Source organism: Mauremys mutica, chromosome 2 (assembly GCF_020497125.1).
Source record: "Mauremys mutica isolate MM-2020 ecotype Southern chromosome 2, ASM2049712v1, whole genome shotgun sequence".
NCBI lineage: Eukaryota > Metazoa > Chordata > Testudines > Geoemydidae > Mauremys > Mauremys mutica.
This window is the reverse complement of record NC_059073.1, coordinates 98,108,288-98,216,459: the sequence shown is the minus strand read 5'-3', so window position 1 is coordinate 98,216,459 and position 108,172 is coordinate 98,108,288. Positions and strand designations below refer to the sequence as shown.

At 41.8% G+C, this 108,172-nt stretch overlaps 1 protein-coding gene across 3 annotated transcripts; it reads left to right on the top strand.

The window, feature by feature from the left end:
* The first annotated feature begins 4,675 nt into the window (after positions 1 to 4,675).
* TMX3 (thioredoxin related transmembrane protein 3) lies at positions 4,676 to 67,802 on the top strand. 3 transcript variants are annotated; one of them, XM_045006167.1, is made up of 16 exons: positions 4,676 to 4,814; positions 6,288 to 6,342; positions 12,258 to 12,297; positions 19,180 to 19,303; positions 21,930 to 21,975; positions 25,394 to 25,474; positions 28,113 to 28,212; positions 31,059 to 31,136; positions 33,240 to 33,306; positions 49,274 to 49,372; positions 51,158 to 51,215; positions 52,593 to 52,646; positions 54,177 to 54,233; positions 59,217 to 59,346; positions 60,602 to 60,670; positions 63,696 to 67,802. In XM_045006167.1, exons 1-16 carry the CDS (start codon positions 4,772 to 4,774, stop codon positions 63,960 to 63,962), a joined length of 1,368 nt encoding a protein of 455 aa, XP_044862102.1. In that variant the 5' UTR covers positions 4,676 to 4,771; the 3' UTR covers positions 63,963 to 67,802. The 3 variants fall into 3 exon arrangements, with proteins under 3 accessions (XP_044862102.1, XP_044862104.1, XP_044862103.1); XM_045006168.1 differs by having other exon boundaries at positions 4,792 to 4,814; positions 12,258 to 12,301; XM_045006169.1 differs by lacking the exons at positions 60,602 to 60,670; positions 63,696 to 67,802 and adding an exon at positions 58,141 to 58,254 and having other exon boundaries at positions 59,217 to 59,302.
* The last annotated feature ends 40,370 nt before the right edge of the window (positions 67,803 to 108,172 follow it).

Genomic DNA, 108,172 nt, shown 5'->3' with positions numbered 1-108,172 from the left:
CAGCCTCTATACCAGATGACTGGAGGATAGCTAATGTAATGCCGTATTTTAAAAAGGCTCCAGAGGCAATTACAGACCAGTAAGCCTAACTTCAGTACCAGGCAAATTGGTTGAAACTACAGTAAGGAACAGAATTATCAGACACAGTGATGAACATGATTTGTTAAGGAAGAGTCAACTTTTGTTGGCTTTTGTAAAGAGAAGCCATGCCTCAATCTATTCGAATTCTTTCATGAGGTCAACAAATGTGTGGACAAAGATTATCCAGTTTACTTGGACTTTCAAAAACTTTTGAGAAGGTCCCTCACCAAAGGCTCTTAGCAAAATAAGCAGTCGTGGGGTAAAAGGAAAGGTCCTCTCATAGATCAGGTACTGGTTAAAATACAGGAAACAAAGGACAGGAATAAATGGTCAGTTTTCACAGTAAAGAGAGATAAATAGCAGGGTTTTTGAGGGATCTGTACTGGGACCAGTGTTGTTCAACATATTTATAAACGATCTGGAAAAAGGGGTAAATGGTGAGGTAGTAGAGTTTTCAGATGGTACAAAACTATTGAAGATAGTTAAATCCAGAGCAGACTGCAAAGAGTTACAAAGGGATCTCAAAAAACTGGGCAACAAAATGACAGATGAAATTCAATGTTGATAAATCCAAAGTAATGCACATTGGAAAACATAATCCCAACTATATAAACCAAATGATGGGGTCTAAATTAGCTGTTCCCACTCAAGAATGAGATCTTGGAATAGCTCCCTGAAAACATCTGCTCAATGTGCAGTGGCAGTCAAAAAATCTAACAGAATGTTGGGAATCATTAGGAAAGGGATAGATAATAAGACAGAAAATATCATAATGCAACTATATAATGCCATGGTACACCCACAATTTGAATACTGCACACAGTTCTGGTCGACCCATCTAAAAATATATATACATCTGATCCTGCAAAAGCTAATTAACTCATGTGCATAGTCTTATTGAAGTCAATGGGACTACTCATATGAGTAAAGTTATACACATGCTTAAGTATTTTCAGAACTGGATTCCATGAGAGCTATTAAATCTGAGATCCTAGATGAGCAGACAGAAAGCTACACAAAAGAAAGAAAAAGACAAATTTCTTATTCTTAGAACAAATAAAAAATGCTCCCTTACACCACTTAATTACCACAGATATGATTAAGACAGCTCCACTAAGGAGTTCTTCAGTCTAAACATTCCTCAGGAGAGAAAGTCAAAAACCCCTGAAGCAATATCAGATTTATTATTTGTCACAACCGTAGGTATTGTTTTGAGAGTTAATCCCCTAGGAGTTTTCCCATTTATTAGATAGTGTTGTAATTTCAATTGACAGAAGTATGCAATGTTGATTTTGAGTCATGTTTCATTGGGTGCTAACACTGCAGAAAAAGTTTGTCAGCTGTACCAAATATATAGCTCTGGTTCCCTTTATTTGCTTAATCTAAAACATAGCCGACCTAAACAACAATCTAACCTTTTGTTTAATACTAGATTTAAATATGCATATTCCCAGTGATGAGCTGCCAAAATCTTAACAACGGGTTCCCTATAAAAAGTTCTGATTTAACAACGGGTTCCCTATAAAAAGTTCTGATTTAAGGGATGTGCAACAGCATGTATTTTTTGTACCAATAGGGTTACCATACGTCCATATTTTCCCAGGAGGTGATTAAGAACCGAAAAGCCTGACATGTCCAGGAAAATACAGATGTATTTTAACCCTACCTAAAGTTCTTTTTTAAAAAGATGGGGCTGAACTAGAAATGAGCTCCGTTTCACATGTGTGGGTGGTGATCAGGGACATTCTCAATTTTTGGGTCTTTTTCTTATATAGGCTCCTATTACCCCTCACCCCCGTCCCGATTTTTCACACTTGCTGTCTGGTCACTCTAGGGTGTGCACATGTGTGGGTCCCAGCTGCTCCCTGCCCCCCCCCCCATTAAAGCAGGTGTGCAGGGTTACTGCCCTGGGAACTGCAGGGCACCAGTGGATGTGGGGCTGGCAGCAGATAGGGGCGTGGGGCAGGGCTAGCTGGAGGCAGGGAGTGACACGGGCTGGCTGTGGGCAGGTGATGCAGACGGGCGGGCTGCGGGTGGCTGTGGGCAGGGGGTGGCTGCGGGCAGCTGTGGGCAGAGGCTGGCTGCAGGCAGGGGGTGGCTGTGGCAGGGGGTGCAGGCAGAGGCTGGCTGCGGGCAGAGGGTGGCTGTGGCAAGGGCTGGCTGTGGGCAGAGGCTGGCTGTGGGCAGGGGCTGGGGCAGAGGGCGGCTGTGGGCAGGGGCCGGCTGCGGGTGGCTGTGGGTAGGGGGTGGGGCAGGGGTTGGCTGGGGGCAGGGGCTGGCTGCGGGTGGCTGGGGGCAGGGGCTGGCTGGGGGCAGGGGGTGGCAGGGGCTGGCTGGGGGCAGGGGGTGGCAGGGGGTGGCTGGGGGCAGGGGCTGGCTGCGGGTGGCTGTGGGCAGGGGGTGGGGCAGGGGCTGGCTGGGGGCAGGGGCTGGCTGGGGGTAGCTGGGGGCAGGGGCTGGCTGTGGGTGGCTGTGGCAGGGGCTGGCTGGGGGCAGGGGGTGGCTGGGGGCGGCTGGGGGCAGGGGGTGGCTGTGGCAGGGGGTGCAGGCAGAGGGTGGCTGTGGCAAGGGCTGGCTGTGGGCAGGGGCTGGGGCAGAGGGCGGCTGTGGGCAGGGGGTGGGGCAGGGGCTGGCTGGGGGCTGGCTGGGGGCAGGGGCTGGCTGGGGGCTGGAGGTGGGGCAGGGGGCAGCTGTGGCTGGGGGCAGGGGCTGGCTGGGGGCAGGGAAGGCGGGGGAGGGGCGCAGATACTCACACGGGGGGGGGGGGAGAGCAGCTGGGAGCAGCAGGACGCAGCCGGGGACTCACCAGGGCCAGAGGTCCAAAGAGCAGCAGCAGCAACAGGGCCAGGAGGCAGCTCACATGGCTCTCGCAGCACAGCGCAGCGCCCCCCGGCGGCCGGGAGGAGGAATTACAGGCTTCCCAGGCAGAGCCCATCAAAGCTTCCCTCGCAGGGAAGCTAGTTAACAAGCGGTTCTAAAACCGCTTCTAAATTTAACAACGGGTTCGCGCGAACCGGTGCGAACCGGCTCCAGCTCACCCCTGCATATTCCTAACTTAAGCCATGAACATGCCAGGTTACTTTTTCCTCAGTATTTGTACAATTTTTAATCAACTTTATACCTCTCTTTGGATAATGTTTTCCACTCCCTGTCTCCTTGTAGAGAAACAATACAAATTATGTTTGTTTTATATTTAAAGTACCAGTGGCAACTAGTCAATTACAGCATTGTTTAAAAATATATTGTCACTAGGTTGCTAGGTCCTTTAAGGCCAACTATGTGGAGCACATTTAAAAGGGAACAAGCCTATCTAAGCAGTTAACTGAATAATGAGCACCTGATATGGGCCTGATAAAAGGCCATGAAGAGTCAGTTGCAGGGAGGTATTAATAGATTTAGGAGTTCTTTGAGATTGTAGAACAGGGGTCTAGCACAGCATATGCTATTCTCTGTGTAATGACAGTAAGTTTCCTGCTTTTTACTCCTGTTAATATGCCAGGATAAACATAAATAAAAGAGCAAGATATATTTTTCTCTGGTTTGTGAATTGTCATTGGAATAGTTAAACGAGGCCAAGAGCAACAAAGACTTAGGCTGTTTGCCAGAAGCTGGGAATGAGCAAAAGGAGATGGATCACTTGATGATTACCTGTTCTGTTCATTCCCTCCTGGGCATCTGTCATTGGCCACTGTTGGAAGATGGGATTCTGGGCTACATGGACCTTTGGTCTGATGCAGTAGGGCCATTCTTATGTTCATGCTACAGCAGTACAGCTGAAGCCCTGCAGCTGTAGCATAGATACTTACCACAGTAAGTCCACCCTCTAAGGTGGACTAGACAGAGAGCTTACAGCAGCACAGGTGCAGGGATGTTTACAGCGGAGCAGCTACTATCTATTGCAGCCACTCTAAAATGAGGGGAGAGAGTGCTCTCCTTTACTTAATCCACCCCCAAGAAGCAGCCACAGCTGTTGGTGGGAAAAGCTCTTCACATCGGTGGTTAGGTCAGTCTAACTTATGTCACTCAGGGGTGGCTTCAGCCCTGGGCCCAGTGAATCTAACACTGGCCCTGGTGACTCCATTAAAACAGGGTCACAACACTCACAGTTTGAGTCCTGCGGTGCCACAGCTTCCCCTTTTTGCTGGAGCCCACTTTGCCCTGCAAAGTTGAGCACCCGTGCTCTCTTGGACAGAAAAGTTTCATCTCCTTTCTCCAACAGGCCTACCCACCATGGGGTCTGACTTTTCTTTTTAAAGAAGTCTCAGTGAAGTGCTTTTTTTTAACTAATACAAACTCCACTGTGGTGTCTAAAACCAAACCCTCACAGCAGGGAGCAGTGCTGCTGCTGCTGCTGCTGGGACAATTGCACAGGTGAATGCAGCGAGAACCCAGAGCGCACGCGCGCGCGTACGTGTGTTCGTTCTCCGCTCGGCTCCCCGAGCCGGCGGGCAGAGCGCGAGGGACAGCGCAGCGGCCAACAGGACCGGCTCGCGACGGGCGTTCGGAGGCGAGCAGGCTCTGAGGGGGCGTGGCCTGAGGCCCTGGCCGCCGCCTCTCTTCCCCTTACGCTCCAGCGGCGCCCGCCCCTCCGTCCTCTCTGCGCGTGCGCGGGGGGTGTCTGCCGGGGCCCGCGTGAGGTTTGGTTCCGCCGGCCGGAAGTTGTGCTGCTTTCCCGAAGCCTCCTGTCAACATGGCCGCGGCGAGCGGGCGGTGCCGGCTCCTCTGGGCAGCAGGTAAACCCGGGGGCGCGTCATTCCCCGGCTCTGCGCCCCCCCCCAGCGGGGGGAGGGAGGAGGGACAGGGACGCGCGTGCGCGGAGGGGGCGAGATGGGGAGTCGAGGGGGGGGAGGAAATGGGGGGGGGGTCTTTGCGGGAGCGGATGTTAGGAAAGGGGGGAAGGGAGGATTGTTGGGGGGGGGGGAGGCGAGGTTTGGGGGGAGGAGTCATTGCCCCAAAGCTTCTGGCCGGCGGGAAGGCTGAGGGATGAAAGGGGAGAGACTCGGGGTGTGGGTCTGTTGGGGCGGAGACGGGGCCAAGCCTCTCCAAATAAAAGCACGATGCAGAGCAGACTGGCTAAACTCACTAGAGCCATGGTTTTCAAACTTTTTTTTCCGGGGGTGGGGGTGGGAAGGAGGGATGCCTGCGACCCAACGAAGCTGGGGGTGAGGGGTTTGGGCTGCGGGAGGGCTGGGGCACAGGGTTGGGGTGTGGGGGTGAGGAGTGCGGCGTGGGGCCAGGAATGAGGGGTTCAGAGTGTGTGGTGGGCTCTGGGCTGGGGATGAGGCGTTTGAGGTGCAGGGGAGCTCCAGGTTTGGGGGTGGACTTTAGGGCTGGGGCAAGGGATTGGGGTATGGGAGGGGGTCAGGGTTCTGGCCTGGGGGTGCAGGCTCTGATGTGGGGCCAGGGATGAGGGGTTTGCTGTGTGTGGGGGGGGGCGCTCAGGGCTAGGGCAGGCAGTTGGGTTGCAGGAGTGGGTCAGGGCTCTGGGCTGGGGGTGCAGACTCTCGGATGGGGCCAGGAATGAGGAGTTTGGGGTGCAGAAAGGGGTTCCGGGTTTGGGGGGGCTCAGGGCTGGAGCAATGGGTTGTGGCTCTTTGTCAATGGCACAGTAGGGATGCAGAGGCAGGCTTCCCACCTGTCCTGGCACTGTGGACCGCACTAAGCCCTGGAAGTGGCCAGCAGCAGGTTCAGCTCCTAGACGGAGGCGCGCAAGTGGCTCCTCATGGCTCTTGCCTGCAGGCAACCCCCCAGCTCCTATCGCCTGGTTCCTGGCCAGTGAGAGCATGGAGCTGGTGATCAGGGCAGGGGCAGCATGCAGAGCCGGACCCGCTGCTAGCCGCTTCCGGGGCGCAGCATGGCATTGGAACAGGAAGGCACTAGCATCCCTTAGCTGGGCAGCATCGCCAATAGTACTTTTAACGTCCTGATTGGTGGTGCAGACCAGAACCGCTTGGGTCCCTGGGTGCTGAGCAAGGCGACCCAGTACTGGGTTATGACCTGAACTTTGAAAAACACTGCACTAGATTATTTTCATAAGTATGGGGCACATTAGAGGGGCCTGCAGTGAGTCCCTATGATAGAATGTAATGGGTGAGGGGATTGATTGGAGGGGACAGTAGTGGCAATGAATTAATCAGGGTAAATGCCATTACCTTGTCCTGCAACCTACTTACTACCTTTCCTTCCCTCTTGCCTTTTCCCGACAGCTGCTGCACTTGTCTTGACTTTAGATGCAGCTCCTGTGGAAGAGTTAGATGACTCGTAAGTACTCCTATTTTATTGTGATGTGAAATTGTGTCTAGGTATTTCTTTGTTTGTTTTCATGGAGGTGCTCTGTGGTATTACTCAGCCGAAAATGCTGAATAAGTCTTGTTTCTTTCTCTAGTAGCAACCCTGAAATGCATGAAAGAAAAGGATGTGGTTTGTATATTACCACCTCATAACTAGTAAGTTGAAGCACAGTGAGCATGGCTTAGTTTGCAAAGGCTGCGTGTTGTTTTAAGAGGCTGTGAATAGGGATCACCAGTTTGGAAGACTGAAGAATAAGGGACTAAACAGACACAGTAATAAACATGCTTTTTCCTCCCATGTTTCTAACTATGGCAGTATGTTCAAATCTGGTCAAGGGTTGGAGTGAGGAAGAAGCACATTTTCATAACTAGAGAATTTTTGTGAAACAGCTCCTAAAGGAAAGCACTGCTTGATTTCTATGTTTTTAGTAGAAGTTTCCTACAGTATCTGCAAGCCTTTAGTGGATTGTGCAAATATCTGTATTTGAAAGTGCTGACAACTAGTTCAGAGCCTGTGGAAACTTACTTTAATAAGCTATGAGTTGTCCAATTGTGTATGTTATGGTTCTTTATCAAACAAGTGCTGTTATGGGGCCACAAATCTGTGGCATATCTTATAAATAACTGGAAGGTATGAAGGGTAAACATTTTTTAGTTTCTGTCAAAAGTCCAGCAGCAGGTACTAGTGCATCTACAGCAAAGGTTTATGAAAGTAGAATATGGATGAAAGCTTGGTATTGTTTTTATTGATTTGAATTATAGTAGTTCATAGCGGTCCCATTGTGGTAGCTGGGTATTATACAAACACATGGTAATAAATGGTCCTTATCCCAAAGAGCTTACATCCTCATTATGTGAGAGAGAGAGAGAGGATGGTAGGGGAAACAGGTGAAATGACACAGCAGGCCAGTGGCACAGGTGGGAATAGAAACTAGGTCTCTAGACTCCTAGTCTGTTAGATCACTCTGCTTTAGTGTACTAGTTTCTTTAAAAAGGAGTATTTGCTGATAAAATTCTTCTTTCTTCAGCTAAGTAGTTTGTATTAAAAAAATAGGTACATGTGGCCTAAAAACAGCATCTGTAGGAAGTTCTCTAAATGTGCATGTCAGTAACCTCCATTTCCCCAATCCCTGTTATCTATATTAGATTATCTATATACACATTTATCGAATGGCTGTAGATCAGGGTCGGCAAACTATGGCCCGAGGATCGCATCCTGCCTGGCAGGCCTTTTAATAGGGCTCTTGAGTTCCCATTGGTGAGCGGGGTCGGGGACTTGCCCCATTCTGCATGTGCCATGGCTCCCGGAAGCAGCGGCATGTCCCCCCCTCCAGCTCCTATGCATAGGGGCAGCCACCGCACACTTCCCCCATCTCAAGTGCTGGTTCTGCAGCTCCCATTGGCCGGGAACCGTGGCCAATGGGAGCTGCAGGGGCGGTGCCGGCGGATGGGGCAGCGCACACAGCCACCTAGCCGTGCCTCTGCATAGGAGCCATAGGAGGGATATGGCACTGCTTCCAGCAGCTTCTTGAGATAAGTGCCACTCAGAGCCTGCACCCTTGACCTCCTCCTGTGCCCCATCCCCCTCCTGCCCTCTGAACCCCTCGGTCCCAGCCTGGAGCACCCTCCTGCACCCCAAACCCCTCATTCCCAGCCCCACCCTAGAGCCCGCACCCCCAGCCGGAGCATGCACCCCTTCCTGCACCCCAAACCTCTGATCCCCCTCTGAACCCCTCAGTCCCAGCCCAGAGCGCCCTCCTACACCCCAAACTCCTCATCTCCAGCCACACTCCAGAGCCTGCACTCCCAGCCGGAGCCTTCAGCCCCCCCAACTCCCAATTTCATGAGCATTTATGGCCCATCATACAATTTCCATACCCACATGTGGCCCTGAGGCCAAAAAGGTTACCCACCCCTGCTGTAGTTTAATAAATTACCAGGCTGTAGCACATGCTACTTTGCTGCTTGATTTACATCCAGCTGTCTGTCCTATGACAACTTTAATTGGGTATTATGGAGTTATTCGTGAATATATAACGCTATGTTGATATTTACATGGTCCTGAAAATACAGTATTATAATTTGGTTGTAAAAATTCTCTCAGGGCTGAAATTTGGTTTATTATGTGTCAGGTCAGGAACAACTATGTAGCTGCTTCATAAATAAGGCTTTTTAAAAAGTTTGAAACACTTTTTACATTGGGTTAAAATAATGTTTTGCTTTTGCCTAATTCAAGCACTCACTGCTTGTAATAGTATTTACTAGGGATTTATGAAGTTTAGTGTTGGAAGTAGCAGTCAATAATACTAATGTTGAAAAGTTGCTACCTGCTCCAGAGAATGTGCACTATCTCACAGGAATTTAGTCTTAACACAAGTGACGATATGAATTTTAAATATCTACCATAATCTCTACCAAGGACTCTCTAAAATGCACTTTCAAATTTCATGCATGTTTATGAAAGGTATTTTTGGCAAGGGGGAGTTTATATATCACTAAATGTGACTCTTTCTTAGAAATTTAAACTAAATTAAGTTTAAATAATGTAAAACCGACAAAGATAAGAATATCAAAATATAAGACTTCAGCCCTTATATTTTTGCCAGTTCATCTCTAAGTAAAAAGGACACTTAAATATGGTTCAAGACTTAAATTTTGTGCAAACAAGCTTTGTAGAACTTGATTTGACATACTTGTTTAGATTCTATGAATTGTTTCTCAACAAACAGTTCCCTTCAGATAGTGTAGCATTAAGAGCTTGAATGAGAAATTGATTTGACTTTCTTTAGAGTGAGGATGAGGCAATACCTTTTTTGGACAAGCTTCTGTTGGTGAGAGAGAGACAAGGTTTCAAGCTTACACAGAGCTCTTTTCAGGTCAACCTGAGAGAAATGGAAAAAAAGTAATACAGCATACATAAATATTGCTAATAGTAACATAGGTTAAAATGATTTATAATATATTTTTGAAATTTCCTGTCTGTTCAATCTCTTGTGCAGATGTTATTCAGTACTTAAAAAAGAAAAAAAAAAGTGTGTGAGAGTAGCAGTCCAGGGTCTGAATGGGAAATTAATCTTACTTATTGCATTGAAGCCTGTTCCTGGCCACTTGCTTGATTTTTGTAGCCTGCCATCTGCTGGTTTTTATTCACATCTTTGACCATGTGCCTTAATATTCTATATGAGTAGATGCTTTGGTTGCATGAAGTAAAGTATATACGAAAAATGTCAGTAGCTGCTTTGAAGGGGGCAGGGGTGGGTTCTATATCAAATTCTCAGATTACAAGTTGTAGAGAATATATTCTAACTGCAAACAGAACCTGCGTTCTGAAAATCAAATTGTTGCTTTCTGCTTCTTGCATCATGACCAGTGTTTCAGATTTCATAATTAGAGGTTGCCAACATATTTTTAATGCACAAGGGACAATAGAATCCACCGACCGTATACCTTTCAATAACTCTACAGTGCAAACAATAGTAAAATTGTTTTTCATAAAATGAGTAGATAAGGCATGTGTTGCTAGCTTAAAAAACCAAAAAAACCCTGCAAACATTTTTATATAGCTTCTTTAACATAATCAGGTATTTCAAATCCTGAGTCAGCATCTTTGTTTCATGTTTGATTCTTTCAATAAACTGTCTGATCAGATTGTACTAAATTCCCCCAGCCCCCTCCAGACATTTGAACATGCATTTGCTTCAATACACCTCTACGTCAATATAACACTGTCCTCGGAAGCCAAAAAACTTTACCGTGTTCTGGGTGCAACTGTGTTATATCGAACTTGATTTGATCTGCCGAAGCATGCAGCCCCACCCCTCCAGAGCGCTGCTTTACTGCATTATATCCGAATTATATTGGGTGGCGTTATATCGGGGTAGAGGTGTATCTCAGCAGTGGGCTAAATAAAGCATTTCAGCCATAACATTATGGCTGTGACAAAATATAGCTAAAGGATAGCACTTCAGCAAGCAAATGGTGAATCTTTTTCTTTTTCCTCCCAAGCATTTAGTTATCTTCTTGAAACTTGCTTTTAAGGTTTCTTTTGATTATTTAAAAATAAAAGGTCAGAGGAGGGAAATCTAGGTGGTATAGTGAGTTAGGTAACTCAGCCTCTTTTTCTGTAGGTGTATGAGATAAAACCATGTTCTAGGTCGTATGTGACTATGGTGGTCTCATATTGCTTGCCTACAGCCATCACAAAATCTCAACTTACTTGCATTTCACAACCAAGTTCATCCCTGGTTTTCTTCTTGCACCAGTTTGGTCCTAGCAGGCTTGTGATCTGTCTCCTAGACCAGAGTTTGGCAACCTCTGGCACGCGGCTCACCAGGGTAAGCACCCTGGCGGGCCGGGCCAGTTTGTTTACCTGCTGCATTGGCAGGTTCGGTGGACCGCAGCTGTCATTGGCCGCGGATCGCTGTCCCAGGCCAATGGGGGTGGCAGGAGGCGCCGTGGGCTGAGGGATGTGCTGGCTTCAGCTTCCCACCACCCCCGTTGACCTGGGACGGCGAACCACGGCCAGTGGGAGACTCAATCGGCCGAACCTGCCACCGCGGCAGATAAACAAACTGGCCCGGCCCGCCAGAGTGCATACCCTGGCGAACTGTGTGCCAGAGGTTGCCAGTCCCTGCCCTAGATCATTATGACTCAGATTTTACAGTCATCTGGTCTGACCTTCTGCCTAACACAAGCCATAGAACAAATGTGTTTTACACAACTAGATTCATTTAGTGATCTTTTCTTGGGAGAAGCTTGGAGCTGTGGTAGCAAGAGCATTGCCAACCAAAACTGAGATATGTTGGCAGACTTCAGTAAGGAAGCTATGCAATGTATGAATGTGTTACCTTTGGATCTGAATGCTATTAGGTCCTCGCTATCATAAACTGTAGTTCAGTTCACAAATAATTTTCCAGTAAGTGCTCTCATTGTCATCTAATTGCAATCACAAGAAAAATAGACTCATAAATACATACAAAATTCATCTTGTTAGGTACTTCTTTAAACCTATTATAATGATTATAATTATCATTATAATGTGTTTTTCATAAGGACTTCCTTGGTAGCCATGTAATAGACTTCAAGTTCACATTCAACTTAATGCAAACTCTACAATACTGTTAAAACTAGTCAAAGTGTTATCTTGTCAGTCATTACTCTAACATTAAATAGAGGCCAGAAAATATAGATTAGTATTGTTCGCTATCTTAACTTTGTGTTCTTTGACATTAAAGTCTTGGTAAATGTTGAGGTTATGTTAAAATGACTGATAACTTTAGCATGCAAGATTTTTACAGTATTGATCAAACAAATATAAAGGTCACTCTGAGTTTGAAAACTAGTTAGAAAGTTAATCTAGGATATTTTAGTGTACACATTATTGTTGGTTGTGTATGTTACTTAGCAATTATAGCTCTCCGGAAAAGAGGAAGAGCTGGATTACCGTTTAATTTGAAGTAGTATATTGGGGAAATGCATTAGGCTAATTGTGTGCAGTAGAAAGTTATGTTATAGTGATTGAAAAGGACTCCAGTCCACTGTACCATTGACCCTGTTATATAGTGTAAATCTGCATATTGGCAAACCATTTCTTCCTATAGTCATTTACTCTTACTTCAGTAGTTCTGGGATTTTTTTTTTTTCTTTTTCCTTGGTGGCAAAGTGTGTTGATGGACTAATACTATATACTGCAGTGTGAAATACACAAGGAATTTTAATAGTAAAAAGCTGATGGGCTTAATATGCTTGCCATATTTTTGCTTTGATCTTCTTCTCTTCCTTTTTCTTTTTCTCTTAACCAGGTCTCTTTGTCCCCCTCTTTCAGAAACAGTGTGTTTGTGTGCTTGTGTATAGACATGTCACATTCTGTGCTTTTTTTTCCCCTAGGTTTAAAGACAATCGTAAAGATGACATTTGGCTTGTAGTTGTGAGTATGTGAGAAGTATTAAGATTCGCACTTTGTTGAAACTTAACAGCTTTCTATTAATTTTGTTTAAAAAAATAAGAGAACCACTATATACTACACAACTGATATTGGAGGGACTATTTTTTTTTAAGAGGAAAATAAATTACCCCATAGCTGTACAAGCTAATGCGTGTACTTCAGATTTTAGCTCTTGTATCATGGTCATTGTTTAAAATTATTTATTTTACTAATATACTTTGAAAGTGTTATGTTCAGTATTCTCTAGTTCTAAGACAGGTGTAGAACCAAAAGTTGAATTCAAAGTAAGGTTTATACAAGCTGAATACAGTTGCCAAATAGCTCATATTAACCATATTTGTTGAGAAATAAGTGGCAAATTATATATAGTATCTTCTGAATCAGTAACTTCCACAAAGGCAAAACCAACCCCCTTCTCAACTGGGAAATCGATTTCCTCGGCCTGTGATCCTTCAGCACTGACTTCAATGAGTGTAGGATTGTCCTTGGTAGATAGAAGAATGGAAGGAATTCTCCCAGCTGCATCCTGGCTCTCAAGGAAATAGGAGTTGGTTCACACTATGTGCTGGGATATACAAACCCCACACTAGAGAACAAGGGGTTAAGGAACAGCTCTGGGCCCAGGCCATACCTGTTAAGCTTGTACAAGCTAGAGGCAGTGCTCTAAAAAGGAGAGCAGAGCAGTTCAGAGGGAGCAGAGGGCTGCTCTGCTGGCAAAATAATGCCCAGGAGCTCATTCCCTAGAATCTGGCAACACAGGCCTGTGCAAACTCATGGAGGAGAGGCAAGTGACTGAGATTGCAGGCCAGAGACTTGATTATAGTGAGTTATTCAGGAAACAAAAGGACACTGGGTAGGAAGTGGTCCAGGGGAGGGCAGTGGCTTAACACCCCAACATGTCACGTGTAGCTGCCCACCACTGTGCCCTGGAACAGCCCAGTGGAGAGATGGACCTGGACTCCCCTACCCACTCCAAAAGGGCATTACCATCCCAGGAGTCTTCACATCGATGAGACACCTTCTGGAAAAGGCCTTAACTATTCAAGGACCCAATCTCAACAAAGTTTCTGTGCTAAAGGGAAGGGCTGGAAACCCTTGGGGCAGGGACACAGAAGGACTGGACTGTGCTTTCAAAAGGCAGGTGCTCTGCCAAGTCCCCGCCTAACCATTGGTGGCACTGTTTGTGATTGTGGAACTACTACACACTACTAAATACAAATATTATAACATAAATGTTTATGGTTACAATATATTTGCTCATTTGTGTTCAACACCCTGCTTCCTTTGAAAATCTGAAGTCATGATAATCTGCTTCTTGTTTTGAGACTTCCACCAAACAGATAGGCTTCTCTGGCAGGCAATAGAGATATTGCCGTATTGTTCCGAGTATAGGCCGCTCCTGATTATAAGCCGCACCCTTAAAGTTTGGTGCTATTTTAAAAAAATATATATATATTTTTAACTTAAAGAAAATATACACATTAGTAGAACAGTAAAACAGTATTTTATTTAATGAACAGGAAGACATGTACCAGTATTTTTAACACTTAACACTTTTGGTAGTCCTGCTTTTGATGGCATATGTTATATACTCAGAAGTATTGAAAACTATTTTGTAGTTATACTGTAAATAAAGAAGGGAAAAGGAATGGACAACAAGGAGACTGATGGGAACAGTTCTCACTCTCTCCCTTGCACAACAATCAACAACATTAGCAAATGTTCTTAAGTCATCCCTCTGAGAAATTTTAGTCACTTTCACTGCCTGTCTCTCCATCAATACCGGTATCTGCTCAGGTTTTCATCACTACTTCCAGTGCTTTCTACATCACTCCCACTGTTTTCTTCATCATTCTCCTGATCCACTTCTTTCTGATCTTCCCACAGTACGTCGTCTTCACTACCATCCAATGCATTTGACAGGCAACATTTTTTGAATCCTTTGATGATTGATTCTGGAGATATCATTGCCCACGCAGAAATAATCCACTGACACAGCAAAGCCACTGATGGTTTCTTAATTTTGCCGCTTGGTGTGAGGGCATGATCTCCAGACACAAGCCATTCAGAATACTGCTGCCGTAGATGGTCTTTAAATGGCTTGTTGACAACAACATCAAGCACTTGGAGTTGAGATGTCATACCCCCTGGTATTACTACCAGATCTGATTTCAAGGATGCAATCTTACTTTTTACATCAGGTTTTAAATGTCCTTTAAATGCATCCAATACCAGCATTACTTTTTTTGCAAGAAGAGCACCAGGCCTACTCTTCCAAACAACTGATAGCCAATCATTCTTCAGCTCCTTGCTCATCCATCCCTTTTCATGACATCTGACAATTAAGCCTCTTGGAAGACTTTCCTTCGGCATAGTTTTCCTTTTAAGTATCACATAAGGTGTCAGCTTATGACCATCAGCTGTAACAGCTAACTTTGCTGTGATACGTAATTTTTCATTGCCTGTGGTTCTCAGAAGAATGGATTTTGCTCCTTTTTGATCCACGGTTGTATTACTTGGCATATCAAAGAAAACGGGAGTTTCATTGGCATTTCCAATTTGGCTCAATGGATAGTTGTGCTTTTTCCTGAGCTCTATGACATACTGCTGGAATGCAAGCAGCTTTTCATTGAAGTCAACAGGTAGTCTTTGTGCAAGTGTTGTCCTGCGTCTTAGAGAGAGGCCATTTCTGAGCATAAATCTACGGCTCCATCCAAGGCTTGCTTTAAATTCATGCCTGGGAATTTTTAATTCACTGGCAATTTCTAATGCCTTCAATTGTATGATTTTTCAGATGACAGACATTCCATTTTTTCTTTGCTCTTGAATGAAGGGAAGCACTGCTGCATCAACTTCACAATACCTGCCTTTCTTAGGCCCTCTGAACGATTTCCTCGTAGAAGCTGAGTTTTCTAGTTTCTTCTGCATCAGCTTCCATCTACGTACATTTTTCTCATCTACGTCGTATTTTCTGGCGGCTTCCCTATTGCTTGTTTGTTCAGCGTATTTTAAGACTTTTATCTTACAGTTTGAATCGTAACTTCGCCTTTTCCCTTGGCTGGTTGAATTTCGAATCTCCACATGATCAGCCATATTGGTCTTTTAAGTTAGCCCCTGTACAAAAAAAACAACAACCTCATCCTTAACTCTCAGCCCCCTCACCCTCTTAGCCCCCTCTCCTTTACACGGCCCTTCCTTACCCTCTTAGCCACCTCCTTATTCTCTCAGCCTACCTCTCCCTCACACAGTGCCCACTACTCACCCCATTAACAACCTCCCCTCAGCCGCCTTCTTCATCACACAACCCCCTCCTCACCATATACCGTATCCTCCCGAGATAATACCGGTAAAAGTAAACAAATGCCCTCGGCTCCCAAGTCAGCGTGCAGAGCTATGGATACCTCACAGGGACGTAATGCTCCCAAGTCAGCATGGGGCGCTACGGATGCCTCACAGGGACATAATGCTCCAAAGTCAGCATGGGGAGCTACGGACAGGGCCGGCTCCAGACCCCAGCGCGCCAAGCGCGCGCTTGGGGCGGCGTCCCGTGGGAGGGCGGCAGGCGGCCCCGGTGGACCTCCCGCAGGCGTGCCTGTGGGAGGTCCACCAAAGGACCGCCAAAGCGCCCCCCGCGGCGCAAATCCTACAGCCGGCCCTGCCGGCAGCTGCGGGGAGCCCAGAGCCTTTTAAATCCCAGCCGCAGCCGGGAGTCAGAGGGCTCTGGGCTGCTGGCAGCCGCGGGGAGCCCAGGGCCCTTTAAATCTCAGCTGCGGCCGGGAGTCAGAGGGCTCTGGGCTGCCGGCAGCCGCGGGGAGCCCAGAGCCTTTTAAATCCCAGCCGCGGCCGGGAGTCAGAGGGCTCTGGGCTGCCTGCAAACGTGGGGAGCCCAGAGCCCTTTAAATCCCAACTGCGGCCGGGAGTCAGAGGGCTCTGGGCTGTCGGCAGCCGCGGGGAGCCCAGAGCCCTTTAAATTCCAGCCGCGGCCGGGAATCGGAGGGCTCTGGGCTGCCGGCAGCCGCGGGGAGCCCAGAGCCCTTTAAATCCCAGCCACAGAGCCCTTTAAATCCTCAGGGCTCCCTGCGGCTGCCGGCAGCCTAGAGCCCTTTGAATCCCAGCCCCTGGCCGCTGATTTCCCCCTCCCCAGACCCCTGCCCCAAGTGCCCCCCAGGACCCCCACCCCCTATCTAAGCACCACTGGTCCTTGTCCCCCGATTACCCCATCCCGAGACCCCTGCCCCTATCTAAGCCTCCCTTCTCCTTGTCGCCAACTGCCCCCTCCTGAGACCCCACCCAACTTCCCCCCAGGACCCCACCCCCTACCTGTCCCCTGATAAACCTCCTGGACTCCCATGCCTATCCAATTGCTGCCTGTCCCCTGACTGCCCCTCCGAACCTCTGCCCCATCCAACCCCCCCTGCTCCTTGTCCCTTGACTGCCCCCCGGAACTCCCTACCCCTTCTCCAACCCCCAAACCGCTTACTGTGCCACTCAGACCAGTGTGTCTGGCTCCATGCAGCTCCAGACAGTTGCTGCCATGCTCCCCCATGGAGCCCACAGCCCTCTCCCACCCCCAGCACCTGCCTTCCAGATTTGAACACCTCAAAATTCAGGAGTGCTCAAGCTCGGTTTGGACAGCTTTTACTTCATTTCTCCCAAATCAAATATACTGATCCACTGTAACTTGCTTTAGAAAAAGTAGGATAAAATTGAGCAAGAAATCCTTATTAGGACTGGAATTGCTATTTTCAACAGCCATTGCCTTTTTGTTTGTTTAAGGAAGACACTGATATTGCATTGGCAAATTCCCCATAGAAAGAAAGAGTGGAACAAAAGAATAATAAAGGCACCTCAACTTTTCCTCATTTATGAAGGACAGTCTTATAATATGCATCCATATATCCTCCAATCACACAAGCTGAAAATTGTTCCACTTTACTGCAGCTCTGTAACCATATGGGAACCAATCCTGTCTGTGTTTTGTGCACATCCAAAATTCCGGCTGAATGACCCGCCCTGGGAGCGAGTTACCAGTTACCCAGGGCTGGGGCAGCAGGAGGTGTGGGGGGCACTGGTGGGGGAGTGCCCAGGGCTGGGGCAGCAGCAGCGTTGAGGGAGGGCAGCGTTGGTGGGGAGGAAAGGGGGAAGCCCAGCGCTGGGGTGGCAGGGTTTCTGTGTATGTGGGTAGGGGGAGAGCCCAGGACTGGGGCAGCAGGAGGGTACGGGGGGAGCCCAGGGCTGGGAAGGGGGGCAGCCAAATTTTTTTTTGCTTGGGGCAGCAAAAAACCTAGAGCCGGCCCTGGCTACGGATGCCTCACAGGGACGTCATACTGGTAACTTGTGGGCTTCTCCAGCCAGGGCCCGCTCCAGGCACCAGCTGAGCAAGCTGGTGCTTGGGGCGGCAGATTCTAGGGGGCGGCATTCCGCCCAATCCTAGGGCGGCACGGCTGCTTTTTTTTTTTTGGTTTTGTTTGCTGCTCTGGCTGCCCTGTAGGGTGCGGAGGAGGGGAGCGCCCTGCAGCAAACTCCGCAGGGCAGCCCGCGTCCTTCCCTCCCTGCCGACCGGAGCAGTGCAGAGCCCTCCCGGAAGACAGCACGGCAATTGGGGCCGCGGGGTGAGCTCCCCGCTGAAGCGCTGGCCGCCCCCCTTCTCTCTCCCTGCCCCCGGCCGCCTCCCTCTCCCTCCCCCACACTAGACCAGGCGTGCACTCTGTAGCACAGGGAGTCCCTGGGTCCCTGCACCCTGGGTCCGGCCGCCCTGTAGGGTTTTTTGTTTTGTTTTTTCCCCTGCTTTGCCAGCCGCGCTGTTGTCCCCCTCTTCCCCCCCTTTGCCGCTCCAGCTGTGTTTTTTTTTTTTTCCTCCCCCCTGCTTTACCGCTCCGGCTGTGCTACCGGTTTTTTTTCTCCCCTGCTTTGCTGTTCCAGCCGCACCTTTTTTTGTCCCGCCCCACCCCGCTTTACCGCTCCGGCCGTGCTGCCAGTTTTTTTTTTTACCTGCTTTCCCGCTTCAGCTGCACCATTTTTGTTCCCCCCCGCTGCCGCTGCTTTACTGCTCCGCACCAAGTTTTTTTGTTGTTGTTTTTCCCCCCACTTTGCAGTTTTAGCCGCGCTGTTTTTTGTCGCCCCCCATCTCTCCCTGCTCTAGCCGCATTGTGTTTTTTATTTTTTTTCCCTGCTTTGCCGCGGCTGGGATTTAAAGGGCTCTGGGCTCCCCGGGGCTGCCGGCAGCCCAGAGCCCTCTGATTCCCGGTCGCGGCTGGGATTTAAAGGGCTCTGGGCTCCCCGCTGCAGCATATTGTCCCGATTGTAGGCCGCACCCCTAGTTTAAAGACTTACATTAGGGGAAAAAAGTGCGGCCTATACTCGGGACAATACGGTTTAAGCTCAGATTCCTTTATACGGATATCAATCTACTCACCTATCAAACATATATCCAGGTGATGCTTCCCCCCCTCCCCCCTCCGGTATACTTTTTTAGAAGATAAGATTGCATAGTCTGCTTCTGTCCTGTGACTTTTCATAGACAGGAGCACCACATTGAAGAGAAATATAAATTGCTAGTAGGTCTCTTCCTAAATAAATAAATTAAATAAAAATCTTCCTATATATAACCTTTGGGACAGGAATTTCTACATTAATATAGCATCTAGAAGTACTCATTTTGGATCTGCACTGTTGAATCATGAAAGTTCCGTTTACTCATAAAACTGGAGTGAAGAACTTGAATTTGAAGAAGTCCTTATAAACCAAGAGAGGACTATCTGTTTGGCAACTTGTATTGGTTTTTCAAATGTGTGGCTTGAGAGTTCCATTTTTATACAGAGTTCACTGATTCTGTTTAATGGCATAATTCTGACTTGTTCTCAGTTCTATGCACCTTGGTGTGGCCATTGCAAGAAATTGGAGCCTGTGTGGAATGAAGTTGCTATAGAGATAAGAAACAGTGGGTCTCCAGTAAAAGTTGGGAAGATGGATGCGACTTCCTATTCTAGTAAGTATGTGTTGTGTAGGCATAGTTTTGTTGTCAACTAGTTTTGAAAATGAAACAACCAGAAGAATTACAGTCTTTTTTTTTTTTAATAGTATCATATAAACAAATTCACTTGTCTTGGTTACTTACTGCTACACTTAGCCAGCAGATCCTTCAAGACAAGTGAATGTATCATATCCCAGTGTACGTGACTTTTCAACTCATGCTGCTATGGTTTACCCCCGTCAACCAAAACCTCAGATCGTTATACACTTAAAACAAATAAGAAGAGAGGAGTAACCTCATACAAGATAGAGCCCTGAAAAGTGGTAGCTTTGGTATAAGTTTCTTTAATTTCTTTATAAGGTGCTTGATCTGATTTATGGAGCCCACCATAATAAGGTACAACTTGTCTGTTTTAGGTTCCTTACTTTACTATTACTAGACCAAGTAGATCTACTTGCACTTTCAGAATTGTAAAGTGCTTTTGCATGGTCAATCCTTAAGCTATTATACACATCTTGTTGAAATCACTGCCTCACTGGACAGCAGATTTCAGTCTGCCTTCTCATTGCTGTATGTCTCCACCATGATATGTAGAAATTGAAAATCAGTCTTGTGGGAAAAGGGGGATAGGGGATCAGCTGAAAACTAGTGAGTAACCTCTAGTCAAGAGCTTCTGGGTTTATTCATTCATTTTACAAGTATATTGCTCTTGATCAATTAATGCAGTTTTGGTAAGCACTCCAACAGCATGCATCTGACGACATGGGTATTCACCCACGAAAGCTTATACACCAATACTTCTGTTAGTCTATAAGGTGCCACAGGACTCTTTGTTGCTTCCAACAGCATAGAGTGTTACACAAATTAACTGCTATGCACACTTAAACAAAACACTCCTTACAACCAGTATCTCAAAAACTTTGACTTTGCAATGACTATCCTACCTTGCATGTAGAACCACAATTCATTTTGCAGGTTTTACAGTTGGGGCAAAGGGACAGAGGACTAGAATGTTCAGTTTCACCTCTCAACAACTCATCATCCTTATGGTGAAAGAGGTCTTGAAATAACAGCCCTGCCACAAGCAGACACACCAGGTCCTTTGCAGAAATAATCTCTGACTGTCCCAAAATGAAGTAAACCTCTGTTTAGATTCCGAAAGACTTCTGGGTTTGCCAGCTGCAATAATTTCACAGATGAATAGAGATTTGGGGTAAAATTTTCAAGAGTGCCTATGTGCCTTGAGCTCCTAAGTCCTGTTTTCAAAGTTAATTTAGCCTGTGATGCAGTTAGGCGCCAAGCTAGATTTTCAAGTATGCCTAAGCAATGTAGATGGGATGTTGAGGGTGGGAGGGCCAGGGCTCTGAAGTGACACGGAGCATTTTCTCCATCAGGTGCTTGGCTGACTTGCTCACATGCTCAGGGTCTAACTTATTGCCCTATGTGAGCTTGGGAAGGAATTTTCCCCCAGCTCAGATAGGTCCTTTCCTCTGTAGCATGTGTCGAACTGCTACTAATTGCCCTGTATGTTGTATACATAAATTTAGCCACGTTTATGTGGCTGTGCTTTTAACTTATTTCATTTGTGACAAAAATGACACTGGCAGTGCAAAAACCAGGAAATGCTGAGTTAAGGTGACACATGCTTCACAAAACACGCCTTAAATCTTTCTCCACAAGGATGCGCAGAGGACGTCAGACCTTCCCCTTCCTAAAAAAATCTACCACTTTCTCTGTCTGCCAGAAATGCAAATCAGGACTCCTGTTCATTGAGTCCCAACAGTATCCGGGATGGCATTTGTGTAGGACTGTGTATCACTAACTAGTTGCTGTTGGTTTATAGAGATTACAGTGGAAATATTGGTCTCACTACTACTCTTCATCAGCATGGTTTCAGTTAGGAGGTTTACAGCACATTTGGAGTTGTGAACTTAACACAGGTTACAAGTATTTCCAACTTCCAAAATAATATGACAAGATACTAGCACCTTGAAGGAGCACCTGAGAGAGGTGTCGCCTTAAGCAAGAAATATATAGCATTTAACTTTTTTTAGTTACATAAATGTCATCAGGGTAAGAAACAGTTTTTTGCTCCAACTAAACATCATGGCCACTCAGCTTGACTACAGCTGTTATTACAGTGTATAGAGTAATGGCTGTGGCCCATTCTTCTCACCACTCCCATCTCCTTATGCAATGCAGGTTCAGGGACTGACTTTCCAGTATAAGTCATAATGTAATCTGTCTATGTGTACCTTTACTACTCTGATCACCAAGGAATAGAAGCCTTTATTATCTGTCTGCTAAGACTGATAATAGGATAAAAGGATCTGGATGCTTTTATTAGGCTTTTTTTTTTAGTATTTTGTGTGTTAGCTGACATATACATGCTACTAGCATGCATGTATACTACATTTTCATGATATTGAGTCTGTAACATGTTTTCACTTAATGAATAAAATGACTAATTAAATTAATTTTGAAAAATCATTGGAACTGATTTTGAGGTAAGAAAAATAACATGCATGTTGAAAGTAAACAATCTGCTTTTTGTTTAAACAGCATTTATTATACAAACCATGTAATTCCTTTTTTGCATATATGAGAGGAAAACAGAAACATAACCAAATGTGTCTTTCAGGCATTGCCTCTGAATTCGGAGTTCGAGGTTATCCAACAATTAAGCTGTAAGTAGACCTTTCCTGTATTATGTTTTTATATATCACTGTGACGGGTTTGTCACAGAGATCCCCTTGGGACTCCAGAACCCTGCCTTGTTGAGCCAGACACGCCTGCTGCAACACAGACCCAGGTCTGCTTCACACCCCCAAGGCTGCAGACTTTAACCAAAAACTGCTCACCTATCTCCAGCACCCAGACATCCAGCTCCCAATGAGATCCAAACCCCAAGTAAATCCATTTTACACTGTATAAAGCTTGTACAGGGTAAACTCATAAATTGTCTGCCCTCTATAACACTGATAAAGAGAGATGCACAGCTGTTTGCTCCCTGCAGGTATTAATCACTTACTCTGATTTTACTAATAAACAAAAGTGATTTTATTAAGTACAAAAAGTAGGATTTAAGTGGTTTCAAGTGATAACAGACAGAACAAAATAAGTCATCAAGCAAAATAAAGCAAAAACACGCACGTCTAAGCCTAATAATTAAGAAACTGTTTACAGGTAAAATCTCATCCTCAGAGATGTTCCAATAAGCTTCTTTCACAGACTAGACTTCTTCCTAGTCTGGGCCCACTCCTTTCCCCTGGTACAGTTCTTGTTAGTTCCAGCAAACATCTTAGGTGGAAACTAGGGGTTTTCTCATAACTGGAAGCCTCCTTTGTTCTCCTCCACCCCCTTTTATAGCTTTGACACAAGGCAGGAATCTTTTGTCTGTCTGGGTCCCCACCCCTCCTTCTAAATGGAAAAGTACCAGATTTAAGATGGATCTTATTACCAGGTGACATGGTCACATGTCACTGTAAGACCTCATTCTTCATTACCCATGGGCTGGCCCACATGCACACATGAAGACTTGCAGGTAAATAAACCATCCACAACCAGTTGTCCCAGTCAATGGGAGCCATCAAGAGTCTAACCCACCATTAATGGCCCACACTTTGCTTAATTACAATAGGACCTCAGAGTTATACTTCATATTTCTAGCTTCAGATACAAGAATGATACATGCATACAAATAGGATGACCATACTCAGTAGATTATAAGCTTTGGAATGATACCTTACAAGACATCTTTTGCACAAAGCATATTCCAGTTACGTCATATTCACGTTCATAAACATGTTGCACTCCATAACGTTTTATGGAAACATGGCAACACGAGTTCGAGGTTATCCAACAATTAAGTGTAAGTTGACCTTTCCTGTATTATATTTTTATATATCACTACCACTCACTTTCCTTTGTAAAGGTGGAGGGGGGAAAAGGGGGGGGGAACAAAACAAAAACAAAAACCCAACAAACAAACATATAAACAAAAAAATCTTAACAGCTGATACCAGTAAGAAGCAGGAAAAGAAAATGACAATTCACTTTGGAGCCAGTTTTGAATCAGTCACTGCTGAACTGGATAATATATTTTTTTTAAATTATTTTTCATTTGCATTTAAGGTTCTCTGTAATACTAAGCTGTTAAACAAAGTGGTGGTATAAGTAAATTGAGTATTATTTAAACTGAAACAAGCTTGTATAATAGTATAAATAATCCATAGTCTCATAAAATATTGTTTAAAGGACATCATGTACTTGAAACCCAGTAAATTCATATTAAACATAATTTCATATGAAACCTATATATGAGTCACCCTGCCAGTATTTGACTTTCTGATTATATTTCCCCATTTTTAATGACTTTTCTGTCCCATATTGCTTTGTCTAGGGCCTGAAAAAGGTGTCACGGACCGTGAAATCTGGTCTTTTGTGTGCTTTTACCCTATACTATATAGATTTCACAGGGCAGACCAGTGTTTCTCAATTTGGGAGTCCTGACCAAAAGATAGTTTCAGGGGGTCACAGGGTTATTTTAGGGGGGTCACAGTCTTGCCACCCTTCTGCACTATCTTCAGAGCTGGGCAGCCGGAGAGCGGGGGCTGCTGGCCGGATGCCCAGCTCTGACGGCAGTGTCCCACCAGCAGCAGCACAGAATTAAGGTTGGCAATACCATACTGTGCCATCCTTACTTCTCTGCTGCTGCTGCCAGTAGCTCTCCCTTCAGAGCTGGACTTCCAGCCAGCAGTCCCCGCTCTCCAGCTGCCCAGCTCTGAAGGCAGCACTGCCACTAGCAGCAGCACAGAAGTAAGGGTAGCAGTACTGCAACCCCCCTACAATAACCTTGCAATCCCCCACAATTCCTTTTTTGGGGTCAGGACCCCTACAATTACAACACTGTAACATTTCAGATTTAAATAGCTGGAATCATGACATTTACAATTTTTAAAATCCTATGATCGTGAAATTGACCAAAATGGACCATGAATTTGGTAGAGCCCTTGCTATGTGTGAATAGACCCATACAGCCAAGGAAACTAACTGCTGTAAAAGGTGAAAGTGACTGTACACAGAGTGCTATTAACTGTATAAAGTAAAAACAGAAAACTGTATTTTTCTCTAATTTTTCCAGTGCAGTTATTAAAAATGAAAATTTGGGAAATGGTCGGACTTACAATTCTTTATTTACCCATGTGTGTTGGACTTATCAAAAGATGTTCGGTTGTCATAAAGATCCCACTGTTGCTGTTTAGATTGTCTTCAGTTATATTTCCCAAGAATTGTGCCACTGAAATATTGTAGCTGCTGGTGAAAAACTTTGTTTTCATGACATATTCAGGCTCAGAAAATTGATCTTAAGGACACCAAAAAATAATGTAACTGACCCAGATGGATTCTCTTTCAAAGGAAATCCTGTTATTCTTCACTGTCATAAATCCTACTTGAATATTTTTTTCTGATAATAAAAGCAAGTTAGATCCTCCCCCATCAATTACATACAGTAACATATTAGAGTTTCTTGTCTGCCTCACTGGGGGGAGGACTAACTGAGTGTTGAGGTTTAAGAAACCTTTGTAGATTATCACAACAGAATATCATTTTCATTTGGCCTTTCTATTTTGCTTTTTTCAAATAGTAAAAGGGTATCCTAAAGCTTTTTTGATAAGGAGTAATAAATGGAATTTTTAAATATTTAATAATGGGGTCTAAATGCTGAGTTCTTTTTCATAGTCTGAGAGCAAATCTCTAGTTTTTGTATTTCTAATGTATTGTCGTTAGAAAGCACAATAGGCAACATCTACAGCAGAACTTATTTTCAGAAGGCAAACAGTGTGGTGTGATTTTTTTTTCCTCCCTCATTCTAATTATATTGTACTGTACCACTGAACTATATTTTTTCTATTTAAAGCTTGATTCTTTTGGCTAATGCATTGAAAAATAAAGTTGCTCAGCACTTACTAATGATTGAATATTAGAAATATGGGGATGCTATGATTTTGCCTATGCAGCTAACTGATTTATTTTAGTTATGAACAACGATGATGAAACAAATGGCAATTCCTCAGAATTTTGGGTTTTTTTCTCCCCCTCCAGCTTAAAAAGTGATTTGGCATACAACTATAGAGGACCTAGAACCAAAGATGATATAATTGAATTTGCTAACAGAGTAGCAGGGTAAGTATTTATAATCTTCTTTGAAGATACCAGTGACTTACATAGTTTCATTGAGTTTGTCCTCATCTGATTTTTTTCAGAGGAGAGCCAAAAGGTGGGCTTCTTTGACAGAATGATGCTTGATCTATTAATGTAGTCTTTTATTCTTACAATTACTTTGCAAGAATCAGTGGCATCAATCTTGTTCATTTATTATAGATTGAATTAGATGTGAACTGTACAGAAAATCAAGTTAAGCCCAGAAATAGATTAAATACCTCCACTAACCATGCTGGAAGGTGAGTTGGGGGGTCATTCATTAATGGAATACGTATTAAACAGTGAATGGACTCCTCGGTAAAGACAGTAGCAAGCCAATCTTTCTGCATGCATTTCTGCAAAACTTTTTTGTATTGGCTGCCTCCTACAGCCTGGTTAGTGGAGACCTAATCTTTACCCCATCTGTTTTAATAGTTATTTATTTCAGTGAAGGGAAGTCTGTGGCATAGTCTAGTGCAGTGTTTTTCATTTGTGTGTTGGTTTTTTTAGCTAACACAAGTGTTTGTGTAGGTCAGGGTTGGAGGACAGGAGAGAGTGTTAAGTGCAAGCCGTGTAACTTCCCCTCTATAATTTTGCATAGTGGAAGTTTTAATGTATTCACAAAACATAAGAATGGCCATACTGGGTCAGACCAAAGGTCCATCTAGCCCAGTATCCTGTCTTCCAACAGTGGCCAATGCCAGGTGCAACAGGTAATCATCAAGCGATCCATCTCCTGTCACCCATTCCCAGCTTCTTCCAAACAGAGGCTAGGGACACAATCCCTGCCTATCCTGGCTAATAGCCATTGAGGGACCTATCTTCCATGAATTTATCTAGTTCTTTTTTGTTGTGTCTCTTCCCTCCATTTGTGCTGCCTTGTAGCATTTGAGGCTATAATAACAACAATGGGTTAACCATTGAGGGCTCAGTCGAAGGCTAGTTCATCATTTAGCAGTAAGGCATTCCCTGGGAAATATCCCACCCTCTTACTCCACCACCTCAACCAAGCTTCACAATCATCATTGCTGTGTAGAATATTAAATTAAATTAAACCCCTAAAATATAGTCTTTTTTCTGGCAAAAAATTTTTCCTTGGGACCTAACCCCCCCCCCTTTACATTAATTCTTGTGGGGAAATTAGATTCGCTTAATATTGTTTTGCTTAAAGTAACATTTTTCAGGAACATAACTGCAATATTAAGCAAGGAGTTACTGAAGAAATCACTCTGTTAGTAAAGGCTTGAAAGAGTTCAGGTGAACTTGGGGTGATTATTTCTCAAACAATTAAGTATGATAAGACAGGAATACATTTTTAGTTATTTTCATTTATATTTTGGCCATACTGACCTGCTTGTAAGAGTTTTTATAGGGTGATAATATGTAACATGAGTTTTTCTGATGCAATTGCTCTTAAACTTCTTAGTTAAGTTTTGTAATGTGTTTCAACATTGATTTCAGTAATGATGCAACATTAGCAGTTAATTACTGAACAAGTTACACTGAACAGAATGATGCAATGCCTGTTAATAGATCCTTGAGGCTGCACTTGTGTTTTGGAACAGATACTGCTTAAGGTGTCAGAGGGAGATTTAAAAATGCCCCACCATATACAGTTTGCAGATTTATTATATCTGCTGTTCTGAAAAAAGTATGTTGGTCTTTCACTATATCTAATCATATGGACTATGCCAGGTAGAAGCTCATATTCTGCCACTCAGTTTTGTTTTTTATTATAAAATGAAAATGAAATGTTTTTGAATAGTGTAAGAGTCACTGGTGTTAAACTGAGCTATTGAGAAAATTATTTTTTCTCTTAACTGTCACATATCAGCTCTCCTGGGATGATGCAGTATTTATCTGTTCTATTACTTACAAGAAGATGGAGAAATAGCAGCAAATGAATTCTGTGGGTTGTATGAATTATGAACTAATGCACAGGCTATATTTTAAATTTTTAAATACAACATTAACAAGGATTTTACAGTTTAGCCCCCACAAAAAAAGTGGAGGTGAGAGAGATTTTTTATATAAAGTTTTATTGGGACAATTAGCAATCTAGCAAAATAAATATTTTTTCTTTTCTTTTCTTTTCTTTTCAAATTGCCAACAAGAATTTCCTCCCATAGGAATAGTTGTAACCTTGGCACATGAGCTCAGAATTGTCTAGAAAACAGTTTCTGCTTGGGACTATTCAAATTTCCTCTCTTCTCACTTACCAGGGGTTTAGAGCATAAAAATAGAGACATGGACCTAAACTACTTTTCTGTACTTTCCAGTAGTCTATGAATACTGGTAATCTCCAATCTAGAATCACTTACAAAACCCGTATTCCCGAGTTGCTATGTCCACATTTATCTGCCTCTTTCAGAAATAATTACACTGTATATCAGAAGGCTTGTATGTAGTGTCAGGATTACTGTTTAATTCTTCTTACTAAGAGTTGGTATAATTGGTAAATTCAATTGCACTGTAGCTATTCTTAATACAGAGTTCTAGCATTTTTCAAGTTTAGACTTGTGGAATAGGTGGTCAGAATTGTACAATTTAAATGAGCTTATATGTTTTCTGGGAATTTTTAAAAAAACTGAATGTTTCTTCACCTTTCCCTTTCCCCCAGGCCTCTTATCCGGACACTTCCTAGCCAGAAAATGTTTGAACATGTGCACAAGAGGCATCATGTATTTTTTTTGTATGTTGGTGGGGAATCTCCTTTAAAGGTTTGAAACTTCATTAAATTCATTTTTTTTAATCTTTATTGAGGTAGCCTAAAGTGACTTGTACATATCTTTTCTAAAAAAGTGACAGAGTAATTGTATATTTTAAAGAGATTGTAGTTGTAAGTAAGAAGCTGATAATTTTAGAACTTCTTTGATAATGGCATAATATACACACTTTTTTTTATCTTCATGTATGTGTTTATAGATAGACATTTACCAAACATGCTGCTAATTTGTGGGGTCTGAGTGCTGTCCCTCATCTTGTAATCATTGTGTAATGGGACTCTGCAGTCCTAATAATGTGAAACAGTATTTTAAAATACGTAACCTTAGAAATGCCAAATATTTTTCTTGTTTTGAGGCATAAGGCATGCATTCAAAATAGTTAAACTTAGAAGTTATTTAATGTAGCATTTACTGTATGGCACAGTTATACTGAAAGGAGAATTTTTTTTGTTAGTTGGATAGGTTTTATGGTCTTTTAATATTGAAGCTCTGTGGTACATCTTAGTAAATTTCACTTTAGTTAGTGGAAAGAAACTGTATTTAGTCTTCATTTTAACAAAATCTTCAGAAAATGTCTAAAACTCTTACTGTTGTTGACTGTATCACTTCTGTAATGCTAACATAATGTGCATGTGTACCTTTATGGTGTGTGTCCTTTTTGCTCTCAAGTGATTTAAAAAAAATTAATTGCGTGATTTAAAAAATTAATCACACGATTAAACACACTGTTAAACAGTAATAGAATACCATTTATTTAAATATTTTGGATGTTTTCTATATTTTCAAATATATTGATTTCAGTTACATTACAGAATACAACGTGTACAGTGCTCACTTTTATTTATTTTGATTACAAATATTTGCACTGTAAAAAACAAAATAAATAGTATATTTCAATTCACCTAATACACGTACTGTAGTGCAATCTCTTTATTATGAAAATTGAACTTACAAACATAGAATTATGTACAAAAAATAACTGTATTCAAAAATAAAACAAATGTAAAACTTTCAAGCCTGCAGGTCCACTCAGTCCTATTTCTTGTTCAGCCAGTTGCTCAGACAAACAAGTTTGTTTACATTTGCAGGAGATAATGCTGCCCACTTCTTGTTCACAATGTCACCTGAAAGTGAGAACAGGGGTTTTCATGGCACTGTTGTAGCCGGCATTGCAAGATATTTACTTGCCAGATGCCTTCAAGATTCGTATGTCCCTTCATGCTTCAGCCACCATTCCAGAAGACATGCATCCATGTTGAAGATGGGTTCATCTTGATAATGATATAAAGCAGAGCAGACCAACGCGTGTTCATTTTCATCATCTAAGTTAGATGGCACCAGCAGAAGGTTGATTTTCTTTTTTGGTGGTTCGGGTTCTGTAGTTTCTGCATTGTAGTGTTACTCTTTTAAGACATCTGGAAGCATTCTCCACACCGCCTCCCTCTCAGATTTTGGAAAGCACTGTAGATTCTTAAACCTTGGGTCCAGTGCGGTATCTGTCCTTAAAAATATCACATTGGTGCCTTCTTTGTGTTTAGTGAAATCTGCTGTGAAAGTGTTTTTAAAACAAACATGTGCTGGGTCATCATCCGAGACTGCTATAACATGAAATATATGGCAGAATGTCGGTAAACCAGAACAGGAGACATACAATTCTCCCCCAAGGAGTTTAGTCACAAATTTAATATATTATTTTTTTAATGTGCATCATCAGCATGGAAGCATGTCCTCTGGAATGGTGGCCGAAGCGTGAAGGGGCATATGAATGTTTAGCATATCTGGCATGTAAATACCTTGCAACACCAGCTACAAAAGTGCCGTGCGATCGCCTGTTCTCACTTTCAGGTAACATTGTAAATAAGAAGCAGTCAGCAGTATCTCCCATAAATGTAAACAAACTTGTTTCTCTTAGTGATTGGCTGAACAAGAAGTAGGGCTGTGTGGACTTGTAGACTCTAAAGTTTTAAATCTTTTTGTTTTTGAGTGCAGTCATGTAATAAAAAAAAATCTACATTTGTAAGTTGCACTTTCACTATAAAGAAATTGCACTATAGTACTTGTTTGAGATGAATAGAAAATACTATTTTATCATTTTTACAGTGCAAATATTTGTAATAAAAAAAAAAAAAAATAAAGTGAGCACCATACACTTTGTATTCTGTGATGTAAGTTGAAATCAAATATTTGAAAATGTAGAAAAACATCCAAAATATTTAATAAATTTCAATTGGTATTCTGTTTAACAATGTGATTAATCACGATTAATTTTTTTAATCACAGTTAATTTTTTTGAGTTAATTGCATGAGTTAACTGCGATTAATCGACAGCTCTACTTATTAGTAGACATTATTTGTGGTTTAAGATCCATGTACTGCCAAAATAAAATTGAATTTGGTATTTTAAAATAAAATGAACATAATATAGAAAATTTCAAAGTGTCTTTGTCTAAGAATATTCTTATAATACAAGTCTAAATAAGCCAGTTAGATATGTTGAGGTCTGTCAAGTTTTTTTCCTTAGTTTGAATGGAACAATGCAGGCACCGAATCATGGTATGGAACAGCATTACTCGCCTAGTTTTTGTTCTATACTAACTGCGGAGGTAATTTATAAAAGGGATGCCCCTAACATAGCTACATCATTTTACACTAACATGTTTAGACATGCAGTTCAGATGGGCCCCAGGTAGCTTTTTGTTCTAATTTTGTTACATTGTCTTTTTATATTTTACTTTTAAAAAAGTAGACAGAAACTGTTTGTTTTGATAGACTTTTTTCTGTTAATGTGCATACCAAGATTTGAGAAAATTTTAAATGTCTTTCTGTTTGTATTTTTGCAGGAGAAATACATAGAAGTTGCTTCAGAACTAATTGTCTATACATACTTTTTTTCTGCCTCAGAAGAGGTGCTACCTGAGGTAAATTCACTTTATCAGATACTTCAACTCTACTCCTCATTTAACGTTGTAGTTATGTTCCTGAAAAATGAGACTTTAAGTGAAATGATGTTAAGCGAATCCAATTTCTCCATAAGAATTAATGTAAATGCAGGGTTAGACAAAATTGAAGAAATAAATTCTGAACTTTAAAATATAGTATGCTGAAAATTATCTGTGCATGCTTTCTCCTTCAGTGAGAATGTATAAATTGTGCATATAGCAGATTTTTGGGAGGAAAAAGGGTCCCTGGAATGGAAAGGACAGGAGGAACTCTCATCCCAAACTCCAGCCCAAAAATGGGTTCCCAAGATGCTTCAAAGTACCACCCAGGAAACAGGTGCAAAAACTCAGTTCTCATACCCAGTTGTCCCTCATTAACTGAGCTGTCTCAGTCCCAGTGACAAACCCCAGAATCTTTGAGGAAGCCAAAATGTGCTAATCAGATTTCCCGAGATGGAGTTGAGACGTGGGAAGTCTCATGCATTTGTAGCTGGGAAAGAGCAGTTTTATGTGCTTGATACTAGGGAATGGGATTTGAATGTTATGCTAGTTTACTGCATTAGAGAAGAGTTTAAAAACCATATCTGTTTAATGGTGTGGTTTTGTCAAGGGATTATGTCTGCAATGCTAAATCACTTGAGATTGCATGACTTGAAAAATCCCGTAACTTTAATAAATGCATTATTTTTCATAAAGCAGCTGTTTAAAACCTACTTAGCCTATTGCTACAATAAAATTGATTGTAAAAACAAAATGTTAGAAAAAACACATAATATCACTATTTTCCTAACGTTATAAGGGAAGTGTTGTCTAGAGGCTAGAGTCCGGAGACTGTGTATATATTATCAGTTCTTCCACTCACTCACTGTAACAACTTTCATAAGTCATTTGTCCAAGATTTTCAAAAAATGTTCATTAAAGTTTGGTTTCTAAATCTATGTTTATTTACCTATGGCTTGATTTTTGGAGGTTCTGAGCATCTGCAGTTTTTTCAGCCTCAGTAGAATTTATTGGTGGATGGCACTTCTGAAAATTAGGTTACTTAGTTAAGAGTCTAACCTTCTTTTGCTGTAGTTGTATGTACTTTACAATATAGTCACAAGTGCTTTGAGATTTAACATTTGTAAAGCCAAGCCCTATGAGATATTTTAATCACAAGTATACTGCAGAAGAGCTATGTAGCTATAGTTTTTTTTTTAAATATCCTACAGGAAAATAAGCAAATTGTAAAACAAGCAAGTGTAAATTTTATGTAATTCTCACTTAAGGTGCTCAGACAAACTTTAACCCTGCCCACTTGCACTAATTTATTACTGTACGTTATTCTATTTCACAACTCCCACCTCTGCTCTAGAGCAGGATAGTGAAGGTAGAGTTAAAGCTGGTAGCTCTGATTTATGAGTCTGATATAATTTATGCCAGGGAGCAAACCAGCTCCCAGACAGCCTTAGTCACCTCTGCCCTTTGTGGAGCTCCCTGGGGCACAGAGAATGGGGCCAAGAAGTGTAAAAGAAGCCAAAAAAGAACCAGGTTTCTAACATTCTCAGGTACGATAGAAGAATATCATCATTTTTATTTTGGAAATGTTTTTTGTTTTAAAATTGCCACCTGTGCGTGTGGGGGAGAGAGATTTAAAATATTTGTCTTGTTAAAAAGCCACAACTTATTTGTCAAGAAACTAACCTTGTCCTCCTCAAACATTTTTTAATGTGATATACAAAAGCCTTTTGTTTTCTCTTCACTGAATGCATCAGCTTTTGAGCAAGAAATATAGTTCCTAGTGCTGGAGAAACTACTAATATACATTAGGAAATTGGAAATCTAAACAAAAATTTAATTGTCACATAAAATTAGATTTTTTTTTAAAGTTGGGATGGAAAAAAGATAAAATTGTTAAAAGAGGAAGCAAGGGGGTACATTTCCAAGCTTCTATATTATAAACAAGGCTGAAAGAATATTTAAATGTTCTGTTTAATTATTTGAGTTTTCTTACTTCAGACTGGTGAGTTTAAGGTTTGTGCAGTTAAAATGCCTGTCTTAATCATCCATGGGATGATTAAAAGTCATCTCTCACTCTTTTAGTATGTGACACTTCCTGAATTGCCTGCTGTTGTGGTCTTCAAGGATGGAACTTACTTTGTATATGATGGTAAGTACAAGTGTGCACTGTATAGGCAAAATACTCAAAGAATATTTGAGGGAAATCCAAAACACAGGCATTCTTTTTTGAAGGAGAAATTTTTAAAAGATTGACCAGGTTTATATTGGATAATCTTTTCTTTGTGAAGGAGAGAAAGGGAGAATTGCTGTTCTTAGATCTGTTATGTAAGTCTGATTTTTTTTTTTAATGGAACAGGAGTGAGAATTTTGTTCAGCTATGATAAATGAAGTAAAGATGGAAGCAACTGAAATTTGGCCTTGCATTTTTTGCTTGAATATACTCTTGCATGTTACAGGTAGACTACTGGCATGCCAAATGAGTCCAATGATTTTGGTTACTCACTACCCAAGATTAATAGTAGAGCTGAAGAGTTGAATGATGGAAAGCAGCTAAAAGACTCCTCTCCACATGGTGGTATGCCCTATTATAGGGCCTGAGCACCATATTGAATATTTTATGCTATTGCTCATTCCTCCATGCCCAAATTTATTCTTTTCACTCACATAATATCGAGGTGTATTTATCCTGTGGTTAACCTATTAATACATATTAATACCACTTTAACTCATTATCATACCCATCACTTTTTGCTTAAGCTGGTTTACGGTTATTTTTTCCATGTTTCTGTAGGTATTTACTGTTAAGCTCCAACTTTTACCATTGAGTAAGCTAGTCTGAGTTCCCCAAACTCTGAGGATAACTGTTAGAACATCTATCTATGCCAAAGGTTACAGGCTTACTGAAACACGCTTATACAAACTTATGCTAACTTGCTTAAGCTAATGTCTTTCAGGATACAGGGCTGCAGGTTTCTTGCGTTACGGCTGAATATAATGAAGGCTAAACTAGCAAGCCAGCCCTATGGGCTACAGTATCTAGCACATATGAGTCTGTTAGGAGTAATTCTGTGTTCTGACTGAGTCCAGAGGCAGATCCTTGTTACTGGTACCTAAGAAGAAACAACTTAAGTCTTCTGAAGCCTCGATACCAGGGCCTTCAAAGTCTACAGTGAAGGTACCAAGAAGAGGCAAAGACTTGGCGGCATGCTCAAAGAAGTTCACCCAGGCATAGTCCATAAGCCAAGAGGGTCTGCCGAATCTGGAGCCCATGAAGGCTAATTCCTGAAGGACAGGTGCACCTTTTGGTATCTCAGACTCAGAAGCCCTTTCCAGTGCTGTCTACACCTGAAGCTTTTGAAGAAGGCAGAGAGTTGCTCAACTATTGGTGCTGGCTTCCCCTGCTGTTCAGAAATCTCTCAGAGTATCGAGATTGAAAGAGCACGCTCCCACAGTCCCAACTTCAGCCCCAGAGCACTGTTCAGTACCGGTGACTTCCACAGTTGTCTCCTTTCTGTAGGGTTCAGCAGTGATCCCAGCCAGAACCCTGATCTCCAGATTAAAACAGGTCTCTCTGGAACTGAAGGGGTCAGCTCCACCATGGTCTGAGGAAGCGGACTCCTCATCTGACTCCAAGGTCAGATCGTTCATGTCTCTACCTGAGCATGCCCAGCAGCCCTAGTGGGGTTCCTGCCCACTGTAGTACCTGCCACAAGCCTCAGCACTCTAAGGATCAATGGCCTACACATAGCAGGGTCCTATGTTGCCTGATGAGGCAGTAGTGACTGAATCTACTTCTCTCTCTGCTGATGGTTTCAGAGGTGATCAAGACTTATTGAGAAGGTTGGTTGCAGCTCTGTATATCCATCTACAAGAGGTGCCAGAAAGGTCTCACAGGCTTGTGGACATTTTATCCTTTGAAAGGCCCTCCAGGGTAGCTTTCCCTGTTAATAAGGCTATCCTGGAACCTGTCAAAGTTTTATGGCAACCCCCATCTTCCTTGCCTCCCACTGCTAAAAGGCTGGAGAGAAGATATGTCTCTTCACAAGGATTTGAGCACTCTTATAACCACCATCCTCCAGGCTCCCTGGTAGTCACTGTTGCTAATGAAAAAAAGAGACCGGGACACCAGGCCTGTACCCCAAAAGCTACTCTTACTCAGCAGGAAGCTATATTCCATAGGAGGTTTACAGCTTAGGATCGTGAACCAGCAGGTTCTGCTGGTTTGATATGATTTCAGCCTGTGGGATAATGTCCTGAAGTTTAAAGAGAAGCTTCCTGATGAGGCAAAGCAGGAGTTCACTGCTATGGTGGAAGGACAAATTGGTTGCTACAATGGCATTGTAGGCGAACTTGGATGCAGCTCGAGCAAAGGTTTCCTCCATCAGTATGCGGCATAGATCTTAGCTGTAGCCATCATGTCTTCTCCCTGAGGTTCAACAGACCATTCAAGACTTCCCATTTGAAGGCCCCTGGCTCTTTTCCAGTAAGACAGATGAGAGGCTTCATAGCCTTAAAGATTCAGCAGTGACCCTAAAGTCTCTGAGGATCTGTACACTTGTGGCTAAAAGAAAACAGTTCCACCCACAGCAGTTCCAGCCTGGCTTGCCTAGTACTCAGGACCTGTCCAAAAATAGGAGCAGAAATTACAAGAGGCATCCTCTTTTTCCCTCTTCTGAAGTTGCCAGTTCTAGGAAAACTGGGTCCTCTAAACAATCATTTTGACCTGTTGATCGAGAACAGTCTGCCACTTATCAGAGCAATATCTTTCCCCACATCAATTTTTGCCAACCACCTATCCCACTTCCTAAGCATTGGACCCTCATCACCATGGATCAGTGGGTCTTAAGTATGGTTGAGTTGGAATACGTTCTTCAATTTATTTCTCTTCCCCTTCCCATTCCGTGTTCCTCTTCATGGACCGTGCTCTCGAGAACATGCTACTTCAGGAGATCCAGCCTCTCCTCCATAGGGAGCCATAAAAGAAATTCACATGTCATTCAGAGGGAAGGGATTTTATTCCTGTTACTTTCTAAGGCAAAGGTGGAGGTCTCAGATCTACTTTAGATCTAAAGCAGCTAAAGAAACAAAATTCTGGAGGGTTACTCTAGCATCTATTATCCCTTCTTTAGATCCTAGGGACTAGTGTGCTGCCCTTGACTTAAAGGATGCTTATTTTCACATCATTCACCAGAGCCACAGATTCATGATCAATGGGTCCCACTACCAATTTGGAGTACTGTCTTTTGCCACCAGCAGCCCCTTATATTCACAAAATGTATGGCTGTAGTTGTGAAGGTCAGGAGTCCAAGTGTTCCCCTACCTGGATGACTGGGTAGTGAAAGGCCAGTCCGGGTCTCAGGTACTCTCCAGTTTAGCTACTATTTAGTTTACTTTTGATGCTCTTTGGCTCCTAATCAGTACAGAGAAATCTATCCTGACACCTGTTGAAATAATAAAATGTATTTGGGCAGTCCTAGACTCTACAAAGATCAGGGGTTTCCTGCTGGAGCAGAGATTCCAAACAATGCGGGACATTGTTCTAGATCTAAAGGTGCATCCTCTCACTGTGTTTCAGAATTGCCTCAAACTTGGTGCAGCATGCCAGGCTAGCCTGAGTGTACTCACCGACCCATAATTATATGGACATGGTAGTTCAAATACCTGCTCATGTCTTGTCCTCTCTGACTGGTGGGTAGAATCTGCACTCACTCTGGTCACAGATGCATCAGGTCTAGATTGGGGAGCTCATTTAGGTCCCTTTCAGACTCTCAGAGCCTTTTGTCTCTTCAGGATATAACTCTCCATATAAATATCAGGAAACTTTGGGCCATCCTTTTAGTTCGCTTGGCATTCCTTATGAATATTAAAGGATGGAATTTGTTGAACTCACAGACAACACAGCGGCCATCTTCTGTGTAAACAAGCGTGGTGGAGTGGGGGGGAAGGGCTTTTGGAAAAGTTATGCCAGAACACGATTCTCCTTTGGAATTTCTGTATTGCCAGTTCTATCAGCCTGAGAGCTGCTTACTTTCCAGAAGTTCAAAACACACGGGCAGACCACCTGAGCAGGTCATTCTCAGGTCACTACAAGTCATCTCTTCACCTAGATGTGTCCATGTCCATTTTCCAGTGGTGGGGAACACCCCAAATTGGACCTGTTTGCAGCAAGACCAAACAAAAAATGTCATTGTTTTTTGTTCCTGAGTGGTCACAGTTCACTGGCATATGCTTTCCTCCTACACTGTTCAAAACGCTTGTTGTATGCTTTCCTTCAGGTTCTGTTTCTGTCCAAAGTCAAGTAAGATTCTGCTCGCTTTTTTCTAGTAGCCTCAGTGTGGCCCTGATTTCGAGTCTACTAGCCCTGTTGGTCAGACATATGCTGCCTCTCCTAACAGATGTGGATGTGATCTCCCGGGACCACAGCCACCTCCATCCCAATTTTCAGGCCCTCCACTTGACAGCTTGAATGCTTCATAGCTGACAAACTCTGAATGAGTTTGCTCTAAGAGGGTGCAGGAAGTTCTGCTAAATAGTAGGATGCCTTCAGCTAGGTCTACTTTTTTGCTAAATGGAAGAGATTTTCCATTTGGTCCATACAAAGAGGTGTTCCCCTCAGCTCAAGCACCAATTTGCCATATCTTGGGCTATCCTATGTTTCTGAAAAAACAGGGGTAAACTCTTAGTTCCATCACAGTCCATTTGAAGCTATCTCAGCTTTCCATCTTCCCATGGATAACCAATGAGTTTTTTCAAAACCCATGTCCATCGGATTGCTAAAGGGTTTGCTCAGATTATACCCACAGGTTCATAAGTTGGTTCCACGGTGGAGTTTAAATTTAGTGCTAGCAAAGTTGGTGGATCTCCCCTTTGAGCAGCTAGCGATTGGTTTGCTGGTACACCTGTCTATGAAGGTGTAACCTCAGCCAGGAGGCTAGGGGAGCTGTGAGCTTTAGAATCAGATCCTCCTTGTACAGTTTTTTAGGGACAAGGTTTTCCTTCGCGCTCACCCAAAATTATTGAAGTAGGTTCTAATCTTCACATTAATCAAACAATTGCTTTACCAACTTTCTTTCCAAAGCCTCATTCCAGTAAAGGGGAAGAGAAGCTCCACACTATAGATGTTAGAGCTTTGGCTTTTTCCCTGGATCGGGACTAGGCCTTTCAGATTTTGGTCTCCACTCTTCGTTGCATTTTCAGGCAGAGTAAAGGGCCACCCAGATGATCTCCACCTGGATTTCCATCTCTATTTGTTGATGCTATTGATTGGCTAATATTGCACTACCAGGTAAAGCAGTGACTCACTCAAGCAGGTCACAGGTAACTTCTGCAGCCTTTCTGGCTCGTGTACCCATACTGGACATTTGTAGCATGGCAGCCTAGTCATCAGACTATATGTTTGTGTTTCACAAGGCCATCTCTCATTAATCTAGAAATAATGCAGATTTGGACGAGTGGTCCTGTAGTCCCTGTTTAGTTAGGCTCCGAGCCCACCTCCAGTTTGAACTGCTTGTGAGTCAACTACAGTGGAATGGACATGTGCAATCCCTCAAAGAAGAAAAAACTGTTATCTTCCTTTCCATAACTGTTGTTCTTTGAGATGTGTTGCACTTGTCCTTCCATGACCCATTCCCCTTCCTCTCACTGAATCTTTCTGGTAGGAAGGAACTGAGGGGATGGGGGACAGGGGCAGCATGGCCCTTTATACTTGCGTGCAGTGGTGCAAGTCACCGGAGGGCACTCGTGCTGCCCCAATGGGTACTACTGAGGGAAAAATCTCAAACAGCTGTGCCTGAGGGTACGTCTTCACTACCGGCTGTATCGGCGGGTAGCAATCGATTTCTCGGGGATCGATATATTGCCTCTCATCTAGACGTGATATATCGATCCCCGAACGCGCTCCTGTTGACTCCGGAACTCCACCGATGCGAACGGCGGTAGCGGAGTCGACTGGGGGAGCCACGTACTTCGATCCTGCGCTGTGAGGATGGTAGGTAACTCGATCTAAGATACTTCGACTTCAGCTACGCTATTCACGTAGCTGAAGTTGCGTATCTTAGATCGGTTTCCCCCAGCCCCCAGTGTAGACCGGCCCTGAGTTGTGCATATGTCAGCAGTGGAGTGGACATGTGCAACACATCTGGAAGTACAACAGTCACAGAAAGGTAGGTACTGTAACTGTTTATTATTCCTTGGCAGTCTGAAACTGCAGAGATTTGTTTGTTAAAATCCTTGTACTGGAATCACTGTACACATAGGGACACCAGTTTCTCTCTTTAAACCTCAATAGCTTACTATCAGTCAAGGCTAAAATTTGGCTGACTATATTTTGTCCCTTTTTCAGGCTTAAATGTAATTGACCTCATGTAAAATGTAATTTTTTTGTATGATCTGAGTTCAGAAATTTAATTAATTTCTTTTTTTCTTTTCAAAAAATATGTTTGGTGCATCAGGCTTAAAACTTTTACAGAAGTTGATTCCCTTAGAAATCTGCACAAGTAAAGTAGTAGTTTGTCCGGGGTGGCATATATAGCTGGTTTAGGAAGTATCTAGACCAGGGGGAGGCAACCTTTCAGAAGTGGTGTGCCGAGTCTTCGTTTATTCACTCTAATTTAAGATTTTGCGTGCCAGTAATACATTTTAACGTTTTTAGAAGGTCTCTTTCTATATTATATAGCTAAACTATTGTATGTAAAGTAAACAAGGTTTTCAAAATGTTTAAGAAGCGTCATTTAAAATTAAATTAAAATGCGGATCTTATGCTGCCAGCCTGCTCAGCTCGCTGCCAGCCTGGGGTTCTGTTCACCTAGGCCGGCAGCAGACTGAGCAGGGCCTGTGGCCGGGACCCCAGACCTGGGGGGGTTGGGGTTCAGGGTGTAGGGCAGAGGTACTGGGGGAAGGGGTTCAGGGCAGAAGGCTGGGGTGGGGGGGTTCAGGGATCAGGGCAGAGGGCTGGGGGTGTGTGGGGGTGCAGGGCAGAAGGCTGGGTGTGTGTTGGGGTGTGGGGGGTGCAGGGCAGAAGGCTGAGTGTGTGTGGGGGGGTCAGGGCAGAGGGCTGGGGTGCTCGGCCCATAGGGGTGCTCCCAGCCCCCTGCCCTGAGTGGTTCACGGCAGGGGGCTGGAAGGGATGTGCCCTGTTCCACCCCCTTCCCCAAGGCTCCGTCCATATCTCTCTCTGCGTCCTCTACGGAGCTGTGTGCACTCTGCCGTGCTTCCCCCTCCCCCTCGCTAGGGCCATCAGCTGATTGGCGCAGGTAAGGAGAGGGGGCGGGGCAGGAAAGCACCATGCTGGGGGAAGAAATGGGGGAGGGGGAAGCTTGGCTGCTGCAGAACCAAGCTTCTGCTCCCCCGCCTCCGTAGAAGAGAGTGGTGGGTGGGTGGGCTGAGTGGGGTTGGGGGCCGGGGCTGCGGCAGGCAGCTGCGTGCCGCTCAAAATCGGCTCGCGTGCCGTCATTGGCACGCGTGCCACAGGTGGCCGACCCCTGATCTAGACAGCATTACTGCTCCTGCTGCAGTATTTGTACAGGATGAGACTAGAAACCAGCACAGAACAGATAATAGCTATCTCACACCCACCTTCCTGCCCTCCTCCTGCTGATGCTGGGTGAAATAGGAAGTCACAGGGATACCAGTTTTAATATGAAAAACTATAAGCTGTGATAGCTAGAAAGGATGTTTTCAGGTGTTGAATGCCAAGTAATTTTATTCCCCAAATTACTAAAACTTGCAGTCTGGAGAAATTAGAAATGTTAGGCCAAATATTAATTGTCTCAATACCAGTTCAGGGATGCGACTCAGACTATTTTAGTTTTTTTTACTATGCTGTAAGGGACACCACAATTAAAGACAAGCACAGTAGTCACAGTTATTAACTATGACTATTTTATTACTAAAGAAAGAGAAAGAAAGGAAGACAATAATTGAACAAAATGAAACAAAAACAGAACATAAGCAATAAACAATGCTTACTTCCACTACAGGCTCTTCTGTATGTCTCTCTGTGGAGATCTTTCAACAGAGATTACACCTCAAGAGAAGGTCTTCTCTAGTGAGCACAATCTTCTCTAGTTGAGATAAGACCAAAGTACATTATTCCAAAAATCGGCAGAGAGTCCTGTATTAGTTGATCATTAATAAATAAAACATATTATAGTTGGGCAATAAAACTTTGTTTGAAAGGTTGGTGAAACTTATTTGGTTTAGCATGGATAATCTAAACAGTTTATAAATGAGCAAATGTAAGCGATTTTAACTAAGTTCTGTGAAACTGAAGAATGTTTTAATTCTTACTGAAAGAAAGCCATTTAAGGACCAGTTTTTTGGCAGGCAAATTAAATATTAAGAATTTTACATTCAAATTAAATTGCACTATTCATTTATTTACCAAGATTAGCATGTCTTCTCCCCAGGAGTACATAGTCTAAATAATCTGGTTTTTAACAGGAGAAGCTTAAATTACAATAGCACTTCAGTATTCTATTAAAATTAATGAGAAAATATTAAATCTAATCTCTAGGCAGTGCTTTTGCAAACTCCCTCGCACAAGTGATGCTGAAGTTTCAGTAATGGAGTCATGATGAAGAAGTGCTGGGTTTGGAAGGTGGTGTTGATGCAATGTAGTGGCTTCTTTCTTTCTGTCTTGTTGGTGCTGTTTGCTTATCTAGGCGTTGTCTTGGAAGATGTGATGAGATGAACAGCGTGTGCCAGGATAAATGCTGAGAGTTTAGGTGTGTGTAAGAGTGTATGATTTTATAATGGTTCAAAGCAGTATAAACGTACATGTAATAAGATTAGGGTTTAGAAAATAAAAACATATAAGAATAAGAGTGCATGTCTCAATTGAGAGGAATTTATACTTTTTTCATAGTCTCACTGAAGGAGAAAGGCACATATTTCAGTGGGTCCACTAAATTCTTATATTAGCTTCTGTCACTTTTCTTTTGTTTGACAGCTTCAGGGGATGGTCTTGGTGGCATATTCAGCTCATGAATATGCAGTCTCCTAATGCATATGCATCAGGATTGTAATTCTTCAACTTTAGGATTATATGGCCTTTGTCTTTGTGGTGGGAATTTCTTAGAACATCTTTAAAGATAGAGCTTTTACTCTGTTCAGTTTATTGTCTGAGAGATCCCTTTGTTTCTTTTAGGATGTAATACGAGTTGAAATTCTGTTTCAAATGTGCCCAAATGCTCCTATGTCCTATAAAAAGTTCTTTCTGCTCTTAAAATGGTCTGTTTAAATATAATTGATTCTTAAAGAGAGTCTTTAAACTTAACTGGTCATCAGAGAGGGTGTTGTCTCTTCTTACCAATCTAATCTTGGAGGAGGTGTTATACCAATATAATAAAAACCAGCAGGATCTTATTAAGAGGGATAAGGCAAAGATGCCACATTTATTGTAAATATAATAGTAAGGCAAAACACAAAAGCAAACAACGTTGTTTTACTACTTGTTTCTATGATTACTTATATATATATATATATATACACACACACACACACACACACACACACACACACACACACACACACACACACATTAATTCACACAATTATTCATTCAGGTTCTGTATAGGTGTTATAGTTACCAGTCTAGACGTTGCTCATGCCAAGTTACTGGCCAGGTATCTTGGTCATGAGGATGGAGCCGACTCTGTGTCAGATGCATCTGATGCTCCTGGAGGCTGGCAGCAGAACCATAGACTCAAAGTCCGCAGTCTTCAGAGTCCAGTTTTATAGGAATTTATTCCTATGTCAGTCCATGAGAGTTGCTTCATTCTGCTGTTGCTAAATCAATCAGCAGGTGGCTGGCTCCATGTTGTCAGATGCTTGTTTTTCCTTCCTTTGAAGTGGTGGGGGTCATCTGGTTGATCCCACTTGACACCTTCTTCAGCAGACACTGAATTCTTCAGGCTGGTAACTCCCTAACCATTCATTCATTATTTAAACTAGGCACTCATTCACATACATTCTCTATCTTAATCACATCTATTTCACTGTCTGCTTACCTTTCGGGGTGTTACCAATTTAGAGAACAGGTACTTAGAGTCAACTGACATTTAACAAGTTTTATACAAAGTATCTCTTTGAGCAGGCTTCACACAGACACAGCTGGTGGCTTGCAGGTTAGAGGCTAAATCTTGGGAATCACATTTATTTCTAATGTAAACCTTTAATTCTAAAGTCTCATTTAACAATAAATCGTTTCTAACAATAAATCATTTTTCATATAAACCATGTCTAATATAAACCTTCTTTAATATCCCTACATAATGTTTTAATCTCTTCCTTATTTTGATAAGGAAGTTTCTTAAAAATTGCCAGATAACTAACTAATTTTCCAATTCATGTAAGTATTTCATATTCACATGGAGTCTTACATTATTATTCAGTTATAGCATCAAACGAGCTTCCTATGTTCATAAAACATATTAATATTCAGATAATTATATCAGGGTGTTATATGAAGACTTGCATTTGCAGTAGAACCTCAGATTTACAAACACCTCAGGAATGGAGGTTGTTTATTACTCTGAAATGTTTGTAACTAAGAACAAATGTTATGGTTGTTCTTTCAAAAGTTTGCAACTGAACATTGACTTAGTACTTAATATAGCTTTGAAACTTTACTATGCAGAAGAAAATGCTGATTTTAACCATCTTAATTTAAATGAAACAAGTACAGAAATGGTTTCCTTATTTTGTCAAATCTTTTTTTAAACTTTCCCTTTATTTTTTTAGTAGTTTACATTTAACATAGTACTGTACTGTACAGTATTTGCTTTTTTTTCTTTTCTTTTTTTGGCTCTGCTGCCTGATTGCATACCTCCGTTTCCAATGAGGTGTATGGTTGACCGGTCAGTTCATAACTCTCATGTTTGTAACTCTGAGGTTCTACTGTAGATACAAAATATTCACAAATATACATCTCAGAAGAAGCTTTTGCCATCTGAAGCATTTGAGAGAAAACAAAGGCTTTCATCTCTGTGTTGAAAGAACCAATATATTCTGCAAAATACTTCCCATCAATAAATGTTTTCCTTAACTTTTGAAGAATAAAGACTTCAGAGTGTTTTTTAAATAAATCAGTTTCAACAAGGATATTTCTAGAATTCTTTGTGTGAGTTTAAACTAAAGATTTTTTTTGCAAAGGGGGGGATGATTTAGGTTATAGCTCTGAAAACACATCCTAAGGAACTCTCCTCTTTTGAATATCCCAAATAAAGAACATCCCCACATTCTTTTACACAACCAGGTATCTCTCTAAAACGTAAACGTCTTACAAAGTTTGTTTTCTTGAGATAACAATCATGTCTGTACTACATTAATGTCTTGCATGGGGGGAGGTGTTCTGTTCTTTGAGATGACACGGTTTCTAGATTTACTACCTTCCATTTGTATATGTTTGTAATTAAAAACTCCTATCAAATATTCTATACAAAGAACAAGTTGGAATAACTGACACTTATTTACTATGTTTTTAAGGATGTATTTAAGAAAATACTTTAGAATGTTAAAGCAAAACAGGAGTTTTCAAGCTGCGTCATATAATCTATGTAAACATACTTGGAGGTAATAAATAAGGTTTTATGGCTAAGGAAGTGTCATCCTCTTTGACACTTGATGCCTGTTACTGGCTCACAGAGAGAGATTTAGGAATTTCCTTAATTAGCTTGAAATTTTCATTTCATTAACTAATCTAAAGAAAGCATGTGAGCTATCATTCTACTAGTATCGTACATGTGAAAACAATTGTATCTTTGTAAATTCAGCAAAGTCAAATGATAGTTTGTAATAACCTATAATTAGAAGAATAAATTATTATACTTCTATTTTTATCAATATTAATGTCTTTCTGTACATGTAAATGGTGTTAAACAGTGACTTGGAATGTCTTTCTGTAAAATACGTTAGTCCCCCTGCTCCCCGACCATGGCCAGACTGACATCTATAACTTACTGTGACAAGCCACTAGACTTAATAACATATTCTACAATTGTGGGGGGTTGTGAAAAGTAAATAGTTTTCAGATGTGAGACCAACTTGTGTTGCAAAACAACTGGTATGGTAACATTTCTTTAATAAATTAAAAAATATACAGGAAAGAGAACAGATTTACACTTTTTAGCTATTTTATAAACATTTATTTTTGTAAACATTGGGAAAAAGTTAGAAATTTCACATTGCAAAATAATATCAGTTATTTACATAAAAACAACAGAAAGGAGCAGAAGTGCTATGAAATGGTAAGTGTTTTATAATATACACGAAATAATTTGAGGGTGTCTGCACACAGATTTTATTCAGAATTCTTTAGGCTTTTATTCAAGAGACTAGTTTCCATGAACGTTTCCTCTGGATTGTTCTAGATAAAGTTGTTGCCATCCTCAATGGTATTAACTATGGTTGTCTGAATTTTGGAAAGGGTATGTGATAACTAGTTCAAGTCCCAACTCCCAAAACTTAATTTGCACACTTGCCGTTTCCAGTACCCTATGTTTTATTTCACTGCTTTTCTTGCCACTGTGCCAGTGTATTTTATCACTTCTTGATAAGTGCATGGCCTAGTTTGGTGGTTAATAATGGTTTGTTTCATAAACTTGTTTCCAGTGGTGGAAGAATGTAATGCCTCTGATATCTGCAGGAAAATTGTTTTGACTAAATGAGCAGATGTCCATATATCCACTCTAGTCATTCTGTTGATTAAAAACATATAAGACAGCAGTCTTCTATCAGTGACCGTGGTCTCCCTTTGTTGGATACCACAAGGAAGACTAAAGTGAATCCTCTTCAAAGTGTCTATTAATTGTTGATCTTCACTCTTGAGCTGTATTTCCATTATTTGACTTGGCAGCTTGAATTTAATAGTTATATCCATGATTTTTCTGTTATGCATTTGAGAAGTTAGCCTAAAAAAAAGCATAAAATTATGACTAAAACTAGTGGATTGTATGACATTTGTGCATCCACTTAACCTGACATTTTTCCTAATAGTGCTCGGGTTTATTTAAATCAAACAAACAAAATTCAGAAAATATTTTTCCTTACTCAGTTGTTTAAAATGTGTTTAATTGTTTTTAGCAGATGGTCTTGACAACAGTCAACTTAATTTTGAAATGTTAAATATTTAAATATTACCTACATTTTTTTAAAGTTAGATACCTAGATTGACACATAGAAAGGAGCACACTTATCTTTTTTCATTTTAATCAGAAACATAAAATTATATCTTTTTTTATTTCAGTATCTCATACTAGCAAAGTAAAAAAAATTAAATATTCACTTACCATAGGATTAATAGTAGACTGAAATGAGACATTTCTGATGAGGATAATGAAATCTTTTGCTTGCCTCAATGATTTGCCTCTTCGTTCTTTCCTCCCAAATGAAATAGTCTGTCTATGTATGCTTGTTTTGTCTTACACTTGGAGGTTGGATTTCCCCAGAAACCTGCTTCAGAATGGAAACCAAAATCGAAACTCTACAAGTTTAAACTGCAGTTGGTTAATCTTATAATTTGCTGCTGTCAGAACAGAAATAAAAAATTGTTGAAACGTATAATTTTAGTACTAAGATGCCTTTTTTCAATTTGTGTTGATAAAGCACCAGAACACAGTGTAGACCAGATGAATGGCCACATGGAAATATAGCAGTGAAGTATTTTCAAAAACAACTTCTGATTTGTATAAAAAGAATGCTTAGACAAAAGTGTGAATAATTAAAGAAATCCAAAATCAACTTTTTAAAAAAAATAGATTTCTGTCTTTCATGTGACAGGTTTATTTTAATTACTTTACAATAAATTCTCATTATAGAATTCTAGATAGGTTAGCAACATATGCAGGGGTTAGATTTTCTTCAATTCCCTATGTAATTCTTTGAGTCCCCCTGCCTCACAGAATAACAAGATAGGAAAGCAAACAAAATACTCCTAAAATTCCCTCCCTATTAGGCTATATTTTACCTTAATCTAGTGTAACTAAAATATCACTTATATTTATAAAATGATTTTTGTTCCTTGTCCCATTTAGTTAAAAATAGGCTCTGGTGTGCCTTTGCCACAGAGCAAAAGAAAAAAATTTAGAATCACAAGAACAGAAATAAAAGCAAAGCCAAAAAGTACTAGTTACTTAATGTCTACAGTTAAACCCAACTGTTCAAGGAGTTTCATGCAGATATCTGTGCCAAACATCAGTGGGTCTCTGCATAGGTGCTAGGGTCCATCTGCGTGGATCTCTTGTCACTGTTGATGGTCTTTTACTCAAGCCATGATGTTTCATGTTTCTTAAAGAAAATACATTGATATAATAACAATTTTAATATAGAGGTCAGAAAGTTGTGCAATAGGACTATCACTTCATTTAAATCTTATTTATTAATTGATAAATGTGCCTAAATAATTAATGATTATGATTTATTTGTATTACATCTACACCTATAAACCTCAGCTGAGATCAGGGTCCCATTGTGCTAAGTGTTATACAAACATTAGGAAATAGTCCCTGCCCCAAAGAGCTCATAATCTAAATAGAGGTGATAAAGGATGAGAGGGGAAAGTACAGCAGAAACCTATTTATCCAATCTAACTGGGACCAGGGCCAGATCAGATCATCAAAAATTCAGATAATCCGGAGAATGGAAAAGTGCAAGGCAGCAGCTCTATCTAGCAGCCAACAGAGAGATCGTCTGCTTCTGGACTTGTGCGCGCTGGTTTTTAGTTAATACAGAGAGCTGGATAACGAAGGGTTGGATAAATGGGGTTCTACTGTAGTAAAGTGAATTGTCCAGGGTCACATAATTGTTTAATGTCTGGGCCAGGAATAAATCTATACCTCCTGATTTCTAGTTTAGCATCCTACCACTAGACCATACTACCCCCTAAATGAATTTGTAGTTCGGCTATAAACCCATTTGAGTGAGATAGTGGGCATAAATGTGTCATATATCCTCGTAGATTTATTGGGTCTTCTGGAAAATGGGCTAATGTTTACTTGCTGTTGTTTTATGAATTAAAACCTGTTTCAATGTTTAAAACCCCTACATTAATACTATTTAAGCTAAAAAAAATAGCAATTCAAATTCTCAAGAGCAACTATTTGCTAGTAAAGAAATTACCCTTTGTGAATGATCTTTCCCATGCCTTTTGTTTTTCATTTTCCATAATGAATTCATTTTAAAAGTTTGTTATAAAACTGTTATGCCATTGTTTTTGTTTTGTTTTATTATCTGAACAAACAAGAAAGGAGGGAAGCCTGTTTCAGCATGAAGAACTTTTGAGAGTTGGTATAGGAAATGAAGGGTGCTTTGTTAACTCAAGAATGGGCTATTTTTAAAATCTCAAGTTAGCTGTACTCTTAACACCTTAGCAGATGTTTGATTAGTCATATCTGGAAGCATTAACCTCTTAATAGTTGATGTTGGAGTTTCCCAATATGACTCATTCTATGTGATTGTGTCCAAATATCTGATGTTCAGCTCAACGTGTGGTGGTGGTAGTTGCATCCGCCGGCATACAGGGCATTTTATTGTATTTTAAGTCCATATTAGGTTAACAGCTTTGTTTCCTTTTGTGTCCTTACTGCTTTATTCTGTAATTTCATTTCTAAATTTTAGAGGATGTTAACCATTCCTTTTTGCCAACTTGCTGCATCATAATTGTCTTTTGAAATCAATAGTATCGTGGATATATAGAAAATTGATTTTGTGGTTTGAGAAAACAGTCTTTAAAAGTCACCAAAAATTGCCAGTTTTATTTGCAGTTAAAGTACTTTAAAACATTAGAGTGAAGAAAATTCCATATTTACAATTTAATACACATAATCAGTGGTCTGCCTTTTGATAGAACTGTGTTACTTTCCTTTTACTCTCCCTCTGGGCTTTTCTGAAGAATATGCTGTCAGTCATGCCCTTTCTAAACATTTGAGGAATGTATGAAATCACCAAACTTTTTTTTCCACTTAACATTTTAACCCATATCTCCAGAAGAGGAAGGTAGAGTATTACCTTATACAGCCATATATTTCTGCTCTTACTGGCCATCCTAACCATTTTGCAATTTTCTTACTGCATTGTTGGTGTTCATATTCTCCATTTTTCTCAATTCTTTCACTTTGTAGAATATGAAGATGGTGATCTATCATCTTGGATAAACCGAGAGAGATTCCAAGGGTACCTTAATGTAGATGGGTTTACACTCTATGAACTTGGAGATACAGGTAAGATGCTCCCACCTTCAAGTTATTTACAATATTTACTGAAGCTACAAACAAAATCGAATAAAAAATTTTTAAGCTTCCAAAAGAAATTACATTCAGATGTAAGGCTCATACTTCCCTGTTGATTCTTAGTATACTAAAAATTTAGGCATCTCCTTTATACACCAGAACACTGACTTTTTTTCAAACTCAAGAAGGTAAAATGTCCACTAATTTAGATCATTATGAATGTGTATAGCAGTTTCTGTATATAAATAGAAATGTATAAAAGAGCTGGCACATCTTTTAATTATAGTTTCAGTTTCATCATCAGTATTAGTAAATTCTGTTGGTTATAACAGTTATTATTTTGGGAAATAGCAAAAGACATTAGTTGACTTTGTCAATGCGATAAACAATACATATCTACAAGTTGTGTCCAATATCTTTATAAAGGAATATCTTGTCCACAATGAGACTTGTGAATTCATCCACACTTCTCTAGAAACCTCAAAAGCACTTGAGAGAAGTGTTCTCTAATAAAGAGGCTTTGAGATGTTAATATGTTAAGGTCTAAAGGGAACAAGGACAAGTGGGTTGGGGCAGGAGCATGGAAGGTGATGGGAGACAGTCCCCACCCCTATCACATTTTTAGTCCTTCTCCCAACCTCAAAGAAATCCCTCTGCAACTGTACATGGAGAAATGGAACGGGGAGGAGCTGTGGAAGCTGCATTATCTCTTTCCTCATTCTCAGAACCCTTCAAGGATTCCCTGAACAAGAGAATATTGACATTGTTAATATTATCCATCTTATGTGGGTTCTCCCTCTATATGAATCTCCTTGCCTGGGGTGCAGTTCAGGGGCAGCAGCAATCAGTAGGGAGGTATTGGACCCTCAGAGGCTAGGGATGATAAGCAGCACTATGTTGTTTGCCTAGATCTTGAGATTTTAGGTGGCCAATCCACTGCTCATTCCACTGTGGGAAAACTCTACTTTCCTAACACAGGGGGAGAAGTGATTTGAAGAAAATTCAGTCAAAACTTGAGGCATTTCTTACTCCCTTTGCTGAGTTTGCCCAACATCACAGATAATTTGACCTAAATATGAACAATCCACTGGTGCTTCAAAACTTCCATGAACTAAACTGAGCAAAGACCTGTACATTCAGATATTTGGTCTCCATTACATTCTACATGATTATTCAATAAATCTGTGCGCAGGATCATTTGAAAGTGAAGTTCTTCTGATAGTGGACTACGACCCATAGAAGAAGCTATTTTTCTGACCTGGTGGCACAGCCAAGAATTCAAATAAAATTCTAACATTTCTTCATGTAAGTTGTAAAGAATAATACTCAGTTTTTAATTAAACAAATCAAGTCACAACAGTGGTTTATAAATTGATACAAATAACATTTTGAACTTTTAAAATGGCAGAGCTCTGGTGGTTGCAGTACCCATGTATACTAACTTCGTGGAGTTGTGAACAGACACACTGGAACGAACTTAATTTCCCCTCTTTATTTTTTCCATAATCACGTTAATCTGGCATTCAGACACATTTAATTTATTTTCAATAGATTAGTACAAACTGATGTATGTAATCAGATGTTTGTATAACTTCTTTGGGGCAGTTGAGAAGGGATCTTTGTACACCCCCAAATTTGGGTATTTGTTTTCAAACCTGAATGGCTCTGTGATCTGAGAGTTGGAGAATGTGAGGTGGTGATGATAATAAGACAAATTAATAAGATTCCCTTGCAAGAGCAGTGTGATGAATTTAGATATCTTATTCTGTATTTTAGGAAAACTTGTGGCTATTGCTATTATTGATGACAAAAACTCTTCAGCTGAACATACCAGGTATAGTATTATTGACACTCACTGTGAAAAGTAAAGAATTTGTGCTGGTTTGGATATTAGAATGGCAACAAGCTTTATCTTTACTAGTTTATCTCATATTGGAAAGGAGTATTCAAATTCTTGAAGCTGTTTTAAATGTTCACAAAGTGAGAGTTGAACTGAAAAGCACTCATATTTGCAGATTTCTGAGCGTGCTAGACTAACCGAAGACCTGATTCTCTAGACCGTACTCAGTGAGTGGGCCCACTGAGGCATATATGACTACTCGATTCATTAAGATGGGTTGGCAACCTCTGGCACACGGCACACTGGACCAGTTTGTTTACCTGCCGCCTCCACAGGTTTGTCTGATCGTGGCTGCCACTGGCCACAGTTCGCCGCTTCAGGCCAGTGCGGGTGGTGGGAAGCTGCGGCCAGCACATCCCTCAGCACGCACCGCCTCCCGCCACCCCTATTGGCCCGGAGCGGCAAACCGTGGCCAGTGGGAGCCGCGATCGGCTGAACCTGCGAAGGCGTCAGGTAAACAAACTGGCGAGCCGCGTGCCAGAGGTTGCCGACCCCTGCATTAAGAGCTACAGGAAATACCATAATCCTCCCCAATTGTGCACAGGCAATTAAAAAGTTTAATTGTGCATTCATTTATGTAGATTTGAAATGCAAATATAGGATTGTGCAGGTTCAACTGCAGGTGAAAATTGCCTTTTATAAGAAGTATCTTGGCAGTACAGAGTCCAGGATCCTGTGATCTTCATGCAAACAAGATGTTAAGATAATATTAAATTAAATTTTAAATATTTAAAAGTTAGAAAAGAAAGCTAGAGGTCAGCCAATTAGGAGTTTGCTTTTGATTTAAAAAAAAAAGTTTTTAAAGATTGATCTTCAACTCTGTACTGACAGTCACATATTTAAAAAGTTTAGTCATTTGTACCATTAAAATAAAGCGTTGGTGATCCATTTGAAGGAATGCCTTTTATCCAGCTGGGTAATAATTTGTTAAGCAAATTGAGGACACGTAACCCTTTAGGCAACCATGACTTTTTCAGGAGTCACTCGTTTATTAAAAATGATTATGTTCTTACATTCTTTTTGTGCTAATTTGTACCATTTGTTGGGATTTTCTTGGAGGTTGTTATGGTACATTTGCTGGTGGCAGTAGAGATAATTTAATTATGTCTGGTCCAATGCAGATAGCGCTTTAACAGGTACTTTATTCAGTTTGCGAAGAAGGCGAATTTTCTTAGTGAGAAAGGGGAGTCACTGTTTTCCTTTGCTGAGTAGATAGCATTCACTCCTTATACAAATAGCCAAATGATTATTTATTTGAACCTTGTAAATCCAAAGTTGACTCTATTATAGTTGTAACTGTTTTTTTAATAGGCTAAAGTCTGTTATTCAAGAAGTCGCTAAAGATTACAGAGACCATTTTCACAGGTATGTGTATATGGTACTATGTTAGCATAGCTTTTATTCCCTTCCCTATAAGCCCTTCATTTAAAGTAGTGTTTCTCACATTTTGATATTGGCAGTCCCTTATATTGAAGTAAAAAATTGTATGATCTTACGTTTACAATAAAAGTATCAATGATAACAGGGATAAGCCTGTATAATTTATTTGTTTGTGTCTTTTGAGAGGTTGACAGAATACTTCACCTTGAAGAGTAAATGTATGTGAGGTGTAGGGAAGCGAGATTTTCTTTGTTTTAGATTGTAATTGCCCTAATTGCATTTTGTAACCTCCTGATTGAGAAATGCTGATTTAATGGATCGTTAATCATTGCATTCTCATCTCAGGAGTGCAAACTATGCAATGTGACTGTTATGAACTGTAATGTTTTCCTGGCGATACTTTCACCATAATTAACCTATTGATTTGCCAAAATCAAGTATGATTCTTGTTGTCAGTCAACTGAAACTTTAAAGTTTTAGATTTTTTTAAAAGCCTTAAGGAAAAAAAAGAGAACTCCTTGCAAACATTTATTTATAAATACATTATTTTTAGTTACTAAATTTGATTGCACCACATTTTCTCCCTATCTGATCTTCCTGCTGCTATGATGGTTCCATGTGAAACCATAGCCTTTGTAATCGAGAAACAAAGAATGTGCTTGTTCACTTCTATTCTGTTTTCTCCCATTGGCAGACTTAATTTTTTTTTTAAGCCAGGTGAACATGTAGTGAGTGTATCAGACAAAAAAAATAAGGTACAAAGAGTAGTGATGTGCATGGGCTGTTTTGTAAGTTAAGAGGTTAGTCATAAGAATGACCATACTGGATCAGACCAAAGATTCATCTAGCCCAGTATCCTATCTTCTGACAGTGGCCAATGCCAGGTGACCCAGAGGGAATGAACAGAACAGGCAATCATCAAATGATCCATCCCCTGTCTGGCAAACAGAGACTAGGGACACCATCCTTGCCCATCCTGGCTAATAGCCATTGATAGACTTATCCTCCATGAATTTACCTAGTTCTTTTTTTAACCCTATTACAGTCTTGGCCTTCACAACATCCTCTGGCAAGGAGTTCCACAGGTTGACTGTGTGTTGTGTGAAAAAATACTTCCTTTTGTTTGTTTTAAACCTGCTGCCTATTAATTTCATTTAATGACCCCAAGGTTCTTGTGTTTTGAGAAGGAGTAAATAACACTTCCTTATTTACATTTGTCATGCCAGTCATGATTTTATAGACCTCTATCATATCCCCCCCCAGTCATCTTTTTTCCAAGGTGATAGGTCCAAGTCTTATTAATCTCTCCTCACATGGCAGCCATTCCATACTTTTACATCTTTATAGTAATAAATGAATATGAAGACTGTAGCAATTGCTGCTCCCCTACATAGATTTTCAATGTTTATTAGAGAAATATTTTATGAAGAATATTTTTGACTGATGTCTATAATTTTCATTTCTTTAATGTACAATTGATTGGCTTTACTTCTTGTTTCTTTGTATCTTCTGTAGGAACTTCCAATTTGGCCATATGGACGGTAACGACTATATTAATAGCTTACTAATGGAGTAAGTAAATTCTGACTTGAATAGTCTCCCTTCTCTGTGCCTGTACTAGTTATGCCACTGGTTTGAAGAACCACTCCTCTGCTGATGCCGCTTCTGCGCTCCTCAGTCATTCAAGCTATCAGACTAAAAAGATTTGAAGAGATATATTTTCTCCCATGTATTTATAGCTTTACTTACTAGAAGAGAAGCATCAACATTTTTCTCTTGGCCAACTTCTACTCTTGAAGTCCAAGTCCTCTTCTGCCTATTGTACTAAACTACAGTAAACTAAAACCTTATGTACATCTTTAAAATATACCATTAGTTTGCCAAAATCAATATACCATTAGGAGAGTGCTGCCTGGTGAGGCATACTTTTTAAAAATAATTTTGTTGTACTACTACAAATTTTATTAGAAGTTAACATATTTCCCAAATGTTATGCAGTTCAAAAGAAACAGTGAAATAATAGAAATAATTCAAGTAATTGACAAGAAAGATAGCTGAATTGACATGATCTGTTTATGTTCATTGATCATTTCATTAGAAGGTATATGTATCAGTGCAAATTTATGGATTTTTTTCTGTGTACTGATGCACTTTTTATGGTTGTTGCTCTCTTTGGGTGACTTGAATTCATGTTTGTCTCTCTTCTGGAAAAGAAGTGACTAGCAAAATAAAATGATTGTACATCATTGTCTGAAATGTGGGGCATATGGTTAGCCAATGCTCCCCATGCTCTCATTTTTAGATGTAATGTTAATTTAGGATTATAGAGAGGGAGCACTCTTAATTCTCAGTGGAGCCCCCATGGAGATTACAGCTGCTTTGCATCAAGGCATGTTGGTACCCTGGTGAAGATTCCATCAACTTCAAGAACCTCAGCCAAGGTAGACCCTTGGTAAATTTGGCACAGTTCTGATAAATTGATTTACATAAATCAGACTACAGCTTATTAAAAAAAAAAAAAAAAAAAAAAAGTTTGTTTGTGGTGTTGGGCAGGAGACATAAAGCTGAGTTTAAATAACAACCAGCATTATCGGAGTTAGGGATTGAGATAAAATGAAATATTACATAGCAGGCTTCAATTATTGGGATATAATAAATATTATTCACTATTTGAATTCAGGAATTAAAATTAATGCAGTTTTTCTGATGTCAACCCTTACAACTCTCCTTACTGTGGGCCTGATTTATTTATTTATTATTGGGGTAAAAGAATATTAAGGCGGGAGGGATCAACATGGGGTGTCTGGGGCAGGAGGGGCTGTTGTGATGGGCAAGCATAACTGACTACGTCACACATTGCTTTCTGGGAGTGTTCCTTCTTCATGCACTTGGGAGGGAAGTAAGGTCTGTCAGCTTCAGCAGGAGAGAAGGAGGAGATCAAGAGCCCTGTCAACCTTTCTCTGCTCCCCTGAATGTTCTTTTCAAGTATCTGTATTATTTGGTTGAGTGTTAGTGCCCAGTGCTGTCCTGAGACAGGTTCATGTGTAATTGTGCCTGCCAATCTCTAGGGACATCGGATCCTTCTTCCTTCCTAAGTATTTCCAAGGGATGGAGTAGCAGGTGCATGTCATGACCCATGTTAATGCAGAATTTAGGGATGCCCTCTGACTTCCACTGGCTGTGGGAAACCATGAAGGGCTCCCTCACTCCATAGTGGCAGTCACCACACTACCTTCTGCTGCCCACCCTTTGCTGCTGTCTATTGTGTGTCCTGCGGGCTCTCCTTCACAGTTTACTCTTTGTTTGTGGACAACCCCCCTCCCCCATGACCTTTAGTGCACCCTTCCCTCCCTCTGTCCCATAACTCTAAAAATAACCAGCATTTTTTTAGTTACTCTAATAATGGGTAATTATTAATCGAGGCCCTCACTTTTGCATCGAGGATGGAGAAAGTTAATTGCAACTGCCCTGTAAAAGTGCCTTATCTGTATAAGTTCCAGTATGGAAAGTTATGACTAAACTATATTTGAGACTTTTTTACACTGAAATCTGTATGTATTTCAAAGCTGTGAATCTCCACCATAAACTATAATGTTTTTCTACATTATATAAGTGAAAAGATTAGAATATTTATGTTTTGTACATACTGACGCTTTAAGAACTGGCACCAGGGCACTTTACTTTTAGTTCAGTTTGTTTTCCACCAGATGGCAGCAACTGAAAGTCAGTAGAACAATGTAAAAATGTAAGATACTACTTTCTGGTCCACGTAACCTGCTGTTTTATACTAACGTGGAAACATTTAGAAACATCTTTACATTCTTCACAAAGGATGGCATATTTGTATAATGCTTGAAAAATCACTTTTTTTCCAGGGGTGGGAGATTGTTACAGTATTTTTATGCTTTATGTTAGGATTAGGTGTATCAATTTGAATTGCACTATGATCATTAGGGAGTTATACTGTTTAGCAGTCTGTCTCCTTTAAAAGATGGTTGGATTGATTTTTGTCAGAATCTTACCAACTTGGAATGATATATATATATATTTTTTTTTAGTAGGAAGAATACTAGTGTGTGCTGATTGTGGATGTTGAACACCTCTGAGAGTTTCCATTGACTTAAGTGGGAGCTCTAAGTGCTCAACAACACTGAATGTCAAAACATCTTTTAGAGTACCTTTTTTCTTTAATTGCTCAGCTTTTGGCAAAATGGGAGGCTATCTGAGTATTTATATATTTGTATATATAAAAGGTAGCTTTTTACTGCAGTACATACAATTGAGTTTTTTTGGACAAGATATTTTTAGTCCCTGGACGGCTTATATGCTGTAGAGAGGTATCTCAATCAGTCCTGTAGTATTACACTTAAATTGCTTAATGTTAATTGCTTCCCCACACCCTCGCTAACTAACCACAATGTCATGATTTAAAGGGAGTGTAATCCAGTTCTTCTGCCAACATGTTGTTTGACACATCAGGTTTTGGAATAGAGAAGTACTAAAGCAAGGGAAAATTGGAAAAGGTTTATTGGGAGGCCTTAAAAACCTGATGGACCAGGGAGCAATAGATAACTCTTAACAAAATTATTCCCCCCCACCGCCCAAAAAAGGTGCAGGGGAAGTGGTGGGTATAAGAATATTAAGTCTTTCTTCCAGCTTATTTTCCTGACGGGGACAGACTTTTGTAGATTTTTTTTCAAAAGACAGTATAAACAGGAGTGCCAGTAAAATAAATAAATAAATCAGTTAAATGGAAAATTAAATGTTCCTAGTCTAAAGTACAATTTTAAGCTTCAGTGTAACAGTAGCAAGAGTTGTCACTGTTGTGTGGGTAGAAAGTGGACTTTCTTGTTTTTATTCTGTTTTTTATTTTTTCCTTCACAATTCTTTGTGTGGGGATAATTTGCAACTTGGCACACTACACAACTAACTACATTATATTTTGTTGCTGGGCTCCTGTTGTGTATACCTCTTGATGCACTTAAACAAAAAGAGTACCCAGTGGAGAAAAGGAATCTCTGGGGAAAGCCATATTTAGAAATTATCGCATGCTGCAAGCGGCAGAGCTCTCTAAGAGTTGAAATACTTCAAATTCCTGCTACATGTCTTCTTCATTGGCATTTTTGTAACAGCTTTTAGCTTTTTAGCATATTACCATGCTTTACACTTGAAAGTTGGAAGAGCATGGACACATACCATATGTCTTCTGTGGAATTCAGTTTTCTGGCCGTCGAGAAAATTCCACTGTTTTAGGGTTGAACTTTTAAATTTCTAGTTAACATTTTTGATTAACCTCCAAAATTTTATAATTATTCTAATGTCATGCCCAAAACACTCATATGTCAAAATGTAAATTTATAATATTCAGGGAATCTCTTTATATTGGTGAGAATTTATAATTGTTTCCTTACTAGTTTTTTAAAGGAAAGTATTGAATAAGCATTTGCTCTTTTAACTAATTTTTTTAGTCTTATTGTAGAGTCACTAATTACAATTCCATAGTGAAGGTTGACCTCATCGAAGTTAAAGCAGAATATGTCCCGAATTTGTGACAGTCAGCTATGCCAACCTGTTGATACAAAGAGCATCTGAGGTAGCCATTAAGATTTTGTGCTACAGTATGAGTTTGATGAAATCAGAATATGTATTGCTTTTCAGAGGTCAGAGTGAAAGCCGTATAACAAGAGAGTGTTATTGATAGTGTTTATAGTCAATGTAAAAGTGGCAAGGAAGTAGGAGACTTTTTCCTTAACTTATTATTTTTTTGCTTTTCAAGTTTTGAGTTGAGGTGTGTTTTGGTGTATCAGTAAATGTCTCTAATTAAAGGTTCTGTGTATTTGTTAAATCGTAATGACAAAGTAACATGAATAGTTTGAAGCCTTTAACAGGCATCTGTAGCTCACCTCTTGTGTCTAGGATAAATATAATTACATTGTTGATCTGTGACATTTTAAGAAGTTTAACAGAGCTCCTACTATCCTGGTCAAGCAAAAGCTCATGTATATTGGCTTAAATTGTGTGCCCCAGTTAAAGAACACTTAGTCAAGCATATAGTTAAGTGCTTTTTTGAATTGGGGCCATAATGCTTTTGAAACATAAGGCTCGCTACTATATGAGAGCTCAACTAATTGGTTATGTCTGCTGTGGAATTAAAAGTAAGCTTTTTCCCCTTTTGTTTATGTTGTATGTATTTGGTTCAAAATTCTGATTTTTCCAGGAGGGCATTCATGGAGTCAGGTCATGTACACAGTATAAGTACACATATAGAATAGCATATACTTCAATAGCCTCATCAAAATATTGATGCTAAGGAGTACATTATTTTTAAATTGGATCAGTGAAGCAACTCTTTCACCTGTACCATAAAGATAGTGGTGGTTTTGTATGAATGACTTGAGATGGGTATCTCAGGATGGGCACATAAAATTTACTTTCCTTTTGTCTGCATAGTTCTTTAGCAGAACATTAATATTGCACTTCCTGTTAAATGCTCTGAAAATTCTTAATTGATATTGTTTCTTTGACTTTCTTATCTGTTTGACTTAACATTTTCAGTGACTTGACAATCCCCACTGTTGTCGTATTGAACACTTCCAACCAACAGTATTTTCTACCAGATAGATGCATTGAGAGTACCGAAGACCTGGTTCAGTTCATTAATAGTATTTTAGATGGTACAGTCGAAGTAAGTCCCCCACTTTGATCTGATTTTTTTAATCAACTGTTATCTTTTATTCCCTGGGCAGTTAAAAGCAGAAAAATTCATTGGCCACTTTTAATTGTAATGCAGATAAGTGTGCATTATCTGTCTGTTCTCCTTAGTGTATTCTCATTATGTATCCACATTCCTAAATTGTGCATGTGTCCTTGGCACTGCTTTGTATACCCCTGAAAAAGTGTTACTGTTGGATTTACATATATTCCCTCCCAGATCTGAACTTTAGGCATATGTTTATTTAATAAGCTGTGGCCACTACTCATCTCTAGGTCAGCCTTACTTTCCTGTGTCATGTTTACTTAGAATTGTATTTTAATATTTTCTAATTCAAAATATGTAATTCTTAGACTCCACTTCCATAGAAGATTTCAATTTTGTGGCAAGTATTTTCCTTCAGAAAATCGTTCCAACAGAAAATTTCTGACCAGCTCTAATTATAGACCCTATCTTGGTGGCGATCAGATGTTGAGTTTAGAGGAGCAGACTGCCAATCTCTATTTAAATAGCTGTCATCAGACCCAGCTTGTTCAATGGTTGTTAATGTTAGTCTCCACTTTTGTGAAATTCACTAAAAATACTCAGAGGAACAAGAGGTTACTTCTTAGACTGCTACGCATAGATTCATGCTATCTCCTTTCCTTTCCACTTCTTCAGAGTTTCTTTTGCAAATTGAGATAGTGGAAGGAACCAGGGGGTGGAGTCTGGGCATCTCAACTTCTTATAACAGTATACTCAAGGTTTAAATCCTTGAGGAAGCATGCATATGGCCTATAAGCATAAACGATGATCAATCTTCCAGACAGGGAATGAACAAGTGATAAGTATTGAACAAGTATTGATAAGCTAGTTGAACTGGTAAGTAATCAATATGAGTATGCGGTAGAGGAGATGGTGAAGAATACCAGTACTGCTGCTGCAGTTGACCTTGTTCAGTTAAAGCAAAATGATCTTTGAGTGATGAGAGAATGTCAATCTTCAAGAGATTATTGAAACATCTGCTTTTGAAAGAACTTGAAAAATGACTGAGCATCATGAGGTACAAGAATATCAACCCCTGATATTTGTTCTTTTCTAAGGGAAAAACAGGTACTGGGAAATCCTTTTGGAGTGACTAAAGGCTGCATAAATTAGGGAGGCAAATGAAGCATAAAAGGTGAAGTTGTTATAAAATTTAACTGAACAGCACTGATTATTTTGATACCTGTTTCCTTCGACATTTTAGGCACAAGGTGGTGATGGGTTTCTGCAGCGAATCAAGAGAATAATTTATGATGCCAAGTCTACTGTAATGGTAAGTAAAATCCCACATGCAGTTGGAATACAAAGTAGAATAGCATCATATTTTCAAGTTCAAAAAGACTTGTATGTCTTTTAAAAAAAAGAGTCAAAAATACCTTTACTTAAGTCACTGAATATATTCCCAGTAATTACACACATTCTGGATTTTAAAAAAAAATACCCTTAAATGATTAAAGAAAATTCTATAAATTGTTTTGAAATATATTTTACAGAGTACTGAAATGTTGAATATTTGGTGTCAAAAATATGATGGATAGTTTCCTTTTTATTTCTTGTCAATTTAAATGAATAAGGTCAAGTTAAAAGGCATAGCACTGGAGGATTCAAACGCTTTCAAAAGCTTTGTTTCTGACACTTCTGGAACCCATTTACTGACAGTTATGGAACCTACTTACACTGAAAAATGTTACTGTCAGTCCATTCAGTTAAGGCATAATGGGAGAAAATACTATACTTAGTGAAGTTTTAAAGCTGTATTTTAGGTTACTAGTCTTATTTTTTTTTTGCTTAGAAAAGGTCCAGATGAGGTACTGAATATCTTTTGTGTAAATGTATGCATGTTGGGATAGGTTTCCCTTCTTTTTATAGGTCAATTAAGGTTAACAGACCTTGGTGGAAAGATTTGGCTAAAACCATTTTCCCCCCACTGCAGACAAGCAAGAAAATCTTATAATAAATTACACACAAAAAACTACATTAAAAGAACATATTAAGGTTGCAAAGTCAAGCACTTAAAAGTTAGGAAATACCAGTATTAAAGTTGCCTGTGAGACTTTAATTCATCTCCCTTATGCATACACCTCAGGATACTGTCTTTAATTACATGATCACATGCTATTTTTTTTTCCCCAGAGGAACCCTGATTCAGTGCACAGCATGGACTGTGCTCACTTAATTAGCAGCTATTCAGTATTTTGTTTTTTTCCCTGTTCAATGTGCCCCCCCAAACCATATTTACTGCATATTATTTGCACCCTGCTCTGAAGACAAATTATTAATTTTTGCATAAGCTTTTATATGCTGCTCATCACTACAGTTTCTGAGTATTTCACAAACTTTAATTACTCTGTCTTCACAACACCCCTGTGACATACTCTCAGACTTTAAGACAAGAAGGGAAGATCATGATCATCGTCTGACTTCCTGCACATCATCTGACTCAGCAACCCACTGCTGTAATAGACCATAACCGCTGAGTTATTGATGTCTTTAAAACACTATTTAAAGACTTCAAGTTATGGAGAATCCACCATTTACTCCAGTGACTTGTGCTCCATGCCCAAAGGGTCTCTGCCAATCTGACCTGGAGGGAGAGGAGGGGAAGATTTCTTCACCACCCCAAATATGGTGATCAGTTAAACCCTGAGCATGTCAGCGAGATCCACCACCCAGATTTCACCACCTGTGAAAGAATTCATGGTAATAATTCAGAGCTCTCCTTTAGTGTCCCATCTCTGGCCGTTGGATATATTTACTAACAGCCTGAGATGGGTCACTTGTTATTGAAAGGTAGTCTCATCATACGAATCTGTCCATAAACTTATCAAGCTCAATCTTGAAGCCAGTTAGGTTTTTTGCTCCCTCCTCTGCTCCTCTTTGATTGCTGTTCCAGAACTTTACTCCTCTGATGGTTAGAAACCATCATCTAATTTCAAGCCTAAACTTGTTGATGGCCATTTTATATCCATTTGTTCTTGTGCCCACATTGGCTCTTAACTTAAATAACTCCTCTCACCTTTTTACAGATGGGGAACTGAGGCACAGAGAGATTAAGGTCAAAACTATCCACTAGTTTAGAGTGCCTGATTTAAGACATCTAGGGCCTGACTTTCAGAGTATTTAAAATTATATAGCACTTCATATGTTCTGAACACAGCCTTCACCAAGTTCAGTTGCAGCAGAGAGTGCTCCGCACTTCTTCAAATCATACCAAACATCTCAAGTCAGATAGCCCTAAAATTAGAAACACTCAATTAGTGCCCACCCATGAAAGGTTGGTTTAAATGACTTGCTTAGCATAAAATAGGAAGTCTGTGTCAGAGGCAGGGATAGAATCCAGTTCTCAAAAGCAACACTCAACGGCCTAAACCATGAGACCATCCTTTTTCTTCCTCTCCCCTGCCTCATTTACTGCATAACTTCCAACACTGGAAAAAAACTAACTGTGAGCATGCATAGGGAGGATGGAATCTTTGAGATTTTAGTTGTTAAACTCTAGCAAGTCTCTACTGAGCTTGTACTAACTGAGGTAGGCTTACAACTTGGCCAAATGTGGACAGATTTTCCTGGGGGTGTTAAAAGGCCATCTTTGCACAAAGGCCACCCACTTGCCAAATATCTAGTCCCTGCTCTAAAGCCTGGGGCACTAGAGCTTTCCAAAGAAAAGATTGCCAGAATTCTTTTAACACATAAAAATGTTACTTTCCCTATCCTCATTCTCAGAAATGTCTGAACTGTTTTGGATAAAATGTATATATCTATATCTCTCTTTATATATAATATATATGTTTTCAATGCCAAGTGCCTGTCTCAGGCTGATTTTGTGTATGTGTGTATATAAGTAATATATAAAAATCAGCCTAAAGCATACACCTAGCATTGAAAATTTCAGCCCCAAACAGTTAAAGTTTGGCAAAGTAAATAAAGACAGGGTCATTTAATGGGAAGTGTCAGGCAACTTTAGTAGTAGGTGCTACTACTGGTACATTTCAAACTTCAGTGTGTTTTTAAGGTCTCAATATTTAACTCAGCAGTGTCTCATGCCTCTTTTCAAATTACAAAATACATAGTTCTTATACTACTTTTCAGCTTCCTAGCAAAACCGTTTCTCTTCAGGTTCAAAGATTTTCACAAGTTTAAAAACAGCATAGGCATAATGGTTCTTACACCTTTTCCAAGAAAACTGATTTTGTCTATTAGGGTTTTTAGAAATAAATATAGTGAAACTTGTAAGAAATGCTGTAAGCTATCTTAAATATCCCCTAAAGTGCTTTTGACTTCAAATTATATTTCAACAGTCTGTATTCAAGAGTTCTCCACTTCTGGGCTGCTTTCTCTTTGGTCTGCCACTGGGTGTCATCAGCATCATGTGTTATGGAATCTGCACAGTTGACACCCTTGGAGGTGTAGAGGAAAATGAGACATCTAAAAAGGAAACTGGAGATAGGGAACTTACAGATGAAGGCAGTGAGGAAGAACAAGAGCAGGAAAACAAAGAAAAATCCGCAGAACTTTCAGATGGAGAACATGGACAGAAACATATATTTGATAAGAAAAAAGACTAGGTTGCCTAGTTTAAAGGATTCTGTAGAATTTCAAAATAGCCTTATTTATTGAAGTCAGTCATTTAATGATGATCTTCACAGAAGAGGACCTTTTGTCTGTATTTTGCTAGTTTTGACTTGCATGTATTCAAATCTTCTTATCAAATATGGTCATGGGAAGGGTGGGGACCTGAACGCTTTCTTAATTATTTTTGATTAATATTTTATTATTCTGAGTGTTGTGTCTGAAGATTAATGCTCCTAAACTGTTTCTTCACAGGCAACAATCAGGTAAAATATGCTATAGCCCTGGCTACACGTGATAATCTAGTAATGTTGTGGCCGGCATATATCAGGATCATCTTTTTATATGAACAGAAGTGGAAAAATTGCAAGAAAGTTTAGAATGAAACTTGTAAATCTTACACACTCTTTGAAATTCTGATGGCTAAAGATGGCTTGGGCTTTCCATAAAGACACTTTTATTTTAGCTACTGTACATTATTTTGAAAGAAATACCTTTTTTATGTTTTAAAGTTAATTTGTTATTAATTACAGAAATGCTTTGTTATATGGCAGTACTAAAATCAATTACTGGCAGTTTCCCACAGAACTTGTGTTTAAATGCAAGGCCTAAGAGAGAGTTATTTATTAAAATAGTACCTTACTAATATTTTAAACAAGAAACAAAGCCAGCCTTCTACATTTTTCTGCCCTCAACCCGCTTCAAAACTTCACAAAGCAAAACAGCTTACCAGGGAGTCTCCTCTCCCACTTCTGGCTCACCAGAGAGCGACTGCAGAGACTGGAGTGGAGGACAACTCCTGACTGGATGTATCATTGGGCTCTACATCTTCAGCCTCCACCGCTTCATTAATGATCTCCTCCTCTGGGTTAGGTCCACTTCCCACTGGCTCCAGACCCGCCGAAGTATCCACAGTGCTCTTTGTGGTGGAGGTGGGCTTGCCACCTAGGATAGCGTCCAACACCTTATAAAAACAACACAACAACGCAAAGCACCAGAGCAGACGTTTGTCTCCCTTGTCTTGTGGTACGCGTTCCTCTGCTCCTTCACCTTTGCTCCGCCCTGCAGTGTGTCCTGGTCATATCCCTTTTCATGCAAGCTGTGCGCATTCTGGCCGTAGGTATCGAAATTGCTACAGCTGGAGCTCAGCTGGGACTAGACAGCCTCCTCCCCACAAACACTTATCAGATCCAGTAGCTCTGCAGTGGTCCAAGCGGTAGATCGTTTTCTGCGTGGGGCCACAAAGGTTAGTTGGGAAAATGCAATGTGAGCTCTACATACCGAGCAAACAGGAAGGGGAATTTCAAAATTCCCTGGGCTTTAAAGGGGGAGGGGCGGAATGTTGTTTACCTGATGTCAGGGCAGCAGAGTTGAAACTGCTGACTAGAGTGGTCAGGATGAGCACTGTGGGACACCGTCCAGAGACCAGTAAGCGCTAAAATTAAGCATGGTGTCTACACTGGCACTAAGGGGCTAAAGTCTTGGTGCAGAAAGACCTAAAACTCTCGTTGGGGTGGTTTTATTACAGCGCTGCAACTGAGGAGTTTCGGGGCAAAAAGTGGCTTTACAGTATGTACGCCTCTGCTGTTGTGTTGCCAAAAGCTGCCTTTTGGTGAAAAAACTTGCCAGTGTAGACCAGGCCTTAAGTGCAGATTGTGACTTATTTTTAAAGAAAATTTTTTTATTTAAACACATATTTTTGAACAAGGGTTGGTGTTGATACTTACATTGAGATAGCTTTTGACTACAAATTGTAGACTGTGGAAGGAAAGTTAATGGAGCCATCATTAGCACTGATAGAGGGATATTTGTCAGTGGAATGCATTTTCGTGAGCTATTTAATCATGAAAATCATTTTTAATATAACCCCATGACACCGAATGGGACTAAATTTTCTCCAGAGTTGAGATCTCAAGGGATAAACCACAGAACAACCTTTGTTTGTTTGTTTTTTTGGTTGGCATTGATGCAATGGAGATTACCATAGCAACCAAACTTATGCTCCTCTTTCTCTCACTACTGAAGCTATATAAGATTCAGTTGGATAGTGAGCCATGAGCTTTTCTAGCTTTGATGTTTTTAAAGGACATATTATAATATAATACAATAGTAATGTTTTCTGTATAAGGCAGCTTAATCACTTAATAAATGCTATAACACTGAATTAAGAGAAATATTTCTAAATATAAATATGGATAATCTTAAATAGAAGATTTTGTGTTGGAATTAATCTGCAGGTAAATTGAACTTGAGATAGCAACTGCTTCGTTCTTTTCCCTGTTGTAAAAGAAAGTTGGTTCTTCTTTTAAAATAGTTTAGTAACATCTGGCTTTGTATAGAAGCTGCAGTGCAGAACACAACAAACTAAATGCCTGACTTGAGAGACTTTGCAGTGGAAGATGAGTACATTGTGGAGATTAATAATTTATTTTCAGAAAGCTCATTGGTTTTCTTTGAGCTTTTGTAATTGACAAATTTAGAATCCTGCATTTTCATTTTTTTAGGAAAGAGATTCTCCTACTGTCCCTGCTTGAAATGAATATCTTCCTGTAGGAGAGAAGAAACATGAGTACTTTTACTTATCAAATATAAAAATTGCAGTTGTGTAGTATGGTTTTTTTTGGCCTCCCCCTGCCCCATGTGAATTTCCCCTTTTCATTTATAATAAATAGAAATACATATTTTAAATTTGGGTAGTTTGGTTGTAAATAGAAAATTGAATTATCTTTTTAAATACTTTTTTTTAAGCTGTGGACGACTTTCCAGACCTTTTAGTCTTAGTCTTAGTTGTCTTATAGTTGAAGAGATGCTTGTAGTTATTTTATATTTTGTTTCAAAACTTCTTTAAACATAGTGCAGCTGCAGTTACGTTATGTTACAAAACACTTCACTTAATAGTAGGCCACTTGAACTTCCAGTAACTTTCAATGCTGGCACAACTCAGTGCTAAATAATCAGAATGTGAGTCTGATCAGTGAGGAATATCTTGCTGCTTTATACATTATTTGTGATTTTTATTCCGCTGTGAAGGTTTCAGTTAAGATCTTAGTCTTTTCAGTTAGTTATTTGAACCTAAATATATAATTTTGTACAAGGTCAAAAGTTAGTGGCTTTTTGGGGACTTCACTGGTCATTGTGTTGTGTTTTTAGAAAAATCTAGAATTTTTTTTAAAAAAACCCTGGAATGCTGTTACATAGAATTCAGTTTTAACCACCACCCCATATGACTTAATTTTCCTTAGTCTTATTTTGTCAATAGTTTCTGTTGCTACAATAGTAGCCAAACACTTTGTTGAGAAATGGTCTAGTGAGAGATGGACCTGGGGATAATACCTACATGCACCATGAAAGACAGGACTCACTAGTCCCTGGTGTGGAAGTACCATTAAGCTGCCAAATTTCTGGTGGTTTGATCAGTTAGAGTTAATAGAAGAGTGTCTGTCAGTCACTTTATGAATTGTCAGGATAACCAGATGTGTACTAACCTACAAAAATCCAAGCTTTAAATGCACTGCTGTTTTCATCAGGCTGTGCGCCCAGCTGTGTCTGCTTAGGATGTGGAAAACTACACACAATCTTATATTTAAAATTCCCTTTTAGCTTGAAATATGTGTAAAGACAGGCTTGTGGTGTAAAATGAAAGGATTTTTGTTTGGTCATGTAAAGAACTTAGTACACTGAGAGGGGGAGAGGGTTTTCTATTTTATCTTGGATGGATGCATTCTCTAAAGGTTTCTGAAAACTTAATGTACTAACTTCTTGAATTAATGAAATAATGCTGCTTTTGAGGTCAAATGTAAGCCTTTGTTTTTCTACAATAAAGAAATTGAAAAGATTCTGCTGGCTTTTATTCTTTAGTCATGCTGCATTGTATATGGTTGGACAAATTATTTTTGAAGGGCCAGCATTTCCTATAACATTCCTTATTTTGTGCCTAAAATGTGCTAATCTTGTTCTGGAAATCTACATGGTTGCTCTCAAAAAGAACACTGGCTTAGTCCAATCTGATACCTTATTCCTGCATTATGAACGTCCTCATTAAATTATTTCCACTGACTTCTTGCCTATTTCTCTTCTTGAGTTATTCAGTATAACTAACAGTATGAAAATACACTTAGGAAATGAAATTTTAAAAATTGTGGTCCCATGGCTTTCCTCAAACTCATACAGGTGTTTCTTCAGCCAAAGGAAGCAGAAGTGCTTTAATTTATACACCCTTTTAAAATAATATTTTGAAACTTTTTTCTAAAAGCAGTTTTGAAAGAAGTTATACATCCCATGTTTTTGGTGTACTAATTATTATTGAACAACTCTTACAGCAAAGCTCCTTTACTGGTTCAATATCTATTTAGAGATAACCACAGCTTCTCCCAACATTTTAAAGCACATCAGGCAGTAACTATCTTTTGTATATCTATTATAGGGCTATCAAGCAATTAAAAAATTGTGATAAATCACACTGTTAAACAGTAATATACCATTTGGATGTTTTCTACATTTTCAAATATATTGATTTCAATTATAACACAATACAGAGTGTACAGTGCTCACTTTATATTTATTTTTATTACAAATTTTTGCACTGTAAAAAACAAGAGAATTTTCAATTCACCTAATACAACTACTGTAGTGAAATCTCTTTATCATGAAAGTTGAACCTACAAATGTAGAATTATGTACAAAAAAAACTGCATTCAAAAATAAAACAATGTAAAACTTTAGAGCCTACAAGTCCACTCAGTCCTATTTCTTGTTCAGCCAATTGCTCAGACAAACAAGTTTGTTTACATTTGCAGGAGATAATGCTGCCTGCTTCTTGTTCACAATGTCACCTGAACAGGTGTTCTCATGGTACTGTTGTAGCCAGCGTTGCAACATATTTACGTGCCAGAAGCGCTAAAGATTCATATGTCCCTTTGTGCTTCAACCATCATTGCAGAAGACATGCGTCCATGCTGATGGTGGGTTCTGCTCGATAACAGTCCAAGGCAGTGCGGACCAACGCATGTTCATTTCCATCATCTGAGTCAGATGCCACCAGTAGAAGGTTGATTTTCTTTTTTGGTGGTTGAGGTTCTGTAGTTTCCGCATTGGAATGTTGGTCCTTTAAGACTTCTGAAAGCATGCTCCACAGCTCATCCTTCTCAGATTTTGGCAGGCACTTCAGATTCTTAAACCTTGGGTCAAATGCTGTAGCTATCTTTAGAAATCTCACATTAGTACTGTGACAAAGTTCCTCCTCTACCTTGGTGAGTCCTGTGCTTATTGGCGGATTTGCTTGCCTCACAGATTCACCCTGTGGGTTGGGAAACAGCCCAGAGACCTTCCCCTCTGGTAGAAACCACAGTCCTGGTCAATTCCTCCTGTGTTTGATCAGGAGTTGGGAGGTTTGGGGGGAACCCGGACCCGCCCTCTACTCTAGGTTCCAGCCCAGGGCCCTGTTGACTGCAGCTGTCTAGAGTGCGTCCTGGTACAGTTATGCGACAGGTACAACTCCCTGGGCTACTTCCCCATGGCCTCCTCCCAACACCTTCCTTGTCCTGACCGCTGGACCTTCCTCCTGGTGTCTGATAACGCTTGTACTTCTCAGTCCTCCAGCAGTATGCCTACTCACTCTCAGCTTCTTGCGTGCCTCTTGCTCCCAGTTCCTCGCATGCACTTCCTCTCCTATGGCTCCCTGGCTCTCTCTGGCTTGACTGGAGTGAGCCCTTTTATAGCATCAGAGGAGTCTTAGAGTCAGGTGCTTAACAGCCTCACCTGACTCTTAGCAGGTTAATTGGAGTCAGGTGTTCTCATTAGCCTGGTGCAGCCCCTGCTCTGGTCACTCAGGGTAAAGAAAACTGCTTATCCAGTGGCCAGTATATCTCCCTTCTACTACTCTGCTGTTCCCAACTGGCCTGGGTCTACCACAGTACCTTCTTTGCATTTTGTCAAATGGGCAGCAAAAGTTTTTTTTTTTTAAATGAACATGTACTGAGTCATCATCTGAGACTATTATAACATGAAATATATGGCAGAATGCGGGTAAAATGGAGCCAGAGACATACAATCCCCCACTCCCAATTTAAATAACACATTATTTTTTTAACGAGTGTAATCAGCATGGAAGCATGGCCTCTGGAATGGTGGCCAAAGAATGAAGGGGCATAAGAATGTTTAGCATATCTGGCACGTAAATATCTTGCAATGCCAGCTGTAAAAGTCCCATGCAAACGCCTTTTCTCACTTTCTGATGACACACTAAATAAGAAGTGGGCAGCCTTATCTCCCATAAATGTAAACAAACTTGTTTGTCTTAGCGATTGGCTGAACAAGAAATAGGACTGAGTTGACTGGTAGGCGCTAAAGTTTTTCATTGTTTTGTTTTTGAGTGCAGTTATGTAACAAACAATCTCCATTTGTAAGTTGCACCTTCACAATAAAGAAATCTCTACAATACTGATATGAGGTGAATTTAAAAATACTGTTTTTGTTTATCATTTTACAGTGCAAATATTTGTAATAAAAATAAAGTGAGTGGTGCACACTTTGTAGTCAGTGTTGTAATTAAAATCAATATATTTGAAAATGTAAAAAAAAATTCAAAATATTTCATAAATTTCAATTGGTATTCTATTGAACAATGCAATAATTGCAATTACTTTTTTTAATCATTAATTTTTTGAGCTAATTGCATGAGTTAACTGCGATTAATTGACAGCCTATATCTATTGGATAATCTTTTAAAATGTGGTTGTAAATACTGACTGAAATCCAAAACCTTGTCTAGAGTGGCCTTTTGCCCAGGCTGCGGAACTTTGTTAAATTCTTAAGTGTTCCTATGGTTCATAATATGGTCTGTTGGCCAGTGTAGACATACCAAACCACTAGGGTACGGATTTTCGAAGCACAAAGTACGCTAGGTAAAAGAGAATCATCTTTTGCTCTTCTCTAGCGCTTTCCATCTATGACTCAGGCACTAACTTAATGAATTTCTCTTTTTTGAAAACGTTTTGCTGCCTTCATGTCAAAACATTTCTTTGGCTATTTGAGGTGAAGCAATTTCTTGCATGACAGGCTGGCTAGCGGCTTATCAAAACGTTGAATTCATGATCGTTCCTCCTGGTGTTGAAACCAATGAAATTCCCATGGTGCGGAGGGGTCATGTGTGCCAGCAGAGCATAATCATTATTCCTGTAACAAAAAGTCATTTGTGTCTCCACATCTGTCCCCCTTTCTGTTACTTATCTCTTCTCTGTTCCACCCTCAGGTTCTTACTCTTTGGGTCCCCACACACACACATTTTTTAAGTTTAGTTTTACTGCTACTTTTCTTTATTTTAACCCTGTTGGTGTTCTGGAGCACCAATTTGGTTCTAGCTCCCAGATTTCCTGTTGCCTACAAATTTCTCCACTGCCAGCTTCAGCACATGGTGATCCACCTGAGCTACTTTTTAGCAAACTTAGACATGAAAGCAAACACTGTTATCTCCCTGTACTGTGCCCATCTCTAAGCAAAGCTATTCATTTTCTCTCCGGAATACCAGTTTTACACACCAGTATGTTCAAAGCATGATGGAGTACTTAAAAGCAGATTGTTTGTGGCTGCTGTTTACCAATGAGTAGTAAAATCCTTTCAGTTATATAAATATTATAATTATTTATTTGGATTACTGTGACACCTAGCACCCCCAATCATGACCTAAGATCCCATTGTGCTAGGCTCTGTATAAATGCAAAACAATGACAGTCTCTGCCCCAATCTTACAACCTAGTTAGTATATTTGCAATGTTTTCAGCATACTCTGCATGCTAACCTATTTTTTATTAAATTGAATAACTGTGTGGGCAGTGAAGTGATTATAAATTATCACAGCTGCTCTTGCACTCAACTTCTCATGTGCTGTACTCATGTCGTATGGTTAATTGACGTGCAACATACATTCAACGAAAGATTGGTAATTTTGTCCGATAACTTACTATCTTAAAATGAACTCTGGGCTTTACAATATCCACCTACAGCTGGAAGAAATATTTTCCTTCTGTTTTGAGGGATGAAACCAGTATCAACAGTTCCCATATTTTTACTTTTATTATCTAGATGGTAAATTAGATCTTAAATTTAAGCAGGCAAAACATAAGACTAATAAACTATAAATAGAGGTAGAAGAAAAATAAATTGATTTAGGAGGGATTCATATGAGAGTTTGTCAACAAAAGTAAGATCTGCCTGTACACTCTGCCCTCTGGTAACAGAATTTGAATGACTGGGGTTTTTGAGGGGTGTCTGGGAGGGGTGACAGGGAGGGAAGGATGTGGTGGAAGGAATCTGATCTAAAAATTCTTTATTGTCAAACAGCAGAGCCAGTCTCCAGGCAACCTAACAAGCACAGCTGGTTTGTCATAGGCTCTGCCTGATTGGCTACACTGCCTGATTTGTGGAAAAAATCAGCAGACCATCTCTTGGGCCCAGCAGCAGTTCAGAGGCTGCTCAAAGCATTCGCCCACAGCTGAGAGAGCTCTTATGCCTGCTTGTTTCTAGCCTTGCCCTTACCTTGTTCCAGTCCTGTTCTCACCTTACTCCAGCCTTGCCCCTGCCTTGCCTGATTGCAGGTAAACCTACTCTGACATTTGGCTCATACTTCTGACTTAGGCTCTAATCCTTGGCTCTGGCTCTGACCCTCAGCTCCAACCACGGGGCACAACTACGCATGTCTCAGTCTTTGATGCCTATGATAATTGAATCGTAGAATATTATGGCAGAATACCCTAGCTCAAAATTATAATGTAGTCTATGATATGCCTCACTATTGGCTAATTCTGTTCACCTTCTGCCCCATCTCAGCTTGCTGTTTTCTTCAGTTGCCTGTTCCTTTCTTCCTCTCTCCACACATCCAAATGACATTCTGTGCTGCTTGCTTTCACTATGCCCGCAAAGGCTCTGGGCAGAGCTTTTTCCTGTACTATCATCTAGAATCCAGGGCGGTGTTTAATGCATTTAGATGATATTTTGCAGGGTGTGAATCCTTTGGGGGATGCTGACATGCAGTGTTCTGGGCTAGTTTCTCCAGCAATGTGAAGGCAGTGGATCTAGCTGCCAAGGAATATACCTAACATAGGGGGGTTCCCCTTGCAACAAAAAGCTGATACAATGGCTTTTTGCCATCATCCTCTGACACACCATGGGCGGGCGAAGGGCAGAAAGTGCTTGGAGGGTGACAGCTTTCTCAAACAGCTCTTTGGGATCATACACAGCCAACTGTGGGTGGCAGCAGCAGCCTTGAGGCTCCTTTCTCAGACTGGGCCCCCAAGCAGCTCCCATCACAGGGGAAGAAGAAAGATGGCTTAAGTGCAATGGGGCTTTGGTTCTTGATTGCGGTTCCTAGGCACTATCCTAATACAAATAATGGTAAAGACTTTGCCTCCTTCCTGTGTGGAGCACAGCTCATCAGGAACAGTGAATCCGTGCCTCTGTTTGTTTGACCTGAAAAAGAGCTCTCTGTAAGCTTGAAAGCTTGTCTCTCTCACCAACAGAAAAGTTGGTCCAGTAAAAGAAAGTACCTCACCCACTTTTTCTCTCTGGGTGGCCATTTGGAATGTGCCAGCCTTCTAATAATTAAATGGCAGATCATAGTTGTTTACAGTGTGTGCTTTCAGGACATGGCTCTGTCATGTAAGTTAATTAAAATAACTGTTGTAAAAACACAAATGCCATCATGTGTAGCAGGGACCCACTGGTGTGCAAGGAGACAATCCATGTATATGGTTTTGATTTCTACTGATTGAGAAGACATGCTGTATCTATATAAGCTAGTAAAGATGCTGGTATGGCTGTAACATCTACCCATAAGTACAACTTACTATGGGATGTGAGGGATTCTCCATCACTTGAAGTCTTTAAATCAAGTCAGGATGTCTTCCTAAGAGATGTTCTATATCTCAGTCAGAAGTTATAGGGTTGTTGCAAGAATCACGTAGTGAAATTCTGTGGCTTGTATTATGCAGGAGGACAGACTAGATGGTCACAATAGTCCTTTCTGCCTTAAGAAACATAAATATCTGATGGATTTTAGACTTACGGGAAAAGAACCAAAGGCCTGGATTACTCCCTCTTTCTGAATTATCCATGGGAAGGAGCTTGTGAGAAAACTCTCTGGGGATCCCAGCATGGATCATTCTGTCATGGTGCAGAAATTCAGTTCTAACATAGTGTTAGAGGAGTACTATGATGTTGCATGTGCTGTCTTTTGATTGAAACATAAAACTGGGGTCCATTAAATATCTCAAGATATTTGTTAAAGTTTAAGGGCAGAATATTAAACCCAATGTCCTGTCTAAATTACAGCAGTATAATCACATTTTGTCTACCTATATGGTCCCTGCAATTTAAAATAAATTATGGTATCCTCCTTCATTTTGGTCCTAAACGATTGTGTGGTATTGCTGTGTTGCAACACTTCATATTAGAGGTGGCTGCATTGCAGCGGGGTTTGAAGTGACTCCTCGTGTGGTACATATATCATTTTTTGGAAAAACATTGAAATCTGCCATAACTATTGTGTATAAGTGCAAAATAATATTTAGAATGCATGGAAATTAAAATCTCTCTGATATTTAAGTTTTGGAGCAGTCAAAATTGTTTTTGTCAACAAAATGGATATATTTACTTTTAAAAAATAATTCAAAAATAAGTTTATCATAAATGTCTGAGTTCTACTTCAATGGAAAATAATTTATAAATTAAGTTAAGCATGAAAAGGTAACAGCAAAGCAAAAATTAGAATAGAGTTTAATCCATATGTAATATGCCAAATATCATCACTGATTAGACTGAAATAACATTCATTTGCATCTCGGCTAGCACAAGTTGCAAGGAATAATGTAATGGCTTGTAAGGATATCATTTTTGTCTTAGTCTGAAATATTTTTTTTGTGAACTAGGAAATACCAAGAGGATTTCATGATAGGTTGGGGAAGCAGCAGAAGTATTTAAGAATGATCCAAAGGTTAGGGCACTAGCCTATGACTTGGGTGACCTGGGTTTAAGTCCCTGTTCTGTCACAGACATGTTGTGTGACCTTGGGAAAGTTGTTTAACCTTTCTGTGCCTCGGTTCCCCATCTGTAAAATAGGGATAATCTTACTTCCCTATCTCTCAGAGCTGTTCTGGGGTTAAACACTATTAAAGATAGTGAAGTCTCAGGTACTGTGGTGATTGGAGCTATATAAGTACCAAAGATAGAAAGTATTTAGGTGCTGAGTTGAGAGATTTGGCACTGAAATCTTTGCTTAACCAATTTTTGTTTGTGTGTGTGTTTAATTTTTTTCAACTTATCTCTAAGTGGCTGGAAAGCTCTCAGATAATTCCATCTTAGACTTTAAAAGAATGCCAATTTCCAGCAGAGGGTGAATGGGTAACGTGTAATAGAGAAAAAAAATTAATAACCCTGTCTCAAATATAGATCTATTTCAGCACATGGTGTAGGTTTTAGATTTTACACTACACAGCATGCTTTTGTTTTTAATATATATTTAAGTGATTATAATCAAGAAGAAAGCTATCAGTGCTATTGAGAAGCACCATGTTTTTTGTAACTTCCCACTGAGCACCCAGAAGTCCAGGTACTATACAGGAACATGGTATTCTTTCAGTGGACCGTAATTATGTGTCAGCCCCAACCAGCGGAGAGCAAACCTGTTGGCACAATGGTATCAGAAAGGTCAGTGTTAGGACACCTCAGACGCAAGACCTCAATTTGTTCACCTAGAGTTTTAGCTTTCTAAACAAGTAAGTCGTTTACATCTAGCTGAGTTTATTTACTTCATTGTTTTATTATTTTATATATTGTGGCAGAGCTCCAACCTTGTCCCCATGGGTCTCGCATTTCCAGGCGGTTTATGCTAGCCTCAGAGGCTCACTGCGACCCTCCATGTTGCCCTTCTCTCTCTAGGGCCAGGGTTACAGTCTACTGAGCCCTTTTCATTATAAGCCAGCTAGAAGGTTGGTGAAAGAACTCCCACACTCTCTGTTGTCCCTATGGGCTTATTCAAGAACTGTTTAGCCTACTTTCCTGACAGGGGCCTGTCTTCCCTTCCCAGGAGGTGTTTCTGTAGTGGTGGGTTGTGGGGAACCCGGGCCCGCCCTCTACTCCGGGCCCGCCCTCTACTCCGGGTTCCGGCCCAGGGACACTAGTGGCAGCAGCTGTTGGCAGTTGACCTTTCACCGCCAGAACTGCTACACTTTCCTGGGCCACTTCCCCACAACCATCCCGCTTCTCTCTCTTAATGCCTTCTTCACCCTTACCTTAGGGCTCCCTCTCCAGTGACTTGAGGGTGTCTTCATTACCCAGCCCTTCAGCTGCACTGCCTCTCCTTTGGGTCCTTGGCTTTCCCTGGCCTGACCAGAGTGAGCCCTTTTACAGTATCAGAGGGGCCTTAATTAGAGTCAGGTGTTCATATTATCTTAAAGGCCTCACCTGACTCTTTTTGCAGGCTAATTGGAGTCATGTGTCCACCCTAGCCTGGAGCAGCCCCCTCCTCTGGTCAGTCAGGGAACAGAAAACTTTTTATCCAGTGGCCAGTATATCTGCCTTCTACTACTCTGCTGTACCCAACTGGTCTGAGTCTATCACAATATATAGTTAGTCCTGGAGATAAGAGGGTTTTGATTGGTTTGAATTGACTTGTGCTGTAAAATGCAGGTGCACAATTACATATTGTACCTCCAGTTTCAAGCTGAGTAAGTAGTTATAGTCTTGGACCTGGTCTACACTACAGAGTTAGGCTGACACAAGGCAGCTTATGTCAACCTAACTCTGTAAGTGTCTACACTAAAATTTCACTCCCACCAACGTAACTCACCTGCTATGCCGATTTAATAATTCCACCTCCATGAGAGGTTAGCATTTAGGTTGACATAGCATCAGTGTAGACATTGCATTACTTAGGTTGCCTTTAGTGACCTCCAGAGGGTGTCCCACAATGCCCCATCTTGACTGCTCTGTCACCGTTTTGAACTCTGCTGCCTAGCGGCCAGGTACGCAGACACACGCCCCTCCCCTTTAAAGCCCCGTGAATTTTTGAAATTCAATTTCCAGGTTGCCCAGCTTGGAGAGCACACCTAACAAGTGCCCAGCTGACCATGCTGGCTACATGTTGCAGATGTGCTCTTGCCTGGATTACTCAGGAAGTGTTGGATCTCCTGGATCTGTGGAGAGAAGAGGCTGTGCAAGCACAGCTCTGATCCAGCTGTAGAAACATGGACATCTATGAGCAGATCACTTGGGGCATGGAGGAGAAGGGCTAGCATTATTATGTCCCCCCTCATCTTCTTTTCTGCAGACTAAACAAACACAATTTTTTTTTCAGTCTTTACTAATAGGTCATGTTTTCTAGACCTTTAATCATTTTTGTTGCTCTTCTCTGGACCACAATTTTCTAATTTGACCACAATTTTCTTGCAATGTGGCACCTAAATCTGGACAAAATACTCCAGCTGAGGGCTTATCAGTGCAGAGCAGACTAGAAGGATTACTTCTCGTAACTTGCTTATAACACTCCTGCTGATTCATCCCAGAATGATGTTTGCTTTTTTTGCAACAGTGTTACACTGTTGACTCATATTTAGCTTGTGATCCACTACAACCCCTGGATCCCTTTCTGCAGTACTCCTTCCTACACAGTCATTTCCCATTTTGTATGTGCAACTGATTGTTCCTTCCTAAGTGGAGTACTTTGCATTTGTCCTTATTGAATGTCATCTTATTTACATCAGACCATTTCTCCAATTTGTCCAGATCATTTTGAATTTTAATCCTATTCTCCAAAGCATTTGCAATCCCTCCCAGCTTATAAAGTCCATAAACTTTATAAGTGTACTCTGTGTCATTATCTCAATCATTGGTGAAGATATTGAACAGAACCAGGACTAATCCCTGTAGGACCGTACTCGATATGCCCTTCCAGCTAGACTATGAACCACTGATAACTACACTCTGGGACTGGTTTTCCAACCAGTTATGCATCCACTTTATAGAAGCTCCATCTACATTGTATTTCCCTAATTTGTTTATGAGATGGCCAAGCTAGACCTATCAAAAGCATTACTAAAGTCAAGATACATCTCATCTACCACTTCCTCCATATCCACAAGGCTTGTTACCTTGTCAAAGAAAGCTATTAGGTTACTTTGACATGATTTGTTCTTGAGAAATCCATGTTGACTGTCACTTATCACCTTACTATCTTCTAGTTGTTTGCAAATGGATTGCTTGATTATTTGCTCCATTATCTTTCCGGATACTGAAATTAAGCTGACTAGTCTGTAATTCCCCGGGTTGTCCTTATTCCCCTTTTTTATAGATTGGCAGTATAGTTCCTTTTTTCAGTCCTCTGGGATCTCTCCCGTCTTCCATGAGATTTCAAAGATAACTGCTAATGGCCCAGATATCTCCTCAGTCAGTTGTGTGAGTATTCTAGGATGTATTTCATCAGGGCCTCAGATCCTACCTCATTTTCACTGGCCTTTACTTTGTGAGATGTCAAATTGCTACTAAACTTTTTGGTGAAAACCGAAACAAAAAAGTCATGTTTCACTTCTACCACTTCCACATTTTCTTTTATTCTTTCTCCCCTCTTTGAGTAATGGGCCTGCCCTGTCCTGGGTTTTCCTCTTGCTTCTAATGTATTTGTAGAATGTTTTCTTGTTACCCTTTATTTCTCTAGCTAGTTTACTATCATTTTGTGCCTTGGCCTTTCTAATTTTGTCTCTACATGCTTGTGTTGTTTATATTCATCCTTCATAATTTGATCTAGTTTCCACTTTTCCCAGGGAGGAGCGAGAATGCAGTGCTTTCACGGTTTGTGGATCAAAGGGAGTGAGTTTAGTATACCAAGCTTTCATTTATCTCATGAATATACTTGCAATAGTACCTCTCTGCATTGTATCTTTTGCAGCTGGAAAATGTGGCCTTAAGGGTATCTCCATCCACACCAGCAGAGTGGCTCAGTCAGATAAGGTGGTGAAGGAAGAAGTTGTGGCATAACCTGTTCAAGAGATCCTGCAAGCCTCTGCTGCTTGGAGGATTACCCTCACAGACAGCATGGACAGCGATAGAATGGACAGTAGAAAGGCGCAGGAAAAGGAAAGGGATGTGCAGCAGGAGATGCTAGCACTTCTCAAGCAGCAAACAGATACGTTGTAGACTCTTGCTGATCTTTCCTGGGTGCTGGCTGGTGAGTCTTGCCCACATGCTCAGGGTTTAACTGATCACCATATTTGGGGTCGGGAAGGAATTTTCATCCAGGGCAGATTGGCAGAGACCCTGGAGGTTTTTCGCCTTCCTCTGCAGCATGGGGCACAGGTCACTTGCTGGAGGATTCTCTGCAGCTTGAGGTCTTCAAACCACAATTTGAAGACTTCAGTAACTCAGACATAGGTTAGGGGTTTGTTACAGGAGTGGGTGGGTGAGATTCTGTGGCCTGCATTGTGCAGGAGGTCAGACTAGATGACCATAATGGTCCCTTCTGACCTTAAAGTCTATGAATCTATGAGTAACAGTCCCATGCTCACCTCCCTCTGCAACCTGAAGAGAATTGCATTCCAGAGCCTTTCTACACCTCCCCTCATCACATTCTGCACTGCACTACCCCTACTGCTCGACCCTGAGGAAGAAAACAGACAATCACAGCTGCACATACAGTGACCTGTGAAAGACACGATTGGTGTATGTGTTTGTGAAATGGAAATGACTGTTCATTCCCTTTCAAAAGTTTTTGCCTTTATTTATTAAGTTTTTTTTTTAATTCAGTTATAAATGTCTGTTCGCCTGGGTATGGAATAAAACTCTATTTCTGGAAAGTTAATTCATCTTTATTAGTTCACAACGTATGCCAGCCGGAGCTGACATCCTTCACAGATCCATAAAAGTAATAGATGAATTTTCAATGTTATATTACCACATACACAGCACTCATTGCAAGGTTCATACCAGCGTGCAAAAGAGCAATTCCAGGTAGAGCACACTACAGCAACAAACATTACTATGGCTCACTGTTGAAATGGTCTTTCAAAGCCTCTCTGAGCAGAATTGCTCTGCATTGAGCTCCTTCTAATAGCCCTGGTATGCAGTTGCTCAAAATCAGCAGACAGCCGTTCTAACTCTCTCCTGCACCCTGGCAGAAACTTTTTCCTCCTTTGCTTCACAGATACTACACAGGACACAGCAGGCAGCTACAACCATTGAGATATGTTTTTCACTGAGGTTCAATCTTGTGAGTAGACAGTGCCAGTGACCTTTCAAATGGCTAAAAGCACTTTCAATTGTCATTATGCACCTCTAAGCCTGTAGTTGAAGCGCTCCTTGTTGCTGTCGAGGTGAGCGGTGTACGGCTTCAGGAGCCTAGGGAGGCGGGTAGTCTGGGTCTCCCAGGATCACTACTGGCATTTCAACATCCAGAATGGTAATCTGTTGCTCTGGAAAGAAAGTCCCTGCTTGCAGCTTTCCAAACAGCTTTGTGTTTGTAAAGATGTGAGCGGCATGCTGTCACACCTCAATGGTCCCCTCCCTCCCATAGGTCCCCGGGGAGGGCAAATCAGTATGTGGCTAACACTGTTGCAAGCATCGCAAAGCATGCTGGGAAGGGTTAAAGGTGTGAGTGAGGAGTGACAGTTTCCTTTGTAGGTTACAAGAGGCTGAGACGGGGGGAAGAAGAAGAAAAGAGCAAAGTTAACTCAACCCTGGAGTTAGCTCAGTACGAAGATACGACACTGGCCTCCACCCAAGGGCACTGCTCACAGCCGAGACTTGGCTGACAGCCGAGAAAGATGGGGGCTTGAATGTGCCCGAGTAGCCATGAGAGAGAGAACTCCAGCTGCACAGACCTGCAAAACAGCAAGGCCAGCAGGAAGGAAAACAAAGTCTAGGAGCTGCAGAGATGGAAAACACAGACAAGATAGCGAAAGGGGGAGCAGAGCCTCTTGTCCCTGGAACCAGGGTGTTTTGGGAATGTTGTGTCCTCCCCGCTCCCATCCCCCCCCGAGGAGCCAGGACTTAAAAACCTCCTGAGAGCTGGAGCAATTTGGAGAGCAACAGCAGACCTGGACAGCCTGGGCCCAGGACAGCACTCTTGTCCACCTTTCTCCCCCACCCCCTTCTCTTCTGACATTACACCCAGACTTGGCCAGTCATGCATGTATGAGTATGAAAGTGGGTTAGGGCTTGGGGCACTAACGCTTTCTTTCTTCCTCTGAGTGACAGGGGAACGTCCCCAGCACTCTCTGCTATTATTTTAATCAATAAAGCTTTAAAATTTAGACACTTGGTGTGCCTCGTCATCTCCTCCCCCAAAAACGATCCTGTGGCCCCAGCCTGATCAACTGTGGCCTCAGGCAGATTGGTAATGAAAATCTGTCACAATGCACCTTCTTTGACCAGCCCACACTCCTGTCGGTAAAGTGTCTCCGGTGATCCACCAGTGCTTGCAATGCCATAGAAGAGCAGCCCTTTCTGTTGATGTATTCTGTGGCAAGGTGGCTTGGTGCCAAAATAGGGATATGTGTAGGGTGACCAGACAGCAAATGTGAAAAATCGGGATGGGGGTGGAGGGTCATAGAAGCCCGTATAAGAAAAAGACCCAAAAATCAGGACTGTCCCTATAAAATTAGGACATCTGGTCACCCTAGATATGTGTGCCATCTATCACCTCACTGCAGTTTGATAACCCAGAAAGTGTGACCCTGGCCTATTAATATGTGGCAGGCCTCATTTAAGGATGAAGTTCACAACAACAAATAAAATAAATAAAGGTGGCAGCTTGAAATGAGAGAGGATTTATTTTGCTATGTGTACAAAGTGTTCTACAATCTCACTTTGAGATTTTCCATATCTGATGTCATTAATTCATTGTTTTTTGTACCTGAACCCCTGTGAGGAAGAGTTGGAAGCTAGATAATAGCAAAGGTAAGGCTTATTCCCCTCGCTCCTTCTGAGAGCTCCCTTTCTTATTCCTCTTTCTCCATCTCTTCTCCGTGCCTGCCCCTTGACTCTGTGGTACATCCTTGGAATTGTAGTTTCTGGACCCAAAGCTGCAGGAACCACCTAGGGAAAAAACACAAACTAGTGTACAACAATTGTATAGATATCAGATAGGTCAGACTGAGATAAACTAGGTTCTAAACTTAGTGACACTCCTTGTAATGAAGTAACATTGAGAAGTATGTGGGGGAAGCTCTGGTTGTAGTGCTTATGGGAAGGAAGGCTGTAACAACCATACTGAAATAATGCCAGGTTAATCCATTATCTGTTTTGTTAGTCTTGTCAATTGAATATTTAGGGGACTAAGGCTACATCAGGTCATGCATGTATTCCTTGGGTCCTCGCCTGGTGGTGGCAAACAAGTTTTAGAGAGTCATGACCACTTTGTGGCTAGGTGGGGACAAGAAACTTTTTCTGTTGAGACACAGGATCATCATGTGGAAAAAATTGAGAATTGATCTATTCATATGGACAGAAAAACACAGTATTCTTAAGACCCTTCCAAATAAAGTGCCACCCTTGCTCAGCAAACAGAAGATACACCTAAGAGAATGATCACAGAGCAACTATCTACCTTAAGATAACCTTGGTGTATGACAACCCACAGGTGCTTTATTGGCAGAGCTAGAGAGCAACCCGTCCCAATATTGATCAAGTCATATTCTTTATGCTTTTCTCTCATTCCTCTTCTCTTCAAAGTATCCTAGCAAATCAATAATGTCTGCCCACCTTAATAGAAACTTCCTTTGAAAATCCAGTTGTGTATCTCTAATGTTACCAACAACTTCAGTACTTCATGACCTGTGAGATTTGACCTTAGAAAAGTTGGGAAATATGGTTTAAGCTAACATAGATAACTATGATTGAAACTGCATATTGTGGCATTTTCCTTCACTCTCCTTAAAAAGGAACAAGTTCTGTCCTCAGATGCACATACAACTCTCTCTAATGTCATCAAAGTATCTAATAAGAGAATCTGGCCCTCACTGCCATACAAAGAAAGCTATGAATCAAGTCAAATATGAATGTTCTTTCCAAGGCAATAGAAGCTAGTGGTTAGAATAGATTACATTGACCTGAGACTCCCGGGTTTTGTTCCCAGCTCTGCTTCTGACTTGCATTTTGACTTTAGGCAAGTCACTTAGATCCTTTGGGCATCAGCAGTGATGAGCTGCCAAAATCATAACAACCGGTTCCCTCCTCACCCCAGGAGGGGTCATGACCCACCCCCCCAGGACTCCTGCCCCATCCAACCCCCTGCGTTCCTTGATGCCCCCCCACCCCAGGGACCCCTGCCCCATCCACCCCCCTTCCCTGTACCCTGACTGCCCCATCCAACCCCTCCTCTCATTCCTGAGGGCCCCCCAGGACCCCTGCCCCATCCAACCACCCCTTCTCTCTGTCCCCTGACTGCCCCTGGAACCCTTGCCCCTGACTGCCTCCCACCGCCCCATCCAAACCCTGATCCTTTCTGACTGCCCCACCAGGACCCTTGCCCCTATTCAATCCCCCTGTTCCCTGCCCTCTGACCCCCCAAATCCCTATCCACCTCCCCCACCCCCGAACTCCCCTGCCCTCTCTCCAACACCCCATCCCTGCCCCCTTACCACGCTGCCTGGACGTGGCTGGCGGCGCTACAGTCTGGCCGCAGCTGGAGCCGGGAGCCCGGGGACGCGGGGCCGGGGCAGGAGTCGCGCACCCAGAGCCGGAGGATGTGGCGGGAGCTGGGCGGCTGGAGCCAGGCGGCTGGCCGGCCGGAGCTGGGGAGGTCTGCGGCCAGAGCCACACAGCCAGAACTGGAGCCGGGCAGCCGGGGCTGCCACCACGCCTGGACCCACACTGCCAGAGCCCGGCCGCATGGCAAAACAGCAGGAGCTGGGCGGCTGGAACCACGGGGCTGGGCCGGAGCCGGGGGGCCATGTCTGGAGCCGGGCATCCAGGTAGGTGGGGTCGCAGCCGCCGCCATGCCCGGGGACTCGGGGCCAGGGAGGGCCCCGGGCGGCCGGTTACGGGGCCGGGGCGGGGGGGGCCGGGGAGGGCCCCGGGCGGCCGGGGACGTGGGGCCAGGGGGGGGCCGGGGAGGGCCCCGGGCGGCTGGGGACGCGGGGCCGGGGAGGGTTGCGGCCAGGGAGGGTTGTGGTCGGGGATGTGGGGCCGGGGAGGGTCGTGGCCGGAGCTGGGCGGCTGGGGACACGGGGCCAGGGCGAGCCGCGGACGGAGCTCGGCGGCCGGGGACGCGGGGCCGGTGAGGGCCGTGGCCAAAGCCGGGCAGGGCCGCGGCTGGAGACCGGCCGGGGTGCACGGCCCTCCTCGTTCCCCCTACCCCTACCTCTACATCATCTTCCTGGGCCTGAGCGGGAAGCCTGCTTGCTTCTCAGCCCTCCCGCGAACAGCTGATTCGCGGGAAGCAGGGGGGGAGGAGAAGCAGGGAGGAGCATTCATGGGAGGAGGTGGAGGCAGAGCTGAGGTGAACTGGGGCCGCAGCAGGGAGCGCTTGTTAAATTTAAATGCCCTTTTAGAACCAGTTGTCCCACGCGAGACAACCGGTTCTAAAAGGGCTTCTAAATTTAACAACCGGTTCCCGTGAACCGGTGCGAACCGGCTGCAGCTCACCACTGGGCATCAGTTTACCCACCTCTAAAATACGATTAGTATTTACATACCCATCATGGGAGTTGTGAAGCTTAAAAAATGTGAGTAAAATGCTTTTGAGATTCTGGGCTAAATAAGCTTTATCCGTAGCTGCTATTTATTTATTTTTCCTTTTTTGTAATGCAGTACTGCAGTTTATAACAGCTCTTAACCTCTTCATGTTAATGTACACATTAAAATGGATGAGGAGTAATCTTTGAACCTTGAAATGTTAAACAAAATAAAGTTTTTATACTGCTGCACAGAACATAGCTAGATAAGGATGGGAAGGCTACACTACTTAAGGGGGAGGGATAGCTCAGTGGTTTGAGCATTGGCCTGCTAAACCCAGGGTTATGAGTTCAATCCTTGAGGAGGCCACTTAGAGATCTGGGGCAAAAATTGGTCCTGCTAGTGAAGACAGGGGGCTGGACTCAATGACCTTTCAAGGTCCCTTCCAGTTCTAGGAGATTGGTATATCTCCAATTATTACCTTTACTTAGGATGGAACTGTAAGCAGTCCTTGTCATGTTGATAGGATGAGTCAGTGTGCTACACATTTGTAGATAAGTTCTGCTTTATAGTTTTCCAAGGTGTACTGACAACCTCAGAATCCTTGACATCTGAGTCAAAGCTGAGCAATCATTTTCATTTGCATGATAATCAAGTGAGAGAGACTTGAAGAGAACCTGAAGTTGCAATCTGTGGAAGTATGGGGACTGTATTTCAGACAAATCTCTGCATATGTTCTTGTGGGTGCTGCTTCTGGATGAACTGGGAAGTAACCTGGAGCACTGGAGAAAGCTAAGTTTAAACTTAGGCTAAAGGAAAGGCTAAATGTGGAAAAGTGATAATTTCCCCCACTTCCCCAGCTCCTATCATATCTATTTGTTCTCTATCAGAGGGGTAGCCGTGTTAGTCTGGTTCTGTAGAAGCAGCAAAGAATCCTGTGGCACCTTATAGACTAACAGACGTTTTGCAGCATGAGCTTTCGTGGGTGAATACCCACTTCTTCGGATGCAAGTAGTGGAAATTTCCAGGAGCAGGTTTATATATGCAAGCAAGAAGCAAGCTAGAGATAACGAGGTTAGTTCAATCAGGGAGGATGAGGCCCTGTTCTAGCAGTTGAGTGAAAACCAAGAGAGGAGAAACTGGTTCTGTAGTTGGCAAGCCATTCACAGTCTTTGTTTAATCCTGAGCGGATGGTGTCAAATTTGCAGATGAACTGGAGCTCAGCAGTTTCTCTTTGAAGTCTGGTCCTGAAGTTTTTTTGCTGCAGGATGGCCACCTTAAGATCTGCTATTGTGTGGCCAGGGAGGTTGAAGTGTTCTCCTACAGGTTTTTGTATATTGCCATTCCTAATATCTGATTTGTGTCCATTTATCCTTTTCCTTAGAGACTGTCCAGTTAGGCCGATGTACATAGCAGAGGGGCATTGCTGGCATACGATGGCATATATAACATTGGTGGACGTGCAGGTGAATGAACCGGTGATGGTGTGGCTGATCTGGTTAGGTCTTGTGATGGTGTCGCTGGTGTAGATATGTGGGCAGAGTTGGCATCGAGGTTTGTTGCATGGATTGGTTCCTGAGTTAGAGTTACTATGGTGCGGTGTGCAGTTACTGGTGAGAATATGCTTCAGGTTGGCAGGTTGTCTGTGGGCGAGGACTGGCCTGCCACCCAAGGCTTGTGAAAGTGTGGGATCATTGTCCAGGATGGGTTGTAGATCCCTGATGATGCGCTGGAGGGGTTTTAGCTGGGGACTGTATGTGATGGCCAGTGGAGTCCTGTTGGTTTCTTTCTTGGGTTTGTCTTACAGTAGGAGGCTTCTGGGTACACGTCTGGCTCTGTTGATCTGTTTCCTTATTTCCTCGTGCGGGTACTGTAGTTTTGAGAATGCTTGGTGGAGATTTTGTAGGTGTTGGTCTCTGTCTGTGGGGTTAGAGCAGATGCGGTTGTACCTCAGTGCTTGGCTGTAGACAATGGATCTTGTGGTGTGCCCGGGATGGAAGCTGGAGGCATGAAAGTAGGCATAGCGGTCAGTAGGTTTTCGGTATAGGTTGGTGTTAATGTGACCATCAATTATTTGCACCGTACTGTCTAGGAAGTGGACCTCCCGTGTAGATTGGTCCAGGCTGAGGTTGATGGTGGGGTGGAAGCTGTTGAAATCGTGGTGGAATTTTTCCAGAGTCTCCTTCCCATGGGTCCAGATGATGAAGATGTCATCAATGTAGCGTAGGTAGAGAAGGGGTGTGAGTGGACGGGAGCTGAGGAAGCGTTGTTCCACGTCAGCCATAAAAATATTGGCATATTGTGGGGCCATGCGGGTGCCCATAGCGGTGCCACTGATCTGGAGATCTATATTGTCATCAAATTTGAAATAGTTGTGTGTGAGGATAAAGGCACAGAGCTCAGCAACCAGTTGTGCTGTGGCATCATCAGGGATACTGTTTCTGACAGCTTGTATTCCATCAGCGTGTGGGATGTTTGTGTAGAGAGCCTCTACATCCATGGTGGCCAGGATGGTGTTTTCTGGAAGGTCACCAATGCATTGTAGTTTCCTCAGGAAATCAGTGGTGTCACGGAGATAGCTGGGAGTGCTGGTGGCATAGGGTCTGAGTAGAGAGTCCACATATCCAGACAGTCCTTCAGTGAGAGTTCCAATGCCCGAGATGATGGGGCATCCAGGATTTCCAGGTTTGTGGATTTTGGGCAGTAGATAGAATAGCCCTGGTCGGGGCTCTAAGGGTATGTTGATTTGTTCCAGTGTTGGTGTAGGGAGTGTCCTGAGTAGATAGTGCAGTTTCTTAATGTATTCCTCAGTGGGATCTGAGGGAAGTGGCCTGTAGAATTTGGTGTTGGAGAGTTGTCTGGCGGCCTCCTTTTGGTAGTCAGACCTGTTCATGATGACAACAGCACCTCCTTTGTCAGCCTCTTTGATTATAATGTCAGGATGGTTTCTGAGGCTGTGGATGGCATTGCGTTCTGCACGACTTAGGCTTGCTTCTTGCTTGCATATATAAACCTGCTCCTGGAAATTTCCACTACTTGCATCCGAAGAAGTGGGCATTCACCCACGAAAGCTCATGCTGCAAAACATCTGTTAGTCTATAAGGTGCCACAGGATTCTTTGCTGCTTCTATTTGTTCTCTGGCCATCAAAAACTGAGGTTATTTTACAAAGGCAATATAAGATTTAAGAATGTCTGTGTCTAAGATTTTCAAAGGGGCCCGTGTCTCCAGTTGAAATACTTTAGGGGCCTGCAAATGGGGGGGGGGGGAAGGTTGAAAACCACCGATCTATGCAACTATGGTGGCCTCAGAGAGAAACATGATTGCGTATAAATGTGAACATAATTCATTGTATCATTGCTGCACTAATATTGGAGTGAAAATAGTTGGTAATATAAACAGGAGACCAAAATATGCCTGCTGCCGAATTTCTTGCACCTTCCTCGGAAGCATCTGGCGCTTGCTGCCATTAGAATCAGAATAGTGGACTAGATGGACCACTGCTCAGGTGTGGTATGGTAATTTCTATGTTCCTGTGTGTACCAAAATGAACTACAGGAATATTTTTGTAAACCCTCCCTATCTCTTTCCTCCCTGGGCTACTTGGGAGCAGGCAACACTTATCTGTGTGCCTGGGTGCCTCATGTCGCTGACAGCAAAGGAGATCCTGAGTATCCCAGTAGTGATGTTGGATAGGTGGGAATCTTCTATCCACCCTTCTACTGCAGTCCCTTTACTCCTAAAGGAATTTAAAATTGGCGTTGCCTCCACCTGACTGGCCCCTGTACACACTGTGTACAATGGTGTGCCTTGGGAACTTCCAGGAATAAACCTATTCTAATCATCATCATCATCATCATCTGTGGCATGGGTCTAACTCAAAATTATACATTTTATATACATTATATATAATTATAAATAGACATCCAATATACTTAAGTAAATGTGGGTTAACTCTAATATAACAACTTAAGGAAACAGAGTATAACAGACTAAAATTAAATGTTACTACTAATTTAAATCCACAGGGGACAGTTGAATAAAATCAATTAACAAATATAGTATACAGTAATAAATGAAACATATCTAATTGGCATTTACACTGCCACCATTTATCCCACCCCACAGATTTAATAGAGTCCTTGTGATTTCAGAGACCTAGGCATGTGCATGGGTGCACTTGAAGATCTGAAGCTAGAGGCAGCACTCTGCTGGTTCTGTGTGTCAGTCAACAAGCTGCATAACCCCGCTGAAGATGGAACCAAATGTCAACAACCCTGGGTTCTGGTTTGATGGGAAGACCACTCTGCCTCTCCTCAGACAACCTCTTAGCATCTCTTTTGCTATGCCTCTTCCCTTGCAAATACTTTCCCAAATAGGGGTCAGGGTTACTCTCAGTTCCTTCAATGCAGGCCCCCCTCAGTCAGCTCTAGGCACAACAATAGTCTCTTCCCTGGCCCCAGTGAAGCCATCAACCACCTCTGAGGCTCCCAGCAGCAGCATCTGGCTTCCTAGGAGCAGTTAGCAGCAGTTCCTGGTACGGACAGAGCGCCACACAAGCAAGCGCAACTCCTCTCCCAAAATGGAGTCCACCGCCTGCTCTTTCCTCATTCCCTGGGAAAGGAAGTCTCTCACTCTTTTCCCAAGGCATCATGGGAGTTGTGGTCACTAAGGCTTGATTGCAGCACACAGGATCTTCCAAACTGGAACACTCCCAATAAAATTCAGAGACCCCTCTAGTAAAGTGAGCATACATTTTGTTAACCAAAATGTATTTTGATCAGAATTAGTCATCTTAGTTTTAAAATGCACAGAAATATGTGAGGATGGTGAAAGATCATCACCTTCAAAAACGCTGCATGCAGGCTACAGTCTGCCCTATATATCAGGCTTCACTTAGTGGTACTGTTTCCTTAGTGACCCAATCTGCTGACGGATGCACTGACTCCTCTACTGTCCTTCAGAGGTTTGTTTATTAATCTGGATGGCTGAAATGAAACTGATAGGATATTTTCATATGAAAAGAGGGAGGATGGGAAGTTATTCAAGGCTATTTAAATGATCAGCTGAAGGATTCAAAATATTTATATGCAGTACTTGTAATGGCTTCTTTTTGAGCCTTACTCTGCAGTGTTGTCATATTCCACTCTTTCATATTGAAAAAACCTGAGTTGACAGAGGAATTATAAATTTGCCTTTTAGAATCTGTGCTCCAGTTAATGAAGAATTAATTAAGACCTCCTTTTGATGCAGACCATGCTGATAAGCAATTGCCGATTAATTTTGTTTTGACCTTAGATAAGCACATTCTAGCAAATTACTTCTTTCCCTCTAGCCAATTGTTAATTTATCTGATTAAAATATTGTAGACAGATTTATCATTTGCCACTCGTGCTGATCATACATACAATCTTTAGATCGTCAGTTATTGTCTAGTTAATTAGAACATGTATGCAAAGCATATAGTTTTCAGAGAGGTAAAGCAGTGATTCTTTTAGGATGTTTTTCTTTATTCTTTTCCTTTTTTGACCTCTCCTCTGAGGCCTTGTCTACACTACAAGACTATTTCGAATCAACTTAGTTCGAATTTGTGGATTCGACCTTATGAAGTCGAATTTGTGTATCCATACTAAATACACTAATTCGAATTTCTGAGTCCACATTCACGGGGCCAGCGTCGACTTTGGAAGCGGTGCACTGTGGGAAGCTATCCCACAGTTCCCGCAGTCCCCGCTGCCCATTGGAATGCTGGGTAGAGCCCCCAATGCCTGCTGGGGGGAGAAATGTGTCGAGGGTGGTTTTGGGTAAGTGTCGTCATTGAACCGTCAATCACAACCTCCCTCCCTCCCTCCATGAAAGCGCCTGCGGGCAATCTGTTCGTGCACTTTTCTGGTCAGTGACAGCGCGGACGCCACAGCACTGCAAGCACGGAGCCCGCTGCGATCATCGCCGTTTTCTCCTCCTCGCACTTTATCGTCCACCTCTTCCACAGTCAGCTGCTGAGAAATTGGGCTACTTTTCAATGGTCCTGCAAGCACTGGGGGACCATAGAGGACTTTTACAAACATCAACGTCGGGTGGCCGGGCAAGGTTCATGATGCGTGTGTTTTCAGGAACTGTGGGATGCTCAGACGCCTGCAGGAAGGTAGTTTCTTCCCGGACCACGAAATAACTGTTGTGGATGTGCAGATGCCTATAGTCATCCTCGGGGACCCAGCCTGCCCGCTAATGCACTTGCTCATGAAGCCCTATACAGGCGCCTGGGACAGCGACAAGGAACTCTTCAAATACCAGGGAGCAGCGTGACTTGTGACTGTTCAGTTTCTTTACAGAGAAGCTGAACCTGCCCCTGTTTCTTTACCCACTGACTGTTGACTCTCCTCTTCGGTTACATACCCCGTTCACCCCGTTACCCCCACTTCCAGCACACGTGTAAAAATAAAATACATGTCCCATTATTACTTAACAAAGGTTTCTTTATTCATGACTTTTCGTGAAAGGGTTGAAACTGGGACGCAGGCTGTGCTGGGTAGGGTGTGCGGTGATGTAAAGACCGCCTCTAAACTCAAGGAATGACAGGCTCCTGCTCCTAGAGCGGTCCGCAGTGCCGGAAGGCTTCTTTCAACTGAGCCTGCCATCCCTCTTTATGGAATTCTGTGTGCGGGCGGATATGTGACCTTGTGGTGGAGGAGGACGGATACAGATTCCTCAGCTGCGTGACTCAGCGGTCCAGGACAAGGACCGCTGTATAAGATCTGTAACCGCCCTCCCCCGCTGCAAAGTCACATCTCCCCCGCCCACACAGATCCTGGAAACCACCTCCAAAAACCGACCAGGGTGCCTACTGACTGCACCGTGTGTGTGACCCGCTGCTGATCCTGCCCCCGTGTCTGTACCCTGGGAAAGGTGACTGTCCTATGCAATTAACCACCCCCTTCCCCATGCCCCCCATTCAAACACAGTCTTCTTTGAAAAAACATAACGGAAACAGTAATTAACAGCAAAGCATTTTTATTAATTAAGTAGACAGTTAGGGGATGGGACTGGGATTGGGACTACTGTGAGTCTGGAAGTGAAGGACTTCGGCAAATGTAGGGTATGATAGCTTTTGGGTACTTGAGCACTGTGCTGTGGTGCAGTGACAGTATTCACGTCCCCGGCCGCCCCTCCTCCTGATTATTTTCGGTGAGGGGGGTATGGGACTTTGTGGCGGGGGAGTGCGGTTGCAGATACACTGCAGGGTGTCTCTGTCCTCCTGCGGTCCTGCAGAACATCCACAAGGCGCCTGAGCGTGTCCGTTTGCTCCCTCACTAGTCCAAGCATTGTTTTAGTCGCCTGCTTGTCTTCCTCACGCCACCTCTCCTCCCGTTCGCTGTGTGAGCGCTGGCACAGAGAGACGGTCTCCCTCCACTGGCTCTGCTGGTCCGCCTCTGCTAGGTAGCAGCCCATACGTTCCTCGAACATCTTGTCCCTTGTCTTTTTCTTTCGCCGCCTAATCTTTGCCAGCCTCTGCGAGGGGGATGCTGTGGCAGGTCTGGAGACAGTGGAAGCTGTGAGATGGGAAACAGGGAGTGAATTCCTTGCAAAGATACATTTTTGCGAACAATTAACTGAGTCTAGGCTGTCTCTGTGAATTCTGGGTTGAGACCCCTGTGCCTGCTGGGGCAGAAATCATTTTCGCGGTGGATTCTGGGTAAATGTCGCCAGTCATTCTTTCCTCCGGGAAAGCAATGGCAGACAATCATTTCAAGCCCATTTTCCCAGATTTGCCCTGGCTTACGCCATAGCGTGGCAACCATGGACACTGTTTTGCCTTTTGTGTATGTCACCGTATGTGTACTAGATGCCGCTGACAGAGGCGGGCCAGCAGCGCTACACAGCAGCATGCTTTTGCTTTTGCATGACAGCAGAGATGGTTACCAGCTATATTGTACCATCTACCATACCATAAATTGGTAATAAGATGGTAATAAGATGGGCATGGTTACCTGTCCTTTTGCACTGCACCATTTGCTGCTGTCATAAGTGCCCCTGGCCGAGCAGCCAGGGGCGCAAAAGCAAAAATTGGGAATGACTCCCTGAGTCAATCTCTCCTTTTTGGTATCTAAAAATAGAATCAGTCCTGCCTAGATTATGGGCAAGTGTACTAGAGAACCACTGTATCATAGAACCAGAGAGCACAGCTGCTCTGTGTCTGATCCTGCATAAATTATGAGCTGTATGCTATTCACAGAGGGTGCTCCTGCAACAACAACACCTGTTCATTCCGTTCTTACCCCAGCCTTCCTGGGCTACCATACCATTGTCCCCCCACTTGTGTGATGAAGTAATAAAGAATGCAGGAATAAGACACAGTGACTTGTTTGTGAGAAATGAGTGGAAGGAAGCCTCCAGCTGCAATGATAGTCCAGGCAGGACATTAAGGAGTGTGGATGAAGGAGCCCATCATCCCTCTGCTAGTCCAGGGGCAATTGAATCTTTTATTTACAATGAAGGGTGGGGGCTGATGGAGCTCAGCCCCCTGTTGCAATGATGAGGACGGTTACCAGCCATATTGTACCATCAGCCATCAAAAATTAGGGACAGGCGCCCTTGACTGACCTTACTGATACTAGTCGGCATGGTTACCAGCCCTTTTGCACTGCCCCATGTGCCAATAGGCTGATGATGAGGATGGATTTCCATCTTTTTGTACCATCAGCCATCCATAGCGTGGGGGGAGCAAGGATGTTGGTGTTGAGTGCTGCACCAGCGCGTCTATCTGCAGCATTCAGTAAAGATAGGGTGACATGTAAAAGAGTCAACAGAGGATTGTTTTCACTTCTGGTGGTGGGTGGGGTGTGTGCGCAAATTGCCGAACTATGCCCTGACCCACCGCAGACACTGTGTTTGACCCTAGAAGCATTTGGAGCTCATCCAAGAATGCAAATACTTTTCGGAGACAGCAGGAACTGTGGGATACCTTGCGTCCTCATTACCCCCTCCCTCAATGAGCGTCCATTATATTCTTTGGCTTTCCGTTACGCTCGTCATGCAGCTGCGTGCTGAGTCTGTGCTATGCCGTCTGTCCATAGATTTCTTAAAAATACTTTGGACCAGGCGTAAAATTACAGTAATTACCCTAATTAGATGCAGGAGTCTCCGAGCGAGATCACCTTGAGGAGGGTCACTGAAGGAGATAGAGAGCGCATGCTGCGTGAAAGCTAGCACGAACCAGGGCCTGATGCAGCCGTGCTCGGGGAGGCAGTGCTCCCTGAGTTCCTCATGAAAGCCTTGCGCGGAAAACTGTGCTACCACGGAGCACCCAATAAGGCAGCTCTCCCCAGGAACCTCCTGCTGATGCTTTTCGATTAACGCAAGGAGAGCTTCGTGGAGATCTCCAAGGATGATTTCTGTTCTATCCCCATATCTAGAGAGACCTCCTTTTCACACAGTTAAGATTCCTGTTATATTAAGAATAAAAGTTAACATGGTTACAGCACTTACCGACTGCTCCTTCCCCTGATTCAGGGTCCGGGTTAATGGCCGGGGAGGGTTGTTGGGGGATCTCCGTGACGGTGATGAATAGATCCTGGCTGTCGGGGAAACCAGCGTTGTAAGCGCTCTCGCCTGCCTCGTCCTCCACAAACCCTTCCTCATCTTCCCCGTCCGCGAACATCACCGAGGAACTGTCCGTCGACACTGTCCCATCGTCAGAGTCCACGGTCACTAGTGGGGCAGTGGTGGCAGGCTCCGTAGCGTCCGTTTGCCGCTTTGATTTTTTGGTAGCCTTGTATGGGGTCCTTGATTTTCACGCGGCGCTGCATTGCATCCCGCCTGTATCCTCTGTCTCTCATGGCTTTGGAGACCTTCTCGTAGGTCTTTGCATTCCCTGTTTTGGAGCGCAGCTCCGAAAGCACAGACTCCTCGCCCCACACACCGATCAGATCGAAGAGTTCCCAGTCAGTCTATGCTGGGTCCCTCTTTCTATTCACAGATAACATGAACTCCTCTGCTGGAGAGCTCTGCATCGTTGCAGGTGCTGCGGAGCTCACCCCGATGTCCAGCCAGGATGTCAGATTCAAAGTGCCCAGACAGGAAAATGAATTCAAATTTTCCCGGGTCATTTCCTGTGTGGCTGGTCAGAGAATCCAAGCTCCGACTGCTGTCCAGAGCGTCAACAGAGTGGTGCACTGTGGGATAGCTCCCGGAGCTACTAAGTTCGATTTGCATCCACACCTAGCCTAATTCGAGCTAGCCATGTCGAATTTAGCGTTACTCCACCTGCCGGGGTGGAGTACCAAATTCGAACTAAAGAGCCCTCTAGTTCGAATTAAATGGCTTCCTGGTGTGGACAGTTGAGCGGTTAGTTCGAATTAACGCTGCTAAATTCGAATTAAAGTCCTAGTGTAGACCAGGCCTTACACTGGTGTCCCTCTTTAGTTTTGAGTGAAGCCTAGAGACAGCAAATGTTAATAAGATATGGAAGCAAGTCACTTTGTTGTAGTGGTAGGGCGGGATACTACTTGACTCAACTGTGAGTAGAAAACATAGTAGTCCCATGCAATGTGCAGTTTATATTCTTGCCTTTGGCAAAATTCTTTTAACTGACTACAACCAATGCTCTTGTTACTTTCCAACACGTACCCAGAATGCCAACTTGTTGTATACTTGTCAACCTGCTAAGATTTATTCTTAGGAAAAAAAAACAAAAAACCTCTCTCTTCCTCTGACCAGTGTCAATGAGAATATCAACAGAAAACATTAGCTAGGAAATTCTCATTTAGTGTTAAAGATGTTTGTGTAATATGGACAAGTGATAATCCCAGGTTAGAAATGTGGTGTGAAAATATAATCAAACAAAAAATAAACATTGACCTAAGACACTAATACTTGACAATGATGCAGCAAAAGTCTTCACACTATTCCACGCATTCTAAAGCAGCCTTACTGTTTAATTTTTTCTGTGAATTGCCTGCTTGTGAATGCCACCAGATTGACAACTTTCCAGTTGTGGCAGTTCTGAAATGCTCTATTATTCATGGAACAGGAAAGCTGATATCTTTGCAGGCTTCCCTAGCTGCCCATGCTAATCTGATTCAACCCCAGCATAGAGGGACATTTTTTAGAAGTGAGAAGGTAGTTCAGTCCTCATGATTATACAAACCTTGGCATTTGCACTGAGACTACCTGCCTGAGTACCAGTTCGGGATTTTGTGTAGTGAATACCAGTGTGCACTAGGAAGTGGATGGAGACCATCTATTAATAAATCACGGAGCTCTGACAATGAATTTCAGTTTTGATGGGGAAAAATGCATGCTCTCCTAGTCCTGGGCTTCTGTAGTACAGATTTTCCTGATTAAGGTGAATTTGAATATTTGGACTCTGGTCTCCAGAGATGAAAAGTTAACGTAATAACCTACTGAGCCACCTCTCTATAATAGGCTTCAATTCAGCAAGAGCCATGTTCAAATCAAAATAACCTCTATTATAAAGCCTCTATTATAAAGGTTTGCAGCATAAAAGTGAGCTCTAACCAACACAGAAATCTCAGGTAACTTTATTTCTCCTTGGGCTCACTCCTGCTAGATGCTCAATTCTCCTGGGAAATGCTGAGCTGCCACAACTCCAGTATCAGTGTTAATTGAGGCTGTTCAGCACCTTTCCATTATTGCTCTGCAGCTTGCAGGAACAAACCCTTGGTGATAGTAATCAATCTACATCTCATTTTATAGATGCTACTCATCAGCTTCACAGGCAGCGCCGAGTTCTTTAAATGTAAAGTGTGTAAATATAGAACCTACTGAACTGTTTCTGTGATTGAGAAGCCTGATGAGATGCCAGGGCTAAAAGTTAAAATAATTTCTTGTAGTTAATAATGGAAAATTTCATGTCTAGATCACATGAATAAAACATAAGTTTTACTATTAAACTGCTATGCTAAATATGCTTAACATTGTCTTCAATGCATGAATGTATGAAACTGAAAAGCTATTAATATTCATTTAAAAGGTTTGCAGCTACCCTTTCTTTAAGTCATCTGATAAGAGATAAAAATAGTAATCTTGACAGATGGTAATTAAAGAAAAAATACAAGTTAAAATTATTGTTCATTGTTTGCATCATTCTTTAAGATCCATTCCAAATAGTTTAATTTGACCTATTTCTCCTACAAAATAAGCAAGTAGATTTTTGACAGGCCTGTGACTCAGTTCTTGGGAACAGGATAGGGAAAATGTAGATTCATTTTATTGACTGGGAAACAGAATTACAATACCACAGGTGGTCTGTTTCTCTCCCCGCACCCTTATACAGTGCCCTAATACAGTGAAGTCCACTTTTATTTTATTGAAAATGTAATACTCTATAGACCCAGAAGAAAATAAAAATGCACTGGGAAGTAAGTGTGTGCATGTTAAAATGGGAACGAAAATCTTCCTGGAAAGTTCCTGGTTGAGGCTATCTATGGAGTTTAACCATTTTTTTCCCAAGCCTAAACTAGTATAGCTCTATAGATAACACTGACATTAAATTCTGAAGTCTCTGAACCATTCAAAGTTTGGAGTAAGGCTAACACTAACACTAGAGGTTCCTATCTTAAGGGCTTTGTCTAGAGAGGTTGTATAACAGAATTACTTATTTAGAAATGAGGCCCTGGAGAAGGAACATTGATATTTTTTCAGAATAATCAAAAACTGAATATACTGCCTGTATCGCTATCTGGAGTGGTTCACGACCATGCGTGCCAACCTCGAAGCAGACTGTCATAAGCAGGGCAGACACCCCAAACTTGTGGTTTGTTCTATAATTAAATTTCACCAACCCAGTAACAAATGTGAACTCCTGGATCACTGTAACAGTCTGACCATGAAATCACAGACAGTCCCCTTGGGCACTCCAGTCTATCTTGCCACCCAGGTGAGCTGGAGTTAGTGATAAATGTACACTTACACTAAAAATTACATAATATTCAGGTTTCTCCCAGTCCCAAGAGACCAGTCACTTAACCCAGTTCAATTTGTGCCTTAGATTTCACACCAAAGACAACACTGGTAACCTATCAAATAGTGCAGTGTTTCCCAAATTTGGGATGCTGCTTGTGTAGGGAAAGCCCTTGGCGGGATGAGCCAGTTTGTTTACCTGCTGCGTCGGCAGGTTCAGCTGATCGCGGCTCCCAGTGGCTGCCATTTGCTGCTCCAGGGCAATGGGAAATGGGCAATGGGAAAGCGGTGGGCAATATGTCCCTCGGCCCGCACCACTTCCAGCAGCTTCCATTGGCCTGGAGCAGCGAACCACAGCCAGTGGGAGCCGCGATTGGCCGAACCTGCAGACGCAACAGGTAAACAAACCAGCCCGGCCCGCCAGGGGCTTTCCCTGCACATGCAGCGTCCCAATTTTGGGAAACACTAAATAGTGCACTAATTAAGGATTTGTTAACTAGAAAAAATGAGTTATTTACAAGTTAAAAACAGGCAACATATATCTAGAAATGTAATCTGTCAAATGATTTTCACTTGATGATTTGAGACTTTTGTAAACTCAGTCATTACTCATTTTTTTCGTACTAAAATGATATCTGGGATGAAATCTTTCTATTATAATTGACATGTACATTCTTAAAGGGAATGTTTCACTTTTGATATTTTGCCCCTTTTCCTAACAATAGCTTTTCAGTACAACACATCCATCATAGGATGGGTTCGAGCTAAAGATTCATTACAAAAAAGGAAGGTCACACATCAAGACAGTCAAAAATCTGAGTTGTTCAGGTGGTTGAATGCTATTCATACATCATGCTTCAGTGCTTATCTTTTATATAGAAGTGTCATGCATATAACAGATAAAGGTTATATACTTCTATGGTCTGACCACAAGCTGGTTATGATTTTTTTTCTGTGAACTGGTAAAAAGGTAGCCACGTACCATGAAAATCTTTTGAGTTATTTTTTTTTTCACATTTGTTAACTTTTCTGTTTATGAGGACTGTTTCCAGAGAGAAGCCTTATTATTTCAGTATTTGCACTAATGCTTGAAACCAAGGCTTTGATGGCGCACTGCAGTGGTGGTATCACTATTCCAAATTAGTGCCACTGTATTTTGAAGTCAGTATCTGAAGAACAAGGAAGCTGGACACACCAGTCACTAGATGATCCAAGCCATCACAAAAAACTTATTTCTGCACTTTTTGGTATAATGGGTACTTTTGTCTGGCTCTGGCAGCCTCTTTGGGTTTGGCAATCCTTTTTCCTAAATACAAGTGGCCCAATTCTTGTTTACACTAAGGACACATTACTCTGGAAGTATATTTATGTCAGCTTTAAAGCCAGAGGAGTGTAAAGGGGGCCTTAATATAAATGAGAACTAGGAACAAAATAGTTTAGGGCCATATTAGGGTTGATGTTTCAGTAGCATTTACATGATATTGCTCTCATTTCACATCAGTGTAATGTAGAAATAAATCAAAATAGAATTTCCTTATATATATTTGATATAACTACTTTACTGTCATGCTTGTCACTGAGCACCTTCCAGTACTAATGTTACTAACATCTCTATATGTTGTCTGTTCTCTCCTTCTCTTCCCAGTGTTTTGTTTGTTTGTATGCTTTGATTTTAAATATACACATTATGTTAAAGAAAGTGGGTCAAAAATGTATCTTGGACTTGGAGCGGAAGTCAGTGAGGTTGGTGATGCTCAGACCGGCCACTGAGAAAGTTCTTCTGCCGCACAGATGAGCTTTATCGTTTTTCTATATAGTTCCATTGTGCCTGAGGAGCATAATTGCTGACCATGACCTCATCCCAGAGCTTTAGATGGTCTCTTAGGCCTGGTCTACACTGGGGTGGTTTGGGGGATTGATCTAAATTATGCAACTTCAGCTATGTGAATAATACGATGTACTTAGATCTACTTACCACGGTGTCTTCACTGCGGTAAGTGGATGGCTGATGCTCTCCCGTCGACTCCGCCTCCACCTTACACCCTGGTGGAGTACTGGAGTTGACGGGAGAGCGCTTGGTGGTCGATTTATCGCATCTAGTTTAGATGTGATAAATTTGACCCCCTGTTGGATTGATCACTGCCCACCGATCTGGCAGGTAGTGTAGATAAGCTAGTAGATGCACTGTGGCTTCAGCCCAGGATGCTTTGAAGATAAGGACTGATCCATGGAATTTGACTTAACATTCTATGGGAAGCCAACATAGCGAGAGGAGGACAGGTTTGATGTGTTCCTGGTAGCCTGTGTTGCTGTGGACATGCACAGCAGGTTTCTGTATTAGTTGGTGTTTCTTAATGGCTGAAGGCTTCATGTCCTGGTATAAACTAGATTGCTTAGCTTTTTATAAACTGTGTGACCAAAAAGAAAGTCACAATTAGGTAAATAATATGTCCGGTAAGGGCATATTATTTTTCTGTCACATTCCAGCTAGTCCTATTTTACTGACTCTCATTAGTTTGAGAATATCTGAATGAATTTTTAGACCTGAACTGAAAGAGCTTCAACTGAGTGTTTTGGAAAGTGAAATGATTAATATGCCAGCAAGATCTAAACATTTCTAATTTATATCGTTTTTTGATTGGTGGTTATGAGGGATATTTTGAAAGGTCATTAAAATGGTGGAATGCAGAAATAAATACAGATTATTCAGAGGATAATTAGTGATTGATATATGAGCAGGTTAAATTTGTATGAATAAATACTAAAACACCATAGCATATTATTTAATTTTCAGTAGAGATTATAAATGGCTCCAAAATTTAAGAACATGATGCAGAATTCTGTTTTGCAGCAGTGTACTAAATGTAACATAGGCAACTTTGGTTTTATGCATGTGGTTTGGAATTGTAGAAATATCACAACATTTTGGTCAGGAGGTAAAGGCAAAAGTTTATGGATGTGATTGACTTATTTCTCACTGGATCTTTGAATTAAAAAAAAAAGAAAAGAAAAATAAATCATGGTAAACAGACATCAAAGAAAACTTATTGGAAAAACGTTCTCTGTAGCAATGCCTCCTCCTCCATATAAATAGACATTGGACAAAGAAATGTATATAATCAGTGTCAGAATAGATTAACTATATGTGTGTATCTATCTGATTAGAACATACACAATGCAATTTATAATATCACTTTGGGCACAGGGGAGAAAAATAAATTGGTTCAAACATATTGCCATGATGGTCAAACAATTTTAAGATTTAGATTTTCTTGCCAAGTCATATTAAAAATGTTTTCCTAGATTGCTTTACTTAAGTAAGTGGCAAACTCCACTGATACTACCATGAAAGAAATGGAATTTCATCAGAAACCTGTTTTGCAAGGTTAATGTGTCGATTACAGCAAATAGCAAATGATAATTAGATATGCCCTTTGAGGTGCTCGATAGTGTAACGATCTTAGGGTTCACTAAATAACAAACCAGTGAATGAGAAAGGAATAAAACTGTAATAAAACAAATGGGAGAGCTTCTGTAGTGAGCTGCTGCACACACCCAGGCAGTGTTCTCACCCCCACCTCCAGGGCACATCTCCAAATTCCCACCGTCATAACACTGTTCCTTATAAGAGAGCATCTCTAAATCACAATATTTCATAGGCATATCTCTACAGATAGAGTGCCCTCTTCCTGTGTTTTTTATAGTGTTTTCTCTTAAACCTTTAAACCTAACTAAATATCAGAGTCGTAAATAGATATTTAGCACCCCAGGGCGAGCAAGCATATTTGCACTCCCTATCATTTTTTCATCATTTTTCCACCCACAGGAGACATAGTCTGGCACCCTGGATTACATGCCTCCCCCATGTCCGGATTTTTTGGTTGTGCCCCACCAACCCAGATAGGCTGGGTGACAGGCTGAGGTGAGTCGGGGTGGAGGTGGTGCTTCTTCCCTGATCGCCATCGTGCAGGGCTGGCCCGACCTAGCGGCTTTGCACCCTGGGCAGCTGCCCTGCTTGCCCTGTCCTGGTGACAGCCCTGCTAAATAGGAATGCCTCTATAATTACATATTTCTTGCATTTCAAACATCACATACTCTCCTGGCGCAAAATATTCTGAGTGTTAACTCACTTTTATTAACCTGTTTATTGTACTTGGAACTGATTATGACTCTGAGGTGTTGCTAAAACTTGTATACGTGCCTTGTCATGTTATAATTTTAGTCTTGTGTAATGTTTCATGATAAGGTTTTGTATAAAATGAAATATAGCAGAGCTAAAAATGACTTGTAAACACAGATTCTCAGTGCTTTGCTTTTTAAACTATCTGTTTAAATTAAAACTCTTTTTACCCTGTCAGCTTGGGAAGCAGCCAGTCACACTAATGAAATGTCTCCAGTCAGTTTTATAAGTGAGCAACAATATGCTCCACGGGCGTGTGTTCAGCCTCATCACTATGCATGTGGTGAGGTAAGATGTGTAGCTCCATGTCTTAACATGCCCCTAGTGTGTATGTGGTAGACTGGCTGTCGAACGCAAAAACTCAAGTGTTTTGTTGCATGGGAAAAAAAAAGTATTTGGATTAAAAAGAAACCCAGTTTGAAAGGTTAAGTCTCATACACTTATCAAATATTACCTGCAAGAGAAAATAACAGAGCTAGCTGGAAAAGAAGAAAAGGTTTTCACACCCATGTTTTCAATTTTTTCTCCCTTTTTGTATTAGTGTTGTTTCAATATAAAATGTTCCAATCAGCTCTAGAAAATACTTGCATCATCTGTGTTTTCCATGATCCTACAGAGATCACACAAGAGTGATTCAGAGATGCAGCATGGAATATATAACGTTGTCCTTAACTAGGCATGATTCTTGCATGTTCTTGACATAAAAAACCTCCCATAAACTGATCTTGGAATTTTGCCAGCGTTATTTGATGTGACTAGAGATTATATAGAAACCCACCATGTCATGTGCTTAACTTTACAGATGTGTGTAGTCCCAGTAATCCCACATAAAGTTAAGCACATGTGCTTGCAGAATTTGGCATGTGCCTGTATGTGAGTGTATATCAGAGTGCGGGAATGTGTTCCAAATAAAATGCCACTGACAACAGCTCTAGTCAGGCACCTTTGTGGTAACAGGGCATTAAAGATAAAGTAACTTGTGCTTTTGTTGCTTGTTCTTTAAGGCCTTGTGGCATTCAAACAGCTGTAGGTAACAGGGCAGCCAGGAGGGCTGCTTCTGCAGTTCCACTACCACTGAATATTAGTGAGGTGCAAGTGGTCTTATTTATGCCTGTTGCCAGTTGGTATACACTAATATTTGAATATGGGAAGGTGGTGGTCTGGGATGGAGAGTGACAAGTGTGGGGATGACTCTACTTATACCAAGTCGTGTTTCCTTTAGCTGTTGTCTTAAGTTATTGAAATAAAGTTGTTGTTCAGTGATACGCAGACCTCAGTGGTTCAGGAGCCAAATTAGTGATCACCATAACTGAAAAAGAGCCGCAGTAGTGTGAATTCATTATTTCATTTAGTATTTGTATATGTTGTTCTCACAGAAAAATGACTGACTAACCAATTGTAGAATACTTGACAAGATAGTAAAAGCATCCTGATTGGTAATAATTAAATCACACAGTGTTTTAATATGGGCTGCAAGGAGCCACATTAAAGAGCCACTTGCAGCTCCCAAACCTTGCTGTATCACTGTTGTAGCCTCTTGGCCACCACTCATGTAAATTGTTGTCTGACTTCCTTGGTCCCCACCTTCAGAAATACTGTGATAATCCAATACGAAGAACACAATGATTGCCCAGCTCAATCAAGGGAGAGCAGGTGGTGAGGGATGTGGCTCTAATACAAATATCACCACTGGTGAGGAAAAATTGCAGCTAAGTTATCTTGGGTTTTTTTTTTCCTCCAAAGAAGCTAGAAAAATTTCAGTGTAGTGCACAGGGCTGATGGGTTCACACTCTTTGGAGCTCTCTTTTTGATATTTGCCCTTTGGTCACTAATGAGCTCAAATGATTCCTCTATAAGTCTACAAGATATTGTGTGTAACTGCCATGCTTTGTAAAGATGACACCACAATCAGTTTTAAAATTAAATTGATCCAAAAATAGGATCAAGCTAAAACATGAATAAAGTCAATATTAGTAGGTTATGCAATTTAAAATAATTTTTTGAGAGAGAAAACCAAGATTATACATAATGTAATTTAACAATGTTCCTTTTTTAAAAAAGCACCCAAGCTTTTATACAGTCAGAGTGAAAACAAAAATGGGCCACTTTTATGTGGTCTTAAAATGTAGCTTTAGTCAGAAAAGTGTCTGGAGAAACTGGAACCTACACTCAGGGGCGGCTCTAGGTATTTTGCAGCCCCAAGCACTGCAGGCAGGCTGCCTTCGGCGGCTTGCCTGCGGGAGGTCCCGGGTCCTGCGGATTTGGCGGAATGCCTGCGGGAGGTCCGCTGAAGGCGCGGGACCAGCGGACCCTCCGCGGGCATGCCGCCCAAGGCAACCTGCCTGCTGCCCTCACGGCGACCGGCAGAGCGCCCCCCATGGCTTGCCGTCCCAGGCACGTGCTTGGCGTGCTGGTGCCTGGAGCCGCCCCTGCCTACACTTATCAAAGATGTGCTCTTTGTGTATATGTAGATTCTTTCCTGCTTATTTAATGACAAAATTAAGTTTCCATTGCATTTTAGGCACTGTGTGAAGTGCTAGTAGGAGGTATGTGAGTTAGATGTTATTCCTTCTTGTGCATCAATAAACCCATGATGCCATTTTTAGAATCATTTTTCAAGTAGGACTGAACTTTACACATGTAGGACCAGGTTGTAATACCTTTACTCAGCCTGAATAGTACCTTACATGACAAGCAGTCCCATTGGACTTCAACGGGAGAACTTGTGGAGTAGGGTTTTGCAGGTTAGCCCATAATATTGGCTATCACTGCAGTGCTTAGAAGCCCCAGACATGGACCAGGACCCTATTGTGCTAAATGTTGTACAAACACAGAACAAAAAAGAGTCCCTGCCCCAAAGAGCTGACAATCCAAGTACAAGACAAGAGACAAGAGGTGGATACAGACAGACAGGGAGTACAAGGAAACAGTGACACAATATTGGTCAGCATGATAGATTGTCATCCCAGTGGTCTATAAGCCTTCTGTCTAAAGTCAATCTTGAATCATAAATAACCTCTCCTGGCTTATTTAAATCCCATTGCTAAATCAAAACCTTTTGGCAAAACTGAGTTGTACTGTATATATGGAACTGAACTATATGCTATTCATAGCAAATACAAACTCTACTTAGAGTTAAACAGAGGTAGTGCTTTCTCTGTCTTATTGGTCAGTGGGACAGGGGTGCACCATTAATCACTTGTCTGGCGCTGCCTCCTGGTCACTCTGGGGATTAGCTCTCAAGGCTGACGCCCCTTCCCATAGTCGTACGCTGTCTCTCTCTCAGGTCTGCAGCTCCTCTCTCATCCCAGGAACTGCAGCATCCTCTTTGTGACTCAGCCTTCTGGTTAGGTCACTCAGTGTTTTCCCCCATCTGGGATATATCACAGCCTTTCCTTCAGCAATACTAGCCAGTCTTCCCTTTCACTGCCTCAGGTGCCACTCCTTCAGTGACTGGTAGGGGAACCCAGCCCCGCCCTTTCCTCCGGGTTCCAGTCCAGGGAACCCTATAGCTAGCAGTTCTGGGCTTTCCTCTCCAAGGCCTCACTGCTCCTTCCCTGGTCCACTTCCCACTCTTCTGGTTCTCCTCCTCACTCTGGGTGTACGAGCTCCAAATCCTCCTCCCTCTTCCCAGGGAGTGACTGCCCTTTCCCAGCAGCCCTTGTCTGTTGCCGCTTCCTTGCTTTATAGGCCCCACCTACTCCTGCACAGCTGAACCTGGCTCTATCTCCAGGTGCAACCTGTGGAGTTAATAGCCTGCTTAGGGACCTGAACCCCATCTAGTCACCCATCTGAGCCCCATTACTGTCACCCATCTGGTCATTGTGGAGATAACTCTTAAGCAGCTTTTATAAAGTCTTTTTTAGGAGGTGTATAATATAATAAAATGTAGTTCATAAACCAGAAATAAATTGAAAAAAAAGAAAGAAAGAAAGAGATGCTAGAAAACAGTATAGGCGCCGACTTCCTCTCTACCAGGAGGTGGTTGACCCCCTGCCCCAGGCCTCATCCCCACTCCACCCCTTGCCCCAAGTCTCCACTCCACCCCGCCTCTTCCTGCCCCCTCTCTGCTCCCGGCCCTGCCCCCACTCCACCCCTTCCCCAAACCCCTACTCCTGTCCAGCCTCTTCCCTGGCCCTTTCCACCCCCTCCCCCGAGCATGCTCTGTCCTCCACTCCAGGAGGCTCTGGGAGGGATGGGGAGGAGTTGATCAGCGGGGCTGCCGGTGGGCAAGAGATGCTAGGGGGAGGGAGGGAGCTTGGGTGCTAAGCACCCGCTAATTTTTTTCCATGGATGCTCCATGTCTGGAGCACCCATGGAATCGGTGCCTATGGGAAACACCCTTGTTAAAAATCAGACCACGCCTCTCCAGTGCATCAGGTGCTAAGATGATCGAATCCCAGAATACGTTTAAATGCTTTTTCTCTGACACTTAAAGGTGCATATTGCCAAGAGGTAGAGATTTCAAGCAATGGCCAGGAACAAGAGAGGTTAACATGGCACCCTGAGTCAGGACTGTTTAACAGCCTTGGTACAGGGAGGAAAGGGCCTCCAAAGAAAAAACGTATGAGGAGCCTCACAGAATGAGTCTATTCCAAGTTTTGTACTGTTTCTCTCCAGCTTCTGGAAAGACAGGTTTTCACTCAGGCTGTAAGAGCCACCTACCCACACCCTTATTTAACACATATATTTGATTTTGTTTAATGTTTAAGCCCTCATTTGAGCAAACCTGTTTCTTTGCATTGGTTTAGCTGTAAATTGGGTTTAATAATTGCCCACTCCCAATGTAATAGTCCTCAGTGCTTTCAGCTCCTCAGATGAAAGATGCTGTCAATGCAAATTCATTTTTTTTAATTAGAAACTTTTGGGTGTGTTCTGCAGCAGTTTTTCAAGTAAGTCAGTCCACAGTGACTCACTGCTGTAATTTGGGAATGCAGAATGTGTGACATGTTGGATGAATACTCATCCCAGCATATTTGGAGTTTCAGATCAAGTAACTCTCTGCAGAATAGCACTAATTTTAGATTTCCCTGTAGCTACACATGAATCCTACTGGGCTATTGGGAGTGGATGGGGATGCCAGCTGACAACTTCTTCCAATATATCCTCTTGATATGGAATTTATGTAGTTGTGTCAGTTAAAGGAAGTGAAATGTTTTGTTGCCAAGTCAAAGCCGTGCTGCACCACTCTACACAACTTGCAGCTTCTAGAATGCGAGGCACAGTACAAACAGTTGCATTTACTGAAAGAAGTCACTAGATGACACTTTCAACGAAACACATTAAAATCACAACCCAGGTATAGTCCGATGCTTCCTTTAATATCCCACCTCAAGCTGTCATTTTGTATTCTTTCTCTTGAAAGGCTTCGTTGGATTCTTGATTACTCTGACTTTCCTATTGTTCCTGAATACATTAGAGATACTATGGAATTGCCTAAATGCACTCCACAGGTATTCTTGCTGTGATTGCACTGTCCTATTCTTCAGTTCTTGCCCCGTCTTAATGTTGTAATGGGCAATTGAGAGCTATGAAAGTTTTCTGGACTCTAGCAGGAACACCACTTGACTTACCCAAAGCTAAGTATGTATCAAAGTCCTGGGAGTTTTCAAAAATAATTGTTATACACTTATCTTTTAATGGGCAAAGGTAGGCTGGATGTGTCTTTTTGCCTAGGCAACACTATTTTTAATAGCAAGGCCATAATGGTGAGCCATAAAGCCTCTTCACTGTTTTGTGATATAGATTCCAGTGCTCTCAGTTCCAGCAGAAGTCAGTGACTCACATCCATGCTGGAGATACTCTGCACTTGACAGGATCAGACTGATAATCCACTGCCGTTCTTCAGTTATAACTAACACTCTTTGAACCTGAGCAGTCCAGCCATTTCTTGCTGCTTATTTATTTTCCTCCATTTGTCACAAGCTTTTATTTATTTATTTATTTAGGCAAGTGAGTAGAGATATTGTGGGGACTTTAATTAGTCTGTTCTTTAGGACTGCACACAGCTGTACTAATTTTTATAGTGCTCTTCAGTCATTAATCCTGTGGTGACAAAAAACAAAACCTTGTTGCAGATCAGAAATGTTTCCATCTATTTACAAGACTCTGGCTATTACTTCATTGCTGGGGAATCCCACCAATGCCAGATTTGCTGGTAGAAGGCCAGTGTCAATCATGCTACTTTGAATCTGAGTAAATTGATCTGGTCATCCATTGCAAACGTAGCCCTCTTTTCCCGTTCACTGAATGGTTTTAAATCAGTTCACATTTTGGTGACTAAATCATTTTTAAGTATTACTTTAATCATTTATATGAACCCACAGTAGCTAGAGGTGGTTAAAATATTTTTGGTCAAGATATTTTCCTACCCAAAAAATGAGACTTCATCAGAAACAAAACCTTATGTGGGAAAATGTAGATTATAAATAATTTTTTATTATTTTTAAAG

What these genes read in the sequence shown, in the direction of transcription:
- TMX3 (XM_045006167.1), top strand. Translation starts at nt 4,772, where the DNA reads ATGGCCGCGGCGAGCGGGCGGTGCCGGCTCCTCTGGGCAGCAG. An exon ending in GGTTATCCAACAATTAAGCT is followed by an intron (nt 21,976 to 25,393) that starts GTAAGTAGACCT and finishes CTCCCCCTCCAG; the next exon opens with CTTAAAAAGTGATTTGGCAT. An exon ending in TTTTAGATGGTACAGTCGAA is followed by an intron (nt 59,347 to 60,601) that starts GTAAGTCCCCCA and finishes TCGACATTTTAG; the next exon opens with GCACAAGGTGGTGATGGGTT.